Source organism: Apostichopus japonicus, chromosome 5 (assembly GCF_037975245.1).
Source record: "Apostichopus japonicus isolate 1M-3 chromosome 5, ASM3797524v1, whole genome shotgun sequence".
In the NCBI taxonomy this organism is placed as follows: Eukaryota; Metazoa; Echinodermata; class Holothuroidea; order Aspidochirotida; family Stichopodidae; genus Apostichopus; species Apostichopus japonicus.
In genome coordinates, this window is record NC_092565.1 from 13,374,260 (window position 1) to 13,518,438 (window position 144,179).

The 144,179-nt window shown below is 39.2% G+C and overlaps 8 protein-coding genes across 11 annotated transcripts; 4 read left to right on the plus strand and 4 right to left on the minus strand.

Moving 5' to 3' along the window:
- Nucleotides 1-3,732: 3,732 nt before the first annotated feature.
- Nucleotides 3,733-10,510, plus strand: LOC139967723 (protein DPCD-like). The gene is made up of 6 exons (XM_071971755.1): nt 3,733-3,889; nt 4,659-4,739; nt 6,096-6,217; nt 6,631-6,764; nt 8,548-8,650; nt 9,430-10,510. The coding sequence occupies exons 1-6, from the start codon at nt 3,826-3,828 to the stop codon at nt 9,532-9,534; spliced, it is 609 nt and encodes a 202-aa protein (XP_071827856.1). The 5' UTR covers nt 3,733-3,825; the 3' UTR covers nt 9,535-10,510.
- A 787-nt stretch (nt 10,511-11,297) lies between these two features.
- On the plus strand, nt 11,298-21,869 carry LOC139967725 (MICOS complex subunit Mic60-like). The gene is made up of 12 exons (XM_071971757.1): nt 11,298-11,479; nt 12,971-13,077; nt 13,610-13,849; nt 14,372-14,634; nt 15,132-15,268; nt 16,031-16,137; nt 16,722-16,860; nt 17,290-17,413; nt 18,314-18,537; nt 19,171-19,399; nt 20,413-20,496; nt 20,726-21,869. Exons 1-12 carry the CDS (start codon nt 11,441-11,443, stop codon nt 21,268-21,270), a joined length of 2,238 nt encoding a protein of 745 aa, XP_071827858.1. The 5' UTR covers nt 11,298-11,440; the 3' UTR covers nt 21,271-21,869.
- A 143-nt stretch (nt 21,870-22,012) lies between these two features.
- Nucleotides 22,013-33,854, minus strand: LOC139967728 (uracil-DNA glycosylase-like). Of its 4 annotated transcripts, none has more exons than XM_071971762.1 (8): nt 33,687-33,854; nt 31,491-31,606; nt 30,147-30,242; nt 29,155-29,209; nt 27,747-27,789; nt 26,947-27,035; nt 24,634-24,830; nt 22,013-23,426 (listed from the first exon to the last, which is right to left on the minus strand). In XM_071971762.1, the coding sequence occupies exons 2-8, from the start codon at nt 31,599-31,601 to the stop codon at nt 23,280-23,282; spliced, it is 738 nt and encodes a 245-aa protein (XP_071827863.1). In that variant the 5' UTR covers nt 31,602-31,606; nt 33,687-33,854; the 3' UTR covers nt 22,013-23,279. The 4 variants fall into 4 exon arrangements, with proteins under 4 accessions (XP_071827863.1, XP_071827861.1, XP_071827862.1 ...); XM_071971760.1 differs by having other exon boundaries at nt 31,491-31,696; XM_071971761.1 differs by lacking the exon at nt 33,687-33,854 and adding an exon at nt 31,968-31,986 and having other exon boundaries at nt 31,491-31,696.
- Nucleotides 33,855-35,661: 1,807 nt separating this feature from the next.
- LOC139967727 (uracil-DNA glycosylase-like) lies at nt 35,662-43,131 on the minus strand. The gene is made up of 8 exons (XM_071971759.1): nt 42,785-43,131; nt 41,755-41,958; nt 40,629-40,724; nt 39,308-39,362; nt 38,782-38,824; nt 37,969-38,057; nt 37,548-37,726; nt 35,662-36,934 (listed from the first exon to the last, which is right to left on the minus strand). Exons 1-8 carry the CDS (start codon nt 42,911-42,913, stop codon nt 36,788-36,790), a joined length of 942 nt encoding a protein of 313 aa, XP_071827860.1. The 5' UTR covers nt 42,914-43,131; the 3' UTR covers nt 35,662-36,787.
- Nucleotides 43,132-43,324: 193 nt separating this feature from the next.
- LOC139967726 (putative cytochrome P450 120) lies at nt 43,325-74,053 on the plus strand. The gene is made up of 10 exons (XM_071971758.1): nt 43,325-43,877; nt 53,835-54,046; nt 59,322-59,520; nt 59,901-60,037; nt 61,230-61,306; nt 62,145-62,342; nt 63,667-63,777; nt 64,703-64,830; nt 65,921-66,011; nt 67,780-74,053. The coding sequence occupies exons 2-10, from the start codon at nt 53,857-53,859 to the stop codon at nt 67,903-67,905; spliced, it is 1,257 nt and encodes a 418-aa protein (XP_071827859.1). The 5' UTR covers nt 43,325-43,877; nt 53,835-53,856; the 3' UTR covers nt 67,906-74,053.
- A 6,034-nt stretch (nt 74,054-80,087) lies between these two features.
- LOC139967730 (nuclear pore complex protein Nup107-like) lies at nt 80,088-101,837 on the minus strand. The gene is made up of 25 exons (XM_071971764.1): nt 101,715-101,837; nt 100,979-101,061; nt 99,452-99,549; nt 98,511-98,630; nt 97,308-97,405; nt 96,735-96,915; nt 95,526-95,682; nt 94,764-94,899; nt 94,152-94,312; nt 93,638-93,764; nt 93,196-93,349; nt 91,944-92,080; nt 90,982-91,127; nt 90,259-90,307; nt 89,604-89,673; nt 88,808-88,965; nt 88,016-88,112; nt 86,752-86,805; nt 86,001-86,113; nt 85,418-85,520; nt 84,660-84,820; nt 83,407-83,535; nt 82,845-82,958; nt 82,314-82,481; nt 80,088-81,669 (listed from the first exon to the last, which is right to left on the minus strand). Exons 2-25 carry the CDS (start codon nt 101,023-101,025, stop codon nt 81,568-81,570), a joined length of 2,880 nt encoding a protein of 959 aa, XP_071827865.1. The 5' UTR covers nt 101,026-101,061; nt 101,715-101,837; the 3' UTR covers nt 80,088-81,567.
- Nucleotides 101,838-102,049: 212 nt separating this feature from the next.
- Nucleotides 102,050-108,613, plus strand: LOC139967732 (sperm flagellar protein 1-like). Its single transcript, XM_071971766.1, has 7 exons — nt 102,050-103,065; nt 104,537-104,648; nt 105,062-105,203; nt 105,705-105,783; nt 106,468-106,543; nt 106,923-107,040; nt 107,305-108,613. The coding sequence occupies exons 1-7, from the start codon at nt 102,933-102,935 to the stop codon at nt 107,407-107,409; spliced, it is 765 nt and encodes a 254-aa protein (XP_071827867.1). The 5' UTR covers nt 102,050-102,932; the 3' UTR covers nt 107,410-108,613.
- A 676-nt stretch (nt 108,614-109,289) lies between these two features.
- LOC139967731 (protein FRA10AC1 homolog) lies at nt 109,290-118,651 on the minus strand. Its single transcript, XM_071971765.1, has 10 exons — nt 118,527-118,651; nt 116,845-116,903; nt 116,540-116,629; nt 116,000-116,045; nt 115,153-115,232; nt 113,754-113,922; nt 112,231-112,390; nt 111,466-111,684; nt 110,593-110,650; nt 109,290-110,036 (listed from the first exon to the last, which is right to left on the minus strand). Exons 1-10 carry the CDS (start codon nt 118,545-118,547, stop codon nt 109,994-109,996), a joined length of 945 nt encoding a protein of 314 aa, XP_071827866.1. The 5' UTR covers nt 118,548-118,651; the 3' UTR covers nt 109,290-109,993.
- Between the last annotated feature and the right edge of the window lie 25,528 nt (nt 118,652-144,179).

Consider the following 144,179-nt stretch of genomic DNA (forward strand, 5'->3'; position numbering starts at 1 on the left):
CCCCGATAGTATTTACTGTAATTTACATACAGGTTATGGTGTTTCCAAATAATTACAACTGAGCACACCAAAGGTTCTGACATATGAAGGCACAATATTTCATGCCCATTTTCAGGTGTGGGCCATTATCTATATAACATTTCTAATGGGTGTCAAAGCAAAACTGTTGTTTCAAACAGCAGCATTACACTGTGTGACCTTGAAATTTTAATGTGATGGCAGAATTTATTAAGATTCAAGTTTGTAAAATTAAAGGACACTGCAACTGCATTGCAAGTTTAGGAGACAAGAAAATAACTCAAATTATTAAATTAACGAAATGCCTAGTATATCAACCAAGTAGATACATCTGTGTTAAGACATGAAACAGGAACATAGTAGAACCCATGGTCACTCATTTAGGATTATTAAGTACTTTCTTTATGATAGGCAAAACTGTACTTCACAAGGTGCAACTGTACTTAATGTTTCTGTGTAACTTGCTAATCATTTTATCATTCAAGAGAAGCAGCCTTTTCACAAAACTTACATACTGTAACTGTTCTTCTATACATTGCCAATAAATTGTACAGTACAAAAACCAAGAATGGAAAAAGCAGCAAAACTTGGTTATCGAGTGGAAATTAATTAATAACATAAAGTTAGCACCCAGACAAGTATTAAATCCATCAATATAACAAATATTATATAATAAGTTTACAAATTACCAATAAACACTAAACAGTGGAAAATTGACTCAATGTGCTCAACTAAGAATTTTTGAAACTTATGAAATGACTGCACTACTTTCTGCTCATATGCTTTATGTTTACATTCTTCAGAATTTAAAAATCTATATAGGCCAAATAGAACAGAGGCACAGCTAAGTGGCAGGGTAAGGGAATGAGATAGTAAGGGCCTGGAAGACTTCAGATTCCATTTCTAAGACACCATTTTCCAACATGGCCACTTCAAAATACATGTTAGGCCAAAATAGAAGAGATTCCCTCCTGCATTTCTCCACCTCCTCCCCACCCCTCCCCCTGTCTGCTGGGATACTCCACACCAAGGTTATAGCTATCCTTATGACAAAGAACACCTTGAACTGACTTGTCATGTACAGTATCTCTTTGCCACAGTGGTTATTTCAAAACGAAAATTGTGATGATTTGTGGTTCTCTCTGTGACATGAAAGATAGTAAAGAAGTACAAGATGAGAAGGGGATGGGTGGGGGGTTTGAAAAACTGTGACAGAAGTTGATGTTTCTGAACAATCAGGTGACTGTAATATACACACTGTAGTTGCCATGAATTTTGTCGTTTTATAGGGATTAAGTACCGACAAAGTCTGTGAAACATTTTGCCAGATTTTCCAACCCTATATCTAAACAGATTTCAGTTTTGGTGTTAAGTAAAAGTATGCCATTTTTAGGTTAAACAGGGTATCTTGTACTTAATCGGAAAGACCAAACCGATGGATATGAATCTGAATGAAACAACTAATTACAAATGTACACTAAAAAACAATCTAAAAATAAACAGGTTTCTTTTTTTCTACTCGTGGTTGTACTGTACCCAACAGACTGGAAGATAATAGAGGGGTCTGATGTAGATCACTAAAACCAACTGTATCACAGCAAACGACACGGTCTCCTATCCTTGAAGGGATTCTCTCCGTTGTTAGGAGGTACCCCTGTCAGTAACATGTCATAGTGTTGCTGTTTATCACAGTATTCGACGAGACTGGTGCAGGCTACGGATACCTTGAACCGATTCACACCTGATTCTCTTCGGAGCTGTTCTACGGCTCTCTTGAGGTTAGAGATAGTCGCTGCACGAGATCTGAAGATGTAATGACATAAAGCTATCTGACGATAAAAGTATAAAGTGGCTTTGAAAATAGATGATGTTTATCTTATCATGAAATAAAACCTTGCTACACTACAAATACAACATAAAACTACCAGAGATTTTAACTGCCAAGAAAACACTCTGTTCTTATTTTTAAAAAGCCAATCCATGAACATAAATAAATTGACAATATACCTTGAGTCCATCTTCTTTTATTCCTAACTGATGTTGCCAACTAATAACTCTCTTTATGGAAAGCGGTAGACTGTGTCTTCTGTGAAAAGAAAGCAGAGAAAAGAGAAGAAATTCTAAAATGCAGTAATTGTAATACTTGGTATAATTTAATAATTCTATGGTAAACAAAAGAAGCATGTACTGTAAGTCATCTGAACATCCATACCAGGCTAAAATGGCACAGTTGCAGAATACATAAAACTAGAAGCTTCACCTTGTATAGCCAGCTACTCTACTATGGAGCCAACATAGCATGTCGAACAAACTTGGAGCAAGCATACCCACAACCCTATGGATTTGTTATTTCAATAAATACTAATTACTAGATACTAGTTAGTCAAGATTTTAAGTATTGCTTGTGGAACTGTAACCAGTCTACTGAGCCTGTGTAGCCACAAAAAACTCCCTGTGGACTGAAAAGGTTTTGCTTTTTATTAAATGAAACCTGCCACACTATATTTTAAACTTAAAGGTCATTGTTAATACATCATGATTTTCATGAAATATGTTACTACCAGTACCAGTGTCATTTGACAAATAATCGATGAGATGCAGCCCATGTCATCTGGTCATATCATCCCCTTCTACCTTCTTCCATACATGTATGTTTGAGGTGACATGGGAGGGTGGGGATATAGTTCCTGGGCTCAAAGTACATAGGGGTCTGGAGAAATCTGGGTGGGGTGATGGGAGAGGTTATTGGAGGAAAGATGTTAAAAAAGTACAACACTCTCCTGTTCATATATTAAGAAGAAACAGAAGGGAACAAACACGGTGTCCATTGATGTAAGTGTCTACAGGGCTAACCTGGCTCTCAAAGTTCAAAGCAGCTAGCCTTCAGACCCCTAGATGTGTTATCCACATTCATGACAATGTCATGTCAGTGTTCACCCTAATGAGTAATGTAGCAGACTTATTCCCATTTTTGCATCAATTGTATTGTTAGCCTAGGTCTATGATTAATGGCTGTTATTGACCTCCCAAAGACTAAGATAATACGGGTAGGCTATTTCTCTTGTTGAGTTTGAAGGTTTATGTTAACTGTGTGACATTTGGCTATGGCCTAACGAATAGGCTTAGTTAGACCCTAGGCTACCCTAAGTTAAGCCTAGCCTAACTCACGTTCGTATTACAAACAAATTGAAGATTTCTGCAATTAATTCCAAAAAACATAAAGTAGATAGAGACATACCTAACTCAGTGCTGTAAGTACCTCTCCGGTAGCAGTAGTCCTACGTATCTCTCCAGTAACTTGATATTTACTTAGCGAAATGACAACTTTCAGTAAGGGAGGAACCAGCCGCCAGTCAAAATCTCTCAGTCAGTATTAGGCCTGTAAGTACAAGGAACTAACAAGGTCTTGTATGTAATATAGTATAGTCCGTGTTAGTATTGTAACACTCATTGACAATGTACAGTTTCTATTCGCAAAGTGTGTATAGGGAGGGAGTTGCTATTCGTGTACGTTGTACGTGCTGTGGTACGTACAAGCCGGATATAAAGTTTCTGGCAACGTAGATAGATTAAAAAATATATCTCTTCCCTATGGTTGTAGTTTAATTTTACAGATGACTGAAAATTATTTTTATGATTAATAAAAAGAATTTAATTAAAATTAATTCCTTCAACGATTTCACTCACTAAAACAAAATGAATTTCCCAGTACCCTAGCGTTTATATGGAACGTCAAAGTCATTATGTGAATACAAAGTTATCGCTACATAAACATAAACCGTGAAAGTAATTTATCTTCTCGCGCTAATGGCTGATCCTTCGTGGTTAGAATCTTTGAAATCAGCTAAAAAGTCTGTCTTAGTGCAGGATGGTAAGTAACGTTTCACAGTATCTACGTGAGCAAATATTACTTTTTGAGTTACTGTTATTCCCATCAGTCGTTACTAGGACTAGGAGTAGCCTAGGAACAATAGGCACAATACAAATACAATGTAGGCTACAATACAACGGGAACACATGGACCAGTTAAGCAAATGCTTGTATAACTAGAATAGTCACCCAAGATACCAGATAAGGTCTGTGCATGAAAACATCACACGTGACCCACTCTAAACCCCAGCAATGACATGAAGTTTATAAGATCAGCAAATGATGGGGGTCCTACCACCACAATAACGTTAACAGTGATACTGATACTGACTTAGGCCTATTACTACTAGTAGTAGTAGCATGGTGGGCTCATAATTAACGCACTTAAAGGGTCACACTAATTAGCGTCAACAGGCCGATTTCACGACAACTCACGACAACTCAAGACAACAAGTTTAAAATACCATCAAATACAATTGATGTTATCAGAGTATATCTGGAAACACGTTTAAAACTGACTGGAACCAGCGTGCATACATATTTTTCATGGGAAAAAATGTTTTTGTCGTAAAAATTGCCAACTTTGTCATAATGTTGAATTGGAAATAGGAACAACATGATCTTATCTTACACAATTGACATGTACTCAAAATATGTATACATGTTGCCCTGTTTGTACTCTCATCGCTGTAAGGTCAATTAATGAAATGTGAAATTCTTCAAATTCTAGAGTTATGGAATAACATCTCTTTTTTCTCTTTATCATATAGGGAAAAGAAAAATTCACTGTATTTTTCTTGATAAAAAAGAAATGGTTGAAGAATATGACGTGAAGACTGGAGATTTGTTAGGTGTGTGAAATGGATCTCCTCTGTTCTATCAATTGATGCACAAATATTGTAATTACAATACATAGGAGTTGTTTGTGTGATATTTTGAACATCAGTTCCAATGTTCATATATCTGAAGAAGATTTGAAGAAAAAAAAACACAAGGAATGACAGTCAAGAACAGCATTTTGTGCAAATGTCTGGCTGATACCTCAAGTTCAAATACAATATTGCCAACAGCAATAATCATACTATGCTTTGCTGTAATTATCCTTACACAGACTTCATAAACATTCATGAGTATAATTGTTCTGGCTTTTTTTTTATGTTTAAGATAGTTAGTATAAACTAGCCAATAATAAATCCCTTTTTAAAGTAGTCTATGTCACATTAGCTCTTGAACTTTAATCAAGTTTTAATTTAAAATATTGAACCTCTTAACGTTGACCAAATGATGTCATTGGTTTCAGTATAAACACTGAAAAGAACTAAAACCAAGATAACAGTAATTGGTCTCAGATCCTACTGGCACGTTGACATCACAGATGTTTATCATGACAGCTCCCAGACCAAGATTTTAAATCTCCGAAACAGAACAAGATATATTCGATAGTTGTTTGGGTGAGATGTTGTTCAAAGATCTCTGTCCTATATAAGCCAATGATGATAGTTGCTTTTGTTTCCACTTTTAAGATCTTCTTAATTGGCTCCAATTATAGCACGCAATAGCTAGCAAATTTTTGTGATGACGTAATCGACCTGCCACGCTCGTAAATCGACCTCAGGCTCAACAATTAGCCTGCATAGCATCTTAACACCATCAGGCTCTTTGTGTCATCACTGTGTGGAAATATGCCCATGTCTACAGTGTACAGTAGTTACTAGTTAGTCATACAGCGTTCACACAAAGACCCTCATACAAGAAATGATTAAATATGTGGCAGGTTTTGCAGACTAATTGGTAAAAAAGAGGTCATTTTACGACCAAGGCAGGTCGATTATGTAAGCTCAAGAAACTTTTCCATGATAGCGTGCTATAGTTGGGGTCTATACAGCTTAGATCTTTAATATATGACAAAATGGCACATAATGTCAAATATTCATGGTATCATTGAATATTCTCTAATTAGTTTTAATTTGGTTAAATACCCAAAGAGTGCGCTGTACACCTTATCTTTTTTGATTGCATAATACTCAATAGGTTTGCTCAAATTTCTAATAATTTGCAACCAAGTATCAGAAGCTGCCTTAAGCAACAATGAAGCCATTTAACTTTGTCCACTTGTATTTTTTCTTTTTCTTTTTTGGCCATAAAAAGTTACCACCATGGCATCTAGGATGATATTCGTTTTCTCTGTTGTTCATTCCTTCAAATAGTTAGGAAGTGGAAGAAAAGGAAGGTTCTAGGAGGAGATGGGACATGGGAGTTTGAGGTTGGTGAACAGTTTCGTGCTTCATCACTCCTTAATGAAGATATGCTCAGAGAAAGTAACACCAACGTAAGTTGAACACTTTAAGGACTACGAATTTGTTAACCTTGTATCTTTGCAAAGCTTGCTGCAGTAATCAGAAATTGCATGGCAGAAAAATATTAAACATCACATGTTTTTGAGAGGTATGTAGTATATAGACTAAATATAGCATACTGTAATTTATTCTGCTCTTAGATCAATGTGTCTTCATTTCACTGTATTATTATGCATTCAGCTTCAGTAGTGTTTTCTTGAAACTTTTATTGTACACAAATGTGTAGCACTAGCACTGCTTCAAATGAAACTTGCTGTTGAATATTCCACTATACTGTTTATTGAGAAATGTACATGTGACTGGCCTGTATACTTGTTAAAACAATTTATTCAGTGTCTCATCGGGAAAAGTTATATCAAAACGTTTTCCATCTTCTCTCTTGAAGCCCATTTTCACAAGAAAGGATAGCAAGGATTGTTTTCAGTGGAGGATAAGGAATCTTTCGTATCCTGTTGAGACTTACACAGTCACAGCAGACAATGATGCAAGGTGTTGCATCATCAGAACTTCAAATAAAAAGTAAGGGTTTGAATTTTTAATATTCACAGGGGTAGAGAAATAAGCATGAATGCAGGTGTCATTATAGAACTGTTACCTAATTTGATGAAGGTGAAAACAAAATTTTTGCAGAGACACAAAACATTTTCATCTTGACCGATGTCTCGCTCTCATTCTGTTTATGTGTACAACCATCAAAGAACTCCTTTATACCAGAGGGTTATTTATATATACTGTTAATTTCATGTACAGGCATTTTAATTTTTAATTGTACACTGTGTAGAGTAAGGAAAGGCAGGGGTGTAGCGAGCGGGGGGGTGTGGGGGGGTGTCACACCCCCCCAATAATTTGGTCGCTGTCGGCAAATTTTGGGTCTGTCGGCAAAAGGAGAAAAGGTGAAGAGAGCGGAAGGGGAAGAAAGAAGGAAAGCTGAATAGAAAAAGGAGAACGGGAGCTTCTTCCGTGCCAAATTTGACTTAAAATATGCACCAGATTGCATCTAAGGACGTTCAAACTAATTTTTCCAAAGGGGAGGGGTAGACCCCCTACCCTTAGACCCCTCCCCCATTTCAGTCACCACTTCCAGATCCGTCGGCAAATCAAATTTGACTTAAAATATGCACCAGATTGCATCTAAGGACGTTTCAAAACTAAAAAATTGCCAAAGGGGAGGGGGACACCCCCTCCCCTTAGACCCCTCCCCCCCATTTCAGTCACCACTTCCAGATCCGTCGGCAAATCAAATTTGACTTAAAATATACATCAGATTGCATCTAAGGACGTTTCAAAACTAAAAATTAGACCCCTTCCCCATTTCAGTCACCACTTCCAGATCCGTCGGCAAATCAAATTTGACTTAAAATATACACCAGATTGCATCTAAGGACGTTTCAAAACTAAAAATTTTCCAAAGGGGAGGGGGACACCACCTCCCCTTAGACCCCTCCCCCATTTCAGTCACCACTTCCAGATCCGTCGGCAAATCAAATTTGACTTAAAATATGCACCAGATTGCATCTAAGGACGTTTCAAAACTAAAAATTTTCCAAAGGGGAGGGGGACACCACCTCCCCTTATACCCCTCCCCCATTTCAGTCACCACTTCCAGATCCGTCGGCAAATCAAATTCTCCACACCCCCCCAACAAAAACCCCTTCGCTACGCCCCTGAGGAAAGGGTAACTTTTTCACCACTTTTAAGAATTTTCACACTTGCTGTACTTTTGGAAATTGCTGAGAGAGTCTAAAACTATATTGCCAAGCCATATTTGTTGCCAGTCACTCCATTTTTGGTTTGAATCAGTAGAAGAAATTGCCTTAACTGGAGTTATTTCACATTCATATCAAGAATATAGATGACTTGAGCCCTGTCTGTTTACAACCTTTCCAAATTAAATATGAATTATAAACTGAATAAATTTGCTTTGTATTTCTTCTTATGTGAAATTGATCATGACACACTTTGTCAGAACCTTCAAAAGCTGACTAAATTTGTGGTTTCTCTGATGACATTTTCTGCTCTGCAAACTGCCAGACACATTCAGGATTTACCACTAAACTTAACAAGATACTTCCTCTCTCTATTTCTTTTTTGTGTTGACAGAATTTCTTCAAATTTGGGATGAAAAAGCTTTTACAAGCATTACTTTAAATTTGAATAGTAAGTAGTCAAAAGTACTACCTACTAACTTCTAAGGGTTTAGTTTTGATTTCCTAAGCTATTTTAAATTGTTCTCAGCTGTTGTTTATCTAACTATCTCTCTCTCTCTCTCTCTCTCTTTTGCACTGTTTGGTGTCCTCCTCAGATATTACAAGAAGTTTACCATTCCAGACCTTGACAGGATACAACTTCCCATAGATCAAAGTGCAATAACCTTTGCTCATGCTCACAACACTTTGATCATTTCGGTAAGTAACATATCAACTCTGCAATGTTCTACGAACGTTTACGGTAGTAGCATGAATCACCCACTATCGATGAGGCATGGACATTACTGGTTATAAACTTACTAAATAATTGAGTGAATGGTGCTGTTGAAGGAACTACAGGACCGGGGAGGGGAGCGGAGGGGTGAAATTGTAAGGGGTAGATGTTGCTCTGTGGAATAGGACTGACTCTTTGTCTATACAGATACTTACTTCCTTCTTACTTTCTGCAAAGCATAATGGTAGATTATATTTCTACTATCCCAAACGTGTTTCCATTCATCCTCCTTTCATACCGAAGTTACATACTTGATGTTATTTAATTTCTTGTCCTGTTGTTCACTTATAAGTTTGACAAAGATATAAACAAAATGAAACGAAATAGACTGCCACCATATAAAAAACGCACTCTCATAATCATATCATATTACAATTTTTCTCTACAAGGTATTGTAATGTTTTTTTGAGCCATTAGTTTAGCCTCAACATACAATGACAATAACCACTATGCCTGCTTCATATACAGAGTAGGTTAGGCTAGGTCTTCCTGCTATGAAAGTGTAGTATGTAAACAAACTAACTCAACTGTCCATGGTCAATCATATCTGAAGTGGATATTAATCAAACTGTAAAAAAAAACTAGCTCCTTTTAATATTAATAATATTAAGAACTGCAGAGTATGACCACAATCAATTTCATATGGTTTCCTTGTACACAATTCCTGATTTTTTTTCATGTCTTGTTTTTCTTTTCTTAATAGTACAAGAAGCCTCCAGAGATCCACAAATTGGAACGAGAAATCAAAGCTGAATTACAGAAAATAAATACCATGAAGGAGGGTGACGTTGAGTGTAACCCTAGCTAGCGAACAGAGGAACAACCATACTCATATTCCGTCCACTGCTAATGTCATTTTGAGCATTTTTGCAAAGTAATTTGTAAGGCTGAAAACTGCAAAAACAATTGAATTAGTAACCTCATTTTGGAGCAATGTATGTTACACACCATGTCAGTGTCTTAAATGTGGGGTAGCATGCCTGTCAGAATTTCTTCACTTCACTTTGCCATTTATCATTAATTGATGTGTTTTTCTAGAACACTTTGCTCTGTCAGTTTCCATGGTGACAGACTTTACAACCCATAAGATATTTGTTAATAGAATATTCTTTGATTTGACAGTTTCCTTTAAGTAACATAGTTTTTTGGTTCATATCCAGCAAAAAATTTTATACCCAAATGTGACAATGTTGATGTAACTATAAAAAGATTTTTTGAAAGCCCATATAACAGTCACCAGTCAAGCCATATATCTTGTTATGGCATTGTAAAGTTAATTGCTAGTTCAGGGTGAGCAAAGGTTTTGGGTGAGAGGTAGCTATAATTGTAATGCTGTTGATTTTCTCTTCTATTGTTTAATTTGCTGATTTCTGGTGTTGTTGATCAACATAGGATATTAAAAATTGTTCTGTTCTTCGCATAAAGTGTGTGTGACTCCAAGATTGAAGCAATGTGCCTGTCCTATGTTCTTTGTGACATTCATAGTCTATTATATATAATTTATTTAAGTAATCATCGTAATGAGATTTCCTCCGAAATGAACTAAGTCACTGTAGATGACCTTTCCAATATCGCCTTATGTTTTGATGATGAAATATTTTCTTGAACAAATTTAATGCTTGTGTAGAGATTTGTTGTTAGAATACTCTATTTTACAACTTTTTTGGGTTATTGTAAATTTTGTTCTGTATATTAAGTTGCTTTCACCTTGAACATTAATTATTTATACTTTCATTTGTTTTGTAAAGATCTGAAAAAAAGTCAAAGAAATGCAACGTGATGTAGCCAATTTGGTATTAATTTTTTCATTCTGTGATCGCTTGTACTTCTTGAGAATGGAATAAAGTACCTTAATCATATATTGATCCCCATTCATTATTTCCCAATCTATTAAATACTGGGCACTTTTGTGAATACATCAATCCCAATCGATACCAGTTATCCATGTCCACATCAACTGCTGCCCCAGTCCTCCTGCTATTCATTAGTGGGTCATTGACCCATCCACTTGTTGACCAACTATTCATCCAGTCATCCAATCACTGATCCATCAACCTTTTGATCCCCTCTCAACTTATTATCCCTACACCTCGTCTTCAACCTTGCACAAATAATCATACATATTTACTAGAACAACCTTGAGTTTAGAGTTATAGATCTAAGTCATGGTCTAAATATCTCAGAATGCACCACTGGATGTCCAAACTTTAATTTAAAGATGAACCCATCCCACTTATGTGGGAATCAACAAACAGTGGAAGATACACATCCAAAAACTACAGTTATGCATTCAAGATTTCATCGGAGGGAGAGCGAAGATGAACGGAGGGGCACACACCTGCGTAGGAAGGCAAGCGACAGATTAAGGAATATTGTAAAGGAGGGGGATTATAGAAGCTGCATCCCATTTATAGGGGATGTCAGGATGTTTTCCCTGCACCCGAATACAATTTTGGTACAAATTTACCGAGATGAGGATATTTTACTTTTTGGTACAATTTGTACCGGGATTCATCTTGAATTCTGTAGATTCACTGCGTGAAGGTTTTTTTTAGCATATTCACTAGATATGTCTCTGGTCAGACATGTTCAGCTAGTCTCATTTTTTTACAGACAAATGTGCGACTTTGCAAGATAAACTCCAGCCCATGGGATAGAAATGAACGGTCTGCTCATCTAAAGGTCTTACGTAGAAAACGGCAAATCCATCGAAAATGTGGAAGATCACGAAGCAGACAACTCTCACTGCAAGGGTTTGTAGACATGCTTTTACATGCTCACATTTGTACAGTTGCGGTAGACCTAACGTTTGCCTAGCCCCTATCCTAACTCGCTAGATGAACTCATAAATGCACGTTACTCGTTTGTCATAGGCTACTGTATGCAGTGTAAGGAGATACAGATGAACAGATAATGCGAACCGACTATGTTTTGGTCGAAATTAAAGTCAATTAGGAAGAAATATACTTTTCCTTACCAAATATACAAAGTAAAAGACACCTTAAATGTTTCCTGCTTCAGCTATAATGCTTGGTGGTAGTCAGATTCCTTAGCCCTTAAAAGATTCATAAAAATAATCGGTGTGAGGTGTAGATGAAGAAACTGGTCAACTCTAGTCTTAGTACTTGTGATTAAAATGATGTATACACAGCAAATCCAACCTCTTGTGACATATTTCTCCAAAACATGAACGGGAATAAGTTTACCATAGTTATAAAAGAAGGTGTCAGCATTAAGACAAATTAGTAAGTAATACAGGTGCAAACTTATGTTATGGGCTGAAGACAATATACTGTACACTAGGTGCAGTTAAAAGTTTTCTCAGATAGAAAGATGACACATGTGCATTCATGTTCTTTCCTGTTTTATAAAGATATACACTAGCAGGAATTTTGTACAAGATACAAAGTCTGATCTGACTTGATAGGAATCTAAAAATGTGGTCATTACAAATACTGATGATTTACCATTAGAAATATAGTTTAATTTTTTTTTGATATTATGTCAGCAAAAAAAAGGCACCAAGAAATTCTGATAATATTAAATTTCTAACCAATCACAGCAAATGTATCCAAATGGCATTGAGTCTGCAAATTTTTGGCAATGTAAATTTTTGGTTAGCTATACCTATTCAGCTACAGCAGGCCTAGCCTATTGTTTTAGATAAATCACACTGGTAAGGTCTACTTGATATAGAAGGAATTTGATAAAAATATCATAAAATGTTGTTGTGATAGGATAAAGATAAGTAGAACTATATTTCTTGATGATATACTGTGAATTTGACCCCCCAAAAAAGACAGTTTTGCATGACTAGATCTCCTAGGTGGAACCTAGATCTAGCTTGCTGTAGGCATAATTAGTACTGATGGTATTTAATAATTGATAAGTTGGAGAGTCTGCTACTTGTTTATATCATTTATACTTTAAACTAATTAATCCACACCAGATCTGGCAGCTTAATTTAATACTGGTAGATTATAGGTCTAAATATGAAGCACTTACTTTCTCAGAGTTTTTTGTTTTCTGAAGAAGACAAAGCACACTATCATTGTAAAGTGTGTGGCTCAAAAGTACTGGAGAGTTGTTGCATAGATGGTCTTACTAAATGAAGCATATAATCAGACATCAAAGTTTGCAAAATATATGTCCATAAATCTTGCGAAAAAGGCATCCATGGAATTTTTATGATGAATTTGAAGCTTGTTTCTTTTATTTCAAATATTTTGTGTATTTAATCACAGGTGACCAGCAGGCAGCTAGTAAAGAGAAACTTTTCAAAGAATAGCCAACGGCTCCAGCAAGCAGAAGGGGGAAATCCTGGGGTACCACCTCCACCACCACCACAAAGGTATTAAATAAAGGCCTGTACAAGCCTGTAAGACAACACTGATTTATATTTATTGATCAAAGTACTGCTTTTAAATAAGTTGGATGATATGGAATAAACAAAAAAAATCATAAATGGTGGGTTTGCTGGATGAAATTTTACATTATTTCCATAAATGATTATATTCAATCTGTCAACATGATTCTGTTTGCCAATTTCAGCCCAGAACAATCAGTCATATACCTACTGTAAGTTAAATAATATTTCCATTTGAAAAGGAAGTAGGGATTGTAACGATTGTTGAAATCAAGTTGTCTTATGACTGGTCAGCCATTTTCTCCAGATACTTGACTTGAGTACCTTACATCACTGTGCGAGTGTACTGTCTCTTAAACTAACATCCATCTTGATCTGAGTTTGTCAGTTTCAGGAAAGGATAACTTAAGTCTTGACTCAGTAACACACAGGAACAAAAAAGCCTCTTCCATTAGCAAAGGAGACGATAGTTTAGTATTAACATTGTTGAAATGACCTTGTTTATTTTCTTTCATAGATCTGGCAGTGGTCTAAAGATTCTTGGAGGTGGACTGCTTATTGCTGCTGGTGCGATTGGAGGAAGTATTGCCTATGCCAAGGCCAATCCTGAGTTCAGACAACAAGTTGAGAGTAACTGGCCTGTACTTGTCCCTCTGACCTCTTACATCTTTAAGGATGATGACAACAATGATGACAAGTCCGAGCAGAAATTCTCTCTAGGTGGCTTGACAACCTCTCTTGGAAGGAAGAAAGAAGTGTGAGCTTATTATCTCATATCATATCACCACCAAGACTTTTAAAAAGTTGCTGTTTCCTTTGAAACATAAGGTTCTTCTATATGTAAATTATTTAAATGTTATCGAGCAAGAAAAAAAATTACAATTCAGTTCAATTACCATGATGACACCTTGAATTATGCTGTTGCTAGATACATTCACAATATATCCCAAGATTTAAAGTAATTTATATATCTTCTCAATAGAAAGTGCTATGAGGATGTGGTTCTGACATAAAGATGCAAAAAATTACCTAGATATGTTTTGTTAGCAATCGACTTCAGCCATCGTTATATTTATTTATGTAACCTATGACAGGAACTCTTTTATCTTTTGTAACAGTACTTCAGTTTTAAATATCTTGTGTTTGCTAGCTAAGCCATTACTGTAATTGTGTGTTATGTTGCAACTTTAATAGGATGGAATTCAAAAGATGAAAGCCATGAAAAAACAGTCTAAAGGGTTAAGTGATTAAATCTTACGTATTGTATTGATAACTTCAGTTTACCCGAGGCAGACATTAAACCACCGACTGAACTGGAAGAGAAAACTAATGAACCGTCGGCTCTGGTACCCAGTGTAAAGAAAGAGGGGAATGAGGATGGCAAGAAGACCAAAACAGAAGTGAAAGTTGTTACCAAGGAAGAAAAGAAAATTACAAAAGAGAAACAGGAATTGAAGAGAAAAGAAAAAGAAGAAGCCAAAGCCAAAGCAATGGAACAGAAGTTGATTGAGCAGGAACTGGATGATGCCGCTGAAATTGCAGGTGAGGTTGTGAGTAGCGTATTTGGAGGATTGATAACAGAGTTGTGTTAAGTTTGTACTCATATTCTAGCACTATTACCTGTACTGGTACCCCCCCCCCACCTCCCCCCTCGTAGATGCACTCATACTAGCGTTCGTGGATTTACCCATACTTGTTTTGATAAAATGTTTACTGAAAAAGGAAATAGTCACCGATTTGTAATACACGTTTCAGTCAATGCCAATATACAGTTACTCAGAGCTCAAACTTGGAAGAAACCAATGAATTTAAAATTGATAGGAAGGGCATGAATTGTACGTCTCACAGTTTCATACCATTTTGCTTTTCTCTTGGGAACAGAGTCAGACACATAATACACTGTACTAGAGAAATTAAACTTGATCCGGTTGTTTCATAGTTCAACTGAATCTGACTTAAATAAGGTTATCAGTGGTAAACAGAACTGTCACAGTAGGAAGGGTGTCAAAATGACGATTTTTGTTTGTATTTAATAACAGCGCTAGAAACCATCTTAGATCACGTCATGGAATCGGCTGTAAACGCGACCGTGTCGGCCATCGACAGACAAACAGAGACGGTAGAGATCATAAAGAATCACACAGAGAAGTTAAAAGTAGCACTTGATACCTCTCAGGTGAGCAGTGTTTAATTAATTAATTATTAATCAATTAATAGTTAATTTTATACCTCTCAGGTGAGCAGTGATTAATTAATTACTAGTTAATTTGATACCTCTCAGGTGAGCAGTGATTAATTAAGTACTAGTTAATTTGATACCTCTCAGGTGAGCAGTGATTAATTAATTAATAGTTAATTGATACCTTTCATGTGAGCAGTGATTAATTACCTGGCGTATCATACATTGAATTATTTGTCACATATCTTGCATTGAATTGCTGTATGTTAGATCTTAATGTAATTTATTTCTTGTATCATAAGAAACTTAGATGATGAAAGGTCCTAATATAAATTCCTGAATGTTTACGTCTAAAATTTTCTAGTCGATGAAAACCTCAAAAGTTGATAACTCAGTGCTGTTTGGAAGAGAAAGTCTGTCAGATATATATATGAAATAAAAACTAAAGGTTCATTGATATCTACAGTGTTCTAATTTAATTGAATTGTAAGGATGTAGAAATCTAGTAATCCTTCCACAGTTCAAGAAAAAAAAAGTAAAAGAACTTGATTAATGTGAATGGACTTCAACAGAGTTTTATAGTCAACCATGATCAGCCTTCTACATCCTTTTAACTTCGTCCTTCAGGACATGTTCCTTTACTTGTGGGATATCTACTTGGCTGGAAGGTACTTTAGAAAACACATTTAGGAAGCTGAATGTTGGATGACATAATTATGTGGTCTTTTTTTTTCCTCCTTTGGTTCTCTCCTTTTGTAGGAAGTCACAACCAACGTGAAAGATCAGCAATGGAACGAGGTTATTAAAGCGGCAGAGATCAAGAAAGATTCTCAGCAAGCGACTGATGCTGAAATCCTCAGAGCAAGGTAAATCATTGGTGAAACTAGGCGTATTATTGAAGAGGGAAAAAATTTGATTGTGAAATGTTTTAAGACAATTTTACCTGGCAACACCAGTGGAATTTTTGTTGTCGGAATTGCTGAGTAGTTTGTGGTATGGGTTGAAAGTGTAGTTGTCGCAAGTGACAGTCTGTGAAATGAATTTTTTAATATATAATATCATATGATATCAGGCAAGAGAGAAAACAATGAAAACACACAGACAAACAAAACAAAAACTAAACAAATTGGTAGGTATTTTTTATCACAATTTATTCATAATTTACTGAAAGCAGTTTATAGAAATGTGTTTATTTCATACATTAAAACATGATCAATAAAAAAGAAATATCTCATTAAACTCAATCAATTTGAAGTCAATTGTCACACATAACAATATAACTGTATGTTAAATGATGTTAAATCCTAAGATCTGAAGGGGGGGAAAAATCCATTTTAATCAAGTAAAATTAACAAACGAGAAGTAATAACTAAGACTAACAGATTTTATTTAGACAAGATTAATATCACTCTTCTTGTCATATTTTTTTGTCGTTATGAAATATTCTCAGGGAAGAACTAGAGAAACTGAAATCTGTTATTGAGGAAGGTGACAAGGTCAAATCGAAGTTTGGTCCAAGCAAATATCTGATTGGAGCCAAAGAGACTCTGCTTCAGATGCAGGGAGACTTGGATGAAGCTGAACTTACGGTGAGCGTCAAACAGAGGCAGATGTAATGGGCGGGAAGGAGTAACAGGATAGGGGTGGAGGGAGGTGGAGGCAGGGGGAGAAAGAGGAAGAAACATGACAAAATGACCGAGAAGTTTTGTTATGCATTATGATTGCTAGGGCTCACTGAATTGAAAATAATATGAGCTACTGAGGTTTAAAAGGTTGGTATTAATTGTGAATCACAATCATTTTCAAATGTTCTTGAAAATTGACATGGCATATGCTACAGACCAAACATTGCAATGGAAACAGTGTTTTCTCGGGCTTTTAATCTTCACTTGTCGTGAAAATGGTGAATTCTATGGTGAGAAATGGTCTGAAAATGACCAAAATATCTTGACTCCCTGGAATCCTGTTCAACAGATTCTAATTGATTGTTTTGTCTCTTTTGTGCTTTTTAACTTCAGAAAACCAAAGCTGACAGAGAGGCGAGGATGTTGAGGGACTGCCACGAGTTGATCGAGAAAAGCCGAGAGCAACTTAAGAAGGAATTAGCCAGTGTTGTCCCCAAGGTGAAACTTGGTCAGAAAGGTAATGAGTACTAGTTAATATCATTTGAGGATTGTGGAGGAAACCTTGACCAATTTAACCATTGAACACTTTTTGTTCGAAAACATTTTGCATTAGTGAATTTTTCTTGTGACCTCTGAAAAAGCCAGTGAAAATAGCAAGTGTTATGTCTCATCCTTTATATGATTATTTAATTCAACGTTGATGCATTGAAGATAGAACAATTCCTTCGACATTTTTCTCTTGTACGATATATACAAATTTATACATTTTTTTCAATTTGTTCTCAAAACAAGTTGAGGTGTACGTTGGTACAATCCAATTGTATATTAGCAAGCCTACAATATAAATATGGAAAAACAAAAGAAGAACAAAATACAGTGTAAAATTAAATGCACAACTCTTGTTTGAGTTTGCTCTCTGTTAAAATTCATACTTGGCGTGTCGGTCCACATTCATGTAAGCACTTAGCTCATAACATGAGGTCAATGAAGGTCAAACTTTGTTGGAGGTCTCATCTCCAAGCTTTTAGTTAACTTCATGTACCGATATCCTGCAAAACACAAGGTCACAAGATATTTTCTTTGTGGTTCTTTGATGTTGGCATTAGTAAATTGCAAAGTAGGCTAAGGTGCATAATGCTATGAAAGAGGTGGTAGGTATCGTCTGTGTGTTGGTGCTAGATTTGAAAAAAACATGCTTCTATTTCCAGATTTTAATATGTACTGTGATGCAATTGCACTTTAGAAGCAAAGTATTTGCTGTATAAGGCAAATGAACAACAGTCTACATTCTGGGAAGTTCTAAACAAATTTGAAAGGGAGGCAAAGACAAAATACGGCAAAAAGGAAAATACTGTTGCAAATGTCAACCAGTCGATCTTCGATCTTTCAATTTTTCTTGTTTTCCTGTTGTTGTTAGGCGCCAAACTTTCTGAGGAGGAACTGAATGCCATCATCGTCTACACCCACCAGAGGATAGAACAACTGCACAAACAGCTAGCCGAGCAGCAGGCTCTAGAGGAGAAGAGGATAGGATTGGCTCTGGAGAGACAGAGAGAAGAAGATGAACAAGCTAACCGAGAACAAGTTCTCCGAGATCTTGAGAGGAAATCAACAGAATGGGCCATCCTGCAAGAGAAAAAGGTGAGGTGGACAGGTTTTGTAAGAACTGAATTGTTGAAGAAGAAGAAATTGTTAAGAAATGGTGGGTTAGAATAATACAGATTAATAAATAATGAGTTTTAGATGGGAGGAAAATAATCAGCTGGTTTATTTGTTGTTTAGTGTATCTATCAACTGGTGATAAGACTCTAAGTAAGAATAGGTTGATTTTCTAGCAGGGAAATAATTTAGTTGTGCAGTAATTGGGAGATTTGTGACTAAAAATATAGATAGTACAATCTAAATTTAATATTAATTAAAATATTAATTAAATATAAATTATATATAATACAAGCAATAATTTTCTGTGTACAAGAAGTGCTAGCCATCTATCAATAGGCGTAGCAAATTGCTCAGCTTCTCTAGCATTTTTTATGGTATGCAAGATAAATATAGTTTATTTACTACAAGACAATTCAAGTCTATGAAACAAAGTGGGTGCCAAGGACTAACATGCCTGCATACCTGATTAGTGCAGTTTTGTGGCCCAATTTTTTTTATTTTTTCATATGCTGGATTGAAATCCTTTGCATGTCAGATTTTGACCAATCGAGCCAAGCGAAAGCCCTTGCCTTATATATGATTATACGTTTTTGTCCTACCTTCCTGACATAGCTCTCAGAACTGAGACAGGAGTACGAAGATGAAATGAGAGTCCAGCTGAGGCGTCAAGCCGCTGCTCACAGCGACCACCTCTCTGACGTCTTGAGAGTCCAGGAGAAACAGCACGCTGCCCAGACGGAACAGCGAGAGGTTGACGTCAGGCAGGAGGAGAGATCCAGGTACCAGGAGAAGCTCAACAGTGCCATGACCAAGCTAAGAGGAGTGGAAGCAGCCATCGAAGGTAAGTCTTGCTCTCATCACCAAAACTTGCTGTTTCCTGATTGAGAACAAAAACAAAAAGTGTCCCACATGGTAGGAGAGACGATAAAAATGTTACAAACAATTCTAGAACTACTGCACACCTAATGTGTCAAAGGGTGATGGGAGGGTTGGTTATTTAGTGTAGCAAGGCTTTAGAACGAGTTCTTCAAGGGTTAAAAATTTGGTCAAGAACAGAAACGAATATCAGAACTCGCCATAGAATCGTCATTCAAGAGCCAAACGACACTGTGAACAAGTATTGGAAAAGCAACACATTCGTTACTTGTAAGCTAGCTTAATTTACATATTAACTCCTGTGAGTGCTGTTTCTGCTGTATTGTTGTGTTGCTATTGTTTTTTATGATATTTTAGTCATTGCTGTTTGCTAAGTGTCATTTGGTCTGCATGCAATGCAAGGAAGTATCTGACCCATTCACTGCTAACCTGGCTCTATGTCATTAAGTTTATATATATACCTTAGAAGTTTTTTGTTGAACTTGCCACAACCTAGGATGCCATAATTGAATGTTAGAAGAAAGATTCGCGAGGTACTTACATTCATCTGCTGCTGTAGTCTGTGGGACGCAAAATGTTCTGTGTTAGATTACACAGTTCCTGACCTGTGAAATTGTGCATAGTAGACTAGTTGTTGTGAGCAGGTAGATTGCATAGTTCTATTGATCAGGGGGACTGAATTATGTTTAAGTATTATATCGCACGATGAGGACGATACAAAACTACTACCCCCAATGCTATAAAAGGCAGCTTGAATTAAAACTGTGTGTATTCTAGGCACTGGATATGACCTCAAGTGAACAATAGACTGATTTGAAAGATGCTAATGAAATGGAGAAATTTTCAGTGGTTTGCTTCAAAAAACTAATTACACACAGATGAAAAAGCTATTTTGACACTCAAGCATTTGAATTGAGTGGTAGAGATGCAAGACCTATTGACTGTATTAATTGATCGATTTATCTCATTTCTTGTCAGGACGAGCTCATTTGGAGAAAGAAAATAAGAAATCTCAAGAGCTTTGGCTGGCTTGTGAGACCCTAAAGCAGACAATAACAACAGGTGAGCAAAACCATTACCTTGTCTACCACTATCCCCATAGTTGGAATAGATTTAGGGAACCCTCTGTAAAATTAATGTTTCGACAAGTTTCTTGTTATCGTAACGAACGATTGATCTGCGACGATACAAGTTTTATCAAATAGCTTTGACTAATAATTTCATACCTTCTTTTACAACTGAATATAGATTTATGCTTTGTGATTTACCAATCAATTTTCCGTTGCTCCAGGTAAACTGGGAGGTAGAAACTGGGAAGACAAGCTGAAGCCTCTTGCCAACGAGGTGATTGCAATCAAGGAAGTTGCGGGACCAGAAAATCAGTTTGTCAATGCCGTGGTAGATAAGATACCAGAAGAAGCACTGATGAGAGGGGTATTCAACGAGGACTGCCTCAGGGAGAGGTGGGAAAATATCCAGAGAATTTGCAAGAGGGTCGCACTGATAGACGAGAATGGGGGTAGTATTTTCCGATATTTTGTGTCCTATTTTCAGTCGTTGCTAGTCTTCACAGATTCAATACCCCCGTTTGAAGGGGAAGAAATAGATGTGAGTAGTTTAGATGTATTTAAATTAGTAGCCTATACCACATATTACGTAGAGAAAGGGGACTTGGAGCAAGCTTTGAGATATGCAAATCAGCTCGAAGGTATGCCAAAGAAAGTGGCCAGTGATTGGCTAAAAGAAGTACGGCTACTGCTTGAGACTAACCAGGTCGCTTCGGTGCTAGCTTCTCAAGCTTCAGCGTCTGGTTTAGGGGGACTGCATATTCAGTGAGTGAAGTAAAGCCTTGGTCATATTGCATATATTCAGTAAGTGAAGTCAAAGACACACAGGTTGTATGCGATATTTAATTAAGGTAATACTGCTCATCTTTTGGCATTGTCTTCTGAAGAGAATGTTCTTGCAAAGAGCTTGCATCACCGGCCCAGATTTTAAACCAAATGTGAAGTTTCTAATTAAAAAGTTATCATGGACAGTGGAAATTGTTTGTCATTTGTATCTTAACTTTGCGAAATATTTTGCATACTGTATGTATTGTATACACGCAAAACATGAAGCTGTGTTCAAACATGTCTATGTGTAAAGTATAAAGCTGAGAAAATGGAAAAAGAGAGGTTGGACTAAAATGATATTGTTGAACAATTAAAGGTATATTGCTTGAGAATATTTGGCTAATACATTCGAGTCCTTACAAGATAACTATGTCCCTCTTTATAATGATCACACAGTCAGTCTCGATGCAAGGGGACTGGGGATCAGTCGTTCGGTTTTCCTGCTAAGGTTCCTTCCTGGCGACTTTTATTAAAAAGTATGTCCCTCTTTATTGTCATAATTCACTCGGAAGTAATTTTATGTCTGTCGGCTTCCTGTGCACCTTTCAAAATTTGTGGTGAATTTTCTTCTTTGCCGAATAAGGCTCATCAAGTGTTAATGTTTGTGAAAACATGAATATGGTGTCATTGCATGAAAGCTGAAACTGTGCAGAAAATCATAAAAGAAAAAAAGTACATAAAACTTGTCTGTTATTCATTTATTTCCATGATTTCATGATAAGTGGTGGTTCTCTTTTGTGAATTTGGTGCAGTAAGTTTCCGAAAATTGGTCGACGTTTTACCTCGATGAAATATAATTAGCGCCTATCAAACAATGGTTGTCCTACACCGTTTTTTACAGTTTATTTAAATGTTCAATATGACAAAAAAATAGAAATAGTTACAAAAGTAAATTTACAGATAATTTGAAAGGTTGGGTATGATTATGTATAAGTACAAATTGCATAAAACATGGGATTCATTTGTCAATCATGTCACTGAATCCAGCCTAAACAACATAAAAGTAATAAACTAAAATATAAAGAATGACAAATATGTATGCAGTAAATAATAAAACAAAAACAAACAAATGTGAAATATTCTTCAACTTTGTAAAATGAATGCTACACTTTGAAGTAACAGTGGCTATTTTTTGGCTATTTTTAATAGTTTGGCTACTTTTAAAACTGTTCCCAAGTATCCCCATCAGATATGCTAGCCTTGCACTTGATCACTTAGAAGACGGCTTGTATCTCCAAACCCTCATAATTAACGGATGAATTACAAAACTGCCACTCGTAGGATATCTTCTTGCCACTAAAGGGATATCTTCTTGCCACTCGAGAAAAGTGAAATGGAATGTCAACAAGCTCTCAATAAATTATCCCCTCAACATCTTAATACCTATCACTGTTAACCAACACAATGTTATTTATATAGAGCCTAAGGAAGGTTCATAAGAGCAGTTTTATCTGCAGTAAGCTGGATGTTCTTATTCTCATATTTGAACACTTGACTTTCTCTATGTGTATCAAGAGTATAATTAAACTTGACGAGGTGAAATCTATCATGACAGTCTCTTAAGCAACTTATCTTCACAGAAACTAGTTTCCCTTTCTCGAAAACCTACCCAAATTGATTTCAACAATTGATGAATGTTTACATTATCTGTAGTGGAAGACTGCAAAGGATTCTTTTTTTCTTTTCATGAAAACTTCAACCGCTATTGATCATAATCTTAATTTGAGACTGAATGCTTAAAAAGAAAAAAATTAGGCTTTCGCTATGGTAACGTTAAGTAATTCAAGCAGGATGAGTCACTCCATGTTACTCACTTCACTATGAGACAAAATGGCCTGTAATGACTTCATAGTTCTACTAAAGGTACCATCTCTTGAGCATATGGTATGATATATGAAAGTATACGGCAGTTCTCCACAGATCCAGTTCTTAACAGATCAAATTCTGTTTTCAGTCATTTAAGCTGGACCAATCAATGGGCTTCTTTCCAGATTTCTGTAAATATTCATTAGCCTTTGAGAAGTGCCCACAGTCAATAAATCCAAGCCTAGCAGACAGGGGAGATGGATGGGACGACTCCAAAACACAATGATTTAACTGTATGATGATAAAGAAAAAACAAAATGATTTTGAATATATTACGTTAAATTTGATTCAAACCTCAAGGAGGTTGTTTGGTAGTGCCTTATTTTGTTATTCTAACCCTATCAAATTTTATTTGATTGGATTGTATAGCGGATTGTATAGCCTAGTGGTTAACGCCGGCGTTTCCCAGTCATGAGATCCCCGGTTCGATTCCCCGCCGACAGCAATGTGTGTCGTCTGGCAAGGGTGTTGTTCAATAACAACTTCCCGACATGGACGTTAAATGGATGTGTGCCGAGAGATTGGCTTCGGTCAGCTTGCGAGTCTATAAGCCTCCATGGCTTCTTTCGCGAGTTCCTGCTTGCGGGAAGATCACATATACATACATACATACATACATTTGCAACTTCACTGCAAAACAGGTATTCATTTCTGAGTAAATTTGCGACTTAACTACTGTTCCACAAACTCACTCTTCCTAACATCACTACTAATTGCATGCACTACTAATTGTATGCAATCATTTAACAGAATGCCAGATATTTCAACACATTGTTAAGCTCAATCACTTGCTCTTTATAAGGCAGGAAATACGTACAACCCGTTTATTGTTAAAGGGTGTGAAGACTCGCGCAAAAAGGAACGTCTAATGCCGGTAATCTGACTTAGTTTCAAATGAGGTGTAACAGAAGTGTTAAACACCACCATCTATCCCAGAAAATACACACACAGCCTGCTACCGTCGGTAATTAGACACTAGTGTACAGTCAGTACATACAGCTGCAGTCAATACCCACAGCACAGTGTATAAACGATACAGCGATGGACATCTCAGGTCCAGCTAAAGATAACAAGGTATCACGTTTCATTACTGTCTGCATTTTGTAGCGACACGAACAAAACATCACTTGCAAGCAACAGAAAGTTAACTTTTTCAGATGGCAGCACACGGTTTGGGGCGAGTCTTCAATGCCTTTAAAAGGTGCATTACAGGAAATTGAGGTGTTGTAACTGAATGATTCATGCATATTCCTAGGACCTCAATTGCAGGCCCCAAAATTCATGCTGAATAAAAATGGATTTGGCTGTTTTTCAGTAGGAAAGAGAGGTGTCTGCAGTTTGCTGCCAAGTAAATTTTTAAGCACATATGCTATTTTATTTTACTCTATTAACTCTAGGCCTGAACAGAAAATCATGATACTACAATGCGTCTACTCACGGTGTTTATCATAGCTTTCTTCTTCTGGGCGTCAGAACCCCAAAGCATGAACACGATATTTTTCTGGTTATTGTTTAACCAACTGATCACGGCATCTGTGAATTTTTCCCACCCTTTGCGTTTGTGAAAATTATTTGATGTTTTTTTTGGTTTTGTTGCCTGACGCACAGTGAGTACAGTATTCAACAAGAGTACACCTATGAGTATGAGGATGAAAATACAGAAAGAGAGAATGAGAGTGTATTCACAATGTTAACTGTATGACAAATATCATAAAATTTGCATGGAATCTTTCAACATTGAAAGAAAAACGGAACAAACCTCTTTCATCTTAATCCTAATCAGGATAATCCTAATCTGATACTCACCCATGGATTGATAACCATAACTACCATCTGCAATTATGTATGATGGATGGTATTCTGTCAAATTTGTGATATAAAGGGCCTTAATGCTCTTCTAAAAAAATAGCGGTGATGGAGAACTCCCTGATTTTGCTTTGTAGTTTTAGTTATATTCATCAGCTATGTGATTTCATCAATAGTTTGACCAGATTCCCCCAGAAAAAGAAAGAAGTATATACTCAGTTAATGGTCAGGAGTCAAACTGCTCGAGGCAAGGAGAGTTTCTCAACTTCGTGCATTTGACATACTTTGTATGCATCTAGCTTGATGATAAAAGTATTTTACAATGTGGACTCAAAGTTTTAAATAAAACTATGATCAAGAAAAGGTGCAATTCTACTGTGGTAATGTGTAGTTTTGCATATTTTCACAATTGGCCTGCCTTAGTAAGTTCCCCATTGGCCCTTGAGACATGAGCTCCTCTCAGGGTGTCATACTCCTATTAGAGTCTATATCCATCCGCTCGATTGTTCTCCTTCAGGAAAAGTGCCAAAAAGCAGCAGTAGAACATCTTTTGTGACCTGTTATCAATCATGATCTAGTTTTTTTTGTGGCTTGCATGTTTAATAGCATGAATGGAAGTACATGTGGTGAGAAAATTGGGTCAATTGAGGCAATTTTAGACCCCTTTAGGCCTCCCAGGAGCAGCATAGGAAAATTGTTTACCACTGAGTGAAGACGTTTGTTTACACGTGACGCAAACTTCCGGCTATATAGCAAAAAATCTACATGATTTATGATACTGAAAATTGATGGTGCCATGAAAGGCCAACTTGTCAGCTATCCGGTGATGTGTAGCGTTTAGCTGGTGAAAACTTCTATCTAGACTTAGAGACCACATTACTTTTGTGATTTAGTTTGTTAGTCAATGGGGCTTTCAATTGGCGTATGCTACCTCAGAGAATCCTTATAAACAGGATGTGAGTCATCATGACAGGTTCCCTCCTGCTACAAGGCTGTACCCCCTTAGAGTAAGGTGTCTTTGAGCCGGGTAAAGTAATCCTGGGCTGACTGTTTGTCCTTGATTGGTTACTTCTCAGACAATGCAATATGTATCTGTACTTTTTCTCACTGTTCCTAAGATGATCAGTATTAGTGGGCAAGTGAGTAGGTCGGGGAACATGTGCTCCCATTTTTTTTTGTTTCATCATTAGTGCTACTTTGAGAAGTCATTGTTCTCAGTGAGAAGAGTTCTAGAAGTTGAATTTAACATATCATTTTAATTTACATCCTGGTGGGAGAAGTTGGCCAACTGGTTCCTGATGGTTCAGAGGGTCATATACCAGAAGCGCTCATTATGATGTGCCTACATTAAAGTAGCTCCCTGTTTGTGATCCCGGGCTGCTTCATTACTGCTCCTTGTATCGTTTTGTATGCTGCCTGTTCATCTTGTTCATGTGTGTTGTCGTTGGGAATAGATTGCAGTTAAACAACTTGGATGGTTTTCAATTGTCATTTGCCTGGCTTGTTTCATAAAAGGTCGCCCTCCAGGCCCCCAAATAGCGCTTTACGACACTGCAAACCATACATGCTACAGTCAAATCACTGATGAAGCCAAAGTGCACTTTACAAGGCTTCTGTTTGTGGCGAATAACTTGTTTGTAACTTTGTATACTCAATTATATATATTTTGTAAACAGTGATTCCTACCAATTTTTTTTCCTAGTGTGGTATGAACTGAAAAATGTAAGGGCTATCAGATGTACACAAATAAGTTTTCCCCGAGGATACTAAGAAACAAACAAAGCATGTTATGTTCTTTGATTACCTTTTACCATGTGAAACCAATTTGGGAATATTCCATACAGGAAGAATTATATTTTTGCATTATTACGTTTGACTCAACATGATCTTGAATTATAATCAGTATCTAATATGTCAGAGCATTCCCACAATCCTTTTCACCTACCTTGTTTGGCCCAACCAGTCAAGTCACCATGTCCTGGAGGTACAAAGCCTGTAATATCTTTCGCTAGTTCTGTGTATATGTTTTGCAGGCTGAAGGGAGATTATGAAAAGGAAAGTTTTCAAGAATAATCCTTTTTCACTTTCATCATATCCAAGCTACATGGCGAAATGATGTAATACCTATCACATTGTCCAGCCAAAAACTATTGCATGCAAATGACTTACTATTATTATCTTGATCCTTACTCAAGAAACCATTTACCCAGCTTGATAAAGCTGCCTCATTATTCAAGCTGAAGGTCATAGGCCAAGGGATACAAAACAAACTAGGGCCCATTGGAAATGGGCCGACGTTCTGTCAGCCTAATGGGTTTAGCTCCTGTTACTCTTTTTGTTCTTTTCAATTCCGTCCTTTTAGTCTATTATGTCTTTGTAATATTTTTGTAGTTTGAACAATCTGAGTGCGAATAAAACAAACAAACAAACAAACATATATCACCACATTCATTCTGTATCATGTTGTAATAGCGATATAGTATACAACTTCATGATTATTCATACGCCACTTGCACTACTTGCAACTGAAATTTTGAGAATAAATCAGTACAATGTAGGCACTGTACAGGGTTGCCTAGGATGAGATGTGTTTAATGTGACTGTGTTCCCCCTTTCTATCAAATTAGTTTCTCCCATATTTCATTAAGTTTGAAGAAATTTAGTCAACCATGTATCAATGAATATTTAATGTCACCCACCATTTCATTTTGAACATTTTAAAGCCAGCTGTTAACTCGATCTTACCTTCTGGGTAGTGGTATCCCTTGTGGGACACTAAAGCTAAGTCCTGAATAAGAGGAAGAGACATGAGATAACAAAACATGCAAAATAAAATAACACAAACAAATGACACATGGGAATATGAAAACATGCTAATATTAACAAGGATTCAATAAACATTTATATTAAGTTCGTCATCACAATTCATGGTACAAACTTTGAACACTTATTCGTTAGGACTAATAGTTAAAGAGAATCTATAGACTGGTACAATAACATTATAAAATGTTTCGGATATGATATATGGATTCTTGTTATCAACTGAAGTAAAATAAAAAGGTTTCTTCAGTGATTAAACCATACTCTCAGTCCTGCAGCATTACTGGGGATATTTGGGTGGCAACATTTCCGGAATTTTTACATAAAGTTAACTAGCAAAAAAACCCAAAAAAACAACCTTCTAATGTTTGAATAGTATAAGTTATAGATGGTTATTAAAAGTTTCATGAACTTTTACAAAAGTATCTGAGTGGTATATCATCATGCAGGGCTCATTTTGAAGAAAATTTTGAACTTGCATTGTAATTGGTTGTCCGAAGGATTTTGTGGTTGTCCAAATGAAAGCACAAAAACTTAACAAACAATGTAATAGGTTGATCTGACAATTTTTCATATATTTATTCACTGTCATGAAGTTTGGTATATTCAGTTGGTATAACGATTTAGGTTTCATTATGTCTGTTTAAAGAGCCCTATCATGCTGTTCCCTTGTTTCTGGTTAGGTCCTCTTATATGCTGCACCTGCTGGTACCAGTTGTTCAAATTGTGTTTTGCTCTCCTGAACTTTATGTCGTTCACTTTTTGCCTCTTTATAACTGAGGTATCGCCACATTTTTAAAACAACAAAATCTTGGTCATTAGGGTTATAAAAGTATCCTCCAAGTTACACTACTGGAGTTGTCTGACGTGGTAAATCGCACATCTCTTGTGCACTAAAGTTACTAACTATATGCCCAGAGATTATTATGTTAGTTATGTACGTCCTGCGATTTTCTATTTCTCCATCGAACAATATAAGCAGGGTTTTAGGTTGTCCGATCAAATTTTGATGTCTTATGCGATCTGACGACGGTGAAATTTGAGCCCTGTCATGGTAATTGGGTTGGAAAAGTGATGTTCTTTTCATTCGATAATGTAAACACCTTTGTCAGAATGAAAGAAATTTTGATGAATATCCTTCTAAAATTGTCCTAACATCAAAAATGGAACAGGGCACTGAAACTGTTATATGAAACTCCATGTCATGTACGTGTATAGCACTAACCTGCAACATTGAAACATCCCATACAACCCCCCCCCCCCAACCCCGGCCTTTTATTTTTCGTCAATATCTCCCACTCAGAGTGATGTCAACCAACCAATCAAAACTCACCGTTAGCCTGTCCGACATTATGATATGGATTTTGACCCAAGATAACAACTTTCACCTGTCAAATGAAGAAACATAGTTGGCAAAATAAACAGCACTTTCCTTCTACTTCCATTACTAGAGAATGGGGATGGGTATATATGTTACACATACATAAGATACAAAACAAGTCTGGGTGATTTTTAAAAGCTACATTGGTACTGTACAACCAAAAGAAAGATGCTATTCAAGAGAATGGACCTTACACAGGCTAGCCACAAAAGTGAAAGTAAGTCCTATAGGCCTAACGATCATCAACAAAACAGAGAGATTTGATTGGTGCATGATCTGTTGGGCGAGGGGGGATTGCAAATTTTGATCAAAGTTTGTAGAATCTACAGACTTGTTAAAACATCTGGCAAATTTTATTCAGATCAAAATGTTTAACGACAGATAACTTAATAAAAATCATGTCTATTAATATGAAAATTGCATAGAATGTTGTTATTTTCACTGAGCTTTTAGGGCAGTAAGCTGGAAAGTCAAGGTTAAAATTTGGCAAACACACATTGAAACTTTAAGATACATGGTTTTAAAGTCTCAATTGCTGTTTGCTGATGAATTTTGGAAAACAAACTTCCGAAGTATATTTTGATTGAAGTAATTGTAAAATCTACGCACTTGTTAATAAATCTGGCGAATTTTATTCAGCTCTAAAATTTTTAATGACAGATAACTTAATAAAAATAATGAAATTTGATATGAAAATTGCATAGAACGCAGTGTCATTTTCACTGAGCATTTAGTGCAGTAAGCTGGGAAGATTGAAGTTTAAATTTGGCAAACAAGTACTGAGACTTTAACTTACAATGAATGTAGCATGTATTTTTCTCTTCCATAAAAGTTTCTGCCACCAGGTTGTCATGAGATAACACCCTTCCACAACCCCTGCCCCCACCCCCGACTCCCACAAACTAAAGACACAACCTAGCCAGAACAACTTGCAACAGACTCACATCTTGAATGTCACACATCTGTGTCCATGCATAGACTTGATGAGGCGGAGGGAAAATATTGTAGGACTTTCTCTCCACTGACAGAAAGTCTTGAAGCTGTAAAAAGGAAAGTAGCTCTGCTAATTTAAAGATGATGCTAAATTTGAGAAATAAACCAATTATAGTTAAGACATCATTCTACAACACTTAACAGTTATTACTGTAACTAAGCTTAATCTTGCACCTTGTTCAACGGAGCACAGAAAGAGTGGCATGTGTGTTTGACAGGTTTTGTTTCCATGGTTTCTAAGTTGTCATGGTGTCGGACACAAACAGAGCAAGGTATTCTCACTGAATTTTGGCTTTCATCCAGCTACAGCATGCCCCCTTTGAGTTTCAGCTTCCCTTTAAGCTAAACTGCCGATATTTGAATTATGTAAAAAGCAAAAGAGAAGAATTTAAGGGCAGGTTGCAATTCTATTTCCTTAGGATCTGAAACTATGAACTGGTCTTTATCATCCTGGCAGGTTAAATTTTCAGGGAGACCTCTTTGAGGCAGTGCTAACTTTTGCTATATCTGTATAAGAAACTTTTAGTGGAATTGTGAACATGACATATTGTTCTAGATATTTATGGGAAAAAAAATCTGCACCCCCCCCCAAACCAAGAAAATATGGTTTAGCAATCAACAAAAATACAAACTAGCACTAAATATGAAATCCAACAATCCTTAAGTTTTAATGAACTGCTGACATTTCCAAGAGTAAAACATATATATAAGAGTACATTCACTCTATCAGGTTATGCATTGCTTCCCAATTTCTAAATCGCTAACTGAATCAGCAGTCTGTATTCTATAACTGGACATCCAGCCACTATGGCTCATGAATCAAAGCCTCTGATTTTTGCAACAATTCTCAAACCTGATTACTCTTGTAGCAAAACACTGATGATGATTGGTCACGTTCTCAGTATTAAAGCTAGCTAGGTCATCTGTATTGCCTCATGTAAATATGCTAGAAAGTTAGATAATGGTCACCTACAGTAGCTGTGCTCAAATTGCACCACTCCATGCATTTCACTGCCAAATGTCTTAAAGTACTTAATCTACACTGAGATACCTTAACAAATTTTCTACATTCTGAAAATCCTCAAATGAGTGGGAATAACATGGAGAATTGAAGCCTCCCGGAAGATACCCTAGCTTCTCAATATTTTGAAGTCATGTAGCAACTGATACGCAAGGCCTTATTATGACATCTGGCTTTTATAAAAGCGTTATCTTTTCAAACGGCTTTTGCCACATAACTTACTTATTTGTAATCTATAAAGAACTTTAAGAGGTTAATTTTGCTTTCAGAATACCTCAAGGAAATATTGCTCGCAGAATTCATTAGAAAGAGCCATAGCCCATGATGGGTAGATTCCCAGACTCTCTGGGAGGGATACAGCATTGTTGGCCTGCATACTCTGCATTTGCTCTGGATGTAGAGAATGGAGATGAGCTTCATGTGAAGTGTTCGGCTTCTCTGATGTCAAGTTTTATCACAATTCACAAACACACAGCACCACTGAAAATACAGAACATCAACTTCCATTAAATTAGCATATTAACACTTTGTACTATAAGAATCAGTGACTGGAAGTACAGAGGTATCTATTGTCCGTAACCTTGTTACCCTAACCTTGTCACATGTAAACACTGATCTGTACCCTAACTAGTTAGTGTACAGCTGGATCATACAGTGCACGTAAGTGCATGTAAACGATGAATGTGCTTTTCCTTACATACTTCAGGGCACTGGTTCTAAATTTGAGCCAAACACTCTCCTAAAAACCTACCATACACAAACAAATGGCGATTCACTGCTGTTTATGCCGGGGGTGGATACGGACTGAATAAGACACAGAACGAGAAATGACGTTCCTCCATAGAAATTGAAGTAGGAAGAGTCAGCGGCGTAGGAAGGTACTTTTGAGTGGGTGGGCTGAAGACTGATGGCCAGCCTGGGGGAGGGGTCTAAGGGGAGGGGGTGTCCCCCTCCCCTTTGGATTTTTTTGCATATCCAGGTGGCCTCAGATACAATTTGGTGCAATATAGCACACTTCAACACCCACTCCATTTTGTAAACTTAATTTTGTATTTTTTTGGACTTAGATGCAATTTGGTGCTCCAAATGAGATTTTTTTTCTCATTTGGAAATGAAAATGGGGTTTTCTGACTTGCGAACCGGGGGGGGGGGGGGGCGGAATGATACATTTTTCACTGGGGGGCTGGCGCCCCCCCGGTTCCTACGCCCTTGGGAAGAGTGACGTCATGCGACATATATATTGAAGCCACTCTTCCAACTGGTGGAGCTTTGCTTGTACTGTACGGAAAGGAAGTGCCAGCGCGTAATACAAACACTAAGTCTTTGATATAACTTAAGTGATAAAGTTGACATATAAGTCACTCAAAATGGTGATATCGTGTGCAGCATTTGGGTCGTCATAAACAAATACAGTCAAAAACGTGGCAGTGGACTGCAGTTTCACAGGTAATTCTTAGGAAGTGATAGTAGAAGCAATAACATAGGAATCTAATTACTTTACTTGTGTCGTCTGCCCAACTGCTGTATTGTTATATTCACCGGACCTTGGATCAGGGAGTTGTTATAACTACTCCCTGCTTGGATATAGTTAGCCTATAGGCCCCAAGACAGACTTTGTTTGTCCTTTCAGATCTGCGATATGACTAAAGTCTAATAACAACAATCATCACCACCTTATGACATGTTACTTACAACTGTATCCATAACGATAGATCCACATACCAGAATAACATGGATGAAGATTATGTCCTGGGTTTATCAGTTAACAATTCAATACTAGCTCCATGGTCAAGCCTGCCTATAGAAAAAAAAGTCCTCCTCAAATTCACTCAAGCATTAATAATTTGTTACTTGATAGCATTTACTACCCTAAGTACTGTCATTAGATTCATCCTTGAGCACACCTCATTAATTGACCAGTCACCTGCATGATTGTAAACACAAACTTGTGCTCTAATGGCCAGAACTACTTTCCTGTGTGTGAAGACAAATTTGGCTTGACCACTGAAATAAAACACTTTTGTTTAATCATGAATTTGTTCAGAGAAGCGTTTAGTATGGCTAGCATTACCAACTCCAATCAGGGAGTTGCTATGGAACAACTCCCTGCTCCAATCTACCCCTGGTTTGGACAAATACAGGGGACCTGGGTGGTATTTCAGTGCTATAGGCAGGGAAAGCCGTAATGATGGAAAATAAGCTATAAGTATAACCTAACTTAGGCCTATGTACGTAGCCTTGCGCTTGCCCTTGGTCAGGCTAACTTATGTTAGCGTAAAGAAGTTTTCCGTCTATTAATATATCTAGAATGTACAACTATTTAAACACATATCCTCCATGTGCAACATATATTCCGAACACTGTAATTTAAATGTGGCAAAAGGGCGTAAATAGTATAGGCCTGGCCAGTAACCTGAATTTTGAGGCCTAGCCAGGTATGGTATTCTTAAGTCAGGAATATAGTACTTACTACTCTGTCTCTGTTGTGAAAAGTACACCTACTCTTTCGAGAAAACTGGTAAAATCAAGTACAATTTCAAAGTCGAGTGCTAAATGTATGTATGAAGACGCACACATGAACTGGCTTTTTGCCGTACAACGCACTGCGCACTTATATAAGGCTTCACTTCTTAAAGGCATTGAACACTCGCCCCAACCCGCGTGCCGCCCTCTAAAAATAGTTAACTTTCCGTTGCTTGCAAGTGAAGTTGTTTCTTGTCGCTACAAAATGAAGAAATGTAATGAAACTTGATACCTTGTTATCTTTCATCAGGACGTGAGATGTATATCGCTGCTATGTACACTGTGTTGTGGGTATTGGCCGTAGCTGCATGTATTGACTGTACACTAGTGTCTAAATACCGACGGTAGCAATGTGTGTATTTTCTGTGATCGATGGTGATGTCTAACACTTCTGTTACACCTCATTCGAAACTAGGACAGATTACCTGCATCAGACCTTTCTTTGTGCACGAGTCTTCACTCCCTTTAAACACACAGCGATGCACTCTGTCAGCATTCTTCCTACAATTTCTATTGCTAGTTCAATTTCAGCTATAGTAGCCATATATTACCATGTGATGATCTTCTGTCATCTACTGGGGGTACTGCATCACAATTAATTGCTCCCATTGACTTACACACTCTAAACTCGTCACTTTCCAAGGCCGACAGAGCACAGATAGAAGTTTTTCGACTGACATGTCCTGCCCACCATATGATAGCAGATAGCTAATTCATAAAACATTTTAACTTTTGCCACCATGACGGTTTAGATTTTGAGCTAGAAGAGCTCACAGTTTATCTTAGTGCTCCCCTTCACATATGCCAGCTGTCGTTGCGGAATCTTCTTGTTTCACTAAAGAATTTCTAAATTAACTTAAATCACTGTCAATCCTCCAGATTTTGGACCATCAGTAGTTTATTTCATCCTCTTCAACATAAAAAATAATGGTCATGGCTCAGAAAATGCCAAAAGAAAATCAACACAGTAGGGCTCTTTAGTGCTATTTTCCGACAATGATTAACCTCTCGGGCGGACGTGCACTAGTCTCATTGTGGTGCGATACCTGGATACGTCACTCAGGGTTGTAATTGAGTAATATAGAATATATGCATGTATGACATCTCCCTTCTTTTGGAAGAATATGAAACTTTGAACTGTGAGAGATATTATCAGATGATCAACTTGTTGTTTCAGTTGCCTGCTATAACAGGTTTAAGTTAAAATGTTCATTAAGTAAAGACTTATCATTAAAATTGTATCTCGTTTGTCTTTGCTTTAAGAATGTACTTGTGGCACGTGAATATTTGGATTGATTGAACCAGGAAATTCAAAAATGTAAGACTAAAGCATTCACGACTTGTAGTGCGTGAATACGAACAGAAAAGTAAAAGAATCGTTACCCCGGATCTAATGGGTTAGGACTGCCACCAGGGTGTTTGTCTATAGGGCTGCAAGAAGGAGACTGAGAACATATAAGTCAAACAGCTCAATTGGCAAATATAGCAAGCGCCAGCTGTGAACGTATGTTCCTACATAGGCACGCATGTACACATATAGTGTGCATTTAGGTGCTTGTAACTTTTATTGAACGCCAATTTAATAAATTTTGTAGGGGTACCTATTTTCCGAGCAACTGAATGAATCTTCTTCCCAAGCATCAGCGTCTGGTCTAGGACTTCATATTCAGAGAATTGGTGGACATTTTGCCTCGATGAAATATAATTATGCACCTATCAAACAATGGTTGTCCTAAACCGGAGTGGAAGGACAGGTATACGCTATCAATTTTGTGTTAAAGGAATTGTCAGAGGTATGCATGGGAATCCAGGACCGTGATGCTGTAAAATCTTTCATTGAAATGGGGGTTGTGTATACATATCAGCTCACTTTATATAAAAAATAAACAAACTGAGGAATATTTGATAGATAAAACTGAAAATACACTTTACATAACAGTTTATTTGCATGTTTAATATGGCAAAAAAAGTAGAAATAGTTACAAAAGTAAATTTACAGATAGTTTAAAAGGTTGGGTATGATGATGTATAAATACAAAGTGCATAAAACATGGGATACATTTGTCAATCATGTCACTGAATCCAGCCTAAACAACATAAAAGTAAGAAACTAAACTACAAAGAATGACAAATATGTATGCAGTAAATAATAAAACAAAAACAAACAAAAAGTGAACTATTCTTCAACTATGTACAATGAATGCTTTCACTTTGAAGCAACAGTTTAGTTTGGCTATTATTAAAAGTTCTCAAGTATCCCCATCAGATATGCTAGCCTTGCACTTGTTCACTAAGAAGACGGCTTGTATCTCCAAACCCTCATAATTAACGGATGAATTACAAAACCGCCACTCATGGGATATCTTCTTGCCACTCATGGGATATCTTCTTGCCACTTGAGAAAAGTGAAATGGAATGTCAACAAGCTCTCAATAAATTATCCCCTCAACATCTTAATACCTATCACTGTTAACCAACACAATGTTATTTATATAGAGCTTTAGGAAGGTTCATAAGTGCAGTACTCTCTGCAGTAAGCTGGATGTTCTTACTTCTTATTCTCATATTTGAACACTTGACTTTCTCAATGGGTATCAAAAGTATAATTAAACTTGACGAGGTGAAATCTAGCGTGACAGTCCCTTAAGCAATTTATCTTCACAGAAACTAGTTTCCCTTTCTCAAAAACCTACCCAAATTGATTTCAACAATTGATGAATGTTTACATTATTTGTTGTGGAAGACTGCAAAGGATTCTTTTTTTCTTTTCATGAAAACTTCAACCAATATTGATATTTCTTATCTTCATAATCTTAATTTCAGACTGAATGCTTAAAAAGAAAAAAAATTAGGCTTTCGCTATGGTAACGTTAAGTAATGCAAGCAGGATGAGTCACTCCATGTTACTCACTTCACTATGAGACAAAAAGGCCTGTAATGACTTCATAGTTTCTACTAAAGGAACCATCTCTTGAGCATATGGTATGATATATGAAAGTATACGCCAGTTCTCCACAGATCCAGTTCTTAACAGATCAAATTCTGTTTTCAGTCATTTAAGCTGGACCAATCAATGGGCTTCTTTTCAGATTTCTGTAAATATTCATTAGCCTTTGAAAAGTGCCCACAGCCAAGAAATCCACGATAAGCAGACAAGGGAGATGGATGGGTCGACTTCAAAACGCAATGACGTTTCTGAATGGATGATAAAGAAAAACAAAAGAATTTTGAATATTTTTAAGTTTATTCAAACCTCAAGAAGGTTGTTTGGTAGTGCCTAATTTGTAATTCTGACCCTATCGTCTTTTATTTGCAACTTGACTGCAAAACATGTAATCATTTCTGAGTTATTTACGACTTTACTCCTGTTCCACAAACTCACTCTCCCTAACATCACTGCTAACTACATGCAATCATTTAACAGAATGCCAGATATTTCAACACACTGTTAAGCATAATTAGTTGCAATTCATGCGGCAGGGAATTAAACCCGTTTATTGTTAAAAGGTGCATTATGGGAAAACCTGAACTGTTATAACTGAATCATCAGCCCCAAAATTCATACTGAAAATACAAATGGATTTTGCTGTTTGTCAAGTTGGAAAGAGAGGCGTCTGCAGTTGTTTTCTGCCAGTAGATATTAAGACCATCAATATCAAGATACTTAACTGATGGAAAAAATAGCAAAATGTGCAAAAATGGGAATTTGACGTTAGCAAGTAAATTCTAAGCACATGCTATTTTCTTACTCTATTCTTTAACTCTAGGCATGACTTGAAAATCATGATACGACAATGTGTCTACTCACTGTATTTATGATAGCGCCCTTCTTTTGGGCGTAAGAACCCCAAAGCATGAAGACGATTTTTTCCTGATTTTTGTTCAACCAATTGATCACGGCATCTGTGAATTTTTCCCACCCTTTGTCTTTGTGAGAATTCGGTGTGTGCGCACGCACAGTGAGTACAGCATTCAACAAGAGTACACCTAGGAGTCGGATGGAAACACAGAGAGAGAGAATGAGAGTGTATTCACGATGTTAACTGTACGACAAATATCATAAAAAATTCATGGAATCTTTCAACATTAAAAGAAAACAGAACAAACAGAAAACTAGTAAGATATATATACTTCTAAAGGTGAGGAGTCAAACCGCTCGAAGCAAGGAAAATTTCCCCAACTTTGGCGCCTTTTACACACTTTGAAAGCAACTAGCTTGATAAACATACCTTGTTTGGCCCAACCAGTCAAGTTACCATGTCCTGGATGTTCAAAGCCTTTAATATCTTTCGCAAGTTCTTTGTACATGTTTTGCAGGCTGAAGGGAGATTATGAAAAGGAAAGTAATTAAATTGACTCCCTTTATTCATTTTCACCATACTCAAGCTCCATTGCATTACCAATGGCAAAATGATGTGAATACCTGTCACAAGGTCCAGCCAAAATTTATAGCATACAATAAATAAACTATATCTCATTATCTTGAACCTTCCTCAAGAAACAATTTACCCAGCTTGATAAAGCTGCCTCATTATTCAAGCTGAAGGTCATAGGCCAAGGGATACAAAACAAACATATATCACCATGTTCATCTGTATAATGTTGTTATAGCGAGATATAATACAACTTCATGATTATTCATGCACCACTTGCACTACTTACAACGGTAATTTTGAGAATAAATCAGTAAAGTGCAGGCACTGTGTGTTAAATGTGTTAAATGTTGTGTTAAATGTGTTAAATGTTGTGTTCTTTTTTTGTACCTACCATACTGTTCATACTGTCCTAACCAATAACAACACTTATAACACATTCACATAAAAATGTAAGTGCTAAATAACATAGAGGATCTTAATTTTCCATCAGTGATTTGGCTGATATCATGTTTTTCTCCATAACTGTCAAATTAGTTTCTCCCATATTTCATTAAGTTTGAAGAAATTTAGTTAACCATGTATCAATAAATATTGAATGTCACCAACAATTTCATTTTGAACATGATTATGTAGTCAAAATCATAAAGCCACATGTTAACTCTTTACCTTGGGGGTGGCTGTATCCCTTGTGGAACACTAAAGCATAGTCCTGAATAAGAGGAAGAGAGGTAATGAACATGCATTTAATAAACATTGATATTTCATAGTTCGTCATCACAATTCATGGTACAAACTTTAAACAGTTATTCATTAGAAGTTCAAGAAAATATATTGACTGGTACAATAAGTCGTCGGATAAGATCTATGATTTTCATCAAAATACAAACTTTGACAAAATTTCTCTTATAAAGACAAAGGCTTTGTACATTATAGTATGAAAAGAACATAACATTTCCAACCCAATAACCATGACGATGCCACTCAGGTAGTTTGTATTCTAGCAAATTTGTCCTAACAGCAAAAAATGGAACAGGACAACAGGTAACTGAAACTGTTATGCAAAAGTTTGGAAATGTAGACACTCTATGTCATGCATAGCAATAATCTACAACATTGGAAACCCTTCCCCCAATCCCCTCCCCCTTCCTTTTTTCCAACTAAGAGCGATATCTACCAACCAATCAAAACTCACCATGAGCCTGTCTGACATTATGATATGGATCTTGACCCAAGATAACAACTTTCACCTGTCAAATGAAGAAACAAAGGTTGGCAAAATAAACACGCTTTCCTCTTACTTCCATTACTAGAGAATGGGGATGGGTATATATGTTACACATACATAAGATACAAAACAAGTCTGGGTGATTTTAGGAGATTTTGGAGACAAATATCCACAGTCCTACCACATCATAATTATATACGACGACATATGAGTAAAAGGAGAGAATGGGTCATATGATATTACAATCAGTTCTAAGGCAATACTAGTCGTGAGTCAATTACTTTTCTCAGACTGTCCAACTGTCAAAGTTTTGTGATTTACTAGTCTTTGTGGCCTCAATGACTTCCCAAAGTTCTGATATATAAACCCCTTCGAAAGGAATCTATAAACAGTGGCATTAAAATATCGTTGAAAATAAAATCCTGTCGGGTTTGCTTGTGACAATGTTCCAAGGTGATGGTGTTCACAAGTGTTGGATGGAAATATTGTTATAACCAACTAAAAGTCGTAATTTTAAATATTACTTCAGTGTGTAATTTAAACTAAAGGTAATTTACTAAAGGTAAACTGTCCTAAGAACCCTAAGAGGTGATAAAACAACCTCCTAACAACATTCTTATTTCCCGACACATTAAATTTACTGAAACAAAATGTTGAATGTATAGATGACATAAAGTTAACATGCTAGTCATGTGATTTACTGTATACAGATTTTTGGAATTATCAGAAACATGTGATTTGATGTTGCAAGTTCCTTAAGTTCTTAAAGGAAAATTTTGTGGCTGTAGTTGATTGTTTAATACACTTGTTGTCAAAACTATGTTCTCATCCACTGAGGAATTTTATGATAGATTACTAAGCAATCTGCATAGAGGTGAGATTCTAAATGACGAAAAAAACACTTGACGACTATGCAAGCATTTCAAATGTATCACATTTCAAAAGACAAATCAGCAACATTGCTATTAGGAAAGTATATCTTTTGAAGGAAATCTACCAGATGAAATCACAGACCATCCCTACCATATGATTCTCCTCCAGGAGTGAGGGAAAATAGTTTATACATTCAAACAACCATGTATATAAAGTAAGGAAAATGACATTTAGATATGGTTGCTAACTTAGAGTGTAGCATAGTTTCCTCTTCCATAAAAGTGTTTGCAACCAGAATGCAATGAGATCACACCCCCACCCCCTCCCAAACCACCAACCCTGAGAACTTTCTCAAGGATGCTTAGTGTACAAACTACGTACACAACCTAGCCAGAACAACAAGCAATAGACTCACATCTCGAATGTCACACATCTGTGTCCATGTGTAGACTTGGTGAGGCGGAGGGAAAATAGTGTATGACTGTCTCTCCTTGGACACAAAGTCTTGAAGCTGTAAAAAGGAAAGTAGCTCTGCAAGTTATAAGATGATGCTTTATTTTAAAAATAAACTGAATATACTAGTTAAGACATCATTCTACAACACTTTACAGTTATTACTGTAACTAATCTTATAATCTTGCCCCTTGTTCAATGGAGCACAGAAAGGGTGGCATGTGTCTTTGACAGGTTTTTGTTCTTCATGGTTTCTAGTTGTCATGGTGACACAAACAGAGCAAGTATTCTCACTGAATTTTGGCTTTCATCCAGCTACAGTATGCCTCCTTTGAGTTTCAGTTTCCCTTTAAGCTAAACTGCCGATATTTGAATTATGTAAAAGCAAAAGAAAAGAATTTAAGGGCCGGTTGCAATTCTATTTCCTTAGGATCTGAAAATATGAACTGGTCTTTGTCATCCTGGCAGGTTAAATTTTCAGGGACACCTCAAAAGAAAAGAATTTAAGGGCAGGTTGCAATTCTATTTCCTTAGGATCTGAAAATATGAACTGGTCTTTGTCATCCTGGCAGGTTAAATTTTCAGGGACACCTCTTTGAAGCAGTGCTAATGATACTTCTGCCATCTGTAAGAAACCTTTGGTGAAGTTGTTAACATAACATATTATTCTAGAAATTTGAAAATATTCTACAACCCCCCTGCAACCAAAGAAAGATCTTCTAGCAACGTTATCAACAAAAATTCAAACTGGCGCTAAATATGAAATTCCTCAATCCTTTACAAAATGGTAATGAACTGCTGACATTTCCAAAAGCAAACCTAAGTACATTTATCTATCAAGTTTAGCGTTGCTTCACAAAATTCTAAATCGCTGAAGCAGCAGTATGTATTCTATAACTGGACATCCAGCCACTATGGCTGAATCATAGCCTGTTTCTTGCAACAATTCTTAAACCTGATTACTTGACATCAGGCATTAAAAGTTATCTTTTTCATACAACTTCTGCCACATAATTTTATCGTCATCCATAAAGAACTTTGCCTTTTTTCTCTGAAAAATAGGCAGGTTAATTTTGCTTTCAGGATACCTTAAGGAAATATGGCTTGCTGAATTCATTAGAAAGAGCCTTAGCCCACGATGAGTTGATTCCTTCAGGAATACCAGTTGTGTTCTTGGCAGCGAGTCTCTGGAGAGCTGCATCTTTCTTGGCCTGCATACGCTGGATTTGCTCTGGACTGAGAGACTGTGGTTGAGTTTCATGTGAAGTCTTCGGCATCTTTGGTGGCAAGTTCTATAACAGAATACAGAGCAAACAATGAAAAAAAAAAGAATGTCAACTTCTAATACTAGTAATAGCATATAAACACTTTCCACAAAACCTACCATTCACAAAAAAATCAGTGGATAAGACTTTGGATCTAATTTCTGTTTCTGCTCAAATTAAACACATATCAGTTTCCACCTCATCTGTGACCTGAAAGTTGTAAGCTAGACTTAGGCCTAGCAGCGCTATATGTTTAACGTAGAGCATATAGGCAATGCTAGTATGTGCATGTTTATTACTGTCCTGTAGACGAACATGGGTTGGTTAATACAGCCTTCTAGGTCTAGGCCTATCTAAAGCTAGTGGTTGTTGCACGATAAGGGGATGCACTGCAATTGGGTATTTTTTAGCTTTGGGGCATGCATGGGGCAGGGGTTCATAGCATATTATTCTTTAATTTCTATACTTAAATAGACAGAATATTTTAGGACATGTTGGGAAGGACATATTGCTTGGGATTTGTCTTTACTTTAGTGATATTCCGTCACCCAAAGGCTTTGTTGGCATAACCCTTCTAAATAAACTAAGTATATCCTCTTCCAACTTTCCAAGACAATGAGTGAGCTTAAATTATCAGTGATATGTTACAATACATTTATGTAAATGGAAAATCTCTTTATCACATTGTTAGATTCTAACCAAACATTGCCGATGGCCAGATTACTGTAATTAGTGTGAGGTTCATGCTGATATCTTGTCTTTTCCTTTGAAGTTTAAGACAAATTTATTGAACATATTGCAACGTACGTATAGCAACTGTGCTGGCCTAGGCCTAGTTGGGCTACAAACCAACCTCTTGGTCTTCGTCACAGTCGCCATTTGCACTGTTCTTGCTAGTAGTACAAGTAGTGATACTGGAAATTGTCCTTTTGCAGTTCGCTTTGGGAGAAAAAAAAGCTGATAGTTTGGATTGGCCTAGCATACTGAAAACCTTCCTTGACGTATATTTGGGAATTAATCTGAATTAGAACACTAAATTACTAATTTAAGGAAGAATATGACGTTGTTGATCATAGAACCCTGTGCGCTGCTTAGTATAGTTATGTATACATTCTATTTCTACTATACCATAGTATAATTGAAAACTACGAAAATCATCATTGTTGTGAACCCGTACGCACAAACACATGCTGAAATCTCGCGCCATTTGAGTATGTTGCAAAGGTTCACGGTTCATAGTTCATATTTCTGATGAATATTCAAATCGGATAACCGGCGTTTAATTGACATACGGCTGCCAGTGCCTGTTCTAAAAATAGGGATTTCTGATTGCCCTGTAACTTAGCAACTCACTGATATGAATATTCATACAGGAAGTTGACGCACCATTTTAAGCACATATACTACATACATAGCAATAGGCCAAAAACGGGAGCTAGCTCGGGTCGATTACTCGACACCTAATGATCGTGTACTGTGCTAGGCCTTTCTGTTCTTGCAGGTGCATATGTTTTCATGTACAAACTATATATTGGCCTACATGGGTATCGGCCAGCCGTCAACATAAAGCGACGACTGTGTGCTGGATTCGTTAGGACCAAGCCTGTGCGCGGTTCTGTCTTTAACATACAAATTAAAATTAGACCAACCGACACACTAAGTTGGACGGTCATACCTCTGCGAGGGATGAAGAACCGACTAGGACTACCACAAGTTTTTAACTAAGGCTAGCCTATTCCTTCATTATTACCACCCATGTGAAAGAATGATAATATAGCGTGATAGTAATACTTTAGAAGTACTAGTGGTAGTAGCCTACAGCACAAGCATTTGTAACAACGAGTTGCAGACAGTCTGACCCGAGGCAAACCGCAGAATAACCCCAGAATCTTGGAAAGAAGTTAAGCAAGGTCCCCGTGCGAACCTTTGCAAGGTCACGGGCACAGGTAGGCTATGTCAGGCTAATATTTGTAATACTACTCGTACTAGGTTAGAAGACTGAGAATGGTGCAGAGCTTTTTCAATATGTTGGGAGCTAGTCATGCCATCGTAAGTTCAGTAAGGATGGTCCTCTTGCTTATTTGCTAGATCATCGGTTCAACAACCATGGTAATGTGGTGCTGATTCATCCTATCGTTGGTTCAATAATGATGGTGCTCTTACTAATCAGATTGTCGATTGAATGCATAAGGTATTGGTGCTCATGTACCTGATCGTCAGTTACATTTAGCGATGCTCTGGTGCTTATTTCAGGATAATCAGTTAGATAAGGGTTGCTTATTTACCTCAGTTAAAAAGGTGATGCATTGCTTCTTATTTACCTGATCGTCTATTAAATATGGGGTGATTATTTACCTGATGTACCCTACTACACACTTTTTTTTTACCTGATCGTCAGTTACATTTAGCGATGCTCTGGTGCTTATTTCAGGATAATCAGTTAGATAAGGGTTGCTTATTTACCTCAGTTAAAAAGGTGATGCATTGCTTCTTATTTACCTGATCGTCTATTAAATATGGGGTGATTATTTACCTGATGTACCCTACTACACACTTTTTTTTTACCTGATCGTCAGTTACATTTAGCGATGCTCTGGTGCTTATTTCAGGATAATCAGTTAGATAAGGGTTGCTTATTTACCTCAGTTAAAATGGTGATGCATTGCTTCTTATTTACCTGATCGTCTATTAAATATGGGGTGATTATTTACCTGATGTACCCTACTACACACATTTACCTGATGTAACCTACTACACACATGTAGTAGATTAAATATGTCTGATGTTACACACATGTAGTAGACTGTCCGGAGATAAAAAGCATGGTGTAAGGTCTGGATCCAAGGGGTGGGTGTACACTAGGGTGCATCGTTATAAGCAAAAACATACTGGTGTACCCGATGACATTTACCAAGTATATATGCCGGAAATTTTCGCAGAACCGCTACATCCAGCGTTAACTGTACTATCAAACACTGACATGAACACTAGCCTAGCCAACAAATGTACTTGCGATTTTAATACAACTTTCCCATCTCTGTTTTTCTTTTGCAGCAACTTATTTAAAGATTTGATTAAAAGAAAATATAGTACAAAAATCAGTATTGTTTACATGTCTTTCATTTCAACTCCGAAATTACAGATCAGTACACTACACTAAGAGTACAGTACAGTACAGCACGAACAGTACAGTATCATATAATCCGTATATATGGGAATTACCAGGTAATTAAGTATTTGGATAGTAATGAGTAGAATCGGTATCGGAACAGGTATGATTATATATATTGCCCTAAATTGGTTTCTTCCCAAAAAAACTTGTTAGAGCATTTGATTAACTAAGTTGCGTGAAATTGAACTTGTGAGAACCATTACTACAACTACTTGCGAGTACCGCAGAACTATGCTGAAGCTTAACGCAATTAGAAGTAGCAAAGTGTGGGTATTATTATTCAACGTGACTGTGGGAATGACTTTAATTTCAATGTCAAGTAGCGGTCTGTAGAGAGAGTTTTTGGGGATTCCTTTCTTTGAAATGGTAGTGAGATAGAGACCAGATTATCCCATCAATTAGTTCAGTATGGATTGTTTTGAAACTTAATTTAAAACGTTGCGATCACAGTGACAGTTGGTACAGAAAGTTGGGCATGCAAAAATGTCTGTATTTTACTGGCGTGTCTTAGATCTGCTCCAAGCACGTTTTACCGGCTAAGGTTTCTCTTGGGACCACATTGCATCGCTAACAGGAACTGCAGATTCCTTGCTAGACAAAAATTGCATACATGTATTGTGATTAATGTACACACATAATGTGAAGGGCAGCACCTGAGCTTCCTAGTCAAGAAAATCCAAATCACTTCATTGCGCACCACATTTCGCAAGCCTGTGAATCTGTGACCTCTTTTTTTACCCAGCTAAACTGTATAGCTACCTCTCTCTCTGGAATAATAACAATTGGCTTCAAAGCTTGGATCGGAGGTAGAGCAGTTGATCATATTTTCTCAGGAGGGGGTATAACAATAACATGTTCATTTCAGGAAGAGTCTCCATCTGGCGCCAAACGTTTTTCGTGCGAACAAACAAATGCTATGCTGGGGGTATGACCATGTACTTCGTTGGGAAGTAATTATATAGCTTAAAGTGAGGGGAAAATAACCACATGATATACTATGGTGAAAATACTTTTATTTGTGCATTTTCTTCTTCAATCAGGGTAAAACTGGATTGTTCACCCTGTATATCGTGTAGCTTGATTTTTAAGGAAATCGAGGTCAAAAGGTCACGTTTAACGGTTTAAAGGAACTAAAATCCGGCAGTTTAAACGTTTAGATCATTAAACGTATATGCACAGCCCTAACACACATGTCATCCAATCCACTTTTCCTAGTGTACCGAAGCACGTGTTTCAAATCCTCTAACAGGTGTTGTGCTTTATTCTGTGCCTCCCCCCCCCCCCCATCCGTATGTAGACTTTCCAAATTATCGTATGTAAACGTACCCCTTCCGTGCTTGTGATTGGCTGGATAGGCTTAAACCATTTTGAAGAGGAAAACGCAAGAAACATATTTGTGTGTCCCTTCATTGACCTTTGCTCAGTACAGTAAAGTTTACAGTTTGGGACTACGGGGAGTGGTAAGGTATACATTATAAAGAGTAGCATCAGGAATATCGATATCTTTGAGTTTGCGTGTACTGTCTGGGTCTGAATTGTAATAAGGTATTATTTTTACTGGGTATTCAAGGTTGTTTCGGATATACCTGGTATTTTTGGTATATTCGTTGATGACAGATTTCAATACCGTCGGTATGGGTATGAATGAAAATGAAATTAACGGTAATATCTGTTTACCAACACACCCTAGTGTACACATCCCCCCTCGTCAATCATCCTCTCTTCCACAACACCAGAAAAGGTACTAACCCAACCTTGCAAATATAGACCTTAGTATAAAACTAATATGTAGTCAAAATATGCTTCGTAATGCACAATTTAAAATTTTAATTTTTTGCACAATCTAATGTGCAATGCACCATCTAAAATTTTAATTTTTTCCCTTGGGAGGCCCAATGACCTCCTATACTGGACTCTTTGGCTAATTCATTCGTCTCTCCGTTTATGGACTATTATTGGCTGCATAAACGTCTAAATGTTTAAATTTTTTTCCCTCGGGAGAACCAGTAACCTCCTATACTGGACTCTATGGCTTGATTCATCTCTCTGTTTATGAACTATGATTGGCTGCATAAACAAGGGGCTTCTTCAGGCAGTGATCATGTACATAGCCACTACTTTTTCATATTTATTGCACATAATGGAAAAACACAAATCAGCACTTGACGAACTGTTATTCTCAATTGACTTTACAGATCACAATTAAGACAATGACATTTGAAAGTAACCTCAACTACAGTGTATCTGCTGCTTATTAGCTGAATTTTGCAGATCTAGCAAAGTGGACTGGACACACTACATCATGGTCTTGTAATAGCTGTAGCAGTTTAGCATTGATCATAGTGCAAATTTACTGAAGAAAGTTATTTTACCTATTTTCAGTTCTTTCGCTTTTCTTTTGCAAAGAATGAATTAAGTTTGAATATAAAGTGTCATACTGTATTTCATTTCACTCACAAGAAGCATTTTGTCAGCTCTTCGATTTATATGATGTTCTGCTGGAAAGTTTGTGACCTGTTTTAGATGTTTGATCAGATCAAGCTATTCAGCTTACATCATCTAATATTCCACCTATCATTGACCGTTACATTTTCTATTCCTTTCACCTCAGTTTCTGAAATGTTTTAAGCGTTATATGTATCTTGTTTAATTGGTGGAAAGGATATCTATAACTTAGTCTTCACTGAGATTTTGTTAATAGAAGAATTTGGTGTTTGCAATTATCCATGCATCTGCTGTTGCCTATTTTATTATTCTAGACCCTGGATGTTTTTGGTACCTCAATAATCAATTAATAGACTGTTTTCTTGTGGTTATGAAATTTAAACAAAAGAAACTTATCAATGTTTTCCTTTCCTTTCACCTCAGTTTCTGAAATGTTATACAGTAGGCGTTATCTTGTTTAATTAGTGGAAAGGATATCTATAAATTAGTCTACACTGAGATTTTGACCGAAGAAGAATTTGGTGTTTTGCATGATCCATGCATCTGCTGTTGCTTATATTTTATTCTAGACCCCTGGATGTTTTTGATACCTCAATGATCAATTATTAGACTGTTTTCTTGTGGTTTTGAAAGTTAAACAAAAAGAAACGTATGAATGTTTTTTGACTTGGTTGGACTTCCCGCATGGGTAATTATAACCGACAGCATTGTAGAAACATAATACATCCTGAAAAGTTGAAAGGAGACATACTGTACTTAGCTCAAGTTGCAGAAGGATTTGTTTTCATCAAATTACCTATTAAATATATTTCGAGCAACATTTAAACTTCAGGTCAATATAAATTTCTCTTAACTGAGGAACACATCTGTATTGCTCTATCAGAGCTCAAAATCATTCACCCCTCCTTTTTTTTTTTTCTTTTTCAAAAGTCGTCATACCAAAATACCTAAAATAAATAGTCAAATATGCAAAAAATAAAAGAAGCGATTAAGCAAGCATTCACGCATCTCAGGTGACTAACACATCATGTAACTAAAATTTTACACAAGTACCATCACAGCTGTCATTATTGAAAATGTTGATCTGACAAATAGTCACAATTTATATAAACTTGGTAATGCATAATGTACATTCACAAGATTGACGGATGAACAGCTGTGAAAATGTCGCCACTCACCAGCCCAGTTTAATAATTATCACATGTGCTCCTCTAGTGTCCTTCATACGTACCACAGTTTTACTAATCTCTCGCTTTATATTGTACTGACTGTTAATGTGAAGTTGAACTCATAGGTGATATCAATATCGGCGTTTGTCAAGAAACCAAAACATTGTGGATTGAGAGTACACACACTATTTGTATGGAAGTATTAAAATTGCAAAAAATTCCACATTTTCCTTCTGATGAAATAAGACACCCCAGAAATTGTTGTTTTGGTCGATGCTTGTCTGGATTAGAAGTTCATCCAATTCTATCCGATGATGGGTTAGAAAAAAAAATTCAATTCAAATTTACATTGCAGTTTTGCAATAAATATGTACAGTATACAGTTGCATCCCTTCTTGGTGTAAAAGAGGGGTGAACAAACTGCAGAGGACCCTGATTGAAATTTGGACCATGCAGTGTACCACGACAAATATCGTATTTTTGACGCTTGAGTCAAGTATAACGTGGACTGGAGCAACTCGACAGTTTTAGACAATATATCATAATCTCATTTAGTTAATAACTGGACTGTTGTCATATTTTTGATGTTTTGTCAAGTCACATACATGTAACACAGCAATTTGATTATTTTGGATAATTTTACAATTTTCTCAAAGTGTCACGATATAGCGTAACATGTTGTCAACTGGACAAATATCATATTATTGACTACTAAACTGTCTTTGTGTGATACCATTGAGCTATTACCGAAAATAACTTAGGTAATAGCTCCATGGTGATACTCACACAGTAAGTCTATAATTTATCTGTTTTTTTTTCCGGACCACTATGGATACTTTTCAGTGTAATGGATATGGACAGCACAGGTACCATGGGTAGATATATTATGTTTCAAAAATTTGTTATGATGAATTTGAACTACAAAGAAGTTACAGAACATAACCCTGTAATATGTGCATGGATACTTTTCAGTGTAATGGATATGGACAGCACAGGTACCATGGGTAGATATATTATGTTTCGAAAATTTGTTATGATGAATTTGAACTACAAAGAAGTTACAGAACATAACCCTGTAATATGTGCATGTCATTATTACAATTGAACATGCTTGTATGTAATGTTGTACAGCATGGACTCTATGGCTGCACTGAGGTCTAAGGTTGTTGGTAGATCTACTATTACATTGGTTTAAGTTATTGTAGTTATGGATCTAGTATCAGTGATAACAGTATGTTCCAATTTTGAGGATGCCATCATTGGTGGTTAACTTAAGTAATCTTGACTTGTTTTTAAACTTTACATTGCTTAGTACAATCAATATTTATAATGTACATCATCATCCAGTGTGGTCTGTGGTCAGTGTTCAAAATGCTGCTAGATCAGGTAATGTAGGGTGTTCCATGACCACTATATACTGGTTTATAAGTAAAGCTGCAGCAGGACAAATTAAATCTACCATAAGCTGTATGATAGCTGTCAGGGAAAAGAGAGGCTCTACCACAATGAACATATCTGTAGATGTTAAACTACACCTGCATGGCCTATTAATCTATTTTCCATTGTCCTTTCTTGTCCTACTTTACCCTAAATCTGCCAATTCTGTGAAATCCAAATTATCCGTGTACCATTTACTGTACAGCTAGTTGTATGTGGAAAGTATTATAGGCATAATCCTGTTTTGTTTGGTGGAAAGAATAGCAGGGTCTGTATAGAATTTTTTTTCCTGATTGTTGCTATATGGGCTATGTAATAGTCTCCCAACACAACTAACTATTAAAAGGTCTTGTGTGGTAACCGTGGTTTCAAAGATGTTGTTGCTCCCTGTTAACCAGTTATAATATTTATCATTACCTACCATTACCACATGTGGTATTACATTTTTTATCATTTAGACCAAATCAAGAAATTTTGTGTCCCACATATGTATATTTGTAGTAATGTGGGTTGTAATGCAATATTCACACAGCATTAAAAGTAAAATGTCTGTGTGGCCGCCAGAATTTGGTTGCTCCTTAGCGATTTGTCTACCATTTAGTGGAAATCAGGAATTTTGTGTGTCCCACATTATAATTATTATACATATAACTTCCTTCATTTACAAGTGAAATCTTAAAAGTTTACATCTAGAATTTAACATTGTTACTGTTGCAATTGGGTGGACTATATTAAGAAGTAAGGTCTTCAGATAATTTCCTTTAACTGTTGAATGGTATCAACAGATAAATGTAGCAAATACAATTGGCAAAATGTAGGTTAAAAGTCCATGAAAAATTTAAATCCTGTTCTTAAAGGTTTGCTAAGGAGTTTGAACCATACTTTCTGAAGTGGCCTCCATAATGATAACAAACCTTTTGGAAGTACTAAACTTTGTTTGATTTATTGTAAGCATGTGATGATATCAGTGAGTGGTGTTTAGATTATAAGCTCAAATGGTTTTAAAGTTTGTTTCAAGAAAGACAAGAGCAGGGAATGGACCAGCTGATTATTTTTTTTATCGAAGATTGCAAAAGTTAATGGAGCTACAAGAATTGAGCAGTATCGGTTGCATTCAGTCTGGTTTTATTTGTTGACGAGAAGACATCTCTCTCATTAAATGATATCTGTAGAATGTCATCTCTCTGAGCAAAGACCTGTATTGAGTCCTTTGACATTGGACTCAGGAATGACTTGATAGACTTCCTGTTCTAAAGCACAATTTTAATTCCATGGTTGATTAAAGCCAGGTATTTGCTGATTTATGTATGTACACTGGATCCTGTACTGTACATCTGTGAGAACAAAAGATCATCACTTGTACAGTAAAGTTACTGCCAGTCTTTGAATAGAACCTGACTAATTAATTACTCACATGCAACAAAATAGTCATGTCCAGATTCATGGGAAAAATCCCCAAAAGTTTGCAAACTTTGCCAAACAACAGTATCCGTGGTGATAACCTCCATTATATTCGTCCTTGGAGATCACAGAGATAAAGTATTGTACATTACTGTAGATAGATAGTATTCAATAAGTAATCACCCTGCCAAATCTTTGTTAGTATGTAAAAGTACAGTATGCTCCTCCCAATTTACTGTAACTAAATACAATCCATTGCCCTCAGTCCATTGGCTTTACAGTAATTGTATACAGTACACATTGAATTATTTACTTCTCCGAGTTCGCCAGAGCATACAGTACAGTACAGTAATTAACTAACACACATGTCCTAGTTCCCATGGTACCCACTATAGGATGGCTTGTTAAGTACATTGAGTGCTATATCATGGCACTTGACCATACTCTGGACATAGGGTTTGTGTGAGACTGTTCAGAATTTGAGCAAGAAGAAGAGACAGTTTTACCTACTTTTTTTTTTCCAGCCTTTTGTCTGTTCAGTTTTCATCACATCTTGTCGGTATTTCAGTGGCAGAGTTTTTAAACTACCTTAATTCGCTTTCGGTTCTCGTGATTTTTTTTTCCCCACCATGAGTAGATTATCTGCAAACATGCTAAATAAAGGTCACCTCAGTACATCATACACATATAGGTTGTTTTGAGCAAAGTACATTTATTAAATATTTTAAGTAAAGTACTTATATCATTATTTTGGTACTGTGCAGGTCTAGGGTATACTGTTACAATAACATTCACATTAAATACCATAGTAAAGGCATAATTGTTCTTTGTGCAGGTTTGAGTGTCTATGTACCTCATGATAAGCAACAAGCTCAAGAGTATTCCATTTGATATAGGGCAAATTTATGACCAAATCAGCTTTGGAGGCCCAGAGAACTAGTTTCTTTACATAAAGTTCAGATTGCATCATACCTAAACAGAGTCAATATTCCCTCCCCCCCCCTCCCAAAATAATAATAATAAAAATAATGGACATTTATAATGCGCCTGACACATGTATCCATCAAAAAAGGTAAAGTTATGAATTGGTATCACTGTCCATCACTTTGGAGATCACTGAAGTAAAACAAAGATACTGTAGTGGTGGGTGGGCCATTGATCCAGTGGATCTGATGAGGAGTTTTATACTGGCACAAAGCTGTTTATTAATTTTTTTTTTTAGCAAACCTACACAAATGACACAATTCATATTCCTACAGTTTACAGTTTGCTATATTTTTTCGGACAAACCAAGTTTGCTGTTCTGCGGACAAGCAGAAACCGAAGACCTGGTTATCTGAGAGATATAAATGCTTAAAAATGTCCTCTTGCTAGATCAAAGTCAAAAGAAAGGTTGTTGCCAAATGAGAAAATTCCATAAGTCAACAGCTCATCAATGTGGGACTCTGATGATGTAAAGGTTGCTGTACTATCACCTGGTGCACTTGTTGTTTTAGATCCTTGTCTTATTTGTAAAGTGAAAGTGAAACAAAATGCTCAAAATTTGATCTATTTGGCAACTGCAAGAAATTCTGTCCGACCATCAAGGTATAGGCTGCATGGATGTATGTATTACTACCAGCTATTAAACAGCCTTCTATCCAAGACTTTCTCTGGAACGGCTTCCTTGTAGTTTTTTTTTTTTTTTTTCAATTTACTTTTCTACTAGCAATTGGCTGTTTGTGAAAATAATGTATTTATAAGGACTTCAAATTACAGGGACTTATAAAAATAAAGTAAATTTGTTCAGTGGGACAATTAATGTTTGCTGACATTGGATTAGTTTGTCCATATATATCTAGCAAGAGTAGTGTCACTGGATATAACTAAACAGTCTTGTAAGGAATTGGTTCAATCTGACCATGTCTGTTGTCATTGGATTTGCTTCCCCCCTCCCACCCTCCCCACCCCCAACCCCATATTGTGTCACTATATGAATGAAAAGTGTCATTCAGCCTCTGATGAAGATCCTGATTGGACCAAACGTCAGGCCCACTTTACTCATTCTCTTACACAGGCTCTTTAGTAAGCAGTTTGCTAACAGTTTTGTTTAATTTTAATATTTATTTGTCATTGGAGTAATTTAACCCTCGTATATAATATGTATAGATATGGGAAAACGACACCAATCCATGTGAGCTGCAATGTTGCTTCGGTCTTGCTTGTCTCTAATCATGAGCAATTTTTTTCTTTTTACCCAAGTCGTAATATGTATTTTTCTTATATTTTCTCTCTTACAGGTGGGTCGTCAATTTAAAGAAAATGGCAAAGTTGAAAGGAAGCATGGGCTGGACTCTTACTGGAGACAGGTCGATAGAATTTTGGCAGGATCCGATCAACTTCATCAACAGGAGAATTGAACAGTATAACTGCCGGATATTCATCGCCCGAACGCTCAACAAGCCGACAGTCTTCGTTTGTTCTTGGAAGGGAGTGCATCAGCTTTTGAGGGGTGAGGCACTCGTTTTCTTTTTTATCTGGAATGTTGGTTCGCTATTCCTCAGTTTCAAAAAAGAAAGAAAAAAAGACAAGAATATTATATATCATCCCTCTCATTCTCCCTGCAATGTGTATACTCCAGACTACGTTATCTACTAAATTGGGTCACAGCCGTCTTCCATTTCTTCCCAGTCAAGATCATTCAGAAACCAAATACCTAAGGGTGCCTCTTTATTGGCTCAAGGCCAACTCAGTTTCTGCATTTTTATGTTTTCATTTGCAAAGCCCTTTTGTTGTTCACAAATTTTGTTTGACAAAATACTAAATTTCTGTTTAAAAACACCTGCTCCATCTTTGCATTGTATTGCATATAGTTTGATTCCCCCCCTCATTCCCCCCCCCCACCTAGCGACTCTATTTTCTGACTTGTTCAGATACAATTACCTTCTTCAGACATCCAAAATTACTCTTTTGAAGGTTGTTCAAAAAAGCAAAGTACTGTACTGTCACTTTGAAATCTTCAGTACACCTGTACTCTGCACAATTTATGACATCAGCCAAAATTTCCGTCTGGAGAAAAATTACGATAGCTCAGAAATATCAGCTCTGCCGTTCGTGACACGGAAAGCAATGTACAGTAAGCTAGCTTTGATCACCCTCCTAGCTGAAGTTGATTTCTGATAGAATCTTGTTAATTTTGCATGATTATCACGAAGCAAAGCTTCACTATATTGAACTAATGTATACTGTACGTATGTACAGTACATAACAGTACAGTGGTTGTATGTATCTTATGGAAGAGGTGAAGGCACAGTTCTCGAGAAAATTGAACCACGTCCATGGTTCAAGTCTTTCTGCATGTTCTGGGTGTTAACACATTTGTTGTATTATTTATTCTGACACTTTTGACGTTCGTCAGTTGTAAAATACAGAAACTATCAAGTTACTTTTACATACATGTCTATGGTGAAAATCTGTGACAAATCTTTGTAAACATTTGTGTAGCAGGTTCATACCCATTTTGTGTAGTATTCCACTTACTGCAATATGCCAATAATTTCCAATTTACGGAAAATTATCTGAATGAGCCGCGCCCTGTTTGAATGCTTTTAAACGTGCCCGAAGTTGTTCAACCCCACAAGTTTTCAACACAGTCCAATGTGTATTAAAGTCAGTATGATAGTGTTATTGCCCATAATCAAAAGATATTACATTGGACCAAAAGCCTCCTCTCATGATTGATCATATTTACCATCACTCCCAAATTGTCAACGGTCTTGTTTACATACTTTTTAAGTATTTGCAATCCACCTGGGCTTTTAATAATTGGGCCTATTTTTTTGTTATTACCACTTCAATTGAAATGTAGTGGGAACTTGTGGAAGATTTTAGTATTAAAAGTATTGAACTCGAGACGGCCCATTGAAAGTAATAAACATGATCCACAGTGTAATTTCCACGGTTGCCTGCTTTCGGTGGTCATCACCATGGTTTCAGCTTTGTAGTGTAGCTCGGCAATTAATTTTTGAACAGTTGCAAGTATACTCTATAACGTACTCGGTATGTCTAGAAACCGTGTCCAGAGAGAAGAGAACTCACTCAAAGTGAAGTACTTTACAAGCAATTTTTACATCTTGGAATTCTTAGAAAGCCAATCAGGGAAGCATTGTGTTGAATGGACAAAAGCCAAGGGAAGGAAAACTGGATTATAGCCTAGGTAGTAGTATTTAGGTGGCATGACAGCTAGATCAGCCTTTACTGAATTGACTATATAAATAAACTTTATCAGTTCTTTACATATTTGATAGTTTTGTGTACAGGTAAGCGAATTTTCCCGGATGTCAATTTCTTCTGTAAACCATTAACCAAACTGCTCCCAGTAAAAACAATAAAGCAGAACTCAAGCTATGCATGATTCAGTTTCCTCCTTTTCTATGCTCAACCACCTCTTCCACCCCCCCCCCCCCCCCAACCCTGCTCCCTTTCACCCACTTTGAACCCAATTCATTATTTGAGTATTCTTTGAATGCTCCATTTTTTTCACAAAATGTCAATTTTCGATATGCCTTTACATCTCTAGTTCTCACTAGGTTTAGTACAGTATGTATCTGTAGGTAATATCCTTCTCGAGATCAGTGTGTAGACATACTGAATTGGCATTTGTATTACCTTTTAGATTCGTTTTTTCTCTAGGCTTCTTGATCAGGCTTAGTGCGATTACATGTGAAATGTTGAATTTATATAAATGTTAACTTAAATATTATTACAATAACGATTACTTACAAACTTGCGATTATGATTACAGCAGTAATTGATTACGATGTCATGGGCATGTAATCATGGCTACAATCACAATTACGTTTTATGATAAATTTATGAAGTTTCTGACTGTTTGTGAAGGGTATAAAGGTCTTGAGCTCTTTCTATGTTTGCCTACTGTAGATGATCCCCATATGTTTTACATGTAGTGCACTCTTAACTACTTCATGGGAATTTATTAGACATTTTGTTTGGGTTTAATGACTCTCACACAACATAGCTCTTTTATACATGTAGGTGCTGCAAAGGGTCATCAATAAAAAATCAAAATGCTATCAAATGAATTTGAAAAACTACAAGGTTACAGGGAAGTCTTACACAATAAGGAAATGGAAAACCACAAGAAGTAGCACTAATTAACAATAGAACTTATAATACCTCTTTTGTTACCATTGCCAATGTCATTGGTTACCAAGTTTTCTGGCAGAGTGCCAGGAACTACAGTAATTGCCAGAATTAAAGAAATCCTGACAATTGTTTTTCTACATGTGCATACTATTATGTAGCTGCATGAGTATAAATGAGAATTCTTCTCAAATGTTTCAAGTTTGTCTTAATGAGTATTTTAAATCCATAGTTATGTTTACCCAGAAATATACCTAATACCTAGTTGACTTTATGGAAACTCCAGGTACTTTTAGAGTGTCTGAGAATTTCTTTTAGAAAAACTTTATGTTCTTCATATAGAAGAGTTATTTGAACAGTAAATTTTTTGTTTGTCCAAAGAGGTAATTTTACAACCATGGCGGTGGGGTTTGATTGTTGGCCATGAAATATAAACATACAGTACAGTACTCACCTTAGCTACCTACTATTACTGTGCAAGGTGATTTAGACATCCCTGCGGTATACGTACAGTCCAAGGTATTTACCTCGCTCCTCACTCACCTGTCTCTAATCTATATTGCATGACTTGAAACGTTTTATAAGCACTGCGCCCTCTATATCCAACTCCCGGAACACCGTCCACTTTCTCCTTCCCAACCTGCCTTTCAGAAGGTAAAACTACCCAAATTTTGGCGGACATTTCATACAAAATTTTCTCTAGTTTGTTTACACCCAGTGATGGTGTTTGCATTAATTTCTTTCTCCGGAACAAGATTTCCTTCATCAACTTGATAGGTGGTTCCTGAAGAACGAGGAGAAAGTGGGCGGTATCCCGGAAGTGGGATATGGAGGGCGCAGTGCGGCAATGTTTCCAGTCACATAGTTAGGTAGATAGAAAAATGCAAACTGTATGCAGAGTTATAGATCTAGGTTCTGGCTTGTGAATTCCAAACCAGCAAGGTTTGGGGCATTTGGTTTGTGAATACCAAACCAATATAAAGGTTTGGAGAATCTGTGCATGCTGAAAGGTACTATAGATACTCTACATATCTTTTCTCCCTGACAGCATTCCCAAATTTCTTTTAGAATAAAACTGTAAGTTAAGGGTTTAGATCTAACTTGTCTTCCATTCAAGAGACAAAGTTGTTGTCTTCATATTCTTCTCTGCTGACTATTGACATGTTCAGTATACAGTATATCATAAATTACAGTGTAATTTTGAATAGACTCATCAGTCATGTCTGGTTCATTTGATTGCCATTGATTGGTTTTGTCAAGCGCCTAGAGCAGCTACTACTTCTTGTTTCTGAATCGGCGCTACATAAATCCACTGTATTATTACTAAATTATTAATGTAAAATAGCTACAGTACATTACATGTAAATTTGCCAAACAGCAATTTTTGCAATTACAGAACTTTGTTAACGATATAGGTAACTATGGCAATATTCTCTGGCTAATATAAAAACCAAATTGTTTAATAAGGATGCTGCTGCTTAAATTCATGCGTAAAAAAAGAGCATTAGCAGTAAAACAAAGAAAAAAATTACTTACAATCGCAAATGAACACATAAATTATCTCTGGTGAAATTGTATAATTCATTATCGTTGCAGAGAAATTCAAATAAAGTGTTTGGTGAAATATAGACTCTGAGCTCTATTCTCAAAGGTGTAATAATGGGATCTCAGGCACACAAATCTATTTTATAGCTGGAAAATTGAAGGAGGTGATTGGAGGGGGGGGGGGGGTTGGAGGGGTATTTTAATAGCTAATCTTAGCAAACCAAAGACTTGTAGCTGTGTGATAACTTCCACAAATGAATGAGGAAAATAAATATTTCTCCAAGGAAAGAAGATATATACTCTGTTAATGATGATCTTCTAACCATCTTGATTCTACAGTACAGTAGTTGGTGAGAAAATACAACTTTGTTCTTAAAATCAATCCTTTATAGTCAACAAGTGGTGGCAACTGAAGAAGCATCTGAAACACAGTGCTTATAGTTCAAAGTTCAAACACATCATCTTGAGTCCAGTATGAGTGAAATTTACTTCGGTATGACTTCACATACAATAATCTACTGCAGGAAGTAATTAATTTTTTAAATATTGTGTAGCAGTTTTCAAGGCCCTGGATTTTGTCTGTTATAAAATACTATGATTTCTTTGTAAAAAGGAAGGGAAGAACCCCTGCTTTCTACTTATAACAGCTTAGAAAACGGTTTTTCTCTCAGGTCTATTGTTGTGTTTCTCTGTAAAAGAATGAAAAGGAAGTTGTGAATAACTTCAAGGTAATTCACTGCAAACTTCCATTGTTGGAGATCTGTCATGCAACATACTGTAGTATAGTATTAGTTGTCTGTATAGTAATGTGGTTGGAATGCTTGAATGAAAAAAACAGAGACAATTTACAATATCTCTATAACCAACAGGAACTACAGGAATAGCAACTACCACAATTTCCTGAACTGCTTTTTCAATCCAACAGATTGAATAGTTTAATGGAAGTCACTTTCAGGATGTCTAGTACCTTGGACTACAATTGCCTTTACGATAGTTTTTCACATTTTTTAAATCGTATTTATTATGATTTATATCATGATTATTATTTTTTTTCCCCCTTTCCTTCTTTTATTTACCAGAGAGGCACACATCAACAGAATTAGGATACAAGCTTCTCTTTCATCGGGTGCTCGGTGACAATATTCTTTTTGAGACGGGTGATGAAGGGTTACGAGTCGCTTCAGTCATACATAGTCTCTTTGGGCCTCAAGTCTTACCGGCAGTCGAGCCCTTAGTTGATAGAGTTATCCTTAAACATTTTTATGCACTCGATAAATTGTAAGTCTGTTTTGAACACCTTTATGACTTAAAAGTTCATTTAAATAAAACAATTTGTTTGTAGTTTTGGCAATTTAAAAATCACACTGTAGAAAAGCAAATTTTAGAGAATTTATGGCAGGTCTTCAACTTTCTGAATAGCTGGCATGTATGTAGATACCTCGCATGTATGTTGAATTTGTAGATACCCTGGGGAAAATATTTTGATGTCCTTGTAAGTAGAAGAGGTTTTCTGTAAATGTTGAAATATATCAATTGTATCAAATGCAACAGTTGAGCAAAATAGTGATTTTCATTCTTCATATTTATTGTTTGTTTGTTATCATTGTTCTCAATATCAGCATCTTTTTTCTTTGTCACGCTTTTCCATATCCTCATAGAAACGCAGTCCCTGTTTACACAACATTTAAAGCATTTGCCACAGAACTTTCACTTGCATTATTCATGGGGCTTGATCCAGATGAGAACGAAGCCTTATTTAAACAGGTCTCAGGGCTAGCAACAGCACATTGGCATGGTAAGTTGGTGTCATCAGCATACAGGTACTCATGCATCAATATACTACTGTGCAGAGAAATGGATTCAAAGGATCGGGTTTCTGTTTTAGCTTCAAGTATCACTCTTAAAGAGGTGCATCGATTTTTGACCATGTTTCACCAAAAAAATATATTCTGTGCTTCAGAGATGATCGATAGATATCAGAAGTGGGAACACTGCAGAAATGTCATGTTAGATATTACATGTACTGTATATTATGTACACTTTGTGTGTATGACCAGGTTTGACCTGTGTTGACCAGCAAGAATGGTTAAAACTTGCATTCCATCTCCCTGTCTCCTTTTCCTATCCAATCAAGTTTCCTTTCAAACATCTTAATAAAAGATGAAGACAAAATGAAAGAGGTTGATCAGATCTATAGCACAAATCATGCGGAAACCATGTCACCTCATTGAAATATTGGACATCGAAACGATGAATGTTACTTTAATCATGTTTGAAAGCGATACCATACAGTAGACTAAATCCAACTGAGAATTCCTAATGTATTACAAACTGTGGCACAGCAGGTAGTAGATTGGGAGAGGGACTTTGGCCTCTGGGATGTTAATGTGTCCTGTAAATTACATGTCATTTACTGTTAGGATCCATGCTGTTCATTGACGTAACATATGTCTGGGTGATAAATGTGGTCATTCACGCGTCCACAGTGACATGAATATTCAGTACCATGGAGTCATTTACATTTCACAATCCAATGTATTTGCTTTACGTTTTGACCGTTCCTTGAGTGCGGCATTTATAAGGTTCTCTTGTTCTATGTAGTGGGATCTTCATTCCTGGTAGAACTGTCATTGGTTAATGATTGCGTTTATCAGTCATTTGCATTATTTGAATATGTGACGTCAATATTCAGCATCATGGAGTCATTTACATTTCACAATCCAATGTATATGCTTTACGTTTTGACCGTTCCTTGAGTGCGGCATTTATAAGGTTCTGTTGTTCTATTTAGTGGGATCTTCAATCCTGGTAGAATTGTCATTGGTAATAGTTGCCTTTATCAGTCATGGGCATTATTTGAACATGTGCCCGAACAGCTTTTTAATCATGATAGTCTTTCCTTGATAGTGGTCCTTATGATAGTGCAGAAGTACCGCAATCGGCTTGAATTATTCATTTAAATATTATATTTTATTTTTTATCTCTAGGTATGATCACTCTACCAGTTAAAGTCAGTATTCCCGTACTTGGCCCAACAACTTTCAATAAATCAATGGAAGCACAGGTAAATTATGAAAAAATTTGGTTGCTTTTCATGGTTCATTATTACAACCTGCTCCCCCCACCCCCCTCCCATGACTCACTGAAGTCATTAACTACATTGTTCAATGAAAAAGATCCTGAGATTATAATGATTTTATAGCCTCAAAATGTGCTGTCATCTTGCAAGTAAACCTACTGTAGGTGCTTTTAAAGACAATAACAACATATATGCCTTATACCATGTACTATATATATATGACAAGGCTAGACCAGAGATCTGTTGTAATGCATGGTTCCCACACAGTCTGAAAAATGGGAAAAGTCTGTAAAAATGAAAATGAATTTCTCCTGATACTTGAAAGTCCTTGTTCAGTTTAGTCCAGGAGAGTGATGAACAATTTTTGTCAGCAGCAGCAGTCAGTTTTGGATGTTTACTCTGATTTATAATTTTCCATTAAATTTGCAATTGATTGATAGGAGTTTTACAAGAGGTTACACTTGTAAGGCCTACTATAGGATCACCTACCACTACATCCTCATTAGAGTGTAGGCTTCATAGTAAACCATAAAACATGTATTGATTTGGTGAAAAGTGTGGGCTAACATGGTAAATGGCGCTAGACAAGGGATTACTACGTAATAAACGGGGAATGTTTTTGGCAACTTTTGATACAGATGATAAAACTAAAGAAGATATAATATCACATGAGAGCGCAAGTAATTTATGTGGTAGGGTATGTAACGTTGTAAGAATTGTGCCTCAACGTCCTACCTCCCCCCCCCCAGTAGCGCTGACGTCCCCCTTCAAGCTTGGTGTCTTGTAAGCAAGTGTTTTCTTTCTGCCTCTGTTACCTTTTTAGGACAAACTATTAGCAATAATCAAAGAAAAGTTAGATCTATGTAAAGAAGGGTCAGTCCTACATCACTTCAAGTCGGCGGGATTCAAGGATCGCAAGGAGGTGGAGCAGCACCTTCTCCTCTTCGTCTCTGCAGTTATACCAAAGGCCTTTGCAGCTTTCTTCACGTCTTTCATTCATGCGATTTCAGGTCCCGACATGGTAAGCATTTCATGACTCTGTTTTTCTTCTTGGGGTTTCATGGAAAAAGGGGTAATCAGGCAGTAAAATATAATAATAAATCATGTACTGAATTTCTGATGGTACTTTTAAAATGACATTGGCAGGCTCAGGGGAATTGTGGTACCAATATACATGTACCTCCATAACCAGTCTATGGTTGGGTAGATGAAGGCGGTGGTACCCCTGCTAAGCCATTGTAAGGTGGGGTTCTTTTTCTTCCAGGAGAAATCCATGGTTTCCCATCAGAAATGGTTTTACGAATTGTAAAAAAAAAAGAAGCAAAACGAGCTAAAATTGTCAATTGGATGTTCCACCCAATGTGGTGGATTGCAAGTGATAGGCTATTACCACATGCATGTATGTTGCTGCTCAAGCATCGTCAATTAGTCGCTTCCATGTATAAAGGCATATCACACTAGTGGGGCAAAAAAACCTTTGACATTGCTCAGCAGAAATTAAAACAATTCAACGCTTTAACTAGTTATTTAGGATTTGCCATGCTTTTGCTGTGTTCCTCTCTAACGTGTCTCCAATCAGTGTATGGAATTTTTCCATCTGAAGCTTACCCAAAATTTGGTAACATGTTAGCATACCTCCCCTTGTCTAACCCACTTCTGGCTTAACGCCCCTCGCCGTTCCCTTCCCAATCTACCGTACCGTTATGAAGTTGACCATCTCTTTATTTCGCAAAGGTTTGGAGGTTTGTTTTTGTGTTTGTCCTGTCTTCATGTCTTTATTGTTCTAGTCTCTATTAGAGTGTGCTGTGATCCCATACCAGAGTTTAATCCCTGAACATTACAGGAAAAGAATGCTTTGTTGCAAACCAGCAAACAAACAAACAATTCTTTCAGAATGCCCAATCCAGAATACAAAAAAGTTGTTGTTATATATGTAATCAAGATCAGTGACTTTGAATTTCTTGTTGCATAGGAGATCCACTACTGCCCCAAAATAATATGAGTTTCACTTCTGTGTTTTGGTCACCCAATTTCCTTGCTATCTATTGGGCAATAATTGCTTTTGCTCGGACGACCTGGACTTTAAAGTTAGACGGAAGACCTAAAATCGTTCTCAAAAATAGTAAATGTAGACTGGATGTCATTACTTTGTGAATTAAGTGTTTGTCCCTTGATTAACATGTAGGTTTTTTTTGTCAAGTCTGAGAACTAGCATCTAAATCATCTGAGAAACATCAGGAAATAAATGTCATCCACTGCCTAACCAGGACTACTTTCATTTTCCACTTTTTATTCTACCTTGATGCTAGGAGAATCACTGTTGCATGTGTCTCTTTCGTTTGCAGGCTGAATTACGGAGTAAAGCTCGAGAAGATGATGATTACTTAGACTGCATCCAGACAGAGGTTGAGAGATTGTGGCCTCCATTTTTAGGAGGAAGGAGAAACGTACTAGAAGTAAGTCATTGAACTGTATATTCAAACAGTAAACATCGTATCCGTGCAAACAACCAACAAGACAGGATGTGAGCTAGTCTGCAAATATTTGCAGCCTAGGAGGCCCTGGGGCATATAGAGTCTTGTTTAAACCATGGTAGGTGCCTAGCAGCAACTGGAGATGTTAGAGAAGTTGATTGATGATATATCAAATAAGGGATATCCCCATCCCCATCCCCATCCCCATCCATCACAGAGATAAAAGGGATAGGAATACTAGAGCCACCACCGGTAGTTATTGACCTGATTAACTGTTACCCAAATAAAGCAGATAGCAAATATTCATATTGCATCAAGTGTGTTTGTTTTTTCCTTCTTATGTATTCCTAAACCTTAAGGCAACAAAAACATTTCATTTCTGTAGTCCAAATTGGACTGTACCATGGTAACGGTGTGTGTGTGTGGGTATGCGTGTGTTTGCATGTGTTAGTGACACCTGCTTGTAAACGTGATAACTCCAATAGATTGCCTCGGTTGAATTTCATACTTGGTATACTGTTTCCTCATTGTGAGTTCAAGAACCCTATCGAAGTCAAAGTCTATGTTGTTCGAAGGTCATTTGGGGTCAACATTGATCAAAGTCTGAGAAGGTTGTTAACACAATTACAGCATTGAAGGACAGGCCATTTCATTGTATTGATATCATATGGTATCATAAATTTCCTGTTGAGGTAATTTATGGAAAAGTAGAGGAAAGAGTTTGCATGTTGCTTCTGTTCAACATTTCTGGGTATCTTCAAGATGTGATGTATGCAATTTGCACATATATTTCGTACTGCAGAGTAAATCCAACTTGTTGTTCTTTTTCTTGTCTCAGCCTATTTTGCCATGCATTTGCAGATGTTGACATATAAAACCAATAATAAATTTCTCCTCTTCTGTGCAGGATATAGTATTAGACGGTTACAGGATACCCAAGGGTCATGTGATCGTGTACATATCCCGCGCAGCCCAGAGAGACCCTGCAGTCTTCTTGGATCCCGATTCATTTAAGCCTCAGAGATGGGTCGGAAAGTGAGTTTCATCTCATTTCACAGAGATAATTTGGAGTTATTACATTGAAGACACTGATTTGAATTTTTTTGATTTAGCAATGGCTTCCCTTTGAAAACAATGTCAACCTTAACCAACTCACATTTGTTACTCACTCCAGTAGCCATTCCTTATGAAACTGTTTATAATTTTCCTGTATCTAAGTTTCAGCAAAGTTGTTGGCTGTCACAGGTGTAACTTTTCCATCTTCAGACCAACATGAATTCTAATTTATGCATTTAGTTTTCAGGATTTTCTTGTTAAATTGAAGTAGCATGTTTTAGACTCATGGACATAATCAAATGTGTACGCATGTAGCCGGATTTTCAAGCTTGATGTCAGGATGTACATGGATATATAAACCCACCGACACTATGACATTTTAAGTACAGTCCCTTCCCTCCATTCCCAGAAGGTCTGGTCATGCATGGTATACCCTGTTACCATAGAGATGGTAGTGGGAAGTAACAAATGTAATAAATATCAACAACAGATAACTGACTGGGAAATTATTAACAAAATATGAAAGAGTGAATTAATAAATGAAAACTGTTTAAACAGAGAACTGAGAACCGTTTAAACATGATACCGTACCTCCTGGTAGAAATCAGGACATTTATATTATAAATTATAATAGCTGTTTCTGGTGAATAAGCAGAAGTCTATTGCAATGAAGTTACAATCAACACTTCAATGCATTTTTGCATTCTGGTTTCAACATTTTGTCAAGAACTAGCCTGAAGTCTTACCCATTTTGTTAGCCCAGTGAAATCCTTCTTTTTTGGTAATGTTACAACAGGAGGACCTAAACTAATTTTTAGAAGGAAACCTCCACAAAACTTTACAAAACTGCAAAGGGTGTCAGGTGCATGATTTTCCAATATGTGAGGCATTGTTTGCAGAGCAATACCTAGCAATACTTCATTTGTAAAAAAAATTTCCTTTATTTAAAGTAAAGCAGCATGGATAACATTACTTCTTTAGTGAAATCAAAGTACTACCAGATGCAAGTATCCACATGTACGCGAGGGATGATGCATTAATATTTCTTTCCTTACCTGTTCCTTCACAGGACCCGTAAAGAGAGGACCCATGCTGTTCTCATGTATGGAGCTGGACCTCGAAGCTGCGTCGGCCACGACTTAGTCCGTAGAATGATAATGGTAAGATGTGGTAAATAAGAAAATGATAGATATTAAATGGAGATAAGAAATGGTAAGTTTCTTGGGTAAAGTTAGTTTCTTCTTTTTTCTTTTTTTTCAAATTCTGATATTACAGGTAGCCTGTCACTCTTTCGAGTTTGTTTCGTTTTTTGCTGGAAAGATCTTAGTTATTCACAAAATTAGTGTATTTCATGTCATCTACGAGGCTTTATTTATGAGTTTGTTTTTTGTTGTTGTTGTTGGGCCCACAGAAAGTGGTAATGGTCCGAGAGTGAAAGTATTAGTGGCATACACCCTTGGTCTGTAACAGGCTGTAATAAGTCCTGACTTTGCTATTCTTCAATACCATACACAGAATTTCACAAAAGTTTTTAAACTAAACAGTAGGTTGTAATTTTGCTTCCAAAAGTGCAATTTTGCCTTTGAGTAAATAGTATAAAAAGATAGTATGGAGGGTTCATAAAAAGCTTATGGTTCATAAAAGAAAAAAAATTAATCCAAGTAAACTTAAGTTTCCCTTCGTGCAGCCTACAAAACTCGTAACGAGAATCTCATTAAATTGTAGAAAGCTGTTTCTTGATTCCTTTTGAGAAATGCAATTTATGTGATTGGTAATATAGGTCAAAATTTGGAAAACATAACATAACAGTCATTACAGGGATGGTTGGTGGCAGAGCTGATTTGCTAGCTCAAAATTGGTAAAAGAAAATGTCCATTTGCCCATACATCTACATGTCTATATATATATATATATATATATATATATATATATATATATATATATATATATATATATATATATATATATATATATATGTATATGACCTAGGAAGACTGTTCATTCTGGATATGGAAACATTTTTGGAATAAAAAATTCCTTACTGTACAATCCTTACCAATGAATTAATTGGTTGATGCCCACAAGTGAGTGCTACAAATAAGAGATGGACATCTCTGATCTTTTCTGGTTCTCATTTAATTCTTGGACAAATTTAACTCACTTGCTCTACGTAAGTCAGATATGTGGAATTTTGAGCAAATCATATGACAAGGAATTGTAAAGTTGGCTTTTCTGGTTGTAGTAATGGTCGTCTTGATGATTTGTTAAATTTCCCACACACTTACAAGATCACTCTACTTCAGTTGAATTAGCATTGAAAAGTGCTACGATAATTATTAACTGGATTGGGGATTCAAAAATTATTGTTTTATATCGTATTGGAATGTTACTTCTCATACCTTACTGTAATAAAACACGGAATGATAATGTAGATAAATACTGCATACAGCAATGGAATGAAGATAAAGGATTGTAAGAAAGCTTGGATGAACTTTGTACTTGATAGGTAGAATAAAAGAACCTTAATGTTCTCTTGAAGTCAGCAATTGTCAATATTTAAATATATATCTTGTTTGAACTATTACTGTTTAGTGCCCTCATGTAAAATGAGGAAAGGAATTACTAAGGCAACTGTTCTTTTTCTTTATTTTTTTATGATTTTGTAAAGTGGAATATTTTGTCAGTTGCAGGATAACCAGACTCCATAAATGCTCAAATGGTTTGAGTTTACTCAATTTTATTGCCCAAATCACCTGTTAACATTTGACCCTTACATCTTTTACTTTTAAATTTTGTATAAAAGTGGAATATTTTATCGGTTGCTTGACAGGCAGACCCACTAAATGCTCAAACCGTTTGTGTTTACTCAATTTTATAGCCCAAGTTAACCTTTGACCCCTCAATCACCTTTTTTTATGATCTTTTCAGATGGTGTGCAAGTATCTGGTTCACAACTACGATTGGGATTTTATGACTAATGAGCAGTTGGATTACAAATGGCTACCAGTGTCCAGGCCAAAAGACCCCCCACCCGCGACATTCACCGCAAGGTGAAAAATACGACGAGGAAGGAAGAAACCCTTGAGAAAGTACTCTGTATTTAAGGAACGTGTGTCATATACTCCTCTCCGGGGAATAAAATGATTTAACGACTAGCTCGGTTCGCACACCTTGGAGAAAAGGAATATTGATTTTATATTTTAACTGTAAATTTTTGAAACATGAGGCTGTGGCTCGTGGAAGTCTGTCCCGTTTTTGGTATAAAAGATCAAATCATAAAAATTCATCTTGTATTCATGTAAACATGGCTTAAGAAAAGACATGAAGTCATGTAAAGTAGATTGGGCTTTTCATGATGTCATGTAAAGTGGATTGGGCCTTAGGTTGACTCATCATGTTCACCAATACAAACTAAGATAAACATATTGTGTCTCAATGCTGTTTTTTATTCTGAAATATTGAAACAACAAAAAATACGATCAGTTTAGCCAGTGAATTTAAGATTTTAATATTGCGTATAAAACCTTGAAAGTATCAGATGGAATATTAGTATAAATTAATAGTCCAAATCTGATGATCTCAACAAACAAAGTAAACGAAAATCAGGATTTACATGCACAAAGTAGTGTTTTCTCTTAAATTTATACTGTAACAATATTAATATTATATTTATTAATATTAACCTTACTTCCATCTTGACACAGGAAGGTTTTTTTTTTTTTTTTCTTGATTATTTTTTCCTTTTAAATATGTGATGTTATTTTTTAAAAGGCCAGACTTGGCTAAAGGCTATGTTACTTTGAAATTATCATGCAGGGAGGTACTGATAGCAGGATAGCATTGCAGAATGCTATGCAAAGTCAGCAAACCGCTACACACAAGTTCAAAGATGTTTTTGTACACAGAAAACCGTAATATTTGATTAGAGACAACATCAGGAAATGATACCCAAAATTTGAGCACTAAAGTTTTTGCCAGTCGTGTACTGAGCAAACACAGTGACTCATTTCAAGGTTGAGTCATTTCATAAACACTGTGAAGTTGAAGGAGGGTAAAGGTCAAGAGAGGTAGAGATCATTTACATATAGTGTACAAAAAAAATACAAAGTGAAAGGTTATACAATATTGCAGCAATGTTGTTGGAGCCAGGGGTAAGAAGATTATTATCCTCTCCCCCTCCCCCACCCTCCCGCACCCTAACCACCCACCCTCTCTGTGATTTGCTACTGTATAACAAAACAAAAAAGTCATCCCTCTTTATGACACTAATTTTTGCACTTGATTAGCTCTCAAAAGAGCAAAGGATTTTTCTGAGTATGCTGCAACCATCTGGACTCCACCTCTATTTCAATGCCTGGCCTATTTAGATTAAAACCACTGAACTTACGATCAACGCTGTCATATATCACAGAGTACTGCCAATCTTGTGTTGACCGTTAGCCACAATGTCTTGAATGATTCTATAACATTTCAACCTGTTTGGGACAATTTCCTGCAACTTCCTCCTGTGAGGAGTGAAAAGCCCCCCTAGTCTCGGGTGGCACTTACTGATCTACCTCATGGCTGACAATAGTACCACTATATGTGAACCACCATTTACTGCAATACTGGTTTGTAGCAGATGAAAAGAGAGGCATTATTAAATTTGTTGCTCTTATCCAATTATTTTGCCCTTTGTATCACCTGATGGAAACAGTAGCAAGATTACAGGCACAGAGTCATCAAATAGCCTCAAAGGCTCAATATCTTTTCTATCCATAAGACCTTGCTGAAAATAAAAATAAAATCATTGCATCCAGTATGTTCATGAATGACAATTCCAGATTTGGAGTAAAACCTCTCTGTCTGTGGGCAACTTTTTCTATGAAAAAGTTGTTTTTTTCTCTCTTGCTCTTGAGTAGCAATCTCTAGAAAAAAAATGATATTTCATGCCTCTACTGGCCTTTTGATAATAACGAGTCAGGCTTCCTTTATTTTCAGGAAATCAAATCTCTTCTAACATTTGTAAAAATTGTACTGATCTCTCGTCTTTCAAACTTTTTGCTTACATTTTAAACTGTAGAGTTTACAACAGTTCACTTTATTTGTACCTTTTTTTCAAGAATGCCGTGCTTTTGGACACATTTATGCTTTGAATTTTTTCTTTCTTTCTTTTCATTTTCTTTTTTAATTGAGAGACTGTAGAGACACTTGTTTTTTATAATCATCTCAGTGAGGAGATGCATTGGAGGCTTCTTCTAAATCAACAGCATTTATAAATCAACAGCATTTATAAATCAACAGCGTTTATAAATCAACATATTTATAGAATAACAATTTTTATTAGAGGCTTACTATCTTATTAGAGGCTTAATATCTTATTAGAGGCTTACTATCTTCTTAGGCTGATATTTGACTCAAAATATGTTTGTTTTCAAATAAGGACTGGTTACAGTTTTGCTAACGTACTTTTGTCCACGTAAAATTTCCATGTCCAACTACCATTTTATAGTGCAATATGGTTAATTGATGGACTACATTAATTCCACTAGTTGTTTCTATTTTCTACTTCTAGTGCTTTCCTCTCTCTCCACCCCCCCCCCCCCCCTTTCTTTGCTTTTCAGTAGTAGTGCATGCAGCTAATATTTAAATTAATATTTTTTTAATGTGTAAGGAACTCACAAAGAGTATTTACAATTTTTCCCAAGAGTTTGAATTATTATTCATAAATAGAAACTTAATATTTTGGTTTGATAACATTTTACTTCATCTGCTCATATGACAAGTTTCTTGTCATTCTAATAAATCCATTCACTGCCAGAATTTTTGATAAGCTGACCATTACTCTATGACCTTCTTTGTCCAAAGGGAAGAAAAGGCTTTGCTCTAACTGTTTGTGGTTTCATTTTTGAATGGCAGCTTAGGTAGCCTGATACAGACATGGTATATATATAAAACAAAATCTTGTTATAATACCTAGATTGAATAATGCAGATGGGTAGGGTGCCCAAACCCTCTCGTAGGTCACGGGCCTGCTTGCTCGATAATGCACCATTGTGGGTCCATTTTTTTTCTGGCCCTGATTTCCTGGGCCATATATGGCCCACAGGCTGTCCAGTTGAGAACCCCTGATTTAGATGAATTAGTTGCTTTGTAAGGCAGTTTCAAAAAATGTCGTGTTTTTTTTTTTAATTGAAGTATTAAAATTCTGTTCATATATATACACTGCTTATTCCAGATGTGTGTCGCCAGCTTTGATTGTAAGATTGTTGGGAGGTGGATGGAAGGAACCAACCTCTTTGGGCAGAATAAGGGCTTTGAGAGGTGTCATTGATATTTTGTTAAACAATTCAAAAAAGCAATTTAAGTTAACTGTTTGATTTAGGGCTTGACTATGGACCGCAAGTGATAAATATGTCAAAATTTAAATTTAATAATACAAGTATCGATTCAGGGCCCCAAGAAACAACTTTAGCTTTTCTGCCATTGTACCTAATTATATCCCATTAATTGAGATTACTGGATTGTGATAGGCTGCCTGCCATTTGAATATTTCCTTGGGCAATTGAGATATAGTTTGCCAAAACTTATCAGAACAAGATTTGGAAATGTAGTATTCATGAGCAAAATACTTTTAACGTTAAATCATCAGACACCACACAGCTCACATTTCTGTGAGGAATCTTTAAGGGCTTTCCTAATAAATACAGTCACTTTTATACCATTTTGTGCAGGAGTTTTGGTCTTTGGTACTAAAGCATGTTTCCATGCAGCCTCAACACCAAATTGTTAGTTGTTTCATTTTTTTTTAGAAAAAATTAAGTTGGAATGCATCAGAAATTTAATATTGATTATGTACTCGTTTGTGAATAATTCTCGGTCATTTATGAGTTCTAATTCTTGGGGTTAGGTAGAGAATGTTCTTTTGGGCACAGATCTGGATTGGTGATGAGGAATGCGGAGTTAAGAGGTTGAAATTTGACAATAACTTGCTGTGACGGTTTTAGCATTAAATTTAAGGCAAGTGTATAACTTTCGATGATTGTGCGAGCTCCAAGTTATTTTAGACATTTTCCGTTCTTTTTCTATTTTTTTTTTCCTTTTTTGTTTGTTGGCTGTCATTGTAGATTTCACGTAAAACCCTGATGGAACTGATAGTAACTTTCATAAAGTGCAATTATTTTTTGATTATTTTTTTTTTTACACTTTGTTCTTTACCAAGGAATAATGTTACTTATTTCAGAGAGAAATTTTGTAAGGGAAAAAATATCAATAATTAGCATTTGGAATTTCAAGCCAAAATTGTTCTATCTTTGAATCAAATTATTGAATATCGATATAGTCGTTACAATGCGCAATTATTGAATATTGATATAGTCTTTAAAATGTGCTCCGATTTGCTTTGAATGAACTTCAATCATGTCATGTACATGTTGAGCCAAGGACGGGTAGATAACATCTTTGTTATCAGCACAAATATATGAATCAGTTTAATATCCTCAGATGACCAGTTCTAAGAACCGATTTAATGCCAAGTTTTACAAAGGGAAATATACTTAGAGCAGCTTTTTCCAAAGGAACAAGACAATTTGGTTTAAAACTCTTGCTTACTTGCAAGCTAGATTTATTGCAGTACCCCCTCAAGTGTACTAATACCTAAACCAGTATGCAGTCTGCTCACCTTTTTATACTTTCAGTACCAGTAATATTTTTGATGTCTTGCTAATATATTCATTATTCATATGATAATTCTATTGTAAATTGCTCCTTCATCTGCTCGAGATATCGTCAGGTCTAGCGATTTGTAGAAAGGTTTGTTGTATGTTTGCTTTCTCTCTTCCATTGAGCAAATTTTCAAACTCTGTGAAGCTGGAGTAGTACATCCTTGTCCAATAGTTGTCATAAGTCAAAGATTTTTTTATTTAAGACTAGTTCAGCATCGATGCCAACCTTGACAGCCTGTAGCTTGAAGTAAGATCTAGTTAATATATTCCAGCGACAAACATAAGTTACCTTTAAGAGCAAAATATTGCACACTGAAAGTTGAAACCCCATCTCAGGATCATGTTCCCTAGTTGAGATATAGTTGATCGAATGTAACCTATTGTGGCTGGCTCATATCCTTGATTGTTCCAGGGAGTTGATGACACTAGGTGGTCTGTAATGACACTAGGTGGTCTGTGATGACACTGTGTGGTCTGTGATGACACTGAGTGGTCTGTGATGACACTAGGTGGTCTGTGATGACACAAGGTGATCTGTGATGACACTGAGTGGTCTGTGATGACACTAAGTGGTCTGTGATGACACAAGGCGGTCTGTGATGACACAAGGCGGTCTGTGATGTCATCACGTGATGCCATCATTGTAGATAGTACTGAAAAGCTTTTAATACTGTCCAATGAGAATCTCCCTCTTGATTTATTCTTGAACTCTGATACCTTTGGAATATTTGGTTTTAAATGTCAATGTTTCTCTGTATTTAAAATTTCATCAAAATGCAACTGTTTTATGTAGAAATATCATTTTCCTCTGTGAATATGTGAGTAAAACATTATGAAGAATTATATTACCGAATTTGATCAATTCATATCTTTGTCAAACTAAATGCTATGATGATACATGTTTGATAATCAATCGACTTTAACCACCGGGATATCCCTTTACGAGAGACAACGTACGGTAATTGAACCAATTATTTGTCATGAATAACAAAGGATAAGAAAAACCAATCTGAAAGTCTTTGTAAAGAGGAGATATACTTTAAAATAAAATCACTGTTTTAAATCAATGTGAAATCAATATTTAAAAGTAAAACCATGGGTCACTCCGTAATGCAGATATGTAATGGCATTGTCTTATGTGACATCAAGACACCAGCAAATTGACCGATGCCAAACTGACCGATGCCTTAAACAACCCAGATTTGAAAGGCACTCCAGAAACATGATTTAATGCAATCTTAAGTTGGTACCTACTCATCAAATATGGATTACACATTTTCTTAATTTTTGGATAGGTCCAACTGGAGGTGATATTTAATAATCAATTCTGACGTAACTTTAAATTATCTCTCTGTTCCACCATCTTCTTTCCACCAGTAGGTCGAGGTAAAGAGTCGACCATTTTACTTTTATTCGATTGGTTTAATCTATGCATAGTTTGTCATCATGGTAAATGATTGAAGAGAATGTTTTCAAATACATATTGTTTCCTTTTTAAATGCTGTTGTACTTTTAATCTTGCCTTCCATCCTCTTCAAAATGAAAGTATACTTTACTCCCCCTGCATACATTTGTGGCTGCTTTAGCGACTTCATATAACTGACTTCCCTCCAGGTGGATGTGTTATTACGTCCAGTACAAGTATCCATCAAAACAAAGGAATGCTAGAGACATTTTCTGGAATTTCCTTTATTCCCCCCCCCCCAGTGGTGGAGCTAGGAGTATTGGTCAGGGGGGGCGATAGTGGTCTGTAGGGGCGCTTTCGACACTAAGCGGAGCGCCACCACAGGTTGGTGCAGAGCGTACAGACATATTTTGAGTACAGATACTCCCTAGATCGCCGGAAATGACCCTTTCCGGGCCTTGCTAATTTGCAGATAAACGAAGAATAAATAGGTGTCATCGCCATTACGTCAGAAAATTACACCAACAAAATGCAGACCTGTCAACTCTCCCAGTTTTACCGGGAGACTCCCGGTTTTTACCCGAATCTCCGGGCCTCCTGGTTTCATATTCTTTTCTCTGTTTTCTTTTTCTTTTTTTAATGTTTCATCACTTGCGACATTTCTGAAAACAGCCAACAATTAGTCCTATGCTTAGTAATTCCTCACAGTAACGCTGAACAGGAAAGGCTATTCAGTGTAGTTCGTAAGAACAAGACAGACAGTCGGTCAAGTCTCAAGCTTGATGGGACTCTATCTAGCATACTAGCCATGAAGTCACAGTACCCAGAGTCCACTGTTCCCTGTTTCAAATGGAAGCCTACTAAAGAAACTCTGTAGAAAGCGAAGCGAGCTGTTGTGAACTACAACAAGAAACACTGATTGGATGATTCTCTCACTGTATTGCATAAGCAGACAATACTTATTTAGGAGTATTTATATCATTTCAGTTGAAAATTACCAACCTCCCATATGTTTCCCTTGTTCTCCCTATTTTTCGGCCATGCAAAATTTTATTTTCCCTATTTTGGGGTCAAACTGGTTGACAGGTCTGAAAATGTGACAAATGTGAATAGGTATTTGAGAGCGCAATAATAAAGTCAATCGCGACTAAGTAAAAAGCGGTAAAAAGCTGAAAAGGGCGCCAGCAGTCCATTTGAGTTTTTCGGGGGGGGGGGGGGCAGCATCCGCCCCTCTAACTGAATGGATGCTCCGCCGCTGATCTGTGTGTCTTTATTTTACATAGGATATTGAAATATTTTGGATATTGAAATATTTTATATCTCTCTGGATATCTCTCTGGATATTGAAATATTTTGGAATATAAATTCTATATTGTTGAGTCCTTAAAAGATCTAAAGTATTAAATTTTTTGAAGACAAATTTATGATTAAACATTGAACGCTTCTATCTCTTAGGTCGACACAAAACCGGAAACATTTATGAATAGCGAAGGTTTGATTCGACAGCTTTATTTTGAAATAACGTATCACTGGCAAGATGCGTCGAGCGCCCTATTCTTTCGCTCAGTTTGCAACTTTTCAGAAGAACAATAGAAAACCGAAAAACTTTTAGGAACAACAAAAGGTTTTTAACCTTTGTTCGTCGTAAATGTTTTTCGGTCTTACTTTTTTTAAGGTGAAAAAGCTTGTTGTCGCAAAGGCGATAAATGTGTATCTTTTCTGGTAGCTCGCGACACGCTGATTACGAATCTGAAGTTTATTTTGGAATTGGGTACCATAAAGAGGTACTTTTTAAACTTTTCAAGACAAAACACCTATGATTGGCGCAAATAGAAATTGCCAAATTGACCCAAAATCGATTTCGCCCAAGAGACGTAACAGGGAGTAATCGATGCTCAGGAGCCCAAATCTGCAACTCCCAGGTCCATATCTGCTTCCGTTAGGGAGATACGTGGTCCCAAAGGACCCGATAGAAATACGTGTTCTTTATAAGTGCAAAATTTGGAAAACCCCCTCTTTTCAGCCCCCTCTCTTGTCCTCTCTGAAACACCCATCGACATTAAAAGTAGACGTGGAGTAGAAGACACCCTTGTCTTTGTTATACACCAATTTCGTGTAATTATCTGACCGGGAAAGGCTTTTTTCGCTCAGTTTGCAACTTCAGAGGAACAAAAGAAAAGCGAAAAACTTTTCGGGACAACAAAAGATTTAAGACCTTTGTTCGTCGTAAAAGTTTTTCGCTCTTCCTTTTTTTGAGGTGAAAAAACTTGTTGTCGCAAAAGCGATAAATGTGTATCTTTTCTGGTAGTTCGCGACACTCTGATTACGAATCTGAAGTTTATTTTGGAATTGGGTGTTGTGTGGGGGCGTAGGAGGCAAAAAACCTGATTTTGCCTTTTTTTTTGCCAAACCTTTTTTTGCCAAAATTTACCCAAAATCGACCGAAAATCGATTTTGCCCAAATGACGTAACCGGGGGTAACAGATGCTCAGGAGCCCAAATCTGCAACTCCCAGGTCCATATCTGCTTCCGTTAGGGAGATACGTGGTCCCAACGGACCTGATAGAAATACGTGTTCTTTATAAGTGCAAAATTTGGAAAACCTCCTCTTTTCAGCCCCCTCTCTTGTCCTCTCTGAAACACCCATCGACATTAAAAGTAGACGTGGAGTAGAAGACACCCTTGTCTTTGTTATACACCAATTTCGTGTAATTATCTGACCGGGAAAGGCTTTATCCGCTCAGTTTGCAACTTCAGAGGAACAAAAGAAAAGCGAAAAACTTTTCGGGACAACAAAAGATTTAAGACCTTTGTTCGTCGTAAAAGTTTTTCGCTCTTCCTTTTTTTTGAGGTGAAAAAACTTGTTGTCGCAAAAGCGATAAATGTGTATCTTTTCTGGTAGTTCGCGACACGCTGATTACGAATCTGAAGTTTATTTTGGAATTGGGTACCAAAAAGAGGTACTTTTTTAACTTTTCAAGACAAAACACCTATGTTTGGCGCAAATAGAAATTGCCAAAATTGACCCAAAATCGATTTCGCCCAAGAGACGTAGCAGGGAGTAATCGATGCTCAGGAGCCCAAATCTGCAACTCCCAGGTCCATATCTGCTTCCGTTAGGGAGATACGTGGTCCCAAAGGACCCGATAAAAATACGTGTTCTTTATAAGTGCAAAATTTGGAAAACCTCCTTTTTTCAGCCCCCTCTCTTGTCCTCTCTGAAACACCCATCGACATTAAAAGTAGACGTGGAGTAGAAGACACCCTTGTCTTTGTTATACACCAATTTCGTGTAATTATCTGACCGGGAAAGGCTTTTTGTCTATATGATTTCTATTTTTTCATAAATCATAAATCAGGTTTTTTTGCCCCCCTGCACGTCCCCACACAATACCCACATGCATTTTAATTTACTGTTCTTTTCCTCCTTCCATTCTGAGGTTGAAATATTAGAAACGAACATTATTTCTCAACAGTTAATACTGTGGCACAGTGGTTAGTGCTCTGGACTGAGAGAGTTGGGCAAACACTTTGTCATGAGTTCGAGTCCACGCCAGAGACGTGTGTTTTAATTTTCTGTTCTTTTCCTCCTTCCATTCTGAGGTTGGAATATTAGAAACGAACATTTCTTCTTATCAGTTACTGTGGCACAGTAGTTAGTGCTCTGGACTGAGAGTTCGGCAAACACTTTGTCATGAGTTCGAGTCCATGCCAGAGACATGTTTTTTATTTTCTGTTCTTTTCCTCCTTCCATTCTGAGGTTGAAATATTAGAAACGAACATTATTTCTCAACAGTTACTGTGGCACAATGGTTAGTGCTCTGGACAGAGAGAGTTGGGCGAACACTTTGTCATGAGTTTGAGTCCATGCCAGAGGCATGCATTTTAATTTACGGCTCTTTTCCTCCTTCCATTCTGAGGTTGAAATATTAGAAACGAACATTATTTCTCAACAGTTACTGTGGCACAATGGTTAGTGCTCTGGACAGAGAGAGTTGGGCGAACACTTTGTCATGAGTTCGAGTCCATGCCAGAGGCATGCATTTTAATTTACTGCTCTTTTTCTCCTTCCATTCTGAGGTTGAAATATTAGAAACGAGCATTATTTCTCAACAGTTACTGTGGCACAGTGGTTAGTGCTCTGGACTGAGAGATTTGGGCAAACACTTGGTCATGAGTTCAAGCTCATGCCAGAGCCATGCGTTTTAATTTTCTGTTCTTTGCCTCCTTCCATTCTGAGGTTGAAATATTAGAAACGAGCATTATTTCTCAACAGTTGCTGTGGTGCAGTGGTGAGTGCTCTGGACTATGAGAGTTGGGCAAACACTTTGTCATGAGTTCAAGCCCCCACCAGGGCCTTTTAATTTTCTGTTCTTTGGGACAAGCAGAAGTATAAAGGTAAGAAACAAAGTTTATTTCCTTGGGAACCAAAATGGTGTAATTGGTAGTTCCGTCTTTGAAACTACCGATCAGCACGGTTCAATCCCTGGGTGGGTTAGTGAATTCTGTAAAAGGAGTTCGCTGGTAATCTGAAGTGGCCCATGTGAGTTGCGCAGCCCCCTCCTCATGACAGGGTTCCCAAGCGGTCAAAGTGAGATGGCTACCACCCCTCTCTGACAAGGTTCCCAAGCGGGTGAAGTGAGTTGGCGACTACCCCTCTCCCTGACAAGGTTCAGCGGAGGGGTCTCCTCTCTTCCTGACAAGGTTCAGTGAAGAGAAAGTTTTGAAAAAACCCAAAAAAGTCCAAACAACTGGATCTTTAAGTATTTGAATAGCTTCCAATTTCAGTGGCCCACCTCATGGTCTAGTGGTAAAGACAAATTTTGGCAACCTAAGATCCCAGGTCTAATCCCAACTTTACAAACACAAAATAAAAGCACAAAAAAAAAAAAAAAAAAATTGCATTACAAAAATGCATCCACTCATATTGCATCTATTTAAGTTACATGCTAAGCGATAGAAGTGTTCAATGTTTTGATCATAATTTTGTCTTCCAAAAAGAAACGGAGGGTGATAAAATACTGCCCGATACTGTTAACTGGTTGTTGTATATTAATAGTTTTCAACCCCAAACGCGCCGCGAAATGAGCTAAGCATTCAGGAAACATTACTGACCATTACTTAAGCAACTAGGCAATCAAAAGAATTCTTCAAATGTTAATAGGTATTTGAGAGCACAATAAAAAAGTCAATAATCACGACTACGTAAAAAGTGGTAAAAAGCTGAAAAGGGCACCAGCAGTCCATTTGAGTCCATCAGGGGGGCATCCTCCCCCTCTGACTGTATGGATGCTCTGCCACTGATCTGTGTGTCTTTATTTTACATAGGAAGACTGTTCTCTCTGGGTATTGAAACATTTTGGAATATAAATTCTATATTGTTGACTCCTTAAAAGATCTAAAGTATTTTACCACCCTCCTTTCCATTTTTGAAGAAAAAATTATGATTAAAACATTGAACGCTTCTATCGCTTAGGTCAACACAACGGATGGACGCTCCGTCACTGCCCACCTCCTCCGACCCTTCCCTAACAGTAAGTGTACAAATGAGCAGGAAAAGAAAGTCAACAATTTTTTTGGGGCCTCATTGGGCTTTGTTAATTCTCAAATCTGTTTTTTAGATGTAAATGAAGATTTCCTTCAACAAGGCAAAAAAAGGAAATTTCAAGAGCATTTAAGTTATTATGTAAAAGAAAAACTCAAGTCAGCAAAGTCTTGTAGCTTCTCAGGGCTTTGCTTAATTCTCATATCTGTTCTTCAAGTAGGCAAAAAAAACGGGGAAAATTTCATGAGAATTCAATTTTAATACCAAAGTTCACCGATCATCTGGTACATTCTTACACTTAAAGCCTCAGGCTTGAATAATTACCAGTTCTCTTCCAAAGTTCAAAGTGAATCTGACCTACAAAGATGTGTTTGTTTGGGTTGCGCACACTTGAGTGTTGTGTCTTTGTGACAAGTTACCCAACAACCAGGAATTATTCATGTGGAAAAGAAGACCTTGGTCTCTATACAACACTGTAAACCTTTAACTCGTTAAGAATCTAGTAACAAGAAAACAAATACCACATGTGTCCTACAAAATCTAAAGAGAATCATAACAAAAATGAACACACCAAAATCTATCCTGAAGATTGTCTACTTTATCACAATAAGCATTCTTTTGGCCAAGAATGAACAATGATAAAGTAAACAGATTAATTTTCCCAGGCTTTGTTTAATCGTGCTAGTTTAATCGTTTCCTTTTAATATTAAGTGTTTAGCAGGACAGTGACATGATTATTGCTAGCATGTTCATGCAGAAGGAGTGTATATTGTTAACTGGATATTAAATCAAAATAAAATAAAAACTGTTAGCAAATTGCTTATCCACTAGAGAGCCTGTGTAGGAGAATGTGCAAAAGTAAGTTGGCCTGACGTTTTGATCCTAGCAGGATCTTCTTCAAAGGCTAAATGACAGGTAACAGTAACAGAAGGGACAAAAACACGCATAGAATACAGACAGGTGTATGAGCATGGTGAACACAAAGAGATAGGATATTAAATCATACAGTTGAATTGGACTCTTGATGGCTGACTTAAACCATTTCTAAACTGAAGAAAAATAGATTTTTTTTTGAAATGCTCATTTTGCTTATTAACTCAGTGTTCTCATCTGATGATTAATACTTTTGAACAATTTGTCAGAGCTGAATGAATAATCGATAAAAGTATTACAGTACTCGTAACCAAGAATTGTCAATACTCATAGCCTGATAAATTGATTACTCTAATGATCAATAAATAAATCAATTTGATCATATCTTCAAAGTACCTTCATAGATTATGTCTCATAGCCAGTAGCATCTGCTTTCCAATGTATCAATTATAAAAATCTCCAAAAGATCAATCAATGACTATAAACTTCTGATATTGTTGTTCAGGGCATTGAAGCATGGTACGCTTGAATATCTTCACAACATTATCCATGAGCAAACAACCGATAGACCTGCTCGTTCCCAATACCTCTATCAACTTACTGTTCCTGTGACACACACAAGAACCTTTGGTGATCGCAGTTTTCTGCTATTCCGCCCCGCACTTATGGAATTCGCTGCCAGTCCATCTGTGGGAAATTGATTCACTTGAACAATTCAAACGTGCTATTAAAACTTACTTATTTTCTAAATGCTACACACATCTGTAAAGCGCATTGAGCAACCATTAGGTTGGATTCTGCGCTATATAAGACTATTTATTATTATTATTAATTAATAAGAACCCCTGCTGATCAAAATCACACAGCCATATTATATCTCAAGAGCGCCATTCCAAAAATTGTCAACTGCCGCACAGATCAATCAATCGATCAATCGCAGAGTATCCATGTTGATTAAATCGTAGAGACAAGAGTACTCTTTTAAACATAATTATTCTCCAGACCAATCAATCAATTTCTCAAGGGTCCCTGAAGATTTAAACACCTCTCTAGCCACTAGCATCCCAATCATATTAATTAAGTCATAATTTGAGCAGTATCCGTGCAGAAAAGAAAAACCCTCAGGGCCAAGAATATCTTCAAGCCAATTGACCAATAGCTCATAGATCAATCAAAAGAGTGTTGCATAATTAAATTTCAAAGCCGAGAGCATCTAAATCCTGGTCTAATAGACAGCTGGATGACTCCCTCAACTTGGACAGAAACTGTTTTAATTCTTCTTTCTTGAATACCTGTTTACAAAGACAAACAAAAATGTGAAACAACATTTTAATATTAGAGAATTTGCCATAGAATGTTAATAAATTAATCTAAGTGCTTCACTTACAATGTTACACTAAATTTAAAAGATATACCTCTTATTCAAGTAGCATATAGATCAATACCTTTTTTTTGTGACATCAAATGTCACCTTTGACCAACGTTCCATGCCTATGAAGAAGCATTAGCTATATAACAAGTGTTTCCCCTTGATTCACTCTGCCACCACTATCCCTCCTTTCTCCTACCATCACAAACGGTATGCACTCAGCGTTTTGTTCTTCAACGTTTTGTGGTGGAAACTGTTCCTGTTATCACAGAAATATTTCTAATAACTGGAGATGACCCCCTCACATCTAGTTCATTTTTCTCTACTTACTTCGGTATGGAAACTATTGCATCGCAACCTACTATCTTGAGATGTGTGAAATTGCTTCCCTTTATAACTTGGACCAAATACAATCATGCAACATTGTGCAGACAAGATGTTATTCATGATCCTATTCATCTTGTAAAGTTCCAAAATTTTACAGAAGGTTTGCTACATTATTACAAAAGGAGAAAGTTTTATTTTATATAATTATTAAATAATTCTTCCAGTTTAGCTGCGTAGTACCTTGTACAATTGGAACTCTTCGGAGGCTATTTCGTCTGCCAGAGCTAAGCATTCTCTGTATAGGCCTCTGGTGTGGAGTACCGTATGTAACAGTGTACACAGGAGGGGGATGCACCTCTCACGTAGCCGAACCAGCTGGTCACCACGGATTGCATCCGGATCATGCCCCTGTAAATTAGCACATACCAATAATAACAATGATAATTTAAGGAACTGCAATATCAAACTGATAGGAGATGGGTAAAACTGACACATTAAGGCTGACAATATGAAAACATAGCAGTTTTTATAACACAGGAACCATAGGATTTTACAACAGACAAATTCCAGAGCTTTCAAAACTGCTACAAAATATTGGAGCCTTATATTATTCCCTGTAAACTCTATATTGTGGACAGCCTGCTACTCCTAACTAAGCTAAACAGCACCACAAGGTCGAAGGTCATGGGTCATAGGCCATAATGTCGATGAGGATAACGAGCAAACGTTTGAGAATAAAGACCATAATAACTGGTTAAAAGATAAACTCACTTCCCGTTGATCGACCATCCAGCCACCATTGACGAATAAGAGAACATTGTAAGCAGTATCACAGACTGTCTTAGTCAAGATGGATAGAGTCTGGTCCCACTTGTTAAGTTCCATCTGGTTATCGACAAAAGAAGCATGAAACGTGATAAAATAATATTAATAATATAATAATTATCAGTTAATAATAATCGCTTAAGCCACCACAAATGTGGGAGAAACACGCAAGGGCTTATGGATTTATTACAACATACACGTCCAATGGCTTCCAATTCAACATTTTAACTCAAATTTGGAATAAAACATGTCTGTGTCATGCATACATACATACACCCACATATTGCATTGTATCAGTCAACACACATACAAACACACGCACACAAACGATAGATATGTACATATACACAGATATATTCTAATATATCCTTCTCGCTGAACTGTAAAGAAGAGCGATACTTTTCCGCGATAGTTTTCCCGCCTTTTTTTTAGTAACACACAACAGAAGTTATCCTACCAATGATTAGCAAACAGCAGAATTAAAAGTTAAAGCATAAATAATTCCAACCTCAAATTCTCGTTCCTCATGTTCAAATCGGACTCTGTCGTGGAAGGAGGCAGATTCTTGATAAACTGGTCCGTTTGGCTTCTTGTTATGGTAATGGTTAAACCAATCATTAAAGGCATCCAATGCATCCTGAAACAAAACCAAAAATGGACTTGAAAGAGACTGGAAACATGTTTTACAACAAAACTGCTTAATACAGTAAAAAACTGCAATAAATCTCAAGCAGATTTATGCCACAAATGAGCTGAAACATGGTTTTTTTTTCTCAATGTAGATATTTTTTTCCAAAGAGGAAGATAAATTCTCACAAGCCTTACATTTGTAGTGCACCAACTGTTAACTTGTTAACAGTCCAATTGAATCAGCTTTTTAAGGTATTACAGATCAGTGTCCCTGTTCACAGCAACCAACAACAAGAAACACAAAGATTCTATGCTTGGAGTAGTTCCTTGCAACCCAGTTTGACTCGATTTAGAAACATGATATTGAGATAAATTTTACTTTTCGACTTCAATATGGGTCACAGTGTACATCCCTTCATCAATGGTAGCACATTAATGTCATTATCTATATCACATGCTTTGTTATTCGGTGTTGATCTTATGAAAAACTTTGTCACTTCCAAACAGATTCACTTCTTTTCCACTCCTTTTTCTCTCAGATAAAATATGCATTGTATCCTAGCAATTCCATGCTTCTTCACCCAAACCTGGTGCATACAGCTGGTGTATTCGATATGTTGCTTTCAGATGAACATAACAAGTAAAGTCATGGGTTTTAGTTGTAAAGAAGGCTCTGTCTAAATGCATCTACCATTGGCAATGCATCTCAAATGAAACATCAAGTGCAACACGACACAGTAAATACAATATAATACATTACAGCACCGTAACAAAAAAGAAACAATACACTGCAATACATTGCAATGAAACACAATACATTCTAGTGCAATGCAAAAGAGTACAATATATTACATTGCAGTGCAATATAATACAGTACAACAGTGCTGTACAATACAAAACACTGCAATGCAACATAATACAAAACATTGCAATGCAATACATTTTAGCAAAGTGCAATACAATGCATTGTAACACATTACAGCACTGTGCAATATAATGCTATGAAATACAATACAATACATAGCAAACTGTGTAATGCAACATAAACAATACGTTGCAGCAGAGTGCAAGCACATACAATACAATACAACATATAATGAATTGTAATCAAGGAGGGTGAGGGAGACAAACCAGATATGATTTGATGCAGAGGTGTTCCCTGATTGCGTTATCATCATCAGGTGGTAGAGGTTCACTGCCTGCTGAAGACTGCCAGTTACGCATAATTACATCAATAGAGTCAGCAGGAACCTTCTGGAAGACTTCACGAGCTGCATCATGTTTCTTTAATTCTACAAATGGAGTATTGAAATTAGCAAACATTACAACTCCATCTTCCTATTAAAATTCTATCTATTCTCAAGATATTCAAGTGACACATGTCGCTAAAAAGGTGTGAATATTCTGAGATGCTTAGCTATGTTCAGCTACTATATATTTCCCTGGAAAAGTACTTTTTAGCTCTTCATGTCACACAAATAAAAACTATAAATCGAAAGAGCTGGAGAAGCTTTATAAATGCTTTTTTTTTAAATACTCAAGACATGTCTTGATCCAAAGCTGAGCTTTAAACACACTACTATCTCTCCACTAGGGTAATACCAAACTCACTCACTTTCAACTAAAATGGTAAAGTGGGTGTTTACAATATAAGTGACTCAAATATTTACCCATGTTTTTCTTTTTGTTTTTATTATCTTTTATTCCCTCAGAATGTTGTAGTTGTGATTTTAGGCAACTTTAACACAGGTGACCTTGTAAAATGACTATTATCATTTCAGAACAAAGATGTCATCCAAACACTTACAATGAAAAATAGGAGAGGAAATTCTGTGAAGCAAACAGTGGAGAAAGAAATGTCTATTTAAGTGAATTGATGACACTCTTACCTAGGAATGTTCTAATGAGAGCATTGCTCTGTTTGAGAGCCTCTGACCGTTGCCATGGATCAAATACCAGCCAAGTGATTGCATCTATCTTCCTCTGGTCCTCCTGTCAAAAAAAGAAAAACGAAATTAAAATAGAACTGTTATATTTACAAAATCAGTCGCAAAATACATTCACAGACTGTTTTCTGTTTTGAACGACCAAAATCAGTTTTGGAAGTCGTCAGTTGGTTTATAATATACTTTCTGCCTCAAACAGACAATTCAGGGCAAATTTTGTAATGGTAGTCTGACCGTCCGAGAAGACAGTATATCTGTCCCGACTGTAACTAAAATCAGCTTTGGTGGTCGTCCAACAGAACGACTAGTTGTTTATGTCGAATTCAGATTGCATTGTAACTGAACATCCCCAAATAGATAAAATATTTGTTTTTATTATGAATCATTTACACCCACAGGAAAGCAGTATTTCCAAACAATTGGCATTATAATAAAGTTTGACCAAAATGATAAATTCTGCGAACACTGACAGCTAAGCAAACATTCCAAATGTATGAAAAATGCTTCCTGATCTTTAAAAGCTCACCTCTGTGGTGACAGCTTCCAAAGAATCACTGGGTATGAACTCTGAGATGGCATCATCTGATTGCGTACGAATGTTCTCGACAACGGTCTTTGTAATAGCTGCTACATCCAAACCTATGAGGGAAGGAACGGCATGATGAAATATAACTAGCAATCAAAGACGACCCAGATGACCCAGGTTACAGAACCCCCAGCAAAGGGGCATTAAATATTACTAGGAAACAGGAGAGGGCAGGAAGGAATGGCAATATGAACTTCCTGATATAACTAGCAATCAGAGACAGACCTGGATCTAACACTGGGTAAGATGGCCGAGGTTACAGAAACCCCAGCAAAGGGGCACTATAAAAATTATTAGGAAACACTAGAGGGGGGGTGTAGAATGTGACCTATGATTTCCTTGAATATCTTGAAATTATTATTTTTTAACCTTATAACAGTAAATTATTTGCCCACTGTAGCTAATGCCTAGTATCCTGAATTAAATGAAAATAATTTACCTGAATACACCCTTCCTTTTTATCGTTTTTCATTAAAAAAATATATGAAAAAAACCCAGTAGAAATCACTATTATATTGTTGCATGGAAAATAAGACAATCCATTGTTGTCCACCCAGTAAAATTAGAAAATGTCCCCTGGGATGGGCAAAGGAAATAAAGGCTGCCCGTACAGTAATTCAACAAATGGCTCTATGGTTACTGTTTAAGACAAAAAAAAACTAGCAAAATTTGATACGAATCCCGTTCTTACCAGCGTCTTCGGCTAAACGTAAACATCTCTGCTGGTCGTCTGGCTCTGATATACCTGCACACAGAAGAGGAGAAGAAAATACAGCTGGATGTTAAATCATAAAATATATAAAATAATTTTAAACTATTCACACTTTGATTTGAATATCTCTACTACAAAACAAAACCCAAAGAGAGAAAAACTGTGAAACAAACTGCATATCTTTGGCCAAAAGGACCTATGTATGTAACATACAAAAGTTAGAGGGGCCTAGCATTGTGATCCAAGCAGGATCTTCTTTAGGGGTGGATTAAATAAAAAACAGAGGACATATGTACATTGCATAGACAGATGGAGAGACAAGTTAACTTGGAACATTGAGCAAAATGAAACTAAATTTAATTATCTAGCAGAAGACAAACATCATTGTTTGTAGTTCAAAGTTTTACCTAGTTTATAATATACATTCTGTCACAAACAAACAATTCAGGGCAAATTTTGTAATGGTAGTCTGACCGTCCAAGAAGACAATATATCTGTTAGTTTTACGACAACTAAAATCAGCTTTGGGGGTCGTCCAGAGGTTAAATCAAATTCAATTTGCATTGTAATTAAATATCCCCAAACAGATCAAATGATAAATTGGTTTTGCCCTCCATCACTTTGGAGGCACTGAAATTAAACAAAAATAGTGGTATAAGTCTTACTGGCCTAAAGCTTGTGTTCTATTCACCAAACCTAATACATCTCTCCTACAATGTGTACATGGGAAATTTTGCTACATTTCTTCGAATAACCAACTTTGCTGTTTGGACAATCAAAACGTAAGACCTGAATTTTTTTTTTTAAATGTACCCTGCAATTGAATGCACATTTTGTCTCTTTTAAGCTTGTATCTGACTAAAAAAAAAACAATAAAAAAAAAAAAAAACTTGTATCTGACTGCCCAGAGCTCATAACAAAACAAGCTTTGTGTAAAACACATATTTTACAGGCAGACAGAGGTTAATGTAGGTGCACGCTTAAACAGACTTCAGATCTTGAAAAGTCTGCTCCAAATATGCACCAGAAACATACAATAGCAGACATCCACACTGGTGAAGTCTGCTCAAATGACACATTCTGTAGAATAATTTCATACAACGATACACCCTTCACCGACCAATTATTAATACATTACTCTACATTTGAAGTAAATGATTATATTTTACACAATTAAAAAAAAAGAATGTTTGTTCCATAAATGGAACTTTCCACTATGTAAACACTCTCTCTAGGTACTCACCCTCCAAGAATTTAGCGTAGTAAGCTACCTGAAGTGAGGGTGGTAACTGAGCTACGTAAATGGCTACGAGTTCGGTTCGATTGGAAGCGATCAGATCCTAAGAGGAGAAAGATGAGGGAAGATTGGAGAAAAGAAACAAAACTACCGTTAAATAGGTCTGTGGTTCTGAATCGATATTCTACTAGGATCAGAGAGAGAAACATATGGTGAAGAGGGACAGAGAGAACAAAAACCTCACTATACCTAAATCCAAGGCCATGTGTAGGGTAGACCCTTTAGGATTCTCAAGCCTTGGGGCTTTATAAGGTCCTGCATACCCAATTATTTCAAGTTTGTGAGCTGAATACTTTTCTGTTTTTTTTTGGGGGGGGCCAGCCGGATTGGAATATTTAGCAGACGAATTCTTGTAGTCTTGAGTACATGTACATTTACTTACTATTTATTACTGAAGTGCAGAACTAATGTGCATTTTAAGCGTCAGCAATTATTGGGTATTAAACCTGAAAACCATTGTTAACAAGTAATTGATGATACGGTCAAGGAAGAGAATTTTATGCAAATTGTTCTGTTTGTTTAGGTTGTTGATACTAGACAACAGTTAAATCCCTTAGCAGTCTAGTTTAACTCAAGTTTCATTCCAAAATATTAAACTATCGTAAAAATTAAGAAACTGTGAAAATTCCTTATTTATCCATGTTAGTATTATTAATATGACAAAAATATCACTGTGACAATTTTTTTTTTAAATTCAATGGTATCATCGAAAACTATTCCAAATTAACAAAAACTGACTTTGACAAATGCTTCGATGATGCGGACACTCATCTCCTCTCTGGTTTGTAGCCCGAGGCTTCGTATGATCAGAGTGAAATGGGCCATGAATCTGATCATGTGACCCCCGACGGCCTCGTTTGAGTTACTCAGCCATTCGGCCATCTCTTCGGTCAGAGCTGAAAATTTAAAAACCAAGAAAAGATGATGTTAAGTAAGGATTTCATCAACTGAAGTGGTATTCAAAGTATACTGTCTTGCTAAATTAACTTAAAAATAGCGAGGATATCATTTTTAGCTTAAATCTGGACCTCAGGGTTATAGCCCTGGTCTCTACCCACTGAGCTATCCAGCCCTTAGCCGGTGACGGTCTCCTTGATGGCTGATTCTTTACTGTGGGTACTCTTCAAAAGTCAAAGCACCTTAAATACCATGTAACCAGGGATCACAGCTGAATACCATTAGATACAAGCCAGAAAGCAGCAGGGAAGCAAATGGTTTTCAAGAGACTCTTGGCTTATTAACTTACTTTCACTTATGTCTTGCATTTTCACAAATTAAAATTAATTTAGGAAAACATTACTAACCCACAGCACATCGTAATAACTACTTACATATCCCAATATGGCTTATTGCTTCCAAGACCAGATGTGTGCCAAAATAAAACTTTTGCATTTTAGATTCATTTGAATTGTATGATTAGATTATACATTCCGGCTAGAACTTGTCATCTATCATCCCTAAAAGCCACTCAATTATTAACATAAGGATTAATATATTTAATTGATTTTAATGAGGAATACTTAGCTTCACTTACCATCCAATTCATCAAGGATCATGTACTTCTGTACAATGTGTTGTTTAAATTTAGCTTGAGTTTCTACACTCTGTCAATGAGTGAAAGGAAAAACAAAAACTTCAATTAGTATTTTATGTTATAACCTCATTATGCATATTCATTTTTTATATTATCAAAATTTCCTTTAAAATTATTATGAAAAGTAAAGCAAGAAAATTTAAGCAAATACACAATGACGACTTGCCCCACCCACTCCCAACAGAATTCATCTGATCCACCTGCACTGAACCATAACAAGTTTGAGGGACCCAATGTCAACAACAGCACAACAAGCCAACCCTGACCCAACAACATTGAACTAAACCGTTTGAAGCACCAAACCAGCTAGACCCAACGACTTTCAACAAAAGCATCACACCAGCTTGACTCACCCAAACTGAACCAGAACCTAATCCAGTCTGACCCACTGAAACTGAACCAAAGTGCCAATTTGCAACCAACCTGACCCACCAACTTTGAACCAAAGCACCAATCCAGTCTGATCCACTGAGACTGAAACTGAACCAAAGTGCCAATTGAAACCAACCTGGCCCACCAAGTTTGAACCAAAGCACCACATCAGCCTGATCCACCCACACTGAAAAATAACACTATCTCATTATGTTGTGCATACCTTGTGTGGGGTTGCTTGCAGCTCATGGAATATGCCTTGGACAGTGAGCCTTTAAAAAAAAAAAGAAAAAAAAAAAGACATATTTTAACACCATTAACAATTTTTTAACACTACGCATGGGAGGGAGGGCACTCTCAACATAAGAAACAAACAAAGGAGAGTACATGCTCACGAATCTTTCCATTTTCCTCTCTTGAAAATATAGTTTCATTCATGCTGTTTTGCAACGCTCTGTAAAAACTCTACAACTAAGTTCGTCTCATCCAAAGAGGGGGAAATGACAATAATAAAAGCTTCAGCTTTAATTTTTATATGCAAACTAGGCTTATTAAACTTATTAAGAAAGCATTGTACACAAGGCTATGCTGAGTGTTTATATCTAAAGTGCAAAGCCACAGAGACACACTCAAAGTAGTAACTTCTGTATTGTAAATGTTTGTCTGTTTAAAAAAGAATCATTCCAATAAATATTGAATTTGACTTGAATAAATTATGACTGAAATACAAGACATCTGTTGTGACTCTACATAAATATATATCTATATTTTGTTATATTTTATGAGGATGTTTTCATGTTCCATGAGAGAAACGTACAAAGTACAAAGTCATCCAATCGTTGTGATTAATGTTGTGCATCTCTACCAAATATCTAACATATATCAAAAGTAAACAAACTGCTTAAAGAGAAAGAGAGCAGAAATCTTTTGGATTCTTGAAACTCACAATTTCTGGTCAAAGTTGGGAGGAAGAGGTTCCAAGGGTCTGGATAAAGTGAGGTGATCCCTGAGTGTTTGTTCTACTTTTTGATCCACCATGACTTTGAAGTAAGCCCAAAGATAATCAGCCCAGGTGTTACAAGCTGGTAGCAGCTGCAAAATAGACAAAATACTCAAGTTGTCAAAAAACAAAAGTGAATTTCTCCAACATAAAACAATAACATTTTCAATCATAAGGTCCCGAGTTCAAGTCACTCCAAGATTAGTGTATGTCATCCAGTTTCAGAGTTGTTGACAATTCATAATCATGGACGTTAAATATGAATCTAAGAGACTGACTTCGGTCAGCTTGTGGCTTTGAAGGCTTCTTCGCGAGTTCCTGCTTGCAGGAGGATCTAAAGTACATACATACATAAAAACATACATACGTACGATGAGAACAAGCAATTGGAGTTTCTGAAGAAAAACATTTGTACATGTATAGAATGACAATGTCTCTGCAATAGTCGAAGAGTTTACTCTTTGCCAGTAGCAGAAGTTTACAGTTGTAGGATGGGCCCTGTCCATGGATCTCTGCCATGATTTATGTACTACATTAAAGGGTGTGAAGACTCGCGCCAAAAGAAACGTCTCATGCCGGTAATCTGACCTAGTTTCGAATGAGGTGTAACAGAAGTGTTAAACACCACCATCGATCCCAGAAAATACACACACAGCTTGCTACCATCGGTAATTAGACACTAGTGTACAGTCAATACATACAGCTGCGGTCAATACCCACAGCACAGTGAACAAACGATACAGCGATGGACATCTCAGCTCCAGCTAAAGATAACAAGGTATGACTATCATTACTGTCTGCATTTTGTAGCCACACAAACAAAACGTCACTTGCAAGCAACAGAAAGTTAACTTTTTCAGATGGCTGCACCTGGTTTGGAGCGAGTCTTCAATGCCTTTAAAACTCACCTCTCTCAAGTTTCCACTGAGGGCAGCAAACATGGCTCTCTCGTACAGATGGAAACGTTCATCCTCTGCCATTCTCCAACAGACCTTCTTCCAAACGTCACGGAAGTGATTTCCCTCGATTGGCTCATTGTCGGTACCTTTGGAATGAAGAGCAATATCGTTGATACATATTTATTATACCAATCCATTGTGAAAGGGAACCCCATTAGGAGAGACCTTAAAAGATAAATGTCAAATTTCTCCCGAGTATTAACTGACATGAGGTGATTCGGAGATATCCGTTTCGAAATTCCGTTTAGTTACAATTGTAATCAGAAAACACGTCAATTTGTTTTCAGATATTGCCACATCAATTTAGCCTTATGAAATTCAATAACATTTTGATAAACTTAATGTGTGAGATCAGAATATAACAGCCGATCAGGTCTCATTCTTAATAACAACAAGACTTGGCAAACTGAATGGTTTGACATTTTGCAATCGAGTTGGCAGAAAAAAAGATTACATGAGTTACTGGACCAATCTCAAGCTAGCTGTGACTTGAAAGAAAAGTGAAAATGGTTTTAAGGTGCACTGCATGGCAACCAAGCTTGAAATGTTCTGCAGCCAGTTTGGAACAATTTTCCATTGCTAACACCATTCTATACTGTCTTCCCATATCATGTTTCAATGCACGAGTACTGACAGTATAAACAGTTCCTTACAATTTTTTCTGATAAAACCCACTCAGGATATTCACACTGCTCAAACTGTCAGTCATTAAAGGTATATAATAGACACTACATACAAGAATAAGACAAAGGTTTGGTCCTATTCTAATCACGACGAGACTAAAAAGCTTAAAGGGTGTGAAGACTCGCGCAAAAACAAACGTCTCATGCCAGTAATCTGACCTAGTTTCGAATGAGGTGTAGCAGAAGTGTTAGACACCACCATCGATCCCAGAAAATACACACACAGCTTTCTACCGTCGGTAATTAGACACTAGTGTACAGTCAGTACATACAGCTGCGGTCAATACCCACAGCACAGTCTACAAACGATACAGCGATGGACATCTCAGGTCCAGCTAAAGATAACAAGGTGTCACATTTCATTACTGTCTGCATTTTGTAGCGACACAAACAAAACGTCACTTGCAAGCAACAGAAAGCTAACTTTTCAGATGGCCGCATGCGGTTTGGGGTGAGTCTTCAATGCCTTTAATACAGATATGAGGAGTGAAAAAGAGCATCTACAAAATTTTCTTTACCATCGGTGACGTTTGGGTCGTGATAGAGTCTCCATCCCTCTAGAGTTGCAGCTCTCCACGATTGTGAGCACTTCTTACAGAGTCTCTGCGCTTCCTCCATCTGACCTGACCTGATGCAGATGAAGACGTCTTTCAACAGCCTCACTTCATCCTCCTGAGGACAAACATCATGATAATCCTTTAATCTGTTATTTCTATCAATCTCATAAGCTCATAAGCTTCACATTGGTAGTGCTTCAAATGAACTTCTAGTTGGCCTCCTAACTCTTCGGGAATACGGAGCGAAACAAGACTCAGACTAGACTAGTCTAGACTAGAATAGACTGGTCGAGAGTCTACTTAGACTAGAGTAGACTGGACTAGATTAGAATAGATTTAATCCCTGAACAATTCTTTCAATTTCAAATTGTCGTCACTTTACAGAACCTTATAAAATCTTTACCTTGTCCAGATCGGCCAAGTTTTTGTTCTCTCTGATCGGTGCATCGGGATCCAGGGATGTCACATGATTCTTTGGCAAAGGTACACCACCGCCTGCTCTTTGCTGCATGTTATGTAAGGAATTTTCCCTGTAGGAGGCAAAATTCACTGGTTAGAAAGTCTTAAACTACGCCATTATCAAACTCATAATGCTGCATCAAACTACGGAATACTATATAAACAACAAATCTAACAACATCACAAATATTTCTCATGACTCATGCTTATGTTTTGTTTCCTTCATCAAAATCAAACCAAAGTTTCCACCTCATTTTGGTAAAATCACAAATATGGAAATCTTTCATCTATGAACCAGTTACCAATCCACACCCCGCCCACCCCCCATGCAGTAGGCATGGCACTAATGCTGCAATCTAAGGCCTTTCTTCATATTTTCTCCTAAAGTAGACAAGTTATTTTTTCCCTTTCTACCAAAACTAAGCTTCACAAACAAATTCACAATCTAAAATACTTACCAACAGACAGACTGAGAGAAATACTCTACTCTTTCACTTTCTGACACTACCTGGTCCGCCGCACAGCTCTCAAGCCAGTCCACGATTATCTGGGCCTGTCTTACACTGGCATCTTGATCATACAGATTACTGACCATTTCCTTTTCACTTTTGCCTTCATACTGAGTTTGTGGAAAAAGACCAAGAGAATCATTTACAATGAGAGCAGTAGTCTTGAAGTCTTGTGGCTGACAAAAGACTGGTCACAACCACCCCCCTCCCTTCCCCTACCCCCCCCCCCCACATTGGCCCTCAGTCTGGGTTAAGTCCTGAATGTTTGAATTCCAGTTGTTCTATTCCAGTCAACATTAATGGTGGGGAGAGGGGGAGTGAAGAGTGATGACAAATAGTTCAACAGAAAGATGTCTGGGAAATTCAAGGTCACCTCCAACCTACCTCCTACCTTAGAGAATCACATTTATTGACACTGCCAAAGAAGAACATATTCCACATTCTAAAGAAGGCATTATCAGGTGAAACTTAACAGAATTTCAAACCAAATGAAACAATGTCCTGAATGTTTCTTTTATTGAACTTTTTCAAGAACATGTAATATTTGAAGTATTTCATTACCGAAGTCTGGATGTCCAACCCCTCATCCTCCATTCCGTCAGCGGTCATCTGTCGGTCCTGATATAAGGAGCCCAATAAGCGCCATGTACACTTCTCTCGTTCCAGCTGGTACAACACTTGCCTTGTTTTCTCAAATCTGATGAGGATTCAAATGAAATTTGAAAGAATAAAAATACATTCAGTTATTTGTTCATCCACAGCTTTACAAGTTTACAGTATAGTAACTGTCTGGTTAGAATACAAAGTAGTACAAAACAGTCAAGTTATAAGAATACAGTCTGTGTACAAGATAATCCTGGTGAAAGGAAGCACACTAAAACACCCTAAGGGGCTTCTTATCCAGTAGAGGGCTCACAAATATGAGGAAATATACAGAAACGAAAGACAAGAAACCCCAGTCGACCCGCACAAAGTAAACAACCAACACAGGATGACAATGTGTCATCTGTAATAACAGAAGAAATGTGTAATTTTATTCCTGTCTTGTCATTTTTACATTTAAGCTTCCAAACTTGGCAAATACAGTCCCAAGTAAATAATAATATCTAGCTAACCTATTCTCAAGAAGACTTCTCCCTCCACAAATAAAGAGAAATATATATATATATACAGAACAAGTATTGTTCGATACAGGTGACAAACACCTACAGTGGAATTACGACCTTCCTTACAATCAGAGTCCATAGCCTAGTGGTTATATACATCTTATGTAAACGTTAAGAGTCTTTAAGAGAATAATCAAAATAATAATGTTTTCTTTACTTGTGCTGTCCAGGAATGGCTCTTCTGGTTAACTTGCTGAGTAGCTCTACTTGCTCCTGACAGAGTTCCTCATATTTCTGGACCAGAGTAAAGACTGCCGTTGATGACTGATGCGACTTAAAGCTCTGAAAAAACTCTTCGTACAATCCCTCGGTGGCTATGAGAAGACAGAAACAAAAGCAAAATATGAAACCGTATCTCATTGTACAGTTTGAATAATAAAGCAATAAACTGGGGAATATATCAAATGGAAATAGAAAAATAGTCATCTCAACTAAGACCCTCCCACATCAATCTCTGTCTACAAAGTAATATACAAGCCATCTTTAGCAGTTCTTTCATTCTTCTCTCCATCCCTTGTCCACTAATCCCCTTACATCTATCTCTTTGTGTTTACCATGCTCATTAACCTGCCTGTATTCTGTGCGTGTTTTTGTCCCTTCTGTTACTGTTACTTGTCATTTAGCCTCTGAAGAAGATCCTACTACGATCGAAACGTCAGGCCAACTTACTTTTACACAACCCATCTTTACCAGTTCTTTCCTTCATTTATTTGAAAATGTTTACAGTTTCTTTAGGTATCTTGAGTGTGCCTGACAATGTTCAAGTACTTATAAAATAGAACTGATCAACATGCATTGCATTGTATTAAGTCTTGCTCACATTTGCTAGAATAAAACTCTACCCATCAGAAAGCTATCAATACAAGATGTTTACAATGTAGGAGAGAAGAAAATGACAATGATATCCTTACAAAAGAGGTACCTTGTAGCAGGGCCAAAGACAGAGTTTGATTTTATTTTTGTTACCTCCACCACCGATAAAAATACTTATCATCTTTGCTTGAGAAACTGCTGTGGTGTACAGATAAAGATACTTATTGCTGATAATGTTTCTTAGATTTTAGTTTTAGGTTTCAATCTTTATTAAATTTTTATTATTTATCTGAATGCAATAATAGAATACTAGTTAGACCAAGCACCTACTCTCCAAAAGTCAACAGACTGCATTTTTAATGCTATCCCAAATGATTTGAATGTAAGACAACTCAGGCTACATCCCATCTAAAAGTGCTACTCGAAAAAATGTCTAATTGCTACTACAGCAGCAATTGAATGTTACACTGCATTCAGATAAATACAACACATCATTCCATTTTTCTGCATTGCTTTTTTACGAAGGTATTAAAGAGAACTGATGGGCTCATACCTGCTACACCAGGATCTGCCTCTACAAGAAGATTAAATTTATCAAATCTGGTATCATCCAGCGGTCCTCCTGGTGTCAGCATCACAGACTGATCCACTGCGGTCTTTGCTCGTAGACTGGGAGTGGTTAACATAGATTTCCCGGGCAAGTTGTGGCTTGTCTCCATTAGTGAAGCAGAGAGCTGACCAAAAACAGAAATTTGTAGTTGAGCAAATATGGGGCAATTCTAAAATAACCATTAATTCCAATATTTAATAAACATGTCATGCAGATTATGTAAGAAACAATGACATCAAAAGGTAATTCATTAGAAAGGATTAATGATCTCATAAAGGAAATAATCTTTTAAGGTAAAACCTTCATCCCATCTTTGAACCAAAATATCTCACAAACACAACAATATAAATGGTAAAAAGTAATAACATAGGCTAGGATCACTTGTTTAGAAACTACTGACTAGATCTTATACAGAGGTGTCTGGATAAGGGATATGTCAAATCATCTAGAGATTGTTTATTTAGAGTCTGACAGAAGATAAGATCTTTCATGGAGTAGTAAAGGGGTCAAACTTACTCTCTGTGAGGGTGTAAACATCAACTGATGTTGTGGGGAAGCGCCATAATTCCTCGAATCTTCCAATGCAAGTGATCTCAATGGTTTGGCAGGGGTTACTAGAAGTGGGAGAAATGTAGGTAATATTAATAAATACTTATATTATAGAAATCGCACCTTTGAAGTCAGAATTTGGACTCTTCATTACATATTAACCAAGCAGACTAACGGGCACACATTCATCTTTTCTTTCATGACTGTAGTTAACAATGCCATTGTGCAAATTTACTACCTAGTCTAATCTTGCCAGTCTTGATTATAGGCACCAACAACAATTGTGACAGGGAATGCAAAATTACTTTAATTGCCCTCTATATAATGAAGGCCTATCCTATTCATTGCTATACATGATTGGAATATGTATACCACACGGTGGTACAGTGTTACTAATTAATATGGATAACATTATGAATGATGAGTATGTCACTTGATCAACTTACTACATCCATTCACAACATGTGGTGAGCAATGGTTAAAATATCACATGATATTGATCAAACTGAGAGTCCTACGTCAATAGTATCAGACAATGCCTCAAACCATTGACAGCAGACATCATTTCTAGGCTTCTACCGTTGCATTAACCGAGTGAAGATATATGAACAGAGTTTGTCAGTTTCCCAGATTATGAGGTTTCGCCTAGCCTCATCTGCTGTGAGCAATTTGAGCAAACCTCACAGATGCAAAGAGTCTCAGGTAAACTTTTGAAAAGCTACAGAATCAAGTTTTTTACAGTTCTACTATGCTTGTTATGTTTAATACGCTCAATGAAACTTAGTGTTACTGAACTATCATTTCATATAATTTGTTTCTCTCTCCCTTTCTGAGGTGACTAGCTCTAATAAAAAAAATTTCCTGCTTTCCAGTGGCCTTTACATATTATTCATCCACTTGCATTTGTGGAAACAGATAATTAAATTTGTATCAAATTTAACCGTGGTGAGATATTTTCACTCTAAATACAGTATGGTATTAGTCTAGATAAGCACAATGGGACCATACATTGTACAACAGTAATTATGATACGTACAAGCCTACTATACACATTGTTCTGTACCATTCTTTCTGTTCCTGTTAATATTTGGTCTACATGCACCAATATGCAAGTCGTTTCACTCATTTTTTTTTAAAAGCCATCTCCTGGGATTTCATTACTCTACTTACTGAGACTGTAATCCAGATTTGGTTGTGAACTCGGCTCTTGAATATCTCTTCTGCTAGAGGGAAGGACCGGGGTTCTTTGGGTCCTACCGAGACCTGTAGCTTGACCAAGAAGTCCAAGGGCTTATCGACAGGATGTCAAGGTAAGAATATATTTAAAGCAGACAACTGATAGACAGTTGGGTATAACCTTTATAATATACTTTTGGCTTCCCATTGTGCTTATGAAAGAGCACAGAATACATTGGTATCATATTTCGTTACTGTTTCACAAGATGTAAAGTATGATTAATACCTCCCGAGAGTTGGACCAGGAATCCTGACTGGATCCTAGAAGGCCTGAAAGTTTAATTGTTATAAACTGGTAAGGCCTCTTTGTTTTGCGAGCCAGAAAATATTACAAGTACAGAATTTAATAACCAACGGTTCACCATTTCACATTTTAGTGAATTGTGGGAAATGACTGTGAAATAAGACAATATAAAATGCTGTAAGACTTCAACTTGAGGGAAAATATGTGTAAGGACATATTCAACAGCATGTTATTTTTTCCTGGATGACTGCATGTACAGAAATGAGGTCAAGCATTGGTATTCCTGACATAAGGTCACAAATTATATAGCAGTTTCCCAAATTTCTCCCAGGAAGACTGCAAACAGGAACAAGCACATTTTAAAACTTAATGTGTTCTGTTCTAGACTATTTGTGTGATGATAAAGATATTTAGATAAGTGTTTACATAATAAGCTGTAATTGGCATGTATGCATGAGCATAAAACATAACAGGAGAAATGAAGATGTCAATCACCTGTTCCTTGACTGGGAAGAGTATTTCCCTTCTATACTATAAGAACAATGAATACATTACAAAGCAGGTTCTTTAGCTAGGAATGAATCACTTCTAAATTAGAAGCAACAGCTCTAGAGTACGATAGAAAGGATACATCTGTTAACACGATCTGCTTGCAGAGATGCTTGTGGTGAACTCTCCTGGAAACTTTGTGAAGACTCTAACATAGCCAAAGAGTGACGCTCAGAATACCTGTAGAGAAGGATGTGTGGAAAGAGGGACGTTTATGAAAGTGATAAAAGTCACTAGCAATGCAAAGAGGTCTCCTTTCTTGATTTTTTAAAGAAGAATTTGAGCTTCAAAACCCTTATTAGTCTACCTATCAAGCCCCACATGTATTATGTTTGCTTTTAAAGAAAAAGTGTTCAGCATTAATGTTCTGCACGAACAGTTTTAAAAGTATTTCTTTACCTCTCTCTATGAGTTCCTGACAAATCTCATCTGTGAATTTGATTTGCAAGTCAGGCTCAGCTTTATGAGCTATACCGATTGTGATAATCTTACAAGCCTACTTTAAGTGCTATGAGATTTATCTGAAACGATCAATCTATCAGAATTGAAACATGCAGACTTAAAAAAATAACTGTTATATGTGTTCTTCTCTAGATGATAAAATTGAACTCTGTACAATTAAGTCAGAGATGTAGATTTCAAAATGATGTATCACAATGCAAAGATGTATCACAATGTATTTTATCCAAACTCTTTTGACGCATACTGATTTTATTTTGCAGTGATATGGCTAGTTCAAATAGCAATGCATTAAATTCCACGATGAGATTAAGATTTATTTAAATTATCAATTGTGCAATGAGTAAAGAGACAATTACTAAAAATCACTTAATAGGTGGTAAGTACTATAACTTCTTCAAGTTTTGCAAACATGCTGTTGTTGATCTGTAAACTTTTGCAGGGAATGCTTGCCAATGCCCCAAACTGCTAACTGCGATTCAAAATTTTTCAAAGCTAAGTTGTTGGTACAACTGAACACAGCCTACCAACCAATCGACCTGTTTCATTCTACGGTACACGTATGCATTTTGACAGAGCAATAGTGTTCATGTAGACTTTCGTATAATGCGTCAAATTGGGTCTTCTGCAATGATACAGTACAGAAGGTAGCATGGTCACTTCGAAGTTCGGACACCTAAGCCTTAAAACACCCCCAAACTAAATCTTCTGGTATAAATCACCGGAAAATATACTTCATATGGTGGGAGAATTGTGTTACAGTACGATACACGGCCAACTTTCTTTCCTGCAAATTGTTTTCACGTTGTATTCCAAGAAGATTCTTCGTGATTGTGGAACTGGTATTTCTTTGCTAGAGTATTGCGAAGTTCAGACACGCAACCCACAGTGTGGCGCTGGTGATAAAATTGGTGGCGCAGTTGCTCTTTCAGTAATTATAACAGACTTCATAGATCGTCGTCATTTTATTGACAAATATGTAAGTAATTTCTTGCACACGGGTCATTTTGGATAGAAAATAACTGTAGCTTCGTACTTTTCGGTGAAATTTGGCTCTTCCTGTAGGTTTTCATGGTGAAATCATGTATTTCTTAGGGTGTCCGAACTTCGCAATACTGACTATACCATAATATGTTTGAGATAATGGTACCTTGATCTTTGGTCTGGTCGTCTGGGTTGCCTAGTGAGTTCAGCCATATTTGTAGTTTTGCATTCACAGCTGGTGGACAGTACCTTTACAAATTTACAGATAAAGAAAGATAAAAAGATAAAAGCGAAACAGCATATTTTACATAGACTCAGATCATGCGTTCACCTTGATTACAAGGTACTTAGGTCAGGGCCTTTGCAGCTTTTATATTATCTTCTTCACAACAATTAGTTTCATACTTCAAGAAACAGAAGTTAAATGCTCTCAAATACACAGAACGGATAGGGGGTGGGTCAGTGGTGAGAAGCAGAGTCAAAGTCAAATGTCATAATTTTTTCACCACATTTTCGTATTATCTTAACTTGTCAACTAGACAAATATGGCAGATATAATATATTGTCATGTTAAAGTAACACAACTGGTCTGTCCTTCACAGGTCCACGGAACAGAGGGCCAAATAAAATCTCGCCTGAACACAAACGATTGGGCTACATCATCCACGGCTGAGAATTAAAACTGTGGAAGAGTAGCACACGTGTACCAATTGCGCGAAAACATTACTTAGTGTAGTGAAGGGTCTCCTACACTAACACACTAATAATGCCTTACTGTAAATAACCTAAGAATATTTTCCTTTCAGTTGCTTTCGCATGTACACCAGTTGCTTTCGCATGTACACATGCTTTCGCTATTCACATAACAGAAATTAAACGTTCATTTTTCTGGCAGAACTAACCTAGTTTAGATGAGAAAGTAGGTAACGGTGTTCCTCGTTACTTTGCTCGAGTTCACCGCCATGGAAAGCCAAATACCAAAATTCACAAAATTAGTTTAAATAATTTTTTTGGACAATAAGTAATAAATGTAACGTAAATAAAATTTACAATGATTTTATTAATTTTTATGCACTCCATTTCTTAAGAAAGTTTTTAATATATAATGAATCCTTTGATTTGTTTCCTCAAATATTTTGATATTTTGATTTGGCAACAACAAGTTTCTTCCTTTGTTACATTCCAAAACACTGCAAAAATGTGTTCAATGCATCGTATTTAAACTTAGTCTGGTTAAACCAATGTTCTCTTAATTTATGAAAGAAACATTTTGAACGGCAGGACGACAGATAATAACACAACGAATGACTAAAGAGCGAACGTTTAAAATGCATAGTTTAATCTGCTTACTAAAGTCGTTTCCTTAGCTTCGTCGAGATTACACCACTGTTTACATTGACAACTAGCTATGCTGTACACTGCAATACGAGACACTACAGTAACAAAAGGAAACGTGCCTTCGAAAAACTCTTCTCTAATTTTATAATGCTTGATTAAATGGGACAGTCGGATAAGAAAAACAAAACATAACCATCGAATTCTAAGGAGCTCAATTTCGGTCGGAACTTTGTTGTTGTGAGGGTGCCTACTAGTTGTTGCTAGTAATTTTAGTAGGCTATTTTACTTAGTATTGAAGTTCCGCCAAATAACAATAACACTAATAACAGCTATAAGTTTGTCAAGTTAGGCTTATAGATGTACTTGTAACGCAAAACTGTCACGTAGTGCAGTCGCTTTGTGTTAAATATTGTAACGTTTCAAGTGTCTATCATTTCAGAACAACAACAGTCAGTTTCCCATGTACCTTCACAATGGTTTTACTATAAATAATATAGCCTGTGCCTAACACTGATACAAGAATCTGATACTTTGATAGGCTACCTCCACCCTTTCAAAGTTGATGGTTGACAACTTGGAGTTCTCAATCTCAGTTCTCACTATCCCTCCCATCCCCTCACTCCCTCGCTGTCCTGGTAGCAGTTTGTGCTTTGTATGTTTAACAGCCTGATGCAGACAGTGATGTTAAGAAGCTTCATATACACACTGCAGAAAACAGCACAATAGACTTAATTGTTCTGTTAAATGACATACTGTCTATTAGCCTACCTTTACTTGAGCAAATGAAGGACACAGACTCAAAAGATGAAATGACAGCTTTGGATGACCAACAACTACAAGAGTTGTACGCATGGGTTGATGAAATAACTCTTTCAAGACCAAAGCGAAATATAACCAGAGACTTCAGCGATGGAGGTAAATACAGATTGTTTGAAGTTTTGTTTACATTTAGGCTATTTTGTATTGGATAGATCATAATTTATTGATATTGCTGGAAAGTTTTGTTTACATTTAGGCTATTTTGTGTTGGATAGATCATAATTTATTGATATTGCTGAACTTGATTCTGAAGTCAAAGAAATTGAGATTGTAAGATGTGGGGTACAATTATAGAATACAGGGCCATTCATTAACTCTTCCCAGCATCCGGATGCGCGGATGCGCGGTGTGTCTGTACATGTCCGTACACGTATGACGCCCTCTAAAATTCCATCATGTATTTCATTTTGACTCCGCATCCGCGCATCCACCCCGGGAGTACTAGGAATGGACTTAAATAATTTTCGAAAGTTTCCCCATATACCATCACGTATTTCATTTTGACTCTGCATCCGCGCATCCACCCCGGGAGTACTAGGAATGGACTTGAATAATTTTCGAAAGTTTCCCCATATACCATCACGTATTTCATTTTGACACCCTCTAATTTCCATCACGTATTTCATTTTGACTCCGCATCCGCGCATCCACCCCGGGAGTACTAGGAATGGACTTAAATAATTTTCGAAAGTTTCCCCATATACCATCACGTATTTCATTTTGACTCTGCATCCGCGCATCCACCCCGGGAGTACTAGGAATGGACTTGAATAATTTTCGAAAGTTTCCCCATATACCATCACGTATTTCATTTTGACACCCTCTAATTTCCATCACGTATTTCATTTTGACTCCGCATCCGCGCATCCACCCCGGGAGTACTAGGAATGGACTTAAATAATTTTCGAAAGTTTCCCCATATACCATCACGTATTTCATTTTGACTCCGCATCCGCGCATCCACCCCGGGAGTACTAGGAATGGACTTAAATAATTTTCGAAAAAGTTTTGACATATACCATCACGTATTTCCAATACTGAAAGTCCCGTATGTACGAAGATATTCCACATCAATAGTGTGTCGTTCTTAAAAGGCATCCGTAGATGTGTGACCCTCTAAAATTCCACCACAGAAGTACTAGCAAAGGACTTAGGAAATTTTTGACTCCGCATCCACGCATCCGCGCATCCACTCAGAAAGAAAGAACTGGGACTTTGACATTTTTTACTCACATACGTACTGGGGTGAGACTGAGCATCCGCGCATCAGGATGCTCAGATAGTATCATCGAGTGGCCCTGTATTCTATAATTACTCCGATGCATGTCAGTTTGAAATTGAGTTGTAATGCTAACTGGCATGGCCAATGCATAGACACTCATTCATATAAGTTTTTTCTATGTTAACTCTAATGGATAAAGGGCCTAGGCCTAATTTTATGTTCTGTGACATTAATATTACTCAACAATCACAATGTTTGCCAAAGTTGTATAATGTGCATATAATATATTTTGACTACTTGTGTCCATAGTCTAAAAAATTCTTGGCTTTGCTTTTACTTTCACAGTCCTTGTTGCTGAAGTTGTCCACTTTTTCATTCCAAGGATTGTGGAATTGCACAATTACACACCTGCCAACTCAACCATGCAGAAGATGGGCAATTGGGGAACTCTCAACAGGTATAAAATTTCATTTGGTAGATTTTTCTACAAGAAAAGAAAACAACAAAAAATATGGAATTTTCTATACATTTTGTAGGACTTAAATATTAATGTTTCATTTTCCTTTCTCTCCCTTTCTGGTCATTGTGCATGTGTCTATAACCTTTTTGACTCTTCATTACTGTGCATAATTTTGAAAGCTGTTATCATTCAACGTTATGATTGATGCCTCCGAAACTGCGGTACTTGTTACCACAGAGACTTTTCTCATCTTGCTGATCCTGATTGCTGTTTATATTTGCTTTTGTGATCTCCATGGTGCACGGATTTTCCAGAGGAGTGTATAGACAGGAGATGTAATTGTCTTGTAGAAGTGATACTTAATTGCTTGAATCTTAAATTTCTTTCTCTTCCCTCTGGTTTTGACACAGGAAAGTTTTCACCAAAATAAATTTCAACATCCCAGAGAGTGTGATTCGAAGTATCTGTAACTGCAAAGCAGGAGTCATTGAAGTAATCTTATTGCAGCTGAGGCAAAAGATAGAAAAGTACCTGGGAAAGAACAAACCAAGCGTAAGTGGCTCCACACTATTTTCATGTCATCATCGAGACAGCAACTGCTCAAGACTTTTATAACTGTTTTTCATTTAACCAAGAACTGCATTGGGAGAGAAGGGTGTCAAGTAGTCATGCGCTGACTATTTATAATGTTTACTTTTAATTAGACCCCAATTTTATCAACATTGTCTTCATGGCATCCTTATACAAGATTTTGAAAGATCATTTCCTTATACATAAATTCATGTGTAATAAAAAACATATGAGTGAAGAGTATGACAAGCACCTGCCTCATTTGCCTTCATAGGTATAATCTATTGCAACTTAAGTTCATCGTAGTGACACTTTTCTTCTCTATAGTGTATTGTATTATTTGAAATGTTAATTTATGTTATGAATGATGTCCACTGAGCACATCAAGCACACCATTCTTTCAAACCATTTTGTGGTTCAGGGTCTACGGTAGTACGGTTGTCAGGGGTGATAGAATTTACTCTTTTTTTTTGTATGTTTCAGATGTCACCAGATGGCTACTATGGCGGTCAAGAGGTTGGATCATTCAGTGACAGATCAGAAAAACACAAAAGGAAGCTTGGTAAATTTTAATTAACATTTTGTATTTTAAAATAAAAACAGAAAATTACCTTAGTCATTAACTTGAGAGTTTCCTTTGTCTAGCTGTATTGTTCAGGATTAAATTTGGTATATAGCCACTTCATTTACCTACGTATTAATCTTCAGTCAGTGGCCGCAGCAGCGAGTATTTGGCTATAATGCATTAGAGGAGTATGGTCGTATAAGGATTGATCTCTTTTAGAACTCTGGCAAAATAGAAGTGCAATGTTAACGTAACGTTGATGTTAAGAACAAGTGTTGGGGAACCTGCTGTCTGGCATTCATAACATACAAGATGTTTTAGCATTTTAGCTAAAAGCAAATTTGCAGCATTTGTATTATATTTATAGATCTCAATGATATTCAACTGCCAGAAAGTGTACTCTGCTACAAGGACTGTTGCCTGTAGGTGGAAATCTCTGCTTCTTTTTTTTTGAAAACGAATTTTAGTTTATAATAAAAAAAATTGACTGTGAGTGTTTGAGACAATGTAAATTAGTAACATTATTCTACTTAGAAAACTTGTTGATTAATGGATAATTAATTGTAACTGATTGTATTCCTAACTATTTTACAATAGAAATTTTCTTTGGCTGATTAAATTTGATGGAGACTTGTACACGCAAAGTTATCATTTCACCAACAACTATTTTTCTTTCAACAGTACCTGCTGGTAAACCTCCTAAACACGCAGCCCCCGCACCCAAAGCACCCACGGTGCATAATCACCCCCCTCCAAGGTAAACTTTATGTAAATCATCTCATTCTTAGTCTGTTTTCTTTAAATTTTACCCCCCAAGAAACAGTTTTGAGTCTGAAACTTGTGTTATGTTACATTGCATAGGATAGCATATATACAGGTTTCCAATGTTACTTCCCTCCACCAAACCAATCCCATATCCAACCAAAACCCCTATCAAAGCAGCTTACTTTCTCTCTGGGTTCTATTTCCTAAGTAATAAGGAGAACATTGTCAAAATTTAGGGACACCTTGATGTTGTTCGCACCCCCTCTTGTACCTCTCTGGGTTAAATACCTTAAAGCAACTGTTTCACATGTATGTACTGTTTATGTACCCATTAAATAATTTTGTGTTGTACACATTTTTACTCATTGCAGTAATCTTGCCAAAGCTCGATCCTTGACACATATCAATCGCAGTGACCTCCCACCTGAGATTCGTGACCTTCTGGATGAAAAAGAGCAAGCACTTTTGGCTTCTCAGGAAACTGTACAGGTAAGTATCTTGTAATGTTCCAGCTTACCTGTTTGAAGTCGAAACAGAATTCAGTCAGGGGAGAGGGCATAGAGAAAATGACAAATTTCAGTTGTAGAGTAATTTGATACCATGGATTGCAAAGTTGGTTACAAAGTGCAAACATCTACTTTACTGAGTGAAGGGAATTATTAGGGGGGGGGGGAGATGGGATAAATCTGCCCCATCTTTGTTTATACTGTGTATTGCACTTAACCTAACATATCAATCGATTTTAATTTATAGATTTTACAAGCCAAGGTCAGGAGGTTAGAGAATTTGCTACATCTCAAGGATGTCAGAATTGAAGAGGTAACAAAGAAGATGCAACAATATGACGGCAGATACTAGCAATGGTACAACCAAGTTGAAAGTGACCATATTTTATGTAAAAATTCCTCAAGTCTTAACTTATGTCTCCCAGTGTGGTGTTCCATAGAAACTCTATTTGTCTGTTTGTCCTGTGTGTAGATACAAACGACGTGAAAACCTTGAAAAAGAGTGTACTATTGTATTAAAAATATCTCAAATCGTTATGTATATGTTTTCGTACAAACTTGTATTCATTTATTTGTGTCCCTCTGTCATTTTTAATAAGTTGTAAAAATATTGCCTTAACCTCTATTTCTATATTTCATAATAGGTTTTTGTATTTTATGTGACTGAATTGGAATTTGTACTAAGAAAGTCCGAAAAGAAGGCATCAGTTGTCACTTATAACACATATTTTGCTATCAAGAAGATTGAGTTTATCTAAATGATATTTGCTAACGAATGTACATATTTTCGCATCAAAGTTGCGATGAGTCGATTAAATTTTCTCAGAATAGCAGAATGCATTAGGACAAACAACCCTATTGCTGCCATGTAGTACAAAGATTGCTATAAATCTTAGGTCAGCATCTAACTCGCTTTTAAATGTGTTGACTTTTCATTCTTGATATAACATTGTGACTTTATAGTAACATTTATAGCTACTGCTTTGTCAACATCATGGTGTCACTTACTAAAGAAACCCACATGAATCTGCCAACTGATACAAAACAGAGGAAGGTGAGGGGAGACATGGCAAACCAGTGTCTGGTAGGCCACATATGGACTACCGGTACTTACCAATTATTGAAGAAAAAAGTATCAGTGCTGATTCGTTTTTAGTTTTGACAATCACTATTCAAATTTAAATATCAATTTTATGTAGACAGGCTCATCAAAGCACAACAGCATACATCCTAACTGACCTAAAGATGTAAAGTGATTATGATGACCAGACCCTGCTAAACCCCCATTTAAACTCAAAATAAAATTGCTTTATTATGCAGCTGGGTATAGGTTGGCCAGCCTTGCCTTGAAGCTGCATATGTAGATGACAGCTTCTTATATTATTAAGTTGGTAGGGTGTGTTTGTTTTTAACATTTCTCTTGACTTGTTGTAAAAAAATACTAACAAACAAAATAACAACATGGAAAATATAAATATTTGGTTTTCTTTCATTGTTGTTTTCATCTTATATACATTATTATACATATTTGAAATAAAAATACAATGTAAAAAGTTTATTTCCTGTTATCAGTTTTTCTTTGTAATAATTTTGCATTACATAAGCTGTACATCTTCCAAATCAGTACTATTCATACCTTTCAAAATGGGTGGCATCAAAATTAATTCTGCCCTTTCACACCATGCTGTTAGATTTGGGAATGTAATAACCTGGACTGGGTAGTTAATCTGTCAACCAAAAAAAACATTTTTCAGTGACATTAAACAGACTATCAGACATAGGCATATTGGTACTCATTCAATATTTCATGAATGCAAATCCATGACATGTAGCCTGGAAGTTATGTCATCCAATGGCTCAAACTTTCATAACTTACCCTTGGGGTCATCTTGACACTGAGGGTCCTGGTTCAACGCTAAGCCCCTTCTGGTACCCCTTTGAAGGTTACCATACTGATATGGGTACCTCCGTGTCTCCTGTAGCCGACTACCACAATGTACTTCAGAAAGTGGGGGTTGTACAAAGGGGGACTGATCTGCTGTAGACTCTTATTCTGGTCTATATTTTAAGTTTCATCAGTAGTAATATTAAACTAATCAAGAAATATGTCTCATGAGAAATAATGTCTTAAAGAGTCTTGCTTATGAACAGAGACCACCTGTGAACCAAGACCGGACTAAGACCTTGAGAGAACTAATGTCTGCATACATCTTAACTCTTGAAGTTAACTACTATCAGTCAGCTAGTATTAATCATTCATAAATAATGTCTTAAAGAGTCTGGCTTATGGACAGACACCACCTGTGAACCAAGAGCGAACTAAGACCTTGAGAGAACTAATGACTGCATACATCATAACTCTTGAAGTTAACTACCATCACTCAGCTAGTATTAATCATTCATAAATCATTCAGTCCATCTGGAGAGGCTTGTCCAGTACTACTTAAGGAGGAGTTAATAGATGAAGGCCTGGCTACCAGGCTAGCTTACAGTGATCTCAATATTGCTGTCTGGTCAGCTGATACTGTGCATTCATAACAGAGATTATAGCATATCTGGAGAGACTTTACGCTTCCTACAGATGAGTCATACATTGAAGGCATGTCAGCATTCAACCGCCATTTACAAAACTGGCTATCATCACGATAATGGTCGGAAAGTAATGAGCATTACAAATAATTTAGCCTTTCTGTGATGAAGACCTACGATTCATGGTTATATTTCACCTCATCTGCCCTCAACAGACGTAGCAAAAAGTGGCTGTAGTGGTTGGCTAATATTAAGCATTATTGGTGATTCTGCACCCTCTGACAAGAGTCAAGTATTCCATTCCACTAAAACCATGCAGTTTGTCGGACTTGTACCAGAGCCAATACGAGAGACATTGGAAATGTCGAGATTCAGCTGGAATTCAATGCCACAGGCAATGAATGACATCACATAAATAGATCTTGGAAGTAGTCATCAAATTCCTCATCCCTGTTGGAATGATGAAAATAGATAGGATATATTTCACTGCATAAAACAGTCGGAGGAATAATAAGATGGTAACGTTTGTTCCTCACTGTCCCCCTATACCCAACCCCTGCCCCCCCCCCCCTCCAAAATATTGAATAAGCTTAGAGAAATGAAACTACCTAGCCCACTCTTTGGAAGGGAATGTAAATCCTCCCCATGATGTAAGAGCATCAAATCACTGTTGGAAACATTCACTTAAGTAACACCCAATTACTTGCCAAGAGAGTTGGGACATTCTCTAACGAACATTCACACTACAGCTTGCCGTGTTTGAAATTCAACTTTTCCCTCCACAAAAACAGACACCGAGTGAAGAGATAACTCTATGCAACTTTTTTTGGACAAATCTATGTATGTAAGTAACTTTTCGTCCCCTACCTGGATTAGCCCCAGGATTAATTAGATGGAGATACATGGGCTTGGGACTGGAGGTGACCATTTGTGTAATAAGATGCAACCTAATAGGTTAATGACATTCCTAGCATCAAAAGGGAGAATACGATGAAGGAAAACATACTTTGACTTTTCCTCTGTGACAGCTGCTGGACCTTTCCAGATGTCTTCAGAACTTGCAGCTTCAAGTTGAAATAAAATAAAGATCAATATAACCCACAAGCTCCAGCTAACGTGTTTGTTAGTTCTTCAACAATTTATAATATTTGTCCCATGCACAAACACAGCAAATAGTAAAAGATGTTCTTATGCTTTGAGCAAACAGGTGAATGACTTAAGATATAAAAAATTGATGCTAATAGTATCCTAAAATTAACCTCTAAAAGTAATTACCAATTGTGCTGCATTGTGTTTCAATCATTTTTTTTAATTTCTCAACAATTATTACCAACTAAAAATCTGAGGTCTATAAATCAAAATAGCTGAACTGCCAATAATAAACAAAGCGATCACATTTAATTTCATAGAAGAAACCCAGGAGCTCAACCAAACAAAACCATTTTACAAAAGGCCATCCATTTAAAAGGAGATGCAGGTTTTTTTTTTCCTTTTTTTTTATCTTTGATAAATTTGCAAACAGACTGTAATAACTTTTCTTATGTCTGTACTTTCTTGGTCACACTTTTCAACATAAATGTCTATGCACTATGTAATTTTGTTATAACAAATACATCCAATAAGAGTTATTAAGTCAATTCGAAAAAAACATAGATATCTTGCCGGTGAGTTACCACTGGTTAATAACTATTACATCTGAACTACTCATTCAGCTGCAATTTGAAGAAAACAAATAGATAACTTGTATGGTTCCTGTTTATTAATATAAGGTCGACAAATCTGAGGTCCCGAGAAAGCCGACAATGCCTTTTTTTTATCCTTTCATGGTTCATCTGTGAATCTGGTCTTCATAAATCTGGCTGACATTTTCTATGCTCACCTGTTTGTTCCTCTTTGTCACTGCTCTCTGAACTGGAAGAAGACGATTCCTGCCTCTTGGTCTTCCCACCTCTCTCTTTCTTCTTTTCTCTGTGATGTTTCTTTTTCCTCTTCTTACTTTTGCTCTTCTTTTCTCTTTTCACATTTCTGGATGTTTTCTTGGTAACTTCTTTCCTCTTATGATGGTAATTTAATTTGAAGGAGCAAACCTCACAAAGTCCTAGCAAATCAAAGTAGGTTATAGAGGGGAAAAGCAAATAACCAGAGAAGAAAATGAAATAAAATACAAACATACAAAAATCTTTCTTTCTTTTTGATAGTGCTTATCTTATGTTCACACAATAGTGTAGATGTTGAAGGGTAGGTTTGCACATTTGATCCATGAATAAAATGTAAAACCTCATGCTAATTTCCATTTGTCAAAACAGAAAGAGAGAGAGAGAGTTTCAACAATTATCTTCCTTACTTTCTTTCCTTAAATTCTAGTTGGCTGTCGTGCATTGTTATATTCTTCTTTTTTTTTCTTTCTTTTCCATAGTTTAACTCAAATGAGTACTTTTCACGAACATTCATTCACTTTCCAAATGAAAGGCAACCACTTGCTGTCCTCTATGATTTGCAAACAACATTTTGTTGAGAATTTCCCTCCATTTTTGGGAGATAAAGACTTTTCTTGTAACACTATCACAGGTAACATTCACTCTCACTTTTACAAGAAAATCTCCCAAGGAAAAAATTTGAAAACGTAACATAAGAGACAACTCACTGAGCTTGACTAAAGCATTTTTCTTGATGTCATGTTCAATGTAACCAAAGTTGACCTCCCAAGTCCTTATTCCATCCTCTTCACTGCATCGCTTGTTTCCACAAATAAACTGACCTTTACCCTCAATGACCTCTTTCTCAAGTCTCCACCGTAAAGCAATCTGCAGAGTTAAATGGTAGAAAGACTTCAAATAGATGACTACGGTGTGTGGAAGGAATTCACTGCTACTTAGCTTGAATTAAACCTTGTGAGAAGTAATTATATCAATAAATTGATAATCAAGAGAACATGCTGTCAGAAAATTAACCAAATTAGTAACACCTTGTCTACTTTATTTATTTACAATACATCAGAGAGATCAAGTAAGCCACTGGTATTATTTGCAAGAATACACCAAATGTATTAAAGATAGTGCTCAGACAGAGAATCGCCCAAGTAGATCAGATTTACCAACCATTTGAGGTGATTGTTTGCATATACATCCAACAGTCCAAAGCTTCAGGTTATATCTGACTTAAGATGTTATATTTTACTCACTCTGTAAAATTTGGACATACACACTCACAGTACACATACAGCATGCACACAAAATTCGGTAATGCACCACACAACGAAAATTCAATTAGGCAACACGAGCTGTATGCAACAGCCAAACTTCACATATCACGCTAACACCCAGAACCAATCAAACTTGCTTAAGAAACACGCTAATGATGGCATTATTTGAGATAATATGCAGTTTACAAATTTAACATCATTACCTCTTACCACATTAAGTAAAAAAGTGTGACTTTGCTTAAAACCTGGGTCACAAAATTAAAGCATCATTACACATGCAAAGTAAAATCATGGGTCCAACTGTCATCTTAAAAGCTTCTTACATTGCTCCGATATGAAGTATAGAAATGTATTAATTCTTTATGTGGAAGAGCACAAAGTACATTGACATGTGGTATGACTTAGGGACAAATAAACTAGAGCAGAAATGATACAGCAGTTAAATACTGATACAATGTCATAGCATTGCATGTAGCTTCAAACTACCAAAAAATACTGCAAATGAAACCCTTCTTAAAGATTGAGGTGAATATCAAGTGACAGGGTTAGACGGTCTTCAGGCTCTTTATAAGAGTTTGTTCCTCGGTATAACAATGACAATATCTGGCTAATCTGTAAACGGCCGAGACTACTTCTTTCACTATCTTTAATAACACTTGATGCTAATTAGGCTAATTAAGTCAGTCACAGCAACTAAACAATGTAGACATGTAGCTACTATCACTATACATGACCGTTTCAGAAGCATGATGTTGTAATTTTCAGACAAAACCCCATAAGCTGGATGGAAAAAGGTTTGTTAAGTGAGCAAGATTGCAACAAGTAGGACACTAACCCTGATGTAGCAATTTGTGATATTAGTACTTAAGTAACATTAAGCATCATTGTTTAGACTTTACGGCTATAAACTAAAGGAACCATTGTCCAACTTTTCAACCAAAGAAAGTTGGTGACCCTAATCTCACCTTATTCTCTTTATATCTGCTCAGATCTGTGATGCAATACTCTTTAAATAGTTTATCCCAGTACATCTTTGCTAACCTCTTCCCCCAAGTCTCATCTGCCTTGTCCTGCTCCGACCAGAGGAATCGACTATTTTCGCGAATGACGTCCAAATCTGTTTTATCTTTGGATCTGAAATGAAGTGAGACTAGAATTGATTGACACAGTCTCTTTTCATTTTGACTTTTAAAAAAGTATTAAAGAATGTTGAAATACATCTTATTTCTTCTTTAAAATAATACCCTATGCCTGTTAGGTTCTTTTAGTAGGTGACTGAAAATTCTAGCAAATATTGCAAGATACCTTGGTCAATAAGGAAATAAATGGTACATACAGTCCCATACATAAAAGCCCTGCATGAATCCTGTAGGAATCCTATAGGTTTCCTGAAAATGGCACAGGATTCCTTCCACATGGAGGTAAAATCGTGTATCAGATACTGTTAGATACATGATTTGTTTTCATTCCATTGCAGGATTCCTTAGTAAAATACAGGTTCCTATAATTCACATGCAAGAACCTTTCATGTATCTATGTAACTGAGTGAAATGATCCATCTGAAAATACTTGTGTTCAACTTTTAATGAGGTATAATGCAGTCCTGTTGTTATACAAATATGACACTCACAGGTTTAGATAACAATTGCAGAGGTAGTGTTTGTTTTTTTTTCTTCACACAGGACACAAACCAATAACAGTCAAACTGATATAAAATAACCAAACATAAGAATTTACTCCATAGTGATTATATGAATTTACTTTTACAAGAACACATCATTTTTTCCCCTTCAGGTGAAAGACTCACTTCCAGGTCTTACTTTACGCTGCTATGGTCAAATTATTAACTTTAACATAGTGCACCGCAATACATACTGGACCACATTAGTTTCCAAGACTAAATATCTACAACCGACATGTCATATGTCTTGGCTTTGTGTTGGTCACTGTTTTGAAGAGCTGCAGGCTTTCCCGGGATTTTTAAGCAGCATTTGTAACAACATATCAATATAGTGTCTAGTCATTCGTATGTGGTAAACAGCAAATACTTTGCAGCATTTAAACAAAATCAGAGGGTTTGGTCCAGAAAAAACAGCACATTTCTGGAGCAGCTCAATTACTAATACTGGCAGCGCAATTATATTCCATTACAAACGTTACCTGTTTCTAAATTATAATATTTCAGACAAAAGTCAAATATTTAGTGAATTATAAGGAAGCTATTTATCTGGTACTACTCAATGATATGCAAAACCAAATCAAATTGTTACACAAGTACAAAGAGGTTGTTCCCCCCCCCCCCCCACACCACCTCCAAGCCCACTTCCTTACCTTAATTATACAACTCCTGTGTTTCATACTTACCCATCTCTTTTGAATATCTCCTTTGTAGCCCCAGGATAATAAAGTAGGTACTGGTTGATTAGCTGCTTGTGCCTGTCATACTGAAAATTAACATCATTGAACCATTTAATCTTCTTTACTTGTAGAACACATAGACCACACAAACAACAAACAATGTCTTACAATAAGTAGATCTTGTCTTTATTTATAGATATTGTAAACTTCATACCTAGTGCAAGCCCTCCAATGTTTTGCTTCGTGTCATTACAAGGGGTACTCAAATATTGCAAAGGTGTCAAAATCGTCCCTGAGGTTTCATATAGATGAAACTTATGACTTTCAAGTCGTGAAAATGGGTAGTTAACACACGACACACGAATCTTTGAGTTCAAAATTTGATGAAAAATGCAGTTAACTATTCTCTCAAAATTGCATCTTAAAAGAAAAATTCAAATTGACCCACAGGGCCAAAATGTACTTCCATTTAGGGCTAGGAATGAGATATTCTGAGTTAGGGGACATTAATTTGCAACTTAGGGTGTGAAGTTAGATCTTCATAAAAAGGCAACAATCGCTCTTGTCTTCAAAATTAATGCCAATAAAGTTTCAAAATGACCTCACACCAACATTGAACAATTCCATTAGAAGCTATGTAGGCATGCTTTCACCAATCATTCCCTGATGCCAATCCCTCCCCCCCCCCTCCCAACCATGTCCCTCCAAATCCCAATAATCAGTATCAATAGGTGATAGGTCCCTTTCAAAGTTATACAGAAAAGAAGTTCCCAGAGACTGCAAAAGGAAAAAAATGTTAGCAAAGCCCATTAAAAATAGTTTTACCAAATAAATAGAACTAAAGTAAGCATACCGCATTCAGGGACTGATAATGGAACCTTTGTCTATGACCTTCTTCCCTGCAATTAAAAAAATATATATCAAACAAAGTTACTTTTAACAAATTAAGGAGATCTTTCTTGAGTGCTAAATATGCAAATGTGATAATAAAAAAGGGTATCAAGCTTAGAGACTCATTTTTTTATGCTACTATGCATATTGCATTAAAAGTCTGCCAAGGCATTCATACTTCATGAAATATAAAAATGTAAAAAATTGCAAGGTAAGGGTCTATACCCTTGATGATAGTAGTGGGAAATGTAGTTATACAAATCAGTGAAACAAAGAAACTTACAAAACAAATTCTCTGTTATTTACCCGCGTACAAATTGGGCACTGTATGTAGAAATATGATATAGGCTTTGTATTGGCTTAGGTAAGGCTTTTTATGATATAGGCTTCGTAAAGGCTATTTCTTGTACAGTATTGTATCAATACACCAAATCCAGATCTACACTACCTCCTACACATCTGAAAAAACTGAAGCAATATTGTTCATGATGCCGGAACTTACTTGTCATACTCAGCAGCTGCAAACTGCTTGGAAGGAACCTTAGTCTTGCCGGGATCTATTCGACTACTTCCTGCTAGGTCATGTCGAGCTCTGCGGATAAAGATCAAGCTTAATTACCTGTCACTGTCTTTTTTCACAATTTTTTTTAATTTCTACAAGTTATGAAATGAAAAATATACAAAAGGAGACAGAATTCAAAGCCTGAATAGTTAATTCAACCTAAAGTAAAATTCAAAAGCAAAGCATATTACTGCACTTTCTTTACAACATTTAATAAATGTACATTTTCACTATTTTTGACACACCTTTTTCGTTGTTGAACTTCCTCATATTCAAATTCGGATCCATAGTCTTGGTTGCTGAACTAAAGTAAAATGAAGCAAGACAAATATATTCAAAAAGTTACTTCTTTTATGGGCATTTCAAACATTCTATCATGAAAATCTTGCAGCATTCAGATCGTTGTTCCATTTTCATGTGCTACATCCTCTATCCAGTGTGCAAACAGGTACGAAAAAAGAACGAAAAAGCTTTACAACAGCTCTCAGCGTTATTCCTAAAAGGAAAACATGTTTGTCCCTGCATAGGTTACATGCATTTGCCCAGCAGCTGGGAGAAGAAAGAATTCCATTTTACTATTCATCTACAGCTGAACAGAGCCTTGAAGGCCAATGTACTGAGTCTAAATAACATAGATTTTAGAGAACAGGGCTCAAATTAAGAATCAAGTGCAGAGAATGTAAAAAATTGCATTGGATTTCATTCATGACGGAAGGACACCGTGGCAACCGTTCAGCTTGAAAATGGCACCAAGGAAATTTACAAAAATTTGAAAGGGTATGACTCATGATGCATTTCCCCAAAGTGCCAGGAAACAGGTACAGAAATGACATAAATATTCATGAGGTGGCTCGTAAAACCGTACACACTTAGCTCCAAATGCTTCTCGGAATATTAGCTGTGAAATGTAGCTGGCATTGGAGAAACTTTTGAACTCATGTTTAAGATAATTGTGAGTGCACCTACGGCAACTTTAGAAAATGGTATGACAGTTGTTGCCATCGAAAACTGATGATTATAGCATCATGGCAGTCAGATGAAGAAGGTTTAAACGGCCCTCACTAAATGAGTCATAAAGGTAAGAAAACAAATAGCTTTCAGGGAATGCAATCAATCATTTTCTGTGTACTCTTAACTAAAAGATCATAATGGCTGCTGCAGTGTAGTATCATAATACAGTATGTGCTTCAAGGTGAAGATGTACATATGTGCAAAATTACCTAGAAATAAAGGGTGCTGCAGTTAACAATGTATTTATCCCTGCATTTCAATGTGCTGCTGCATCACATAACCACTGGTTTAGGTACTGTACAACCTGGAATGGAACTTTGGTAATACAAAACAATTTGTGTTATAGATCAGGTGGAGGTTAAATATCAGTCACAGTGGATAGGCCTTCTGTACAATGAAAAGAAAAGGCAATCACAAGGTGGATATTTTTCATGTTCTCTATATAACTCTCAGCCATATTTTTGTTTATTTTTTATCCTGTGTGTAGTGTGCATGTCTTTTTCCTTTGAGGATGGTGAGTTCCGCAGGGAATTTTGTTGGATTGGTTAGAAAACCAGCTTTTCCAGCCCTGAGCCATTTGTGTTGTGGCTTAACTTGAAGCCATCGGTTAGTTCGAGGGACTACTGAATTCCTACGCCTTCTAGCCCTAACATATCACATATAATAAAGGTTACGCATGTGACTTGATCCGGCCGAGTTCTAGTCTTAGTGTGTCATAGTTAAAGCATATATACGGCAAACTTCGTCGTGGAACCACTACCAATGAATGACATAAAGCTGACAATATAATAAATAAAAACCCGTACTATAACTTAGGACACCTTACACCCTCAATCAACTCAACAAGCTTCTGGACATTTAATGAATACCAGATGCATAGGCGATTTCTATTAACCAGAATGGGAAATTAAATCACCTTTGACTGCCTGTTTTCCATTACTTGGTTCTTAGTTGAACTTCGAAGTAACCCTTGCAATCCATGAATCAATCTCGCTTTAATAACTCAACTTACAACTGTCGTCTGCGGATTGCGTAACACCTATACACACCAACTTGAAGCTATCCCAGGATTCAGATTCATCCCAGGATTTGATTTGATTAGATTTATTTATTTGTTTTTCACGTGTAAATTTACAGTGAGAAGGAAGTCTTCCAAAAAACGTACAACAGCTCAACAAAGTAGAAGACTCCCTGTATAAAGGAAAGAAGAAAAGTATTTACATAGCAATACAAAATAGAATAATTCGAAAATTAATGAATACTATATATGGTGATAATATATACGATAATAATTTGTTATCGTGCAAATGAATGGATGACTTATTAATAACTGGATATAACGTCTTTGGTCAGATGCTTTTTGAATATTTTACTGGATACTTTGGTTTTGAAGCTCTCTGTTATGGAATTCCATGTCTTTATTGCACGATTTCTAAGACGAAGCCTCCCAATTGATGTTTTATAAGAAAAGTAATGTACATTATCAGCATTCCGTGTGTTGTGGTGATGTATCACACTGTTACTAGTTAAAAAATCATGAAATGTGTTAGGCAAATAAACCATTCCATGCCTTATATGCAAGGGCGGCGGAAGCACTTTTAATCTGGGGGGGGGGGGGGGCACCGACATCAAAGGGCACTTTGCAGAAATTCGATTGGACTGATGCAGCCTTATATTTAGTTTCCTTTATAACTCTTATTATCTCTTCTTATTTGCGTATACACATCACTCCATCAACGCCCCCACCCCCCCCCCCCCCTCAAGGAAAATATGCATACTAGCACTGCAATATCCAATGTGCAAATTGGGAAACAAGGAACAAGTTTTCTTTTGAGACAAAATGAGGTCAGTGAAATCATGCTAGTTGCTAATGTAGGAATCCTCCGAGTTAGAGTTTATTTCTTGTTAATATCTTAACAAATTTTTTCCATTCGAAATAGCTTGAGTTTGACCCACAGAAATTCATTAAAAGTCATGGGCGTAGCCAGGATTTGCAAAGTTGTATGCACGACTATCTGAGCGGAGCGCCACCATCGGTTGGCGCGGAGCGTACAATAAAAATTTTGGTTTTACAAACCCACAGATGGCCGGAAACGGCCCTTCCCGAGTGTTCATTCTGGTTCCCTGGCCTCTTGCTAACTTGAGACACCTAAATTTTTATGTAGAAAAAGGGCACATTTTTAACCTGAGGAAAAGTGGGGGGCACGTGCCCCCTGTGCCCCCGGTTCCGCCGCCCTTGCTTATATGCAAACGTGGCAAGATTTACACGAAAAATGTCGGTAACTTTTAATAAATTGCGATTCTTGAAAAGTTGATTTGTGTGTTCACGAGGTGCAACACCTTAAATGTGGCGCATGGCTTTCTTTTGGAGAATAATAAGAGGGTGAAGATTGGTTTCTGGCGTGCCAGACCAGATAATAAATTGAACAATATGAGATGTGTGGAACGACCAAAGTTTGGTAGAGAGTCTTTAATATGCGCTCTGGTAGGAGAAATTTCAACTTTGATAAAATCCCAACACTTTTCGCTGCTTTCCTGCATACTGTAGAAATGTGCTCATGCCTCGAAAGCTTATTGTCAATATATACACATTAAAACTTAGTAGTATAAACTTGTTTTAGAATTATACCACCCATGGTGATATCTTTTTCCCAGCTAAAATTTCTGGAAGTATTAAACGCAATATAATTAGTTTTGCCAATATTAAGTGATAGTTTATTGGCAGAAAACCAGTTATTAAATTTCAGTGGCGTAGGAAGGTACTTTTGAGTGGGGGGGGGGGGGCTGAAGACTGATGGCCGGCCTGGGGGAGGGATCTAAGGGGAGGGGGTGTCCCCCTCCCCTTTGGATTTTTTTTGCATTTCCAGGTGGCCTCAGATGCAATTTGGTGCAATATAGCACACTTCAACACCCACTGCATTTTGTAAATAATTTTGCATTTTCACCTGGCCTTAGATGCAATTTGGTGCCCCAAATGAGATTTTTTTCTGATCTGGAAATGAAAAAGGGGTTTTCTGACTTGCTGAGCGGGGGGGGGGGGGGCGGAATGATACTTCCGCCCCCCCCATATTTTTCACTGGGGGGCTGGCGCCCCCAGCCCCCCTGGTTCCGACGTCCTTGTTAAATTTACCTAGTTCATTAGAAATTTGAATATGGAATGAATTTGCATTTACATCTGAATCGAAGAAAATACTTGTATCATCAGCAAATAATGTTATGTTTGAAAATTTAGAAATTTGGCAGATGTCATTGACATATAAAATGAAAAGCAATGGGCCTAAAATTGGACCCTGTGGGACACCGCATTGAATTTCTACAATACGAGAAGTAGAGTTTTTGTAAGAGGTATATTGATAACGATTTGTAATATAACTGTCTATCCAATTCAGTGTTGTTCCTCTAATACCGAAGTGGTGCAATTTACTCATTAAGATAACATGATCAATAGTGTCGAAAGCCTTTGAAAGGTCTAGAAATACACCAATGCAAGTTTTATTGTTATCTAAGCTGCAGGATAATTTGTCAATAGCATCTGCCAATGCAAGTTCAGTAGAGTGATCTGCTCTAAAACCATACTGCTGATCACAAAGAATATCATGCTTGTTAAGAAAATTAAAAATACGATTAAACATAAGCCTTTCAATTATTTTATAAAAGCACGACAACAATGATATAGGCCGGTAATTTTCGTAATTATCTTTGTCACCCTTTTTATACACCGGTATAACTTTTAAAACTTTTAATTTATCTGGAAACGTGCCAGTTTGAAAAGACAAATTGCATATATGGGCCAGTGGTTTTGTAATAAAAGGGATGATATGCTTAATAATTCCCGGCTTGAAATCATCATATCCTGCTGCTTTATTGGGTTAAAGACATGAATTGGTTCGAACCACGGATGCAAAAGAGAGTCTCGATCATCAGCTCGTACAGTGCGCCAAGCCATCGCGCCACTGTATGGACTGAGATATTAGGCCGATTAACTAATACTTACAGCTCCCCATGTAGGCACGAGCTGTAAAAGATCGGCAAAAGACGTCACCGGGGTTCGAAACACCGATGCAAAAGAGAGTCTCGCTCATCAGCTCGTACAGTGCGCCAAGCCATCGCGCCACTGTATGGACTGAGATATTAGGCCCAATAACTAATACTTACAGCTGCCCATGTAGGCACGAGCTGTAAAAGATCGGCAAAAGACGTCACCGGAGTTCGAACCACCGATGCAAAAAGAGAGCCTCGCTCATCAGCCCGGACAGTGCGCCAAGCCATCGCGCCTCTGTATGGACTGAGATATTAGGCCGATTAACTAATACTTACAGCTCCCCATGTAGGCACGAGCTGTAAAAGATCGGCAAAAGACGTACGTCACCGGGGTTCGAACCACCGATGCAAAAGAAAGTCTCGCTCATCAGCTCGTACAGTGCGCCAAGCCATCGCGCCACTGTATGGACTGAGATATTAGGCCGATTAACTAATACTTACAGCTCCCCATGTAGGCACGAGCTGTAAAAGATCGGCAAAAGACGTCACCGGAGTTCGAACCACCGATGCAAAAGAGAGCCTCGCTCATCAGCTCGTACAGTGCGCCAAGCCATCGCGCCACTGTATGGACTGAGATATTAGGCCGATTAACTAATACTTACAGCTCCCCATGTAGGCACGAGCTGTAAAAGATCGGCAAAAGACGTCACCGGGGTTCGAACCACCGATGCAAAAGAGAGTCTCGCTCATCAGCCCGGACAGTGCGCCAAGCCATCGCGCCTCTGTATGGACTGAGATATTAGGCCGATTAACTAATACTTACAGCTCCCCATGTAGGCACGAGCTGTTAAAGATCGGCAAAAGACGTCACCGGGGTTCGAACCACCGATGCAAAAGAGAGCCTCGCTCATCAGCTCGTACAGTGCGCCAAGCCATCGCGCCACTGTATGGACTGAGATATTAGGCCGATTAACTAATACTTACAGCTCCCCATGTAGGCACGAGCTGTAAAAGATCGGCAAAAGACGTACGTCACCGGGGTTCGAACCACCGATGCAAAAGAGAGTCTCGCTCACCAGCTCGTACAGTGCGCCATGCCATCGCGCCACTGTCTGGACTGAGATATTAGGCCGATTAACTAATACTTACAGCTCCCCATGTAGGCACGAGCTGTAAAAGATCGGCAAAAGACGTACGTCACCGGGGTTCGAACCACCGATGCAAAAGAGAGTCTCGCTCACCAGCTCGTACAGTGCGCCATGCCATCGCGCCACTGTATGGACTGAGATATTAGGCCGATTAACTAATACTTACAGCTCCCCATGTAGGCACGAGCTGTAAAAGATCGGCAAAAGACGTACGTCACCGGGGTTCGAACCACCGATGCAAAAGAGAGTCTCGCTCATCAGCTCGTACAGTGCGCCAGGCCATCGCGCCTCTGTATGGACTGAGATATTAGGCCGATTAACTAATACTTAGAGCTCCCATGTAGGCACGAGCTGTTAAAGATCGGCAAAAGACGTCACCGGGGTTCGAACCACCGATGCAAAAGAGAGCCTCGCTCATCAGCTCGTACAGTGCGCCAAGCCATCGCGCCACTGTATGGACTGAGATATTAGGCCGATTAACTAATACTTACAGCTCCCCATGTAGGCACGAGCTGTAAAAGATCGGCAAAAGACGTACGTCACCGGGGTTCGAACCACCGATGCAAAAGAGAGTCTCGCTCATCAGCTCGGACAGTGCGCCAGGCCATCGCGCCACTGTATGGACTGAGATATTAGGACGATTAACTAATACTTACAGCTCCCCATGTAGGCACGAGCTGTAAAAGATCGGCAAAAGACGTACGTCACCGGGGTTCGAACCACCGATGCAAAAGAGAGTCTCGCTCGTCAGCTCGCACAGTGCGCCAGGCCATCGCGCCACTGTATGGACTGAGATATTAGGCCGATTAACTAATACTTACAGCTCCCCATGTAGGCACGAGCTGTAAAAGATCGGCAAAAGACGTACGTCACCGGGGTTCGAACCACCGATGCAAAAGAGAGTCTCGCTCATCAGCCCGGACAGTGCGCCAAGCCATCGCGCCACTGTCTGGACTGAGACATTAGGCCGATTAACTAATACTTACAGCTCCCCATGTAGGCACGAGCTGTAAAAGATCGGCAAAAGACGTACGTCACCGGGGTTCGAACCACCGATGCAAAAGAGAGTCTCGCTCACCAGCTCGTACAGTGCGCCATGCCATCGCGCCACTGTATGGACTGAGATATTAGGCCGATTAACTAATACTTACAGCTCCCCATGTAGGCACGAGCTGTAAAAGATCGGAAAAAGACGTACGTCACCGGGGTTCGAACCACCGATGCAAAAGAGAGTCTCGCTCATCAGCTCGTACAGTGCGCCAGGCCATCGCGCCTCTGTATGGACTGAGATATTAGGCCGATTAACTAATACTTAGAGCTCCCATGTAGGCACGAGCTGTTAAAGATCGGCAAAAGACGTCACCGGGGTTCGAACCACCGATGCAAAAGAGAGCCTCGCTCATCAGCTCGTACAGTGCGCCAAGCCATCGCGCCACTGTATGGACTGAGATATTAGGCCGATTAACTAATACTTACAGCTCCCCATGTAGGCACGAGCTGTAAAAGATCGGCAAAAGACGTACGTCACCGGGGTTCGAACCACCGATGCAAAAGAGAGTCTCGCTCATCAGCTCGGACAGTGCGCCAGGCCATCGCGCCACTGTATGGACTGAGATATTAGGACGATTAACTAATACTTACAGCTCCCCATGTAGGCACGAGCTGTAAAAGATCGGCAAAAGACGTACGTCACCGGGGTTCGAACCACCGATGCAAAAGAGAGTCTCGCTCGTCAGCTCGCACAGTGCGCCAGGCCATCGCGCCACTGTATGGACTGAGATATTAGGCCGATTAACTAATACTTACAGTTCCCCATGTAGGCACGAGCTGTAAAAGATCGCCAAAAGACGTACGTCACCGGGGTTCGAACCACCGATGCAAAAGAGAGTCTCGCTCATCAGCCCGGACAGTGCGCCAAGCCATCGCGCCACTGTCTGGACTGAGACATTAGGCCGATTAACTAATACTTACAGCTCCCCATGTAGGCACGAGCTGTAAAAGATCGGCAAAAGACGTAGGTCACCGGGGTTCGAACCACCGATGCAAAAGAGAGTCTCGCTCATCAGCTCGGACAGTGCGCCAAGCCATCGCGCCACTGTCTGGACTGAGACATTAGGCCGATTAACTAATACTTACAGCTCCCCATGTAGGCACGAGCTGTAAAAGATCGGCAAAAGACGTGCGTCACCGGGGTTCGAACCACCGATGCAAAAGAGAGTCTCGCTCATCAGCTCGGACAGTGCGCCAGGCCATCGCGCCACTGTATGGACTGAGATATTAGGCCGATTAACTAATACTTACAGCTCCCCATGTAGGCACGAGCTGTAAAAGATCGGCAAAAGACGTACGTCACCGGGGTTCGAACCACCGATGCAAAAGAGAGTCTCGCTCACCAGCCCGGACAGTGCGCCAGGCCATCGCGCCACTGTATGGACTGAGATATTAGGCCGATTAACTAATACTTACAGCTCCCCATGTAGGCACGAGCTGTAAATGATCGGCCAAAGACGTACGTCACCGGGGTTCGAACCACCGATGCAAAAGAGAGTCTCGCTCATCAGCTCGGACAGTGCGCCAGGCCATCGCGCCACTGTATGGACTGAGACATTAGGCCGATTAACTAATACTTACAGCTCCCCATGTAGGCACGAGCTGTAAGAGATCGGCAAAAGACCTACGTCACCGGGGTTCGAACCACCGATGCAAAAGAGAGTCTCGCTCATCAGCTCGCTCAGTGCGCCAGGCCATCGCGCCACTGTATGGACTGAGACATTAGGCCGATTAACTAATACTTACAGCTCCCCATGTAGGCACGAGCTGTAAAAGATCGGCCAAAGACGTAGGTCACCGGGGTTCGAACCACCGATGCAAAAGAGAGTCTCGCTCATCAGCTCGCACAGTGCGCCAAGCCATCGCGCCACTGTATGGACTGAGACATTAGGCCGATTAACTAATACTTACAGCTCCCCATGTAGGCACGAGCTGTAAAAGATCGGCCAAAGACGTAGGTCACCGGGGTTCGAACCACCGATGCAAAAGAGAGTCTCGCTCATCAGCTCGGACAGTGCGCCAAGCCATCGCGCCACTGTATGGACTGAGATATTAGGCCGATTAACTAATACTTACAGCTCCCCATGTAGGCACGAGCTGTAAAAGATCGGCAAAAGACGTAGGTCACCGGGGTTCGAACCACCGATGCAAAAGAGAGTCTCGCTCATCATCTCGTACAGTGCGCCAAGCCATCGCGCCACTGTATGGACTGAGATATTAGGCCGATTAACTAATACTTACAGCTCCCCATGTAGGCACGAGCTGTAAAAGATCGGCAAAAGACGTACGTCACCGGGGTTCGAACCACCGATGCAAAAGAGAGTCTCGCTCATCAGCTCGTACAGTGCGCCATGCCATCGCGCCACTGTCTGGACTGAGATATTAGGCCGATTAACTAATACTTTCAGCTCCCCATGTAGGCACGAGCTGTAAAAGATCGGCAAAAGACGTACGTCACCGGGGTTCGAACCACCGATGCAAAAGAGAGTCTCGCTCACCAGCTCGTACAGTGCGCCAGGCCATCGCACCTCTGTATGGACTGAGATATTAGGACGATTAACTAATAATTACAGCTCTCCATGTAGACACGAGCTGTAAAAGATCGGCAAAAGACGTGCGTCACCGGGGTTCGAACCACCGATGCAAAAGAGAGTCTCGCTCATCAGCTCGTACAGTGCGCCAAGCCATCGCGCCACTGTATGGACTGAGATATTAGGCCGATTAACTAATACTTACAGCTCCCCATGTAGGCACGAGCTGTAAAAGATCGGCAAAAGACCTACGTCACCGGGGTTCGAACCACCGATGCAAAAGAGAGTCTCGCTCATCAGCTCGGACAGTGCGCCAGGCCATCGCGCCACTGTATGGACTGAGATATTAGGCCGATTAACTAATACTTACAGCTCCCCATGTAGGCACGAGCTGTAAAAGATCGGCAAAAGACGTACGTCACCGGGGTTCGAACCACCGATGCAAAAGAGAGTCTCGCTCATCAGCTCGGACAGTGCGCCAGGCCATCGCGCCACTGTATGGACTGAGATATTAGGCCGATTAACTAATACTTACAGCTCCCCATGTAGGCACGAGCTGTAAAAGATCGGCAAAAGACGTACGTCACCGGGGTTCGAACCACCGATGCAAAAGAGAGTCTCGCTCATCAGCTCGGACAGTGCGCCATACCATCGCGCCACTGTATGGACTGAGATATTAGGACGATTAACTAATACTTACAGCTCCCCATGTAGGCACGAGCTGTAAAAGATCGGCAAAAGACGTACGTCACCGGGGTTCGAACCACCGATGCAAAAGAGAGTCTCGCTCATCAGCTCGCACAGTGCGCCAGGCCATCGCGCCACTGTATGGACTGAGATATTAGGCCGATTAACTAATACTTACAGCTCCCCATGTAGGCACGAGCTGTAAAAGATCGGCAAAAGACGTAGGTCACCGGGGTTCGAACCACCGATGCAAAAGAGAGTCTCGCTCATCAGCTCGCACAGTGCGCCAAGCCATCGCGCCACTGTCTGGACTGAGACATTAGGCCGATTAACTAATACTTACAGCTCCCCATGTAAGCACGAGCTGTAAAAGATCGGCAAAAGACGTAGGTCACCGGGGTTCGAACCACCGATGCAAAAGAGAGTCTCGCTCATCAGCTCGTACAGTGCGCCAAGCCATCGCGCCACTGTATGGACTGAGATATTAGGCCGATTAACTAATACTTACAGCTCCCCATGTAGGCACGAGCTGTAAAAGATCGGCAAAAGACGTGCGTCACCGTGGTTCGAACCACTGATGCAAAAGAGAGTCTCGCTCATCAGCACGTACAGTGCGCCAAGCCATCGCGCCACTGTATGGACTGAGATATTAGGCCGACTAACTAATATTTAGAGCTCCCATGTAGGCACGAGCTGTTAAAGATCGGCAAAAGACGTCACCGGGGTTCGAACCACCGATGCAAAAGAGAGTCTCGCTCATCAGCTCGCACAGTGCGCCAAGCCATCGCGCCACTGTCTGGACTGAGACATTAGGCCGATTAACTAATACTTACAGCTCCCCATGTAAGCACGAGCTGTAAAAGATCGGCAAAAGACGTAGGTCACCGGGGTTCGAACCACCGATGCAAAAGAGAGTCTCGCTCATCAGCTCGTACAGTGCGCCAAGCCATCGCGCCACTGTATGGACTGAGATATTAGGCCGATTAACTAATACTTACAGCTCCCCATGTAGGCACGAGCTGTAAAAGATCGGCAAAAGACGTGCGTCACCGTGGTTCGAACCACTGATGCAAAAGAGAGTCTCGCTCATCAGCACGTACAGTGCGCCAAGCCATCGCGCCACTGTATGGACTGAGATATTAGGCCGACTAACTAATATTTAGAGCTCCCATGTAGGCACGAGCTGTTAAAGATCGGCAAAAGACGTCACCGGGGTTCGAACCACCGATGCAAAAGAGAGCCTCGCTCATCAGCTCGTACAGTGCGCCAAGCCATCGCGCCACTGTATGGACTGAGATATTAGGACGATTAACTAATAATTACAGCTCTCCATGTAGACACGAGCTGTAAAAGATCGGCAAAAGACGTGCGTCACCGGGGTTCGAACCACCGATGCAAAAGAGAGTCTCGCTCATCAGCTCGTACAGTGCGCCAAGCCATCGCGCCACTGTATGGACTGAGATATTAGGCCGATTAACTAATACTTACAGCTCCCCATGTAGGCACGAGCTGTAAAAGATCGGCAAAAGACGTGCGTCACCGTGGTTCGAACCACTGATGCAAAAGAGAGTCTCGCTCATCAGCACGTACAGTGCGCCAAGCCATCGCGCCACTGTATGGACTGAGATATTAGGCCGACTAACTAATATTTAGAGCTCCCATGTAGGCACGAGCTGTTAAAGATCGGCAAAAGACGTCACCGGGGTTCGAACCACCGATGCAAAAGAGAGCCTCGCTCATCAGCTCGTACAGTGCGCCAAGCCATCGCGCCACTGTATGGACTGAGATATTAGGACGATTAACTAATAATTACAGCTCTCCATGTAGACACGAGCTGTAAAAGATCGGCAAAAGACGTGCGTCACCGGGGTTCGAACCACCGATGCAAAAGAGAGTCTCGCTCATCAGCTCGTACAGTGCGCCAAGCCATCGCGCCACTGTATGGACTGAGATATTAGGACGATTAACTAATAATTACAGCTCTCCATGTAGACACGAGCTGTAAAAGATCGGCAAAAGACGTGCGTCACCGGGGTTCGAACCACCGATGCAAAAGAGAGTCTCGCTCATCAGCTCGTACAGTGCGCCAAGCCATCGCGCCACTGTATGGACTGAGATATTAGGCCGATTAACTAATACTTACAGCTCCCCATGTAGGCACGAGCTGTAAAAGATCGGCAAAAGACGTGCGTCACCGTGGTTCGAACCACTGATGCAAAAGAGAGTCTCGCTCATCAGCACGTACAGTGCGCCAAGCCATCGCGCCACTGTATGGACTGAGATATTAGGCCGACTAACTAATATTTAGAGCTCCCATGTAGGCACGAGCTGTTAAAGATCGGCAAAAGACGTCACCGGGGTTCGAACCACCGATGCAAAAGAGAGCCTCGCTCATCAGCTCGTACAGTGCGCCAAGCCATCGCGCCACTGTATGGACTGAGATATTAGGACGATTAACTAATAATTACAGCTCTCCATGTAGACACGAGCTGTAAAAGATCGGCAAAAGACGTGCGTCACCGGGGTTCGAACCACCGATGCAAAAGAGAGTCTCGCTCATCAGCTCGTACAGTGCGCCAAGCCATCGCGCCACTGTATGGACTGAGATATTAGGCCGATTAACTAATACTTACAGCTCCCCATGTAGGCACGAGCTGTAAAAGATCGGCAAAAGACCTACGTCACCGGGGTTCGAACCACCGATGCAAAAGAGAGTCTCGCTCATCAGCTCGGACAGTGCGCCAGGCCATCGCGCCACTGTATGGACTGAGATATTAGGCCGATTAACTAATACTTACAGCTCCCCATGTAGGCACGAGCTGTAAAAGATCGGCAAAAGACCTACGTCACCGGGGTTCGAACCACCGATGCAAAAGAGAGTCTCGCTCATCAGCTCGGACAGTGCGCCAGGCCATCGCGCCACTGTATGGACTGAGATATTAGGCCGATTAACTAATACTTACAGCTCCCCATGTAGGCACGAGCTGTAAAAGATCGGCAAAAGACGTACGTCACCGGGGTTCGAACCACCGATGCAAAAGAGAGTCTCGCTCATCAGCTCGGACAGTGCGCCAGGCCATCGCGCCACTGTATGGACTGAGATATTAGGCCGATTAACTAATACTTACAGCTCCCCATGTAGGCACGAGCTGTAAAAGATCGGCAAAAGACGTACGTCACCGGGGTTCGAAGCACCGATGCAAAAGAGAGTCTCGCTCATCAGCTCGGACAGTGCGCCAGGCCATCGCGCCACTGTATGGACTGAGATATTAGGACGATTAACTAATACTTACAGCTCCCCATGTAGGCACGAGCTGTAAAAGATCGGCAAAAGACGTACGTCACCGGGGTTCGAACCACCGATGCAAAAGAGAGTCTCGCTCATCAGCTCGCACAGTGCGCCAGGCCATCGCGCCACTGTATGGACTGAGATATTAGGCCGATTAACTAATACTTACAGCTCCCCATGTAGGCACGAGCTGTAAAAGATCGGCAAAAGACCTACGTCACCGGGGTTCGAACCACCGATGCAAAAGAGAGTCTCGCTCATCAGCTCGCACAGTGCGCCAAGCCATCGCGCCACTGTCTGGACTGAGACATTAGGCCGATTAACTAATACTTACAGCTCCCCATGTAAGCACGAGCTGTAAAAGATCGGCAAAAGACGTACGTCACCGGGGTTCGAACCACCGATGCAAAAGAGAGTCTCGCTCATCAGCTCGCACAGTGCGCCAAGCCATCGCGCCACTGTCTGGACTGAGACATTAGGCCGATTAACTAATACTTACAGCTCCCCATGTAGGCACGAGCTGTAAAAGATCGGCAAAAGACGTAGGTCACCGGGGTTCGAACCACCGATGCAAAAGAGAGTCTCGCTCATCAGCTCGGACAGTGCGCCAAGCCATCGCGCCACTGTCTGGACTGAGACATTAGGCCGATTAACTAATACTTACAGCTCCCCATGTAGGCACGAGCTGTAAAAGATCGGCAAAAGACGTGCGTCACCGGGGTTCGAACCACCGATGCAAAAGAGATTCTCGCTCATCAGCTCGCACAGTGCGCCAAGCCATCGCGCCACTGTATGGACTGAGATATTAGGCCGATTAACTAATACTTACAGCTCCCCATGTAGGCACGAGCTGTAAAAGATCGGCAAAAGACCTACGTCACCGGGGTTCGAACCACCGATGCAAAAGAGAGTCTCGCTCATCAGCTCGGACAGTGCGCCAGGCCATCGCGCCACTGTATGGACTGAGATATTAGGCCGATTAACTAATACTTACAGCTCCCCATGTAGGCACGAGCTGTAAAAGATCGGCAAAAGACGTACGTCACCGGGGTTCGAACCACCGATGCAAAAGAGAGTCTCGCTCATCAGCTCGGACAGTGCGCCAAGCCATCGCGCCACTGTATGGACTGAGACATTAGGACGATTAACTAATAATTACAGCTCTCCATGTAGACACGAGCTGTAAAAGATCGGCAAAAGACGTGCGTCACCGGGGTTCGAACCACCGATGCAAAAGAGAGTCTCGCTCATCAGCTCGTACAGTGCGCCAAGCCATCGCGCCACTGTATGGACTGAGATATTAGGCCGATTAACTAATACTTACAGCTCCCCATGTAGGCACGAGCTGTAAAAGATCGGCAAAAGACCTACGTCACCGGGGTTCGAACCACCGATGCAAAAGAGAGTCTCGCTCATCAGCTCGGACAGTGCGCCAGGCCATCGCGCCACTGTATGGACTGAGATATTAGGCCGATTAACTAATACTTACAGCTCCCCATGTAGGCACGAGCTGTAAAAGATCGGCAAAAGACCTACGTCACCGGGGTTCGAACCACCGATGCAAAAGAGAGTCTCGCTCATCAGCTCGGACAGTGCGCCAGGCCATCGCGCCACTGTATGGACTGAGATATTAGGCCGATTAACTAATACTTACAGCTCCCCATGTAGGCACGAGCTGTAAAAGATCGGCAAAAGACGTACGTCACCGGGGTTCGAACCACCGATGCAAAAGAGAGTCTCGCTCATCAGCTCGGACAGTGCGCCAGGCCATCGCGCCACTGTATGGACTGAGATATTAGGCCGATTAACTAATACTTACAGCTCCCCATGTAGGCACGAGCTGTAAAAGATCGGCAAAAGACGTACGTCACCGGGGTTCGAAGCACCGATGCAAAAGAGAGTCTCGCTCATCAGCTCGGACAGTGCGCCAGGCCATCGCGCCACTGTATGGACTGAGATATTAGGACGATTAACTAATACTTACAGCTCCCCATGTAGGCACGAGCTGTAAAAGATCGGCAAAAGACGTACGTCACCGGGGTTCGAACCACCGATGCAAAAGAGAGTCTCGCTCATCAGCTCGCACAGTGCGCCAGGCCATCGCGCCACTGTATGGACTGAGATATTAGGCCGATTAACTAATACTTACAGCTCCCCATGTAGGCACGAGCTGTAAAAGATCGGCAAAAGACCTACGTCACCGGGGTTCGAACCACCGATGCAAAAGAGAGTCTCGCTCATCAGCTCGCACAGTGCGCCAAGCCATCGCGCCACTGTCTGGACTGAGACATTAGGCCGATTAACTAATACTTACAGCTCCCCATGTAAGCACGAGCTGTAAAAGATCGGCAAAAGACGTACGTCACCGGGGTTCGAACCACCGATGCAAAAGAGAGTCTCGCTCATCAGCTCGCACAGTGCGCCAAGCCATCGCGCCACTGTCTGGACTGAGACATTAGGCCGATTAACTAATACTTACAGCTCCCCATGTAGGCACGAGCTGTAAAAGATCGGCAAAAGACGTAGGTCACCGGGGTTCGAACCACCGATGCAAAAGAGAGTCTCGCTCATCAGCTCGGACAGTGCGCCAAGCCATCGCGCCACTGTCTGGACTGAGACATTAGGCCGATTAACTAATACTTACAGCTCCCCATGTAGGCACGAGCTGTAAAAGATCGGCAAAAGACGTGCGTCACCGGGGTTCGAACCACCGATGCAAAAGAGATTCTCGCTCATCAGCTCGCACAGTGCGCCAAGCCATCGCGCCACTGTATGGACTGAGATATTAGGCCGATTAACTAATACTTACAGCTCCCCATGTAGGCACGAGCTGTAAAAGATCGGCAAAAGACCTACGTCACCGGGGTTCGAACCACCGATGCAAAAGAGAGTCTCGCTCATCAGCTCGGACAGTGCGCCAGGCCATCGCGCCACTGTATGGACTGAGATATTAGGCCGATTAACTAATACTTACAGCTCCCCATGTAGGCACGAGCTGTAAAAGATCGGCAAAAGACGTACGTCACCGGGGTTCGAACCACCGATGCAAAAGAGAGTCTCGCTCATCAGCTCGGACAGTGCGCCAGGCCATCGCGCCACTGTATGGACTGAGATATTAGGCCGATTAACTAATACTTACAGCTCCCCATGTAGGCACGAGCTGTAAAAGATCGGCAAAAGACGTACGTCACCGGGGTTCGAAGCACCGATGCAAAAGAGAGTCTCGCTCATCAGCTCGGACAGTGCGCCAGGCCATCGCGCCACTGTATGGACTGAGATATTAGGACGATTAACTAATACTTACAGCTCCCCATGTAGGCACGAGCTGTAAAAGATCGGCAAAAGACGTACGTCACCGGGGTTCGAACCACCGATGCAAAAGAGAGTCTCGCTCATCAGCTCGCACAGTGCGCCAGGCCATCGCGCCACTGTATGGACTGAGATATTAGGCCGATTAACTAATACTTACAGCTCCCCATGTAGGCACGAGCTGTAAAAGATCGGCAAAAGACCTACGTCACCGGGGTTCGAACCACCGATGCAAAAGAGAGTCTCGCTCATCAGCTCGCACAGTGCGCCAAGCCATCGCGCCACTGTCTGGACTGAGACATTAGGCCGATTAATTAATACTTACAGCTCCCCATGTAAGCACGAGCTGTAAAAGATCGGCAAAAGACGTACGTCACCGGGGTTCGAACCACCGATGCAAAAGAGAGTCTCGCTCATCAGCTCGCACAGTGCGCCAAGCCATCGCGCCACTGTCTGGACTGAGACATTAGGCCGATTAACTAATACTTACAGCTCCCCATGTAGGCACGAGCTGTAAAAGATCGGCAAAAGACGTAGGTCACCGGGGTTCGAACCACCGATGCAAAAGAGAGTCTCGCTCATCAGCTCGGACAGTGCGCCAAGCCATCGCGCCACTGTCTGGACTGAGACATTAGGCCGATTAACTAATACTTACAGCTCCCCATGTAGGCACGAGCTGTAAAAGATCGGCAAAAGACGTGCGTCACCGGGGTTCGAACCACCGATGCAAAAGAGATTCTCGCTCATCAGCTCGCACAGTGCGCCAAGCCATCGCGCCACTGTATGGACTGAGATATTAGGCCGATTAACTAATACTTACAGCTCCCCATGTAGGCACGAGCTGTAAAAGATCGGCAAAAGACGTGCGTCACCGGGGTTCGAACCACCGATGCAAAAGAGAGTCTCGCTCATCAGCTCGGACAGTGCGCCAGGCCATCGCGCCACTGTATGGACTGAGATATTAGGCCGATTAACTAATACTTACAGCTCCCCATGTAGGCACGAGCTGTAAAAGATCGGCCAAAGACGTACGTCACCGGGGTTCGAACCACCGATGCAAAAGAGAGTCTCGCTCATCAGCTCGGACAGTGCGCCAGGCCATCGCGCCACTGTATGGACTGAGATATTAGGCCGATTAACTAATACTTACAGCTCCCCATGTAGGCACGAGCTGTAAAAGATCGGCAAAAGACGTACGTCACCGGGGTTCGAACCACCGATGCAAAAGAGAGTCTCGCTCATCAGCTCGGACAGTGCGCCAGGCCATCGCGCCACTGTATGGACTGAGATATTAGGCCGATTAACTAATACTTACAGCTCCCCATGTAGGCACGAGCTGTAAAAGATCGGCAAAAGACGTACGTCACCGGGGTTCGAACCACCGATGCAAAAGAGAGTCTCGCTCATCAGCTCGCACAGTGCGCCAGGCCATCGCGCCACTGTATGGACTGAGACATTAGGCCGATTAACTAATACTTACAGCTCCCCATGTAGGCACGAGCTGTAAAAGATCGGCAAAAGACCTACGTCACCGGGGTTCGAACCACCGATGCAAAAGAGAGTCTCGCTCATCAGCTCGCTCAGTGCGCCAGGCCATCGCGCCACTGTATGGACTGAGACATTAGGCCGATTAACTAATACTTACAGCTCCCCATGTAGGCACGAGCTGTAAAAGATCGGCAAAAGACCTACGTCACCGGGGTTCGAACCACCGATGCAAAAGAGAGTCTCGCTCATCAGCTCGCACAGTGCGCCAAGCCATCGCGCCACTGTATGGACTGAGACATTAGGCCGATTAACTAATACTTACAGCTCCCCATGTAGGCACGAGCTGTAAAAGATCGGCAAAAGACGTACGTCACCGGGGTTCGAACCACCGATGCAAAAGAGAGTCTCGCTCATCAGCTCGGACAGTGCGCCAGGCCATCGCGCCACTGTATGGACTGAGATATTAGGCCGATTAACTAATACTTACAGCTCCCCATGTAGGCACGAGCTGTAAAAGATCGGCAAAAGACGTACGTCACCGGGGTTCGAACCACCGATGCAAAAGAGAGTCTCGCTCATCAGCTCGCACAGTGCGCCAGGCCATCGCGCCACTGTATGGACTGAGATATTAGGCCGATTAACTAATACTTACAGCTCCCCATGTAGGCACGAGCTGTAAAAGATCGGCAAAAGACGTACGTCACCGGGGTTCGAACCACCGATGCAAAAGAGAGTCTCGCTCATCAGCTCGCTCAGTGCGCCAGGCCATCGCGCCACTGTATGGACTGAGACATTAGGCCGATTAACTAATACTTACAGCTCCCCATGTAGGCACGAGCTGTAAAAGATCGGCAAAAGACGTAGGTCACCGGGGTTCGAACCACCGATGCAAAAGAGAGTCTCGCTCATCAGCTCGGACAGTGCGCCAGGCCATCGCGCCACTGTATGGAATGAGATATTAGGCCGATTAACTAATACTTACAGCTCCCCATGTAGGCACGAGCTGTAAAAGATCGGCAAAAGACGTACGTCACCGGGGTTCGAACCACCGATGCAAAAGAGAGTCTCGCTCATCAGCTCGGACAGTGCGCCAGGCCATCGCGCCACTGTATGGAATGAGATATTAGGCCGATTAACTAATACTTACAGCTCCCCATGTAGGCACGAGCTGTAAAAGATCGGCAAAAGACGTACGTCACCGGGGTTCGAACCACCGATGCAAAAGAGAGTCTCGCTCATCAGCTCGCACAGTGCGCCAAGCCATCGCGCCACTGTATGGACTGAGATATTAGGCCGATTAACTTATTCTTACAGCTCCCCATGTAGGCACGAGCTGTAAAAGATCGGCAAAAGACGTGCGTCACCGGGTTTCGAACCACCGATGCAAAAGAGAGTCTCGCTCATCAGCTCGCACAGTGCGCCAAGCCATCGCGCCACTGTATGGACTGAGATATTAGGCCGATTAACTAATTCTTACAGCTCCCCATGTAGGCACGAGCTGTAAAAGATCGGCAAAAGACGTGCGTCACCGGGGTTCGAACCACCGATGCAAAAGAGAGTCTCGCTCATCAGCTCGCACAGTGCGCCAAGCCATCGCGCCACTGTATGGACTGAGATATTAGGCCGATTAACTAATACTTACAGCTCCCCATGAAGGCACGAGCTGTAAAAGATCGGCAAAAGACGTGCGTCACAGGGGTTCGAACCACCGATGCAAAAGAGAGTCTCGCTCATCAGCTCGCACAGTGCGCCAAGCCATCGCGCCACTGTATGGACTGAGATATTAGGCCGATTAACTAATACTTAGAGCTCCCCATGTAGACACGAGCTGTAAAAGATCGGCAAAAGACGTGCGTGACCGGGGTTCGAACCACCGATGCAAAAGAGAGTCTCGCTCATCAGCTCGTACAGTGCGCCAAGCCATCGCGCCACTGTATGGACTGAGATATTAGGCCGATTAACTAATACTTACAGCTCCCCATGTAGGCACGAGCTGTAAAAGATCGGCAAAAGACCTACGTCACCGGGGTTCGAACCACCGATGCAAAAGAGAGTCTCGCTCATCAGCTCGGACAGTGCGCCAGGCCATCGCGCCACTGTATGGACTGAGATATTAGGCCGATTAACTAATACTTACAGCTCCCCATGTAGGCACGAGCTGTAAAAGATCGGCAAAAGACGTACGTCACCGGGGTTCGAACCACCGATGCAAAAGAGAGTCTCGCTCATCAGCTCGGACAGTGCGCCAGGCCATCGCGCCACTGTCTGGACTGAGATATTAGGCCGATTAACTAATACTTACAGCTCCCCATGTAGGCACGAGCTGTAAAAGATCGGCAAAAGACGTACGTCACCGGGGTTCGAACCACCGATGCAAAAGAGAGTCTCGCTCATCAGCTCGCACAGTGCGCCAAGCCATCGCGCCACTGTATGGACTGAGATATTAGGCCGATTAACTTATTCTTACAGCTCCCCATGTAGGCACGAGCTGTAAAAGATCGGCAAAAGACGTGCGTCACCGGGTTTCGAACCACCGATGCAAAAGAGAGTCTCGCTCATCAGCTCGCACAGTGCGCCAAGCCATCGCGCCACTGTATGGACTGAGATATTAGGCCGATTAACTAATTCTTACAGCTCCCCATGTAGGCACGAGCTGTAAAAGATCGGCAAAAGACGTGCGTCACCGGGGTTCGAACCACCGATGCAAAAGAGAGTCTCGCTCATCAGCTCGCACAGTGCGCCAAGCCATCGCGCCACTGTATGGACTGAGATATTAGGCCGATTAACTAATACTTACAGCTCCCCATGAAGGCACGAGCTGTAAAAGATCGGCAAAAGACGTGCGTCACAGAGGTTCGAACCACCGATGCAAAAGAGAGTCTCGCTCATCAGCTCGCACAGTGCGCCAAGCCATCGCGCCACTGTATGGACTGAGATATTAGGCCGATTAACTAATACTTAGAGCTCCCCATGTAGACACGAGCTGTAAAAGATCGGCAAAAGACGTGCGTGACCGGGGTTCGAACCACCGATGCAAAAGAGAGTCTCGCTCATCAGCTCGTACAGTGCGCCAAGCCATCGCGCCACTGTATGGACTGAGATATTAGGCCGATTAACTAATACTTACAGCTCCCCATGTAGGCACGAGCTGTAAAAGATCGGCAAAAGACGTACGTCACCGGGGTTCGAACCACCGATGCAAAAGAGAGTCTCGCTCATCAGCTCGGACAGTGCGCCAGGCCATCGCGCCACTGTATGGACTGAGATATTAGGCCGATTAACTAATACTTACAGCTCCCCATGTAGGCACGAGCTGTAAAAGATCGGCAAAAGACGTACGTCACCGGGGTTCGAACCACCGATGCAAAAGAGAGTCTCGCTCATCAGCTCGGACAGTGCGCCAGGCCATCGCGCCACTGTCTGGACTGAGATATTAGGCCGATTAACTAATACTTACAGCTCCCCATGTAGGCACGAGCTGTAAAAGATCGGCAAAAGACGTACGTCACCGGGGTTCGAACCACCGATGCAAAAGAGAGTCTCGCTCATCAGCTCGCACAGTGCGCCAGGCCATCGCGCCACTGTATGGACTGAGATATTAGGCCGATTAACTAATACTTACAGCTCCCCATGTAGGCACGAGCTGTAAAAGATCGGCAAAAGACGTACGTCACCGGGGTTCGAACCACCGATGCAAAAGAGAGTCTCGCTCATCAGCTCGCACAGTGCGCCAAGCCATCGCGCCACTGTATGGACTGAGACATTAGGCCGATTAACTAATACTTACAGCTCCCCATGTAGGCACGAGCTGTAAAAGATCGGCAAAAGACGTACGTCACCGGGGTTCGAACCACCGATGCAAAAGAGAGTCTCGCTCATCAGCTCGCACAGTGCGCCAGGCCATCGCGCCACTGTATGGACTGAGATATTAGGCCGATTAACGAATACTTACAGCTCCCCATGTAGGCACGAGCTGTAAAAGATCGGCAAAAGACCTACGTCACCGGGGTTCGAACCACCGATGCAAAAGAGAGTCTCGCTCATCAGCTCGGACAGTGCGCCAGGCCATCGCGCCACTGTATGGAATGAGATATTAGGCCGATTAACTAATACTTACAGCTCCCCATGTAGGCACGAGCTGTAAAAGATCGGCAAAAGACGTACGTCACCGGGGTTCGAACCACCGATGCAAAAGAGAGTCTCGCTCATCAGCTCGGACAGTGCGCCAGGCCATCGCGCCACTGTATGGAATGAGATATTAGGCCGATTAACTAATACTTACAGCTCCCCATGTAGGCACGAGCTGTAAAAGATCGGCAAAAGACGTACGTCACCGGGGTTCGAACCACCGATGCAAAAGAGAGTCTCGCTCATCAGCTCGCACAGTGCGCCAAGCCATCGCGCCACTGTATGGACTGAGATATTAGGCCGATTAACTTATTCTTACAGCTCCCCATGTAGGCACGAGCTGTAAAAGATCGGCAAAAGACGTGCGTCACCGGGTTTCGAACCACCGATGCAAAAGAGAGTCTCGCTCATCAGCTCGCACAGTGCGCCAAGCCATCGCGCCACTGTATGGACTGAGATATTAGGCCGATTAACTAATTCTTACAGCTCCCCATGTAGGCACGAGCTGTAAAAGATCGGCAAAAGACGTGCGTGACCGGGGTTCGAACCACCGATGCAAAAGAGAGTCTCGCTCATCAGCTCGTACAGTGCGCCAAGCCATCGCGCCACTGTATGGACTGAGATATTAGGCCGATTAACTAATACTTACAGCTCCCCATGTAGGCACGAGCTGTAAAAGATCGGCAAAAGACCTACGTCACCGGGGTTCGAACCACCGATGCAAAAGAGAGTCTCGCTCATCAGCTCGGACAGTGCGCCAGGCCATCGCGCCACTGTATGGACTGAGATATTAGGCCGATTAACTAATACTTACAGCTCCCCATGTAGGCACGAGCTGTAAAAGATCGGCAAAAGACGTACGTCACCGGGGTTCGAACCACCGATGCAAAAGAGAGTCTCGCTCATCAGCTCGGACAGTGCGCCAGGCCATCGCGCCACTGTCTGGACTGAGATATTAGGCCGATTAACTAATACTTACAGCTTCCCATGTAGGCACGAGCTGTAAAAGATCGGCAAAAGACGTACGTCACCGGGGTTCGAACCACCGATGCAAAAGAGAGTCTCGCTCATCAGCTCGCACAGTGCGCCAAGCCATCGCGCCACTGTATGGACTGAGATATTAGGCCGATTAACTTATTCTTACAGCTCCCCATGTAGGCACGAGCTGTAAAAGATCGGCAAAAGACGTGCGTCACCGGGTTTCGAACCACCGATGCAAAAGAGAGTCTCGCTCATCAGCTCGCACAGTGCGCCAAGCCATCGCGCCACTGTATGGACTGAGATATTAGGCCGATTAACTAATTCTTACAGCTCCCCATGTAGGCACGAGCTGTAAAAGATCGGCAAAAGACGTGCGTCACCGGGGTTCGAACCACCGATGCAAAAGAGAGTCTCGCTCATCAGCTCGCACAGTGCGCCAAGCCATCGCGCCACTGTATGGACTGAGATATTAGGCCGATTAACTAATACTTACAGCTCCCCATGAAGGCACGAGCTGTAAAAGATCGGCAAAAGACGTGCGTCACAGGGGTTCGAACCACCGATGCAAAAGAGAGTCTCGCTCATCAGCTCGCACAGTGCGCCAAGCCATCGCGCCACTGTATGGACTGAGATATTAGGCCGATTAACTAATACTTAGAGCTCCCCATGTAGACACGAGCTGTAAAAGATCGGCAAAAGACGTGCGTGACCGGGGTTCGAACCACCGATGCAAAAGAGAGTCTCGCTCATCAGCTCGTACAGTGCGCCAAGCCATCGCGCCACTGTATGGACTGAGATATTAGGCCGATTAACTAATACTTACAGCTCCCCATGTAGGCACGAGCTGTAAAAGATCGGCAAAAGACCTACGTCACCGGGGTTCGAACCACCGATGCAAAAGAGAGTCTCGCTCATCAGCTCGGACAGTGCGCCAGGCCATCGCGCCACTGTATGGACTGAGATATTAGGCCGATTAACTAATACTTACAGCTCCCCATGTAGGCACGAGCTGTAAAAGATCGGCAAAAGACGTACGTCACCGGGGTTCGAACCACCGATGCAAAAGAGAGTCTCGCTCATCAGCTCGGACAGTGCGCCAGGCCATCGCGCCACTGTCTGGACTGAGATATTAGGCCGATTAACTAATACTTACAGCTCCCCATGTAGGCACGAGCTGTAAAAGATCGGCAAAAGACGTACGTCACCGGGGTTCGAACCACCGATGCAAAAGAGAGTCTCGCTCATCAGCTCGCACAGTGCGCCAGGCCATCGCGCCACTGTATGGACTGAGATATTAGGCCGATTAACTAATACTTACAGCTCCCCATGTAGGCACGAGCTGAAAAAGATCGGCAAAAGACGTACGTCACCGGGGTTCGAACCACCGATGCAAAAGAGAGTCTCGCTCATCAGCTCGCTCAGTGCGCCAGGCCATCGCGCCACTGTATGGACTGAGACATTACGCCGATTAACTAATACTTACAGCTCCCCATGTAGGCACGAGCTGTAAAAGATCGGCAAAAGACGTAGGTCACCGGGGTTCGAACCACCGATGCAAAAGAGAGTCTCGCTCATCAGCTCGGACAGTGCGCCAGGCCATCGCGCCACTGTATGGAATGAGATATTAGGCCGATTAACTAATACTTACAGCTCCCCATGTAGGCACGAGCTGTAAAAGATCGGCAAAAGACCTACGTCACCGGGGTTCGAACCACCGATGCAAAAGAGAGTCTCGCTCATCAGCTCGGACAGTGCGCCAGGCCATCGCGCCACTGTATGGAATGAGATATTAGGCCGATTAACTAATACTTACAGCTCCCCATGTAGGCACGAGCTGTAAAAGATCGGCAAAAGACGTACGTCACCGGGGTTCGAACCACCGATGCAAAAGAGAGTCTCGCTCATCAGCTCGCACAGTGCGCCAAGCCATCGCGCCACTGTATGGACTGAGATATTAGGCCGATTAACTTATTCTTACAGCTCCCCATGTAGGCACGAGCTGTAAAAGATCGGCAAAAGACGTGCGTCACCGGGTTTCGAACCACCGATGCAAAAGAGAGTCTCGCTCATCAGCTCGCACAGTGCGCCAAGCCATCGCGCCACTGTATGGACTGAGATATTAGGCCGATTAACTAATTCTTACAGCTCCCCATGTAGGCACGAGCTGTAAAAGATCGGCAAAAGACGTGCGTCACCGGGGTTCGAACCACCGATGCAAAAGAGAGTCTCGCTCATCAGCTCGCACAGTGCGCCAAGCCATCGCGCCACTGTATGGACTGAGATATTAGGCCGATTAACTAATACTTACAGCTCCCCATGAAGGCACGAGCTGTAAAAGATCGGCAAAAGACGTGCGTCACAGGGGTTCGAACCACCGATGCAAAAGAGAGTCTCGCTCATCAGCTCGCACAGTGCGCCAAGCCATCGCGCCACTGTATGGACTGAGATATTAGGCCGATTAACTAATACTTAGAGCTCCCCATGTAGACACGAGCTGTAAAAGATCGGCAAAAGACGTGCGTGACCGGGGTTCGAACCACCGATGCAAAAGAGAGTCTCGCTCATCAGCTCGTACAGTGCGCCAAGCCATCGCGCCACTGTATGGACTGAGATATTAGGCCGATTAACTAATACTTACAGCTCCCCATGTAGGCACGAGCTGTAAAAGATCGGCAAAAGACCTACGTCACCGGGGTTCGAACCACCGATGCAAAAGAGAGTCTCGCTCATCAGCTCGGACAGTGCGCCAGGCCATCGCGCCACTGTATGGACTGAGATATTAGGCCGATTAACTAATACTTACAGCTCCCCATGTAGGCACGAGCTGTAAAAGATCGGCAAAAGACGTACGTCACCGGGGTTCGAACCACCGATGCAAAAGAGAGTCTCGCTCATCAGCTCGGACAGTGCGCCAGGCCATCGCGCCACTGTATGGACTGAGATATTAGGCCGATTAACTAATACTTACAGCTCCCCATGTAGGCACGAGCTGTAAAAGATCGGCCAAAGACGTAGGTCACCGGGGTTCGAACCACCGATGCAAAAGAGAGTCTCGCTCATCAGCTCGGACAGTGCGCCAAGCCATCGCGCCACTGTATGGACTGAGACATTAGGCCGATTAACTAATACTTACAGCTCCCCATGTAGGCACGAGCTGTAAAAGATCGGCCAAAGACGTAGGTCACCGGGGTTCGAACCACCGATGCAAAAGAGAGTCTCGCTCATCAGCTCGGACAGTGCGCCAAGCCATCGCGCCACTGTCTGGACTGAGACATTAGGCCGATTAACTAATACTTACAGCTCACCATGTAGGCACGAGCTGTAAAAGATCGGCAAAAGACGTAGGTCACCGGGGTTCGAACCACCGATGCAAAAGAGATTCTCGCTCATCAGCTCGCACAGTGCGCCAAGCCATCGCGCCACTGTCTGGACTGAGACATTAGGCCGATTAACTAATACTTACAGCTCCCCATGTAGGCACGAGCTGTAAAAGATCGGCAAAAGACCTACGTCACCGGGGTTCGAACCACCGATGCAAAAGAGATTCTCGCTCATCAGCTCGCACAGTGCGCCAAGCCATCGCGCCACTGTCTGGACTGAGACATTAAGCCGATTAACTAATACTTACAGCTCCCCATGTAGGCACGAGCTGTAAAAGATCGGCAAAAGACGTGCGTCACCGGGGTTCGAACCACCGATGCAAAAGAGAGTCTCGCTCATCAGCTCGCACAGTGCGCCAAGCCATCGCGCCACTGTATGGACTGAGATATTAGGCCGATTAACTAATACTTACAGCTCCCCATGTAGGCACGAGCTGTAAAAGATCGGCAAAAGACCTACGTCACCGGGGTTCGAACCACCGATGCAAAAGAGAGTCTCGCTCATCAGCTCGCACAGTGCGCCAAGCCATCGCGCCACTGTATGGACTGAGATATTAGGCCGATTAACTAATACTTACAGCTCCCCATGTAGGCACG

What these genes read in the sequence shown, in the direction of transcription:
- LOC139967723 (XM_071971755.1), top strand. Translation starts at nt 3,826, where the DNA reads ATGGCTGATCCTTCGTGGTTAGAATCTTTGAAATCAGCTAAAAAGTCT. An exon ending in TCAGAGAAAGTAACACCAAC is followed by an intron (nt 6,218 to 6,630) that starts GTAAGTTGAACA and finishes TCTCTCTTGAAG; the next exon opens with CCCATTTTCACAAGAAAGGA. An exon ending in ATCAGAACTTCAAATAAAAA is followed by an intron (nt 6,765 to 8,547) that starts GTAAGGGTTTGA and finishes TGTCCTCCTCAG; the next exon opens with ATATTACAAGAAGTTTACCA.
- LOC139967725 (XM_071971757.1), top strand. Translation starts at nt 11,441, where the DNA reads ATGTGGAAGATCACGAAGCAGACAACTCTCACTGCAAGG. An exon ending in AGTGGAAGCAGCCATCGAAG is followed by an intron (nt 19,400 to 20,412) that starts GTAAGTCTTGCT and finishes ATTTCTTGTCAG; the next exon opens with GACGAGCTCATTTGGAGAAA. An exon ending in AAAGCAGACAATAACAACAG is followed by an intron (nt 20,497 to 20,725) that starts GTGAGCAAAACC and finishes CCGTTGCTCCAG; the next exon opens with GTAAACTGGGAGGTAGAAAC.
- LOC139967728 (XM_071971762.1), bottom strand. Translation starts at nt 31,601, where the DNA reads ATGCAGAGTATGCAGGCCAACAATGCTGTATCCCTCCCAGAGAGTCTG. An exon ending in TAATGTCGGACAGGCTAACG is followed by an intron (nt 27,790 to 29,154) that starts GTGAGTTTTGAT and finishes CCTCTTATTCAG; the next exon opens with GACTTAGCTTTAGTGTCCCA. An exon ending in AGAAAGCTATGATAAACACC is followed by an intron (nt 23,427 to 24,633) that starts GTGAGTAGACGC and finishes ATCATCATACAG; the next exon opens with TTAAATCATTGTGTTTTGGA.
- LOC139967727 (XM_071971759.1), bottom strand. Translation starts at nt 42,913, where the DNA reads ATGCTAGGCCAATCCAAACTATCAGCTTTTTTTTCTCCCAAAGCGAAC. An exon ending in GCAAGCCATATTTCCTTAAG is followed by an intron (nt 40,725 to 41,754) that starts GTATCCTGAAAG and finishes TCCTTTTTACAG; the next exon opens with CTTCAAGACTTTGTGTCCAA. An exon ending in GGGATACAGCCACCCCCAAG is followed by an intron (nt 38,058 to 38,781) that starts GTAAAGAGTTAA and finishes ATCTCCCTTCAG; the next exon opens with CCTGCAAAACATGTACAAAG.
- LOC139967726 (XM_071971758.1), top strand. Translation starts at nt 53,857, where the DNA reads ATGGCAAAGTTGAAAGGAAGCATGGGCTGGACTCTTACTGGAGACAGG. An exon ending in AGCAACAGCACATTGGCATG is followed by an intron (nt 60,038 to 61,229) that starts GTAAGTTGGTGT and finishes TTTTATCTCTAG; the next exon opens with GTATGATCACTCTACCAGTT. An exon ending in CCTCAGAGATGGGTCGGAAA is followed by an intron (nt 64,831 to 65,920) that starts GTGAGTTTCATC and finishes GTTCCTTCACAG; the next exon opens with GACCCGTAAAGAGAGGACCC.
- LOC139967730 (XM_071971764.1), bottom strand. Translation starts at nt 101,025, where the DNA reads ATGGCTGAACTCACTAGGCAACCCAGACGACCAGACCAAAGATCAAG. An exon ending in ACTTGGCCGATCTGGACAAG is followed by an intron (nt 93,350 to 93,637) that starts GTAAAGATTTTA and finishes GTTTGTCCTCAG; the next exon opens with GAGGATGAAGTGAGGCTGTT. An exon ending in AAGAGTTCCAATTGTACAAG is followed by an intron (nt 81,670 to 82,313) that starts GTACTACGCAGC and finishes CTTTGTAAACAG; the next exon opens with GTATTCAAGAAAGAAGAATT.
- LOC139967732 (XM_071971766.1), top strand. Translation starts at nt 102,933, where the DNA reads ATGAAGGACACAGACTCAAAAGATGAAATGACAGCTTTGGATGACCAA. An exon ending in CATAATCACCCCCCTCCAAG is followed by an intron (nt 106,544 to 106,922) that starts GTAAACTTTATG and finishes TACTCATTGCAG; the next exon opens with TAATCTTGCCAAAGCTCGAT. An exon ending in CTTCTCAGGAAACTGTACAG is followed by an intron (nt 107,041 to 107,304) that starts GTAAGTATCTTG and finishes TTTAATTTATAG; the next exon opens with ATTTTACAAGCCAAGGTCAG.
- LOC139967731 (XM_071971765.1), bottom strand. Translation starts at nt 118,547, where the DNA reads ATGGAAAACAGGCAGTCAAAG. An exon ending in AAATGCTTTAGTCAAGCTCA is followed by an intron (nt 111,685 to 112,230) that starts GTGAGTTGTCTC and finishes TTGATTTGCTAG; the next exon opens with GACTTTGTGAGGTTTGCTCC. An exon ending in GTCACAGAGGAAAAGTCAAA is followed by an intron (nt 110,037 to 110,592) that starts GTATGTTTTCCT and finishes TCATTCCAACAG; the next exon opens with GGATGAGGAATTTGATGACT.